This window comes from Meriones unguiculatus, assembly GCF_030254825.1.
Source record: "Meriones unguiculatus strain TT.TT164.6M chromosome 13 unlocalized genomic scaffold, Bangor_MerUng_6.1 Chr13_unordered_Scaffold_34, whole genome shotgun sequence".
Lineage (NCBI taxonomy): Eukaryota > Metazoa > Chordata > Mammalia > Rodentia > Muridae > Meriones > Meriones unguiculatus.
The window spans coordinates 15,332,763-15,456,131 of NW_026843646.1; the positions used below are offsets into that span (position 1 = coordinate 15,332,763).

The window sequence follows — 123,369 nt, forward strand, 5'->3', positions numbered from 1 at the left end:
CATTCAATTATTACAACAGGAAAACTGAAAACTGATATATCACACTCTACAGCACAGAAACAAGTTTCCAACCGAAGAACAGAAATCCAAAGCACTACTTTGTACACTAAATCACATTTGTGTCGCTCGCACAATTAGGAATACAGGAAAACCGAAAACTTTTATCTCGCACTGTATGGCACAGAAACAAGTTTCTATAGAAAGAACAGAACTGCAAAGCACAACTTTGTAAACTAATTCACATACGTGTCCCCTGTTCAATTATTATAACAGGAAAACTGAAAAGTTATATAACACACTGCACAGCACAGGAACAAGTTTCGATCGAAAGAACAGAAACGCAAAGCACAACTTTGTAAACTAATACACATATATGTCGCCTGTTCAATTATTATAACAGGAAAACTGAAAAGTGATATAACGCACTGCACAGCAGAGGAAAAAGTTTCCATCGAAAGAACAGAAACTCAAAGCACAACTTTGTAAACGAATTCACATACGTGTCGCCTGTTCAATTATTAAAACAGGAAAACTGAAAAGTGATATATCATATTGTACAGCACAGGAACAAGTTTCAAATGAAAGAACAAAAAAGAAAATCACTAATTTGTAAACTAAATCACATGTGTGTCACTCGCTCCATTAGGAATACAGGAAAACTGAAAAGTGATATATCTCACTGTACAGCACAAGAACAAGTTTCCAACGAAAGAACAGAAAAGCAAAGCACTAATTTTAAACGGAATCACCTGTGTATCGCTCGCTCAATTAGGAATACAGGAAAAGTGAAAAGTGTTATCTCGCACTGTACAGCACAGAAACAAGTTTCCATTGAAAGAACAGAAACGCAAAGCACAACTTTGTAAACTAATTCACATATGTGTCGCCTGTTCAATTATTATAACAGGAAACCTGAAAGTGATATAACCCTAACCATAACCCTAACCCTAAGTCCCTAACCCTAACCCTAACCCTAACCCTAACCCCTAACCCTAACCCTAACCCTTACCCTAACCCTAACCCTATCCCTTACCGAGCCCTAACCTAACCCTAACCCTAACCCTGACCCTAACCCTAACTTATTCCTAACAGGAACAAGTTTCCAACGAAAGAACGTAAATGAAAAGCACTACTTTGTAAACTGAATCACATGTGTGTCACTCGCTCAATTAAGAATACAGGAAAACCGAAAAGTGTTATCTTGCACTGTACGGCACAGAAACAAGTTTCCATCGAAAGAACAGAAAAGCAAAGCACAACTTTGTAAACTAAATCACATACGTATCGCCCATTCAATTATTACAACAGGAAAACTGAAAACTTATATATCACACTGTACAGCACAGAAACAAGTTTCCAACCGAAGAACAGAAATCCAAAGCACTACTTTGTACACTAAATCACATTTGTGTAGCTCGCACAATTAGGAATACAGGAAAACCGAAAAGTTTTATCTCGCACTGTATGGCACAGAAACAATTTTCCATAGAAAGAAGAGAACCGCAAAGCACAACTTTGTAAACTAATTCACTTACGTGTCCCCTGTTCAATTATTATAACAGGAAAACTGAAAAGTGATATAACGCACTGCACAGCACAGGAACAAGTTTCCATCGAAAGAACAGAAACGCAAAGCACAACTTTGTAAACTAATTCACATATGTGTCGCCTGTTCAATTATTATAACAGGAAAACTGAAAAGTTATATAACGCACTGTACAGCACAGGAACAAGTTTCCATCGAAAGAACAGAAAAGCAAAGCACAACTTTGTAAACTAAATCACATACGTATCGCCCATTCAATTATTACAACAGGAAAACTGAAAACTTATATATCACACTGTACAGCACAGAAACAAGTTTCCAACCGAAGAACAGAAATCCAAAGCACTACTTTGTACACTAAATCACATTTGTGTAGCTCGCACAATTAGGAATACAGGAAAACCGAAAAGTTTTATCTCGCACTGTATGGCACAGAAACAATTTTCCATAGAAAGAAGAGAACCGCAAAGCACAACTTTGTAAACTAATTCACTTACGTGTCCCCTGTTCAATTATTATAACAGGAAAACTGAAAAGTGATATAACGCACTGCACAGCACAGGAACAAGTTTCCATCGAAAGAACAGAAACGCAAAGCACAACTTTGTAAACTAATTCACATATGTGTCGCCTGTTCAATTATTATAACAGGAAAACTGAAAAGTTATATAACGCACTGTACAGCACAGGAACAAGTTTCCATCGAAAGAACAGAAACTCAAAGCACAACTTTGTAAACGAATTCACATACGTGTCGCCTGTTCAATTATTATAACAGGAAAACTGAAAAGTGATATATCATATTGTACAGCACAGGAACAAGTTTCAAATGAAAGAACAAAAAAGAAAATCACTAATTTGTAAACTAAATCACATGTGTGTCACTCGCTCCATTAGGAATACAGGAAAACTGAAAAGTGATATATCTCACTGTACAGCACAAGAACAAGTTTCCAACGAAAGAACAGAAAAGCAAAGCACTAATTTTAAACGGAATCACCTGTGTATCGCTCGCTCAATTAGGAATACAGGAAAAGTGAAAAGTGTTATCTCGCACTGTACAGCACAGAAACAAGTTTCCATTGAAAGAACGGAAACGCAAAGCACAACTTTGTAAACTAATTCACATATGTGTCGCCTGTTCAATTATTATAACAGGAAACCTGAAAGTGATATAACCCTAACCATAACCCTAACCCTAAGTCCCTAACCCTAACCCTAACCCTAACCCTAACCCCTAACCCTAACCCTAACCCTTACCCTAACCCTAACCCTATCCCTTACCCAGCCCTAACCTAACCCTAACCCTAACACTGACCCTAACCCTAACTTATTCCTAACAGGAACAAGTTTCCAACGAAAGAACGTAAATGAAAAGCACTACTTTGTAAACTGAATCACATGTGTGTCACTCGCTCAATTAAGAATACAGGAAAACCGAAAAGTGTTATCTTGCACTGTACGGCACAGAAACAAGTTTCCATCGAAAGAACAGAAAAGCAAAGCACAACTTTGTAAACTAAATCACATACGTATCGCCCATTCAATTATTACAACAGGAAAACTGAAAACTGATATATCACACTGTACAGCACAGAAACAAGTTTCCAACCGAAGAACAGAAATCCAAAGCACTACTTTGTACACTAAATCACATTTGTGTAGCTCGCACAATTAGGAATACAGGAAAACCGAAAAGTTTTATCTCGCACTGTATGGCACAGAAACAATTTTCCATAGAAAGAAGAGAACCGCAAAGCACAACTTTGTAAACTAATTCACATACGTGTCCCCTGTTCAATTATTATAACAGGAAAACTGAAAAGTGATATAACGCACTGCACAGCACAGGAACAAGTTTCCATCGAAAGAACAGAAACGCAAAGCACAACATTGTAAACTAATTCACATATGTGTCGCCTGTTCAATTATTATAACAGGAAAACTGAAAAGTTATATAACGCACTGTACAGCACAGGAACAAGTTTCCATCGAAAGAACAGAAACTCAAAGCACAACTTTGTAAACGAATTCACATACGTGTCGCCTGTTCAATTATTAAAACAGGAAAACTGAAAAGTGATATATCATATTGTACAGCACAGGAACAAGTTTCAAATGAAAGAACAAAAAAGAAAAGCACTAATTTGTAAACTAAATCACTGGGTTTCACTCGCTTCATTAGGAATACAGAAAAACTGAAAAGTGATATATCTCACTGTACAGCACAAGAACAAGTTTCCAACGAAAGAACAGAAAAGCAAAGCACTACTTTTAAACGGAATCACCTGTGTGTCGCTCGCTCAATTGGGAATACAGGAAAACTGAAAAGTGTTATCTCGCACTGTATGGCACAGAAACAAGTTTCCATTGAAAGAACAGAAACGCAAAGCACACCTTTGTAAACGAATTCACATATGTGTCGCCTGTTCAATTATTATAACAGGAAAACTGAAAAGTGATATAAACCTAACCCTAACCCTAAGTCCCTAACCCTAACCCTAACTCTAACCCTAACCCTAACCCCTAACCCTAACCCTAACCCTAACCCTAACCCTATCCCTTACCCAGCCCTAACCTAACCCTAACCCTAACCCTATCACTAACTGTAACCCTAACCCTAACCCTAACCCTAACCCTATCCCTTACCGAGCCCTCACGTAACCCTAACTCTAACCCTAACCCTAACCCTAACTTGTTCATAACAGGAACAAGTTTCCAACGAAAGAACGTAAATGAAAAGCACTACTTTGTAAACTGAATCACATCTGTGTCACTCGCTCATTTAAGAATACAGGAAAACCGAAAAGTGTTAACTGGCAATGTACAGCACAGAAACAAGTTTCGATCGAAAGGACAGAAAAGCAAAGCACAACTTTGTAAACTAAATCACATACGTGTCGCCCGTTCAATTATTACAACAGGAAAACTGAAAAGTGATATATCACACTGTACAGCATAGAAACAAGTTTCCAGCCGAAGAACAGAAATCCAAAGCACTACTTTGTACACTAAATCACATGTGTGTCGCGCGCACAGTTAGGAATACAGGAAAACCCAAAAAGTGTTATCTCACACTGTATGGCACAGAAACAAGTTTCCAAAGAAAGAACAGAAATGCAAAGCACAACTTTGCAAACTAATTCACATACGTGTCCCCTGTTCAATTATTCGAACAGGAAAACTGAAAAGTGATATAACGCACTGTACGGCACAGGAACAAGTTTCCATCGAAAAAACAGAAACGCAAAGCACAACTTTGTAAACTAATTCACATACGTGTCGCCTGTTCAATTATTACAACAGGAAAACTGAAAACTGATATATCACACTGTACAGCACAGGAACAAGTTTCAAATGAAAAAACAGAAAAGCAAAGCACTACTTTTAAACGGAATCACCTGTATGTCGCTCGCTCAATTAGGAATACAGGAAAACTGAAAAGTGTTATCTCGCACGGTACGGCACAGAAATAAGTTTCCATTGAAAGAGCAGAAACGCAAAGCACAACTTTGTAAACTAATTCACATACGTGTCCCCTGTTCAATTATTCTAACAGGAAAACTAAAAAGTGATATAACACACTGTACAGCACAGGAACAAGTTTCCATCGAAAGAAACTTGTTCACATACGTGTCGCCTGTTCAATTATTATAACAGGAAAACTGAAAAGTGATATAACCCTAACCCTAACCCTAACCCTAAGTCCCTAACCCTAACCCTAACCCTAACCCTAACACCTAACCCTAACCCTAACCCTAACCCTAACCCTAACCCTAACCCTATCCCTTACCAAGCCCTAACCTAACCCTTACCCTAACCCTAACCCTAACCCTATCCTTTACCGAACCCTAACCTAACCCTAACCCTAACCCTAACCCTAAACCTAACCCTAACTTGTTCCTAACAGGAACAAGTTTCCAACGAAAGAACGTAAATGAAAAGCACTACTTTGTACATGTGTGTCACTCACTCAATTAAGAATACAGGAAAACCAAAAAGTGTTATGTGGCACTGTACAGCACAGAAACAAGTTTCCATCGAAAGAACAGAAAAGCAAAGCACAACTTTGTAAACTAATTCACATACGTGTCGCCTGTTCAGTTATTACAACAGGAAAACTGAAAAGTGATATATCACACTGTACAGCACAGAAACAAGTTTCCAACCGAAGAACAGAAATCCAAAGCACTACTTTGTACACTAAATCACATTTGTGTCGCTCGCACAATTAGGAATACAGGAAAACCGAAAAGTTTTATCTCACACTGTATGGCACAGAAACAAGTTTCCAAAGAAAGAACAGAAATGCAAAGCACAACTTTGTAAACTAATTCACATACGTGTCCCCTGTTCAATTATTCGAACAGGAAAACTGAAAAGTTATATAACGCACTGTACAGCACAGGAACATGTTTCCATCGAAAGAACAGAAACACAAAGCACAACTTTGTAAACTAATTCACATACGTGTCGCCTGTTCAATTATTATAACAGGAAAACTGAAAAGTGATATATCATATTGTACAGCTCAGGAACAAGTTTCGAATGAAAGAACAAAAAAGAAAATCACTAATTTTAAACTAAATCACATGTGTGTCACTCGCTCCATTAGGAATACAGGAAAACTGAAAAGTGATATATCTCACTTTACAGCACAAGAACAACTTTCCAACGAAGAACAGAAAAGCAAAGCTCTACTTTTAAACAGAATCACCTGTGTGTCGCTCGCTCAGTTAGGAATACAGGAAAACTGAAAAGTGTTATCTCGCACTGTACGGCACAGAAACAAGTTTCCATTGAAAGAACAGAAACGCAAAGCACAACATTGTAAACTAATTCACATATGTGTCGCCTGTTCAATTATTATAACAGTAAAACTGAAAAGTGATATAACCCTAACCCTAACCCTAACCCCAAGTCCCTAACCCTAACCCTAACCCTAGCCCCTAACCCTAACCCTAACCCTAACCCTAACCCTATCCCTTACCCAGCCCTAACCTAACCCTAACCCTAACCCTAACACTAACCCTAACCCTAAACCTAACCCTATCCCTTACCGAGCCCTAACCTAACCCTAACCCTAACCCTAACCCTAACCCCTAACCCTAACCCTAACCCTATCCCTTACCCAGCCCTAACCTAACCCTAACCGTAACCCTAACACTAACCCTAACCCTAACCCTAACCCTATCCCTTACCGAGCCCTAACCTAACCCTAACCCTAACCCAAACCCTAACTTGTTCCTAACAGGAACAAGTTTCCAACGAAAGAAAGTAAATGAAAAGCACTACTTTGTAACCTGAATCACATGTGTGTCACTCGCTCAATTAAGAATACAGGAAAACCGAAAAGTGTTATCTTGCACTGTACGGCACAGAAACAAGTTTCCATCGAAAGAACAGAAAAGCAAAGCACAACTTTGTAAACTAAATCACATACGTGTCGCCTGTTCAATTATTACAACAGGAAAACCCGAAATGTGTTATCTCGCACTGTATGGCACAGAAACAAGTTTCCAAAGAAAGAACAGAAATGCAAAGCACAACTTTGTAAACTAATTCACATACGTGTCCCCAGTTGAATTATTCTAACAGGAAAACTGAAATGTGATATAACGCACTGTACAGCACAGGAACATGTTTCCATCGAAAGAACAGAAACGCAAAGCACAACTTTGTAAACTAATTCACATACGTGTCGCCTGTTCAGTTATTACAACAGGAAAACTGAAAACTGATATATCACACTGTACAGCACAGGAATAAGTTTCAAATGAAAGAACAGAAAAGCAAAGCACTACCTTTAAACGGAATCACCTGTATGTCACTTGCTCAATTAGGAATACAGGAAAACTGAAAAGTGTTATCTCGCACTGTACGGCACAGAAACAAGTTTCCATTGAAAGAACAGAAACGCAAAGCACAACTTTGTAAACTAATTCACATATGTGTCGCCTGTTCAATTATTATAACAGGAAACCTGAAATGTGATATAACCCTAACCCTAACCCTTAGTCCCTAACCCTAACCCTAACCCTTACACTAACACCTAACCCTAACCCTAACCCTATCCCTTACCCAGCCCTAACCAACCCTAACCCTAACCCTAACCCTATCCCTTACAGAGCCCTAAACTAACCCTAACCCTAACCCTAATCCTACCCCTAACCCTAACCCTAACCCTAACCCTAACTTGTTCCTAACAGGAACAAGTTTCAATCGAAAGAACAGAAACGCAAAGCACAACTTTTTAAACTGATTCACATATGTTTCGCCTGTTCAATTATTATAACAGGAATACTGAAAAGTTATATAACGCACTGTACAGCACAGGAACAAGTTTCCAACCGAAGAACAGAAATCCAAAGCACTACTTTGTACACTAAATCACATGTGTGTCGCTCGCACAATTAGGAATACAGGAAAACCGAAAGGTGTTATCTCACACTGTATGGCACAGAAACAAGTTTCCAAAGAAAGAACAGAAATGCAAAGCACAACTTTGTAAACTAATTCACATACGTGTCCCCTGTTCAATTATTCGAACAGGAAAACTGAAAAGTGATATAACGCACTGTACAGCACAGGAACAAGTTTCCATCGAAAGAACAGAAACGCAAAGCAGAACTTTGTAAACTAATTCACATACGTGTCACCTGTTCAATTATTATAACAGGAAAACTGAAAAGTGATATATCATATTGTACAGCACAGGAACAAGTTTCAAATGAAAGACCAAAAAAGAAAATCACTAATTTGTAAACTAAATCACACGTGTGTCGGTCGCTCCATTAGGAATACAGGAAAACTGAAAAGTGATATATCTCACTGTACAGCACAAGAACAAGTTTCCAACGAAAGAACAGAAAAGCAAAGCACTACTTTTAAACGGAATCACCTGTGTATCGCTCGCTCAATTAGGAATACAGGAAAACTGAAAAGTGTTATCTCGCACTGTACGGCACAGAAACAAGTTTTCATTGAAAGAACAGAAACGCAAAGCACAACTTTGTAAACTAATTCACATATGTGTCGCCTGTTCAATTATTATAACAGGAAAACTGAAAAGTGATATAACCCTAACCCTTACCCTAACCCTAAGCCCCTAACCCTAACCCTAACCCTAACCCTAACCCTAACCCTAACCCCTAACCCTAACCCTAACCCTAACCCTAACCCTAACCCTAACCCTATCCCTTACCCAGCCCTAACCTAACCCTAACCCTAACACTAACCCTAACCCTAACCCTAACACTATCCCTTAACGAGCCCTAACCTAACACTAACCCTAACTTGTTCATAACAGGAACAAGTTTCCAACGAGAGAACGTAAATGAAAAGCACTACTTTGTAAACTGAATCACATGTGTGTCACTCGCTCATTTAAGAATACAAGAAAACCGAAAAGTGTTATCTGGCAATGTACAGCACAGAAACAATTTTCCATCGAAAGAACAGAAAAGCAAAGCACAACTTTGTAAACTACATCACATACGTGTCGCCCGTTCAATTATTACAACAGGAAAACTGAAAACTGATATATCACACTGTACAGCACAGAAACAAGTTTCCAACCGAAGAACAGAAATCCAAAGCACTACTTTGTACACTAAATCACATTTGTGTCGCTCGCACAATTAGGAATACAGGAAAACCGAAAAGTTTTATCTCGCACTGTATGGCACAGAAACAAGTTTCGAAAGAAAGAACAGAAACACAAAGCACGACGTTGTAAACTAATTCACATATGTGTCGCCTGTTCAATTATTATAACAGGAAAACTGAAAATTGATATAACCCTAACCCTAACCCTAACCCTAAGTCCCTAACCCTAACCCTAACCCTATCCCTTACCCAGCCCTAACCTAACCCTAACCCTAACCCTAACCCTAACCCTATCCCTTACCGAGCCCTAACCTAACCGTAACCCTAACCATAACCCTAACTTGTTCCTAACAGGAACAAGTTTCCAACAAAAGAACGTAAATGAAAAGCACTACTTTGTAAACTGAATCACATGTGTGTCACTCGCTCAATAAGAATACAGGAAAACCGAAAAGTGTGATCTGGCAATGTACAGCACAGAAACAAGTTTCCATCGAAAGAAAAGAAAAGCAAAGCACAACATTTTAAACGAAATCTCATACGTGTCGCCCGTTCAATTATTACAACAGGAAATCTGAAAAGTGATATATCACACTGTACAGCACAGAAACAAGTTTCCAACCGAAGAACAGAAATCCAAAGCACTACTTTGTACACTAAATCACATTTGTGTCGCTCGCACAATTAGGAATACAGGAAAACCGAAAAGTGTTATCTCGCACTGTATGACACAGAAACCATTTTCCAAAGAAAGAACAGAAATGCAAAGCACAACTTTGTAAACTAAATCACATACGTGTCCCCTGTTCAATTATTCTAACAGGAAAACTGAAAAGTGATATAATGCACTGTACAGCACAGGAACAAGTTTCCATCGAAAGAACAGAAACGCAAAGCACAACTTTGGAAACTAATTCACATACGTGTCACCTGTTCAATTATTACAACAGGAAAACTGAAAACTGATATATCACACTGTACAGCACAGAAACAAGTTTCAAATGAAAGAACAGAAAAGCAAAGCACTACCTTTAAACGGAATCACCTGTGTGTCGCTCGCACAATTAGGAATACAGGAAAACTGAAAAGTGTTATCTCGCACTGTACGGCACAGAATCAAGTTTCCATGGAAAGAACAGAAACGCAAAGCACAACTTTGTAAACTAATTCACATATGTGTCGCCTGTTCAATTATTATAACAGGAAAACTGAAAAGTGATATAACCCTAACCCTAACCCTAACACTAAGTCCCTAACCCTAACCCTAACCCTAACTCCTAACCCTAACCCTAACCCTAACTTGTTCCTAACAGGAACAAGTTTCCATCAAAAGAACAGAAACGCAAAGCAAAACTTTGTAAACTAATTTACATATGTGTCGCCTGTTCAATTATTATAACAGGAAAACTGAAAAGTTATATAACGCACTGTACAGCACAGGAACATGTTTCCATCGAAAGAACAGAAACACAAAGCACAACTTTGTAAACTAATTCACATACGTGTCGCCTGTTCAATTATTATAACAGGAAAACTGAAAAGTGATATATCATATTGTACAGCTCAGGAACAAGTTTCGAATGAAAGAACAAAAAAGAAAATCACTAATTTTAAACTAAATCACATGTGTGTCACTCGCTCCATTAGGAATACAGGAAAACTGAAAAGTGATATATCTCACTTTACAGCACAAGAACAGCTTTCCAACGAAGAACAGAAAAGCAAAGCTCTACTTTTAAACAGAATCACCTGTGTGTCGCTCGCTCAATTAGGAATACAGGAAAACTGAAAAGTGTTATCTCGCACTGTACGGCACAGAAACAAGTTTCCATTGAAAGAACAGAAACGCAAAGCACAACTTTGTAAACTAATTCACATATGTGTCGCCTGTTCAATTATTATAACAGTAAAACTGAAAAGTGATATAACCCTAACCCTAACCCTAACCCCAAGTCCCTAACCCTAACCCTAACCCTAGCCCCTAACCCTAACCCTAACCCTAACCCTAACCCTATCCCTTACCCAGCCCTAACCTAACCCTAACCCTAACCCTAACACTAACCCTAACCCTAAACCTAACCCTATCCCTTACCGAGCCCTAACCTAACCCTAACCCTAACCCTAACCCTAACCCCTAACCCTAACCCTAACCCTATCCCTTACCCAGCCCTAACCTAACCCTAACCGTAACCCTAACACTAACCCTAACCCTAACCCTAACCCTATCCCTTACCGAGCCCTAACCTAACCCTAACCCTAACCCAAACCCTAACTTGTTCCTAACAGGAACAAGTTTCCAACGAAAGAAAGTAAATGAAAAGCACTACTTTGTAACCTGAATCACATGTGTGTCACTCGCTCAATTAAGAATACAGGAAAACCGAAAAGTGTTATCTGGAAATGTACAGCACAGAAACAAGTTTTCATCGAAAGAACAGAAAAGCAAAGCACAACTTTGTAAACTAAATCACATACGTGTCGCCTGTTCAATTATTACAACAGGAAAACTGAAAAGTGATATATCACACTGTACAGCACAGAAACAAGTTTCCAACAGAAGAACAGAAATCCAAAGCACTATTTGTACACTAAATCACATGTGTGTCGCTCGCACAATTAGGAATACAGGAAAACCCGAAATGTGTTATCTCGCACTGTATGGCACAGAAACAAGTTTCCAAAGAAAGAACAGAAATGCAAAGCACAACTTTGTAAACTAATTCACATACGTGTCCCCAGTTGAATTATTCTAACAGGAAAACTGAAATGTGATATAACGCACTGTACAGCACAGGAACAAGTTTCCATCGAAAGAACAGAAACGCAAAGCACAACTTTGTAAACTAATTCACATACGTGTCGCCTGTTCAGTTATTACAACAGGAAAACTGAAAACTGATATATCACACTGTACAGCACAGGAATAAGTTTCAAATGAAAGAACAGAAAAGCAAAGCACTACCTTTAAACGGAATCACCTGTATGTCACTTGCTCAATTAGGAATACAGGAAAACTGAAAAGTGTTATCTCGCACTGTACGGCACAGAAACAAGTTTCCATTGAAAGAACAGAAACGCAAAGCACAACTTTGTAAACTAATTCACATATGTGTCGCCTGTTCAATTATTATAACAGGAAACCTGAAATGTGATATAACCCTAACCCTAACCCTTAGTCCCTAACCCTAACCCTAACCCTTACACTAACACCTAACCCTAACCCTAACCCTATCCCTTACCCAGCCCTAACCAACCCTAACCCTAACCCTAACCCTATCCCTTACAGAGCCCTAAACTAACCCTAACCCTAACCCTAATCCTACCCCTAACCCTAACCCTAACCCTAACTTGTTCCTAACAGGAACAAGTTTCAATCGAAAGAACAGAAACGCAAAGCACAACTTTTTAAACTGATTCACATATGTTTCGCCTGTTCAATTATTATAACAGGAATACTGAAAAGTTATATAACGCACTGTACAGCACAGGAACAAGTTTCCAACCGAAGAACAGAAATCCAAAGCACTACTTTGTACACTAAATCACATGTGTGTCGCTCGCACAATTAGGAATACAGGAAAACCGAAAGGTGTTATCTCACACTGTATGGCACAGAAACAAGTTTCCAAAGAAAGAACAGAAATGCAAAGCACAACTTTGTAAACTAATTCACATACGTGTCCCCTGTTCAATTATTCGAACAGGAAAACTGAAAAGTGATATAACGCACTGTACAGCACAGGAACAAGTTTCCATCGAAAGAACAGAAACGCAAAGCAGAACTTTGTAAACTAATTCACATACGTGTCACCTGTTCAATTATTATAACAGGAAAACTGAAAAGTGATATATCATATTGTACAGCACAGGAACAAGTTTCAAATGAAAGACCAAAAAAGAAAATCACTAATTTGTAAACTAAATCACACGTGTGTCGGTCGCTCCATTAGGAATACAGGAAAACTGAAAAGTGATATATCTCACTGTACAGCACAAGAACAAGTTTCCAATGAAAGAACAGAAAAGCAAAGCACTACTTTTAAACGGAATCACCTGTGTATCGCTCGCTCAATTAGGAATACAGGAAAACTGAAAAGTGTTATCTCGCACTGTACGGCACAGAAACAAGTTTCCATTGAAAGAACAGAAAAGCAAAGCACAACTTTGTAAACTAATTCACATATGTGTCGCCTGTTCAATTATTATAACAGGAAAACTGAAAAGTGATATAACCCTAACCCTAACCCTAACCCTAACCCCTAACCCTAACCCTAACCCTAACCCAGCCCTAACCTAACCCTAACACTAACCCTAACCCTAACCCTAACTTGTTCCTAACAGGAACAAGTTTCCATCGAAAGAACAGAAACGCAAAGCAAAACATTGTAAACTAATTCACATATGTGTTGCCTGTTCAATTATTATAACAGGAAAACTGAAAAGTGATATATCTCACTGTACAGCACAAGAACAAGTTTCCAACGAAAGAACAGAAAAGCAAAGCTCTACTTTTAAACAGAATCACCTGTGTGTCGCTCGCTCAATTAGGAATATAGGAAAACTGAAAAGTGATATCTCGCACTGTATGGCACAGAAACAAGTTTCCATTGAAAGAACAGAAACGCAAAGCACAACTTTGTAAACTAATTCACATACATGTCGCCTGTTCAATTATTATAACAGTAAAACTGAAAAGTGATATAACCCTAACCCTAACCCTAACCCCAAGTCCCTAACCCTAACCCTAACCCTAGCCCCTAACCCTAACCCTAACCCTAACCCTATCCCTTACCCAGCCCTAACCTAACACTAACCCTAACACTAACACTAACCCTAACCCTAAACCTAACCCTATCCCTTACCGAGCCCTAACCTAACCCTAACCCTAACCCTATCCCTTACCCAGCCCTAACCTAACCCTAACCGTAACCCTAACACTAACCCTAACCCTAACCCTATCCCTTACCGAGCCCTAACCTAACCCTAACCCTAACCCTAACCCTAACCCTAACTTGTTCCTAACAGGAACAAGTTTCCAACGAAAGAACGTAAATGAAAAGCACTACTTTGTAAACTGAATCACATGTGTGTCACTCGCTCAATTAAGAATACAGGAAAACCGAAATGTGTTATCTGGAAATGTACAGCACAGAAACAAGTTTTCATCGAAAGAACAGAAAAGCAAAGCACAACTTTGTAAACTAAATCACTTACGTGTCGCCCGTTCAATTATTACAACAGGAAAACTGAAAAGTGATATATCACACTGTACAGCACAGAAACAAGTTTCCAACCGAAGAACAGAAATCCAAAGCACTATTTGTACACTAAATCACATGTGTGTCGCTCGCACAATTAGGAATACAGGAAAACCCGAAATGTGTTATCTCGCACTGTATGGCACAGAAACAAGTTTCCAAAGAAAGAACAGAAATGCAAAGCACGACTTTGTAAACTAATTCACATACGTGTCCCCTGTTGAATTATTCTAACAGGAAAACTGAAAAGTGATATAACGCACTGTACAGCACAGGAACAAGTTTCCATCGAAAGAACAGAAACGCAAAGCACAACTTTGTAAACTAATTCACATACGTGTCGCCTGTTCAGTTATTACAACAGGAAAACTGAAAACTGATATATCACACTGTACAGCACAGGAATAAGTTTCAAATGAAAGAACAGAAAAGCAAAGCACTACCTTTAAACGGAATCACCTGTGTGTCCCTTGCTCAATTAGGAATACAGGAAAACTGAAAAGTGTTATCTCGCACTGTACGGCACAGAAACAAGTTTCCATTGAAAGAACAGAAACGCAAAGCACGACTTTGTAAACTAATTCACATATGTGTCGCCTGTTCAATTATTATAACAGGAAACCTGAAAAGTGATATAACCCTAACCCTAACCCTTAGTCCCTAACCCTAACCCTAACCCTAACACTAACACCTAACCCTAACCCTAACCCTATCCCTTACCCAGCCCTAACCAACCCTAACCCTAACCCTAACCCTATCCCTTACAGAGCCCTAAACTAACCCTAACCCTAACCCTAATCCTACCCCTAACCCTAACCCTAACCCTAACTTGTTCCTAACAGGAACAAGTTTCAATCGAAAGAACAGAAACGCAAAGCACAACTTTGTAAACTGATTCACATATGTTTCGCCTGTTCAATTATTATAACAGGAATACTGAAAAGTTATATAACGCACTGTACAGCACAGGAACAAGTTTCCAACCGAAGAACAGAAATCCAAAGCACTACTTTGTACACTAAATCATATGTGTGTCGCTCGCACAATTAGGAATACAGGAAAACCGAAAGGTGTTATCTCGCACTGTATGGCACAGAAACAAGTTTCCAAAGAAAGAACAGAAATGCAAAGCACAACTTTGTAAACTAATTCACATACGTGTCCCCTGTTCAATTATTCGAACAGGAAAACTGAAAAGTGATATAACGCACTGTACAGCACAGGAACAAGTTTCCATCGAAAGAACAGAAATGCAAAGCACAACTTTGTAAACTAATTCACATACGTGTCGCCTGTTCAATTATTATAACAGGAAAACTGAAAAGTGATATATCATATTGTACAGCACAGGAACAAGTTTCAAATGAAAGACCAAAAAAGGAAATCACTAATTTGTAAACTAAATCACACGTGTGTCGGTCGCTCCATTAGGAATACAGGAAAACTGAAAAGTGATATATCTCACTGTACAGCACAAGAACAAGTTTCCAACGAAAGAACAGAAAAGCAAAGCACTACTTTTAAACGGAATCACCTGTGTATCGCTCGCTCAATTAGGAATACAGGAAAACTGAAAAGTGTTATCTCGCACTGTACGGCACAGAAACAAGTTTCCATTGAAAGAACAGAAAAGCAAAGCACAACTTTGTAAACTAATTCATATATGTGTCGCCTGTTCAATTATTATAACAGTAAAATTGAAAAGTGATATAACCCTAACCCTAACCCTAACCCCAAGTCCCTAACCCTAACCCTAACCCTAACCCTAACCCCTAACCCTAACCCTAACCCTAACCCTAACCCTAACCCTATCCCTTACCCAGCCCTAACCTAACCCTAACCCTAACACTAACACTGACCCTAACCCTAACCCTAACCCTATCCCTTACCGAGCCCCAACCTAACCCTAACCCTAACCCTAACCCTATACCTTACCGACCCCTAAATTAACCCTAACCCTAACCCTAACCCTATCCCTTACCGAGCCCTAACCTAACCCTAACCCTAACCCTAACCCTATCCCTTACCGACCCCTAAATTAACCCTAACCCTAACCCCTAACCCTAACCTAACCTTAACCCTATCCCTTACCCAGCCCTAACCTAAACCTAACCCTAACCCTAACCCTAACCTTATCCCTTACCCAGCCCTAACCTAACCCTAACCCTAACCCTAACCCTATCCCTTACCGAGCCCTAAATTAACCCTTACCCTAACCCTAATCCTAACCCTAACCCAAACCCTAAACCTAACTTGTTCCTAACAGGAACAAGTTTCCATCGAAAGAACAGAAACGCAAAGCACAACTTTGTAAACTAATTCACATATGTGTCGACTGTTCAATTATTATAAGAGGAAAACTGAAAAGTTATATAACGCACTGTACAGCACAGGAACAAGTTTCCATCGAAATAACAGAAACTCACAGCACAACTTTGTAAACTGATTCACATATGTTTTGCCTGTTCAATTATTATAACAGGAAAACTGAAAAGTGATATATCATATTGTACAGCAGAGGAACAAGTTTCAAATGAAAGAACAAAAAAGAAAATCACTAATTTGTAAACTAAATCACATGTGTGTCACTCGCTCCATTAGGAATACAGGAAAACTGAAAAGTGATATATCTCACTGTACAGCACAAGAACAAGTTTCCAAAGAAAGAACAGAAAGGCAAAGCACAACTTTCTAAACTAATTCACATATGTGTCGCCTGTTCAATTATTCTAACAGGAAAACTGAAAAGTGATATATCCCTAACCCTATCCCTAACCCTAACCCCTAACCCTAACTCTAACCCTATCCCTTACCCAACCCTAACCTAACCCTAACCCTAACACTAACCCTAACCCTATCCCTTACCGAGCCCTAACCTAACCCTAACCCTAACCCTAACCCTATCCCTTACCGACCTCTAAATTAACCCTAACCCTAACCCCTAACCCTAACCTAACCTTAACCCTATCCCTTACCCAGCCCTAACCTAACCCTAACCCTAACCCTAACCCTATCCCTTATCGAGCCCTAACCTAACCCTAACCCTAACCCTAACCCTAACTTGTTCCTAACAGGAACAAATTTCCAACGAAAGAACGTAAATGAAAAGCACTACTTTGTAAACTGAATCACATGTGTGTCACTCGCTCAATTAAGAATACAGGAAAACCGAAAAGTGTTATCTGGCAATGTACAGCACAGAAACAAGTTTCCATCGAAAGAACAAAAAAGCAAAGCACAACTTTGTAAACTAAATCACATACGTGTCGCCCGTTCAATTATTAGAACAGGAAAACTGAAAAGTGATATATCACACTGTACAGCACAGAAACAAGTTTCCAACCGAAGAACAGAAATCCAAAGCACTATTTGTACACTAAATCACATGTGTGTCGCTCGCACAATTAGGATTACAGGAAAACCCGAAAAGTGTTATCTCGCATTGTATGGCACAGAAACAAGTTTCCATTGAAAGAACAGAAAAGCAAAGCACAACTTTGTAAACTAATTCACATATGTGTCGCCTGTTCAATTATTATAACAGTAAAACTGAAAAGTGATATAACCCTAACCCTAACCCTGACCCTAACCCTAACCCTCTCCCTTACCCAGCCCTAACCTAACCCTAACACTAACCCTAACCATAACCCTATCCCTTACCCAGCCCTAACCTAACCCTATCCCTAACCCTAACCCTAACCCCTAACCCTAACCCTAACCTTAACCCTCTCCATTACCCAGCACTAACCTAACCCAAACCCTAACCCTAACACTAACCCTAACCCTATCCCTTACCGAGCCCTAACCTAACCCTAACCCTAACCCTAACCCTAACTTGTTCCTAACAGGAACAAGTTTCCAACGAAAGAACGTAAATGAAAAGCACTACTTTGTAAACTGAATCACATGTGTGTCACTCGATCAATTAGGAATACAGGAAAACTGAAAAGTGTTATCTCGCACTGTACGGCACAGAAACAAGTTTCCATTGAAAGAACAGAAACGCAAAGCACAACTTTGTAAACTAATTCACATACGTGTCGCCTGTTCAATTATTATAACAGTAAAACTGAAAAGTGATATAACCCTAACCCTAACCCTAACCCTAACCCTATCCCTTACCGAGCCCTAAATTAACCCTAACCCTAACCCTAATACTAACCCTAACCCTAACCCTAACCCTAACTTGTTCCCAACAGGAACAAGTTTCCATCGAAAGAACAGAAACTCAAAGCACAACTTTATAAACTAATTCACATATGTGTCGCCTGTTTAATTATTATAACAGGAAAACTGAAAAGTGATATATCATATTGTACAGCAGAGGAACAAGTTTCAAATGAAAGAACAAAAAAGAAAATCACTAATTTGTAAACTAAATCACACGTGTGTCGGTCGCTCCATTAGGAATACAGGAAAACTGAAAAGTGATATATCTCACTGTACAGCACAAGAACAAGTTTCCAACGAAAGAACAGAAAAGCAAAGCACTACTTTTAAACGGAATCACCTGTGTGTCGCTCGCTCAATTAGGAATACAGGAAAACTGAAAAGTGTTATCTCGCACTGTACGGCATAGAAACAAGTTTCCATTGAAAGAACAGAAAAGCAAAGCACAACTTTGTAAACTAATTCACATATATGTTGCCTGTTCAATTATTATAACAGTAAAACTGAAAAGTGATATAACCCTAACCCTAACCCTAACCCTAACCCCTAACGCTAACCCTAACCCTAACCCTATCCCTAACTTGTTCCTAACAGGAACAAGTTTCCAACGAAAGAACGTAAATTAAAAGCACTATTTTGTAAACTGAATCACATGTTTGTCACTCGCTCAATTAAGAATACAGGAAAACCGAAAAGTGTTATCTGGCAATGTACAGCACAGAAACAAGTTTCCACCGAAAGAACAGAAAAGCAAAGCACAACTTTGTAAACTAAATCACATACGTGTCGCCCGTTCAATTATTACAACAGGAAAACTGAAAAGTGATATATCACACTGTACAGCACAGAAACAAGTTTCCAACCGAAGAACAGAAATCCAAAGCACTATTTGTATACTAAATCACTTGTGTGTCGCTCGCACAATTAGGAATACAGGAAAACCCGAAAAGTGTTATCTCGCACTATATGGCACAGAAACAAGTTTCCAAAGAAAGAACAGAAATGCAAAGCACAACTTTGTAAACTAATTCACATACGTGTCCCCTGTTCAATTATTCTAACAGGAAAACTGAAAAGTGATATAACGCACTGTACAGCACAGGAACAAGTTTCCATCGAAAGAACAGAAACGGAAAGCACAACTTTGTAAACTAATTCACATACGTGTCGCCCGTTCAATTATTACAACAGGAAAAGTGAAAAGTGATAAATCACGCTGTACAGCACAGAAAAAAGTTTCCAACAGAAGAACAGAAATGCAAAGCACTATTTGTACACTAAATCACATGTGTGTCGCTCGCACAATTAGGAATACAAGAAAACCCGAAAAGTGTTATCTCGCACTGTATGGCACAGAAACAAGTTTCCAAAGAAAGAACAGAAATGCAAAGCACAACTTTGTAAACTAATTCACAAACGTTTCCCCTGTTCAATTATTCAAACAGGAAAACTGAAAAGTGATATAACGTACTGTACAGCACAGGAACAAGATTCCATCGAAAGAACAGAAACGCAAAGCACAACTTTGTAAACTAATTCACATACGTGTCGCCTGTTCAATTATTACAACAGGAAAACTGAAAACTGATATATCACACTGTACAGCACAGGAACAAGTTTCAAATGAAAGAACAGAAAAGCAAAGCACTACCTTTAAACGGAATCACCTGTGTGTCACTCGCTCAATTAGGAATACAGGAAAACTGAAAAGTGTTATTTCGCACTGTACAAGTTTCCATTGAAAGAACAGAAACGCAAAGCACACCTTTTTAAACTAATTCACATACGTGTCGCCTGTTCACTTATTATAGTGAACAGGGTTAGTCCCTAACCCTAACCCTAACCCTAACCCTAACACCTAACACTAACCCTAACCCTAACCCTAACCCTATCCCTTACCCAGCCCTAACCTAACCCTAACCCTAACCCTAACCCTAACCCTAACCCTATCCCTTACCGAGCCTTAAACTAACCCTAACCCTAACACTAATCCTAACCCTAACCCTAACCCTAACCCTAACTTGTTCCTAACAGGAACAAGTTTCCATCGAAAGAACAGAAACGCAAAGCACACCTTTTTAAACTAATTCACATACGTGTCGCCTGTTCACTTATTATAACAGGAAAACTGAAAAGTGATATATCATATTATACAGCACAGGAACAAGTTTCAAATGAAAGAACAAAAAAGAAAATCACTAATTTGTAAACTAAATCACATGTGTGTCACTCGCTCCATTAGGAATACAGGAAAACTGAAAAGTGATATATCTCACTGTACAGCACAAGAACAAGTTTCCAACGAAAGAACACAAAAGCAAACCTGTACTTTTAAATGGAATCACCTGTGTGTCGCTCGCTCAATTAGGAATACAGGAAAACTGAAAAGTGTTATCTCGCACTGTACTGCACAGATACAAGTTTCCATTGAAAGAACAGAAACGCAAAGCACAACTTTGTAAACTAATTCACATATGTGTCGCCTGTTCAATTATTATAACAGAAAAAGTGAAAAGTGATATAACCCTAACCCTTACCCTAACCCAAAGCCCCTAACCCTAACCCTAACCCTAACCCTAACCCTAACGCTAACCCCTAACCCTAACCCTAATTCGTTCCTAACAGGAACAAGTTTCCAACGAAACAACGTAAATGAAAAGCACTACTTTGTAAACTGAATCACATGTGTGTCACTCGCTCATTTAAGAATACAGGAAAACCGAAAAGTGTTTTCTGGCAATGTACAGCACAGAAACAAGTTTCCATCGAAAGAACAGAAAAGCAAAGCACAACTTTGTAAACTAAATCACATACGTGTCGCCCGTTCAATTATTACAACAGTAAAACTGAAAAGTGATATAACCCTAACCCTAACCCTAACCCTAACCCTAACCCTATCCCTTACCGAGCCCTAACCTAACCCTAATCCTAACCCTAACCCTAACTTGTTCCTAACTGGAACAAGTTTCCAACGAAAGAACGTAAATGAAAAGCACTACTTTGTAAACTGAATCACATGTGTGTCACTCGCTCATTTATGAATACAGGAAAACCGAAAAGTGTTATCTTGCACTGTAAGGCACAGAAACAAGTTTCCATCGAAAGAACAGAAAAGCAAAGCACAACTTTGTAAACTAAATCACATACGTGTCGCCAGTTCAATTATTACAACAGGAAAACTGAAAAGTGATATATCACACTGTACAGCACAGAAACAAGTTTACCACCGAAGAACAAAAATCCAAACCACTACTTTGTACACTAAATCACATGTGTGTCGCTCGCACAATTAGGCATACAGGAATACCGAAAAGTATTATCTCGCACTGTATGGCATACAAACAAGTTTCCAAAGAAAGAACAGAATTGCAAAGCACAACTTTGTAAACTAATTCACATACGTGTCCCCTGTTCAATTATTCTAACAGGAAAACTGAAAACTGATATAATGCACTGTACAGCACAGGAACAAGTTTCCATCGAAAGAACAGAAACGCAAAGCACAACTTTGTAAACTAATTCACATACGTGTCGCCTGTTCAATTATTATAACAGGAAAACTGAAAAGTGATATATCATATTGTACAGCAGAGGAACAAGTTTCAAATGAAAGAACAAAAAAGAAAATCACTAATTTGTAAACTAAATCACACGTGTGTCGGTCGCTCCATTAGGAATACAGGAAAACTGAAAAGTGATATATCTCCCTATACAGCACAAGAACAAGTTTCCAACGAAAGAACAGAAAAGCAATGCACTACTTTTAAACGGAATCACCTGTGTATCTCTCGCTCAATTAGGAATACAGGAAAACTGAAAAGTGTTATCTCGCACTGTAAGGCACAGAAACAAGTTTCCATTGAAAGAACAGAAAAGCAAAGCACAACTTTGTAAACTAATTCACATATGTGTCACCTGTTCAATTAATATAACAGTAAAATTGAAAAGTGATATACCCCTAACCCTAACCCTAACCCCAAGTCCCTAACCCTAACCCTAACCCTAACCCCTAACCCTAAACCTAACCCTAACCCTAAGCCTAACCCTATCCCGTACCCAGCCCTAACATAACCCTAACCCTAACCCTAACCCTAACCCTAACCCTAACCCTAACCCTAACCTAATCCTAACCCTAACACTAACCCGAACTTGTTCCTAACAGGAACAAGTTTCCAACGAAAGAACGTAAATGAAAAGCACTACTTTGTAAACTGAATCACATGTGTGTCACTCGCTCAATTAAGAATACAGGAAAACCGAAAAGTGTTTTCTGGCAATGTACAGCACAGAAACAAGTTTCCATCGAAAGAACAGAAAAGCAAAGCACAACTTTGTAAACTGAATCACATACGTGTTGCCCGTTCAATTATTACAACAGGAAAACTGAAAAGTGATATATCACACTGTACAGCACAGAAACAAGTTTCCAACCGAAGAACAGAAATCCAAAGCACTACTTTGTACACTAAATCACATGTGTGTCGCTCGCACAATTAGGAATTCGGAAAACCGAAAAGTGTTATCTCGCACTGTATGGCACAGAAACAAGTTTCCAAAGAAAGAACAAAAAAGCAAAGCACAACTTTGTAAACTAATTCACATACGTGTCCCCTGTTCAATTATTCTAACAGGAAAACTGAAAAGTGATATAACACACTGTACAGCACAGGAACAAGTTTCCATCGAAAGAACAGAAACGCAAAGCACAACTTTGTAAACGAATTCACATACGTATCGCCTGTTCAATTATTATAACAGGAAAACTGAAAAGTGATATATCATATTGTACAGCACAGGAACAAGTTTCAAATGAAAGAACAAAAAAGAAAATCACTAATTTGTAAACTAAATCACATGTGTGTCGGTCGCTCCATTAGGAATACAGGAAAACTGAAAATTGATATATCACACTGTACAGCACAAGAACAAGTTTCCAACGAAAGAACAGAAAAGCAAAGCACTACTTTTAAACTTAATCACCTGTGTATTGCCCGCTCAATTAGGAATACAGGAAATCTGAAAAGTGTTATCTCACACTGTACGGCACAGAAACAAGTTTCCATTGAAAGAACAGAAAAGCAAAGCACAACTTTGTAAACTAATTCACATATGTGTCGCCTGTTCAATTATTATAACAGTAAAACTGAAAAGTGATATAACCCTAACCCTAACACTAACCCCAAGTCCCTAACCCTAACCCTTACCCTAACCCCTAACCCTAACCCTAACCCTAACCCTAACCCTATCCCTTACCCAGCCCTAACCTAACCCTAACCCTAACCCTAACCCTATCCCTTAACGAGCCCTAACCTAACCCTAACCCTAACCCTAATCCTAACCCTATCCCTTACCCAGCCCTAACCTAACACTAACCCTAACCCTAACACTAACCCTAACACTAACCCTATCCCTTACCGAGCCCTAACCTAACCCTAACCCTAACCCTAACCCTAACTTGTTCCTAACAGGAACAAGATTCCAACGAAAGAACGTAAATGAAAAGCACTACTTTGTAAACTGAATCACATGTGTGTCACTCGCTCATTTAAGAATACAGGAAAACCGAAAAGTGTTATCTGGCAATGTACAGCACAGAAATGTTTCCATCGAAAGAACAGAAAAGCAAAGCACAACTTTGTAAACTGAATCACATACGTGTTGCCCGTTCAATTATTACAACAGGAAAAATGAAAAGTGATATATCACACTGTACAGCACAGAAACAAGTTTCCAACCGAAGAACAGAAATCCAAAGCACTACTTTGTACACTAAATCACATGTGTGTCGCTCACACAATTAGGAATACAGTAAAACCGAAAAGTGTTATCTCGCACTGTATGGCACAGAAACAAGTTTCCAAAGAAACAACAAAAAAGCAAAGCACAACTTTGTAAACTAATTCACATACGTGTCCCCTGTTCAATTATTCTAAAAGGAAAACTGAAAAGTGATATAACGCACTGTACAGCACAGGAACAAGTTACCATCGAAAGAACAGAAACGCAAAGCACAACTTTGTAAACTAATTCACATACGTGTCACCTGTTCAATTATTATAACAGGAAAACTGAAAAGTGATATATCATATTGTACAGCACAGGAAAAAGTTTCAAGTGAAAGAACAAAAAAGAAAATCACTAATTTGTAAACTAAATCACATGTGTGTCGGTCGCTCCATTAGGAATACAGGAAAACTGAAAAGTGATATATCACACTGTACAGGACAGAAACAAGTTTCCAACAGAAGAAGAGAAACGCAAATCAATATTTTGTAAACTAAATCACATGTGTGTCGCTCGCTCAATTAGGAATACAGGAAAACTGAAAAGTGATATATCGCACTGTACAGCACAGAAACAAGTTTCCATTGAAAGAACAGAAACGCAAAGCATAACTTTGTAAACTAATTCACATATTTGTTGCCCGTTCAATTATTATAACAGGAAAACGGAAAAGTGATATAACCCTAACCCTAACCCTAACCCTAAACCTAACACTAACCCGACTCTAACCCAAAGCCTAAACCTAACCCTAACCCTAACCATTACTTGTTCCTAACAGGAAAAAGTTTCCAAAGCAAGAACAGAAAAGCAAAGCACTACTTTGTAAACAGAATCACTTGTGTGTCGCTCGCTCAATTAGGAATACAGGAAAACTGAAAAGTGATATATATCGAACTGTACGGCAAAGAAAGAAGTTTTCATGGAAAGAACAGATAAGCAAAGCACTACTTTGTAAATAATTCACATATGTGTCGCCTGTTCAATTATTATAACAGGAAAACTAAAAAGTGAAATAACCCTAACCCTAATCATAACCCTAAACCTAACCCTAACCCTAACCCTACCCTAACCCTAACCCTAACCATAACTTGTTCCTAAGTTTCCAACAAAAAAAAATAAACGCAAAGCACTACTTTGTAAACTAAATCACATTTGTGTCGCACGCACGATTAGGAATAAAGGAAACTGAAAAGTGGTATATCGCACTGTACAGCACAGGAACAAATTTCCAACGAAAGAACAGAGAAGCAAAGCACTACTTTGTAAATGGATTCACATGTGTTTCGCTCGCTCAATTAGGAATACAGGAAAACTGAAAAGTGTTATCTCCCACTGTACAGCACAGACACAAATTTCCATCGAAAGAACAGAAACTCAAAGGACAACTTTGTAAACTAATTCAAATACGTGTCGCCCGTTCAAGTATTATAACAGGAAAACTGAAAAGTGATATATCGCACTGTACGGCACAGAAAAAAGTTTCCATCGAAAGAACATAAACGCAAAGCATAACTTTGTAAACTAATTCATATATTTGTTGCCCGTTCAATTATTATAACAGGAAAACTGAAAAGTGATATAATGGTAACCCTAACCCTAACCCTAACCTTAACACTAACACTAACCGTACCCTAACCCTAACCCTAACCTTAACCCTAAACCTAACTCTAACCCTAACCCTAACTTGTTCCTAAGAGGAAAAAGTTTCCAACAAAAGAACATAAACGCAAAGCACAACTTTGTAAACTAATTCACATAAGTGTCGCCTGTTCTATTATTATAACAGGTAAACTGCAAAGTGATATAACCATAACCCTAACACTAACCCTATCCCTAACCCTACCCTAACCCTAACCCTAAACCTAACCCTAACCCTAACCCTAACTTGTCCCTAAGAGGCACGTGTTTCCAACAAAAGAACATAAACGGAAAGCACTACTTTGTAAACTAAATCACATGTGTGTCGCTCCCACAATTAGGAATAAAGCAAAACTGAAAAGTGATATATCGCACTGTACAGCACAGGAACAAGTTTCCAACAAAAGAACAGAAAAGCAAAGCACTACTTTGTAAATGGAATCACATGTGTGTCATACTATCAATTAGGAATACAGGAAAACTGAAATGTGATATACAGCACTGTATTGCACAGGAACAAGTTTCCAATGAAAGAACAGAAAAGCAAAGCACTACTTTGGAAACGGAATCACATGTGTCTCCCTCGCTCAATTAGGAATACAGGAAAACTGAAAAGTGATATATATCGAACTGTACGGCAAAGAAAGAAGTTTTCCTGGAAAGAACAGATAAGCAAAGCACTACTTTTTAGACTAATTAACATACGTGTCGCCTGTTCAATTATTATAACAGGAAAACTGAAAAGTAAAATAACCCTAACCCTAATCCTAAACCTAAACCTAACCCTAACCCTAACCCTACCCTAACCCTAACCCTAACCCTAACCCTAACCCTAACACTAACCCTAAACCTAACCCTAACTCCTTCCTAACAGGAAAAAGTTTACAACAAAAGAACATAAACGCAAAGCACTACTTTGTAAACTAAATCACATGTGTGTCGCTCGCACAATTAGGAATAAAGGAAAACTGAAAAGTGATATATCGCACTGTACAGCACAGGAACGAGTTTCCAACGAAAGAACAGAAAAGCAAAGCACTACATTGTAAACGGAATCACATGTGTTTCGCTCGCTCAATTAGGAATACAGGAAAACTATAATGTGATATATCGCACTGTATTGCACAGGAACAAGTTTCGAATTAAAGAACAGAAAAGCAAAGAATAACTTTGTAAACTAATTCACATATTTGTTGCCCGTTCAATTATTATAACAAGAAAACTGAAATGTGATATAGCACACTGTAATGCACAGAAACAAATTTCCATCGAAAGAACAGAAACGCAAAGCACAACTTTGTAAACTAATTCACATACGTGTCGCCCGTTCAATTATTATAACAGGAAAACTGAAAAGTGATATATCACAGTGTACATCACAGAAACAAGTTTCCAACAGAAGAGCAGAAATGCAAATCATTACTTTGTAAACTAAATCACATGTGTGTCGTTTGCTCAGTTACGAATACAGTAAAACTGAAAAGTGATATATCGCACTGTACGGCACAGAAACAAAATTCCATCGAAAGAACAGAAACTCAAAACACAACTTTGTAAACTAATTCCCATAAGTGTCGCATGTTCTATTATTATAACAGGTAAACTGCAAAGTGTAATAACCCTAACCCCAACCCTAACCCTAACCCTAACCCAAACCCTAACCCTACCCTAACCCTAACCCTAACCCTAACCCTAACCGTAACTTGTTCCTAACAGGAAAAAGTTTCCAACGAAAGAACATAAACGCAAAGCACTACTGCGTAAACTAAATCACATGTGTGTCGCTCGCACGATTAGGAATAAAGGAAAACTGAAAAGTGGTATATCGCACTGTACAACACAGGAACAAATTTCCAACGAAAGAACAGAGAAGCAAAGCACTACTTTGTAAATGGATTCACATGTGTTTCGCTCGCTCAATTCGGAATACAGGAAAACTGAAAAGTGTTATCTCCCACTGTACAGCACAGACACAAATTTCCATCAAAAGAACAGAAACTCAAAGGACAACTTTGTAAACTAATTCAAATACGTGTCGGCCGTTCAAGTATTATAACAGGAAAACTGAAAAGTGATATATCGCACTGTACGGCACAGAAAAAAGTTTCCATCGAAAGAATATAAATGCAAAGCATAACTTTGTAAACTAATTCATATATTTGTTGCCCGTTCAATTATTATAACAGGAAAACTGAAAAGTGATATAACGGTAACCCTAACCCTAACCTTAACCTTAACACTAACACTAACCGTACCCTAACCCTAACCCTAACCTTAACCCTAAACCTAACTCTAACCCTAACCCTAACTTGTTCCTAAGAGGAAAAAGTTTCCAACAAGAGAACATAAACGCAAAGCACAACTTTGTAAACTAATTCACATAAGTGTCGCCTGTTCTATTATTATAACAGGTAAACTGCAAAGTGATATAACCATAACCCTAACACTAACCCTATCCCTAACCCTACCCTAACCCTAACCCTAACCCTAACCCCTAACCCTAACCCTAACCCTAACCCTATCCTTTACCCAGCCCTAACCTAAACCTAACCCTAACGCTAACCCTAACTTGTTCCTAACAGGAACAAGTTTCCAACGAAAGAACGTAAATGACAAGCACTACTTTGTAAACTGAATCACATGTGTGTCACTCCCTCAATTAGGAATACAGAAAAACTGAAAAGTGACACATATCGAACTGTACGGCAAAGAAAGAAGTTTTCATGGAAAGAACAGATAAGCAAAGCACTACTTTGTAAACTAATTAACATACGTGTCGCCTGTTCAATTATTATAACAGGAAACCTGAAAAGTGATGTAACCCTAACCCTAACCCTAACCCTAACTCTACCCTAACCCTAACCCTAACCCTAACTCTAACCCTAACACTAACCCTAACTTGTTCCTAACAGGAAAAAGTTTCCAACGAAAGAACATAAACGCTAAGCACTACTTTGTAAACTAAATCACATGTGTGTCGCTCGCTCAATTAGGAATACAGGAAAAATGAAATATGATATATCGCCCTGTACTGCACAGGAACAAGTTTCCAATGAAAGAACAGAAAAGCAAAGCATTACTTTGTAAACGGAATCACATGTGTGTCGCTCGCTCAATCAGGAATACAGGAAAACTGAAAAGTGATATATATAGAACTGTATGGCAAAGAAAGAAGTTTTCATGGAAAGAACAGATAAGCAAAGCACTACTTTGTAAACTACTTCACATAGGTGTCGCCTTTTCAATTATTATAACAGGAAAACTGAAAAGTGAAATAACCCTAACCCTAATCCTAACCCTAAACGTAACACTAACCTTAACCCTACCCTAGCCCTAACCCTAACCCTAAACCTATCCCTAACCCTAAACCTAACCCTAACTTTTTCCTAAGTTTCCAACAAAAAAACATAAATGCAAAGCACTACTTTGTAAACTAAATCACATGTGTTTCTCGCACGATTAGGAATAAAGGAAAACTGAAAAGTGATATATCGCACTGTACAGCACAGGAACAGGTCTCCAACGAAAGAACAGAAAAGCAAAGCACTACTTTGTAAACAGAATCACATGTGTGTCGCTCGCTCAATTAGGAATACAGGAAAACTGAAAAGTGATATATCGCACTGTACGGCACAGAAACAAGTTTCCATCGAAAGAACATAAACGCAAAGCATAACTTTGTAAACTAATTCATATATTTGTTGCCCGTTCAATTATTATAACAGGAAAACTGAAAAGTGATATAACCCTAACCATAACCCTAACCTTAACACTAACACTAACCGTACCCTAACCCTAACCCTAACCCTAACCCTAACCCTAACCCTAACCCTAACCCTAACCCTAACCGTAACCCTAACCCTGACTTGTTCCAAAGAGGAAAAAGTTTCCAACAAAAGAACATAAACGCAAAGCAATACTTTGTAAACGGAATCACATGTGTGTCGCTCTCTCAATTAGGAATACAGGAAAACTGAAAAGTGTTATCTCCCACTGTACGGCACAGACACAAATTTCCATCAAAAGAACAGAAGCGCAAAGCACAACTTTGTAAACTAATTCACATACGTGTCGCCCGTTCAATTATTTTAACAGGAAAACTGAAATGTGATATATCACACTGTACAGCACAGAAACAAATTTCCAACAGAAGAGCAGAAATGCAAATCATTACTTTGTAAACTAAATCACATGTGTGTCGCTCGCTCAATTAGGAATACAGGAAAACTGAAAAGTGATATATCGCACTGTATGGCACAGAAACAAGTTTCCATCGAAAGAACACAAACTCAAAACACAACTTTGTAAATTAATTCACATAAGTGTTGCCTGTTCTATTATTATAACAGGTAAACTGCAAAGTGATATAACCATAACCCTAAGCCTAACCCTAACCGTAACCGTAACCCTAACCCTATCCCTAAACCTAACCCTAACTTGTTCCTAACAGGAAAAAGTTTCCAATGAAAGAACATAAACGCAAAGCACGACTTTGTAAACTAAATCACATGTGTGTCGCTCGCCTAATTAGGAATACAGGAAAACCGAAATGTGATATATCGCCCTGTACTGCACAGGAACAAATTTCCAACGAAAGAACAGAAAAGCAAATCACTACTTTGTAAACGGAATCACATGTGTGTCGCTAGCTCAATTAAGGATACAGGAAAACTGAAAAGTGATATATATATCGAAATGTACGGCAAAGAAAGAAGTTTTCATGGAAAGAACAGATAAGCAAAGCACTAATTTGTAAACTAATTCACATATGTGTTGCCTGTTCAATTATTATAACAGAAAAACTGAAAAGTAAAATAACTCTAATCCTAATCCTAACCCTAAACCTAACCCTAACCCTAACCCTACCCTAACCCTAACCCTAACCCTAACCCTAACCATAACCCTAACCCTAACTTGTTCCTAATAGGCACAAGTTTCCAACAAAAGAACATAAACGCAAAGCACTACTTTGTAAACTAAATCACATGTGTGTTCCTTGCAAAATTAGGAATAAAGGAAAACTGAAAAGTGATATATCTCACTGTACAGCACAGGAACAAGTTTCCAACGAAAGAACAGAAAAGCAAATCACTACTTTGTAAACGGAATCACATGTGTGTCGCTCGCTCAATTAGGAATACAGGAAAACTAAAAAGTGTTATCTCCCACTGTACGGCACAGATACAAATTTCCATCGAAAGAACAGAAACTCAAAATACAACTTTGTAAACTAATTCACATACGTGTCGCCTGTTCTATTATTATAACAGGTAAACTGGAAAGTGATATAACTCTAACCTTAACCCTAAACCTAACCCTAACCCTAACCCTACCCTAACCCTAACCCTAACCCTAACTTGTTCCTAACAGGAAAAAGTTTCCAATGAAAGAACATAAACACAAAGCACTACTTTGTGAACTAAATCACATGTGTGTCGCTCACTCAATTAGGAATACAGGAAAACTGAAATGTGATATATCGCACCGTACGGGACAGAAACAAGTTTCCAATGAAAGAACAGAAAAGCAAAGCAATACTTTTAAAAGGAATCACATGTGTGTCACTCGCTCAATTAGGAATACAGGAAAACTGTAATGTGTTATCTCCCACTGTACTGCACAGACACAAATTTCCATCGAAATTTCCATCGGTCAATTAGGAATACAGGAAAACTGAAAAGTAATATATCGCACTGTAAGGCACAGAAACAAGTTTCCATCGAGAGAACAGAAACTCAAAACACAACTTTGTAAACTAATTCACATACGTGTCGCCTGTTCTATTATTATAACAGGTAAACTGCAAAGTGATATAAACCTAACCCTAACCCTAACCCTAACACAAACCCTACCCCTACCCTAACCCTAAACCTAACCCCAACCCTAACTTGTTCCTAACAGGAAAAATTTCCAACGAAAGAACATAAAGGCAAAGCACTACTTTGTAAACTAAATCACATGTTTGTCGTTCGCGCAATTAGGAATACAGGAAACTGAAAAGTGATATATCGCACTGTACTGCACAGGAAGAAGTTTCCAATGAAAGAACAGAAAAGCAAGCACTACTTTGTAAACTAAATCACATGTGTGTTGCTTACTCAATTAGGAATACAGGAAAACTGAAAAGTGATATATATCGAATTGTACGGCAAAAAAACAAGTTTTCATCGAAAAAACAGAAACACAAAGCACAACTTTGTAAACTAATTCAAATACATGTCGCCTGTTCTATTATTATAACAGGAGAACTGCAAAGTGATATAACCCTAACCCTAACCCTAACCCTTACCCACTAACCCTAATCCTAACCATAAGCATAACCATAACCCTACCATAACACTAACCTTAACCCTAGCCCTAACCCTAACCCTAACTTTTTCCTAACAGGAACAAGTTTCCAATGAAAGAACAGAAAAGCAAAGCACTACTTTGTAAACTAAATCACATGTGTGTCGCGCGCTCAAATAGGAATACAGGAAAACTGAAAAGTGATATATAGCACTGTACAGCACAAGAACAAGTTTCCAACGAAAGAACAGAAAAGCAAAGCACTACTTTGTAAACGGAATCATATGTGTGTCGCTCGCTCAATTAGGAATACAAGAAAACTGAAAAGTGTTATCTCCCACTGTACGGCACAGACAGAAATTTCCATCGAAAGAAGAGAATCGCATAGCATAACTTTGTTAACTAATTCACATATTTGTGGCCCGTTTAATTATTATAACAGGAAAACTGAAAAGTGATATATCGCACTGTACGGCACAGAAACAAGTTTCCATCCAAAAAACAGAAACTCAAAACACAACTTTGTAAAATAATTCACATACGTGTAGCCTGTTCTATTATTATAACAGGTGAACTGCAAAGTACTATAACCCTAACCCTAACCCTAATCCTAACCCTAACCCTAACCCTAACCCTATCCTAACCCTAACCCTAACCCTAACCCTAACCCTAAACCTAACCCTAACTTGTTCCTAACAGGAAAAAGTTTCCAACGAAAGTACATAAACGCAAAGCACAACTTTGTAAACTAATTCACATACGTGTAACTGTTCTATTATTATAACTGGTAAACTGCAAAGTGATATAACCCTAACCCTAACCCTAACCCTATCACACTAACCCTGACCCTAACCCTAACCGTAACCCTAACCCTACCCTAACCCTAACCCTAACCCTAACCCTACACTACCCTAACCCTAACCCTAAATCACATGTGTGTCGCTCGCTCAATTAGGAATATAGGAAAACTGAAAAGTGATATATCGCACTCTACAGTACACAAACAAGTTTCCAACGAAAGAACATAAAAGGAAAGCACTACTTTGTAAACTAAATCACATGTGTGCGCTCACTCAATTAGGAATACAGGAAAACTGAAAAGTGATATATTGCACTCTACAGCACAGGAACAAGTTTCCAATGAAAGAACAGAAAAGCAAAGCACTACTCTGTAAACGGAATCACATGTGTGTCGCTCGCTCAATTAGGAATACAGGAAAACTCAAAAATGTTATCTCCCACTGTATGGCACAGAAACAAGTTTCTATCAAAAGAACAGATACGCAAAGGATAACTTTGAAATTAATTCACATATGTGTCGCCTGTTCAATTATTATAGCAGGAAAACGGAAATGTGATATATAGCACTGTACAACATAGGAACAAGTTTCTAATGAAAGAACACAAAAGCAAAGCACTACTTTGTAAACTAAATAACGTGTGTCGCTCGCTCAATCAGGAATACAGGAAAACTGAAAAGTTATATATCATACTCTACAGCACAGGAACAATTTTCCAATGAAAGAACAGAAAAGCAAAGCACAACTTTGTAAACTAAATCACATGTGTGTCACTCGCTCAATTAGGAATACAGGAAAACTGAAAAGTGCTATATATCGAACTGTATGGAAAAGAAAGAAGTTTTCATCGAAAGAACAGATAAGCAAAGCACTACTTTATAAACAAATTCACATACGTGTCGCCTGTTCAATTATTATAACAGGAAAACTGAAAAGTGAAATAACCCTAACCCTAACCCTAAACCACTAACCCTAACCCTAACCCTAACCCTAACCCTAACCCTAACCCTAACCCTACCCTAACCCTAACCCTAGCCCTAACCCTAACCCTAACTAGTTCCTAACAGAAACAAGTTTCCAACAAAAGAACATAAACACAAAGCACTACTTTGTAAACTAAATCACATGTGTGTTGCTCGCTCATTTAGGAATACAGGAATACTGAAAAGTGATATATATCGAACTGTAAGGCAAAGAAAAAAGTTTTCATCGAAAGAACAGATAAGCAAAGCACTACTTTGTAAACTAATTCATATACGTGTGGCCTGTTCAATTATTATAACAGGAAAACTGAAAAGTGACATTACCCTAACCCTAACCCTAACCCTAACGCTAACCCTAACCTACCCTAACCCTTATCCTAACCCTAACCCTAACCCTAACCCTAACCCTAACCCTAACTTGTACCTAACAGGAACAAGTTTCCAACAAAAGAACATAAACGCAAAACACTACATTGTAAACTAAATCAAATGTGTGTCGCTCCCTCAATTAGGAATACAGGAAAACTGAAAAGTGATATATCGCACTGTACAGCACAGGAACAAGTTTCCAACGAAAGAACAGAAAAGCAAAGCACTACTTTGTAAACTAAATCTCATGTGTGTCGCTTCCTCATTTAGGAATACAGGAAAACTGAAAAGTGATATATTGCAAAGTACAGCACAGGAACAAGTTTCCAATGAAAGAACAGAAAAGCAAAGCACTACTTTGTAAACAGAATGACATGTGTGTCCTTGCTCAATTAGGAAAACAAGAAAACTGAAAAGTGATATATCGCACTGTACAGCACAGGAAGAAGTTTCCAACGAAAGAAAAGAAAAGCAAAGCACTACTTTGTAAACTAATTCACATACGTGTCGCCTGTTCAATTATTATAACAGGAAAACTGAAAAGTGATACAACCTTAACCCTAACCCTAACCCTACCCTAACCCTAACCCTAACGCTAACCCTAACCCTAACTTATTCCTAACAGGAACAAGTTTCCAACGAAAAGAACAGAAAAGCAAAGCACTATTTTGTAAACAGAATCACATGTGTGTCGCTCAATTAGGAATACAGGAAAACTGAACAGTGATATATCGCACTGTAAGGCACAAAAACAAGTTTCCATCAAAAGAACAGAAACGCATAGCATAACTTTGTTAACTAATTCACATATTTGTGGCCCGTTTAATTATTATAACAGGAAAACTGAAAAGTGATATATCGCACTGTACGGCACAGAAACAAGTTTCCATCCAAAAAACAGAAACTCAAAACACAACTTTGTAAAATAATTCACATACGTGTAGCCTGTTCTATTATTATAACAGGTGAACTGCAAAGTGATATAACCCTAACCCTAACCCTAACCCTATCACACTAACCCTGACCCTAACCCTAACCCTAACCCTACCCTAACCCTAACCCTAACCCTAACCCTAACCCTAACCCTAACCCTAACCCTAACCCTAACCCTACACTACCCTAACCCTAACCCTAAATCACATGTGTGTCGCTCGCTCAATTAGGAATATAGGAAAACTGAAAAGTGATATATCGCACTTTTCAGCACACGAACAAGTTTCCAACGAAAGAACATAAAAGGAAAGCACTACTTTGTAAACTAAATCACATGTGTGCGCTCACTCAATTAGGAATACAGGAAAACTGAAAAGTGATATATTGCACTCTACAGCACAGGAACAAGTTTCCAATGAAAGAACAGAAAAGCAAAGCACTACTCCGTGAACGGAATCTCATGTGTGTCGCTCGCTCAATAAGGAATACAGGAAAACTCAAAAATGTTATCTCCCACTGTATGGCACAGAAACAAGTTTCCATCAAAAGAACAGTTACGCAAAGGATAACTTTGAAATTAATTCACATACGTGTCGCCTATTCAATTATTATAGCAGGAAAACGGAAATGTGATATATAGCACTGTACAACATAGGAACAAGTTTCTAATGAAAGAACACAAAAGCAAAGCACTACTTTGTAAACTAAATAACGTGTGTCGCTCGCTCAATCAGGAATACAGGAAAACTGAAAAGTTATATATCATACTCTACAGCACAGGAACAAGTTTCCAATGAAAGAACAGAAAAGCAAAGCACAACTTTGTAAACTAAATCACATGTGTGTCGCTCGCTCAATTAGGAATACAGGAAAACTGAAAAGTAATAGATATCGAACTGTATGGCAAAGAAAGAAGTTTTCATCGAAAGAACAGATAAGCAAAGCACTACTTTATAAACAAATTCACATACGTGTCGCCTGTTCAATTATTATAACAGGAAAACTGAAAAGTGAAATAACCCTAACCCTAACCCTATACCACTAACCCTAACCCTAACCCTAACCCTAACCCTAACCCTAACCCTAGCCCTAACCCTACCCTAACCCTAACCCTAGCCCTAACCCTACCCTAACCCTAACCCTAGCCCTAACCCTAAACCTAACCCTAACTTGTTCCTAACAGGAAAATGTTTCCAACGAAAGAACATGAATGCAAAGCACTACTTTTTAAACTAAATCACATGTGTGTCGCTCGCTCAATTAGGAATACAGGGAAACTGAAAAGTGATATATCACACTGTACTGCAGAGGAACAACTTTCCAATGAAAGAACAGAAAATCATAGGACTACTTTGTAAACGGAATCACATTTGTGTCGCTCGCTCAATTAGGAATACAGGAAAACTGAAAAGTGTTATCTCCGACAGTACGACACAGACACAAATTTCCATCGAAAGATCAGAAACGCAAAGCACTACTTTGTAAACTAATTCACATACGTGTCGCCTGTTCAATTATTATAACAGGAAAACTGAAAAGTGATATAACCCTAACCTTAACCCTAAACCTATCTCACTAACCTTAACTCTAACACTAACCCTAACCCTAACCCTAACACTAACACTAACTTGTTTCTAACAAGAAAAAGTTTCCAGCAAAAGAACATAAACGCTAAGCACTAATTTGTAAACTAAATCACATGTGTGTCGCTTACTCAATTAGGAATACAGGAAAACTGAAAAGTGATATATCGAATTGTACGGCAAAGAAACAAGTTTTCATCGAAATAACAGAAACACAAAGCATAACTTTGTAAACTAATTCACATACATGTCGCCTGTTCTATTATTATAACAGGAGAACTGCAAAGTGATATAACCCTAACCCTAACCCTAACCCTTACCCACTAACCCTAACCCTAACCCTAAGCATAACCATAACCCTACCATAACACTAACCCTAACCCTAGCCCTAACCCTAACCCTAACTTTTTCCTAACAGGAACAAGTTTCCAATGAAAGAACAGAAAAGCAAAGCACTACTTTGTAAACTAAATCACATGTGTGTCGCGCGCTCAAATAGGAATACAGGAAAACTGAAAAGTGATATATAGCACTGTACAGCACAGGAACAAGTTTCCAACGAAAGAACAGAAATGCAAATCACTACTGTGTAAACTAAATGACGTGTGTCGCTCGCTCAATTAGGAATGCAGGAAAACTGAAAAGTGATGTATCGCACTGTACAGCACAGGAACAAGTTTCCAATGAAAGAACAGAAAAGCAAAGCACTACTTTGTAAACAGAATCACATGTGTGTCGCTCAATTAGGAATACAGGAAAACTGAAAAGTGATATATCGCACTGTACGGCACAGAAACAAGTTTCCATCCAAAGAGCAGAAACTCAAAACACAACTTTGTAAAATAATTCACATACGTGTCGCCTGTTCTATTATTATAACAGGTGAACTGCAAAGTACTATAACCCTAACCCTAACCCTAATCCTAACCCTAACCCTAACCCTAACCCTATCCTAACCCTAACCCTAACCCTAACCCTAACCCTAAACCTAACCCTAACTTGTTCCTAACAGGAAAATGTTTCCAACGAAAGAACATAAACGCAAAGCACAACTTTGTAAACTAATTCACATACGTGTAACTGTTCTATTATTATAACAGGTAAACTGCAAAGTGATATAACCCTAACCCTAACCCTAACCCTATCACACTAACCCTGACCCTAACCCTAACCGTAACCCTAACCCTACCCTAACCCTAACCCTAACCCTAACCCTAACCCTACACTACCCTAACCCTAACCCTAAATCACATGTGTGTCGCTCGCTCAATTAGGAATATAGGAAAACTGAAAAGTGATATATCGCACTCTACAGTACACAAACAAGTTTCCAACGAAAGAACATAAAAGGAAAGCACTACTTTGTAAACTAAATCACATGTGTGCGCTCACTCAATTAGGAATACAGGAAAACTGAAAAGTGATATATTGCACTCTACAGCACAGGAAAAAGTTTCCAATGAAAGAACAGAAAAGCAAAGCACTACTCTGTAAACGGAATCACATGTGTGTCGCTCGCTCAATTAGGAATACAGGAAAACTAAAAAATGTTATCTCCCACTGTATGGCACAGAAACAAGTTTCTATCAAAAGAACAGATACGCAAAGGATAACTTTGAAATTAATTCACATACGTGTCGCCTGTTCAATTATTATAGCAGGAAAACGGAAATGTGATATATAGCACTGTACAACATAGGAACAAGTTTCTAATGAAAGAACACAAAAGCAAAGCACTACTTTGTAAACTAAATAACGTGTGTCGCTCGCTCAATCAGGAATACAGGAAAACTGAAAAGTTATATATCATACTCTACAGCACAGGAACAATTTTCCAATGAAAGAACAGAAAAGCAAAGCACAACTTTGTAAACTAAATCACATGTGTGTCACTCGCTCAATTAGGAATACAGGAAAACTGAAAAGTGCTATATATCGAACTGTATGGAAAAGAAAGAAGTTTTCATCGAAAGAACAGATAAGCAAAGCACTACTTTATAAACAAATTCACATACGTGTCGCCTGTTCAATTATTATAACAGGAAAACTGAAAAGTGAAATAACCCTAACCCTAACCCTAAACCACTAACCCTAACCCTAACCCTAACCCTAACCCTAACCCTACCCTAACCCTAACCCTAGCCCTAACCCTAACCCTAACTAGTTCCTAACAGAAACAAGTTTCCAACAAAAGAACATAAACGCAAAGCACTACTTTGTAAACTAAATCACATGTGTGTTGCTCGCTCATTTAGGAATACAGGAATACTGAAAAGTGATATATATCGAACTGTAAGGCAAAGAAAAAAGTTTTCATCGAAAGAACAGATAAGCAAAGCACTACTTTGTAAACTAATTCATATACGTGTGGCCTGTTCAATTATTATAACAGGAAAACTGAAAAGTGACATTACCCTAACCCTAACCCTAACCCTAACGCTAACCCTAACCTACCCTAACCCTTATCCTAACCCTAACCCTAACCCTAACCCTAACCCTAACCCTAACCCTAACCCTAACCCTAACCCTAACCCTAACTTGTACCTAACAGGAACAAGTTTCCAACAAAAGAACATAAACGCAAAACACTACATTGTAAACTAAATCAAATGTGTGTCGCTCCCTCAATTAGGAATACAGGAAAACTGAAAAGTGATATATCGCACTGTACAGCACAGGAACAAGTTTCCAACGAAAGAACAGAAAAGCAAAGCACTACTTTGTAAACTAAATCTCATGTGTGTCGCTTCCTCATTTAGGAATACAGGAAAACTGAAAAGTGATATATTGCAATGTACAGCACAGGAACAAGTTTCCAATGAAAGAACAGAAAAGCAAAGCACTACTTTGTAAACAGAATGACATGTGTGTCCTTGCTCAATTAGGAAAACAAGAAAACTGAAAAGTGATATATCGCACTGTACAGCACAGGAAGAAGTTTCCAACGAAAGAAAAGAAAAGCAAAGCACTACTTTGTAAACTAATTCACATACGTGTCGCCTGTTCAATTATTATAACAGGAAAACTGAAAAGTGATACAACCTTAACCCTAACCCTAACCCTACCCTAACCCTAACCCTAACGCTAACCCTAACCCTAACTTATTCCTAACAGGAACAAGTTTCCAACGAAAAGAACAGAAAAGCAAAGCACTACTTTTTAAACTAAAATACATGTGTGTCGCTCGCTCAATTATGAATACAGGAAAATTGAAAAGTGATATACGTCGAACTGTACAGCAAAGAAAGCCGTTTTCATCGAAAGAACAGATGAGCAAAGCACTACTTTGTAAACTAATTCACATATGTGTCTTCTGTTCAATTATTATAACAGGAAAACTGAAAATTGATATAACCCTAACCCTATCCATAACCCTAACCCTAACCCTAACCCTACCCTAAACCTACCCTAACCCTAACCCTTATCCTAACCCTAACCCTAACCCTAACTCTAACTTGTTCTTTTTTTTTTTTTTCAATGCAGTTTATTCAGGAACCTTGAACAATCCTCGGACCCTGGGGAAAGCCAGCCCACAGCTTAAATAGCCTCTGGTTAGCCAACCCAGGCGTGCCACGTGGGCAATGCAGATAGGTCCACATACATGGAAGCAAGCCAGATCCTCAGCCTTAGCCAAATGTGGAATTGTTCGTGACAGAGAGCACTCACCATCGGGAAGGTGGAAGGCGGAAACCAGCTCCATCTTTAAGGCATAGCATTCCGCAGCTCTCTACAGTTCCCCCTTTTTGTTTTAGACGCATCAGGCAAGAGTAGAGGTCTGATCTCTGATATTAGAAATAAATTGGGACTTTGTACTGATGTTCATTTAGGTGTCATCCACCCAAAGAGCATCATACCCTTCCGATACCTTTTTCTCAGAGGCGGAACCTGGGGCATCAACCCGCATGCAATCAGACATGCTCTTCTCTGGGTCAAAAGCTGCTGACCCTGAGTGCAGTGCTTAGCCTCGCATCCTGAGCGTATCATTTTAGCTTTTTATGGTATCCAACCATGCTTGGGGAGAATGTCCTGCTTCAATGGCTGTAAAGGCCTGAATGATCATGGCTGCATCACACTGTTGTGAGACTCTAATCTTGCATATATACCACAGGCAAACCAAGGAGACCAACACCAGAAGGCCTGCTAACGCTCCCATGCCCGCCCATTCCTTCAGATGATTCATGGCTGCAGCAATCCATGTTGATAATCCTGTGGCTAGTCCTGCGTCCACTCCGGTAGAATTTACTGTGACAATGGCCACTCTCAGCTGCTCCATCGTAGTATCGAATTCTCCAGTCCAATTACCTAAAATATAGCTCGACAATTGTTTAGACAGATTTGCAGCGCAGGAAAAATTCTCATGTTGTATGCTAGTGACACAAAGTCCAGCATACTTTCATTGACAGCCAGGTTGAGCGATTTGCCATAGGGTATCAATTTGCTCCTGCAAGAGGTCAATCCTCTGATTGAACACCATCAAGCTTCCTTTTAGTTTAGCATTAATTCCTTTATGTACAACTAAGGCATGAGCTACATTGGCTAAATGATTATTCAGGGTCTGAGCAGTCTGCCCAGTATGACTCATGGCTAATGCCCTGGTGGTAGCTCCAACAGCCGCCAATGAGATGGTAGTAACAATGGTGGCTGTAGTTCCAAGATCCCTTTTCTGTCTGAAGAGAGTCATAGCATGAGGGGCATCAATGGGCACAGGCACCCAGTGAGGCATGCGAGTAACCAGGGCATACCTAAATTTACTAGCATTCCAGCATTGGGCAAAAAAGCAAGTATCATTACCACAATTACTTGGCTCTATCTGGCTAATAATGAATAAAAATGGGGGATATAAACAAACAGGTGTGGGCTTATAGGAAAGATTATGAGAAGCCTTAACCCCTCGTTGGAACATCCTGCATCAGTTCTAGAACTAGCAGTGGTGGTGTCTGAGGTCTGAGTAGGTTCAGGAGACCATTGCCCCCAGGGGCGAGACGTGCTCCATGCCAATTGACTAACTCCATGTTTTCCTCCACTTTTGAAAGTCATTTAAGGTTCTTAAATTATTTTTTCCCTTTTTTTTAAAAATTTTCATCAATTACACTTTATTCATTCTGCATCCCCCCATAAGCCCCTCCCTTCTCCCCTCCCACTCCCACCCTCCATCCTCCCTCTGCTTGCATGCCACTCCCCAAGTCCACTAATAGGTGAGGTTCTCCTCTCCTTTCTGATCTTAGTCTGTCAGTTCACATCAAAAGTGGCTGTATTGTCCTCTACTATGGCCTGGTAAGGCTGCTCCCCCCCAAGAGGGAGGTGATCAAAGAGCAGGCCAATCAGATTATGTCAGAGGCAGTCCCTCTTCCCATTACTATGTAACCCAACTGGACTCTGAACTGCCCTGGGCTACATCTGTGCAGGGGTTCTGGGTTTTCTCCATGAATAGTCCTTGGTTGGAGTATGAGTCTCTGGGAAGTTCCCTGTGTTCAAATTTTCTTGTTCTGTTGCTCCTTGTGGAGACCCTGTCCTCTCCAGCTCTTACTATTTCCCAGTTCTTACCTAAAATTCCATTCACCTGCCCAACAGTTGCCCATCCGGCTCAGCATCTGCTTTGATAGTCTGAAGCGCAGAGGCTTTCAGAGGCCCTCTGTGGTAGGTTCCTAGGTTGTGTCCTGTTTTCTTCTTCTTCTGATGTCCATCCTCTTTGCCTTTCTGGATGGGGATTTGACAGGATAGGGTCCTCTCTCTTGCTTAGTTTCTTTAGATGCACAGGTTTTAGTGGGTTTGTCCTATGTTGTATGTCTATATGAGTGAGTATATACCATGTGTGTCTTTTTGCTTCTGGGACAACTCACTCAGGATGATCCTTTCCAGATCCCACCATTTACCTGCAAATTTCATGATTTCCTTATTTTTCATTGCTGAGTAATATTCCATTGTGTAGATGTACCACAATTTCTGCATCCATTCTTCAGTTGAGGGGCATCTGGGTTGTTTCCAGCTTCTGGCTATTACAAATAAAGCTGCTACAAACATGGTTGAGCAAATGTCCTTTTTGTGTACTTGAGCCTCTTTTGGATATATGCCCAGTAGTGGTATGGCTGGATCTTGAGGAAGCACTATTCCTAGTTGTCTGAGAAAGCGCCAGATTGATTTCCAGAGTGGTTGTACAAGTTTACATTCCCACCAGCAGTGGAGAAGGGTTCCCCTTTCTCCACGACCTCTCCAGCATGTGTTGTCACTTGAGTTTTTGATCTTGGCCATTCTCATGGGTGTAAGGTGAAATCTCAGGGTTGTTTTGATTTGCATTTCCCTAATGGCTAGTGAGGTTGAGCATTTCTTTAAGTGCTTCTCTGCCATTCGGTATTCCTCTACTGAGAATTCTCTGTTTAGCTCTGTTTCCCATTTTTTAAGTGGATTACTTGGTTTGCTGCTTTTCAGCTTCTTTAGCTCTTTATATATACTGGATATGAGTCCTCTGTCAGATAAAGGGTTGGTGAAGATTCTTTCCCAATCTGTAGGTGGTCACTTTGTTTTGATGACGGTGTCCTTTGCTTTACAGAAGCTTTTCAGTTTCATGAGGTCCCATTTATTGGTTGTTGCTCTTAGAGCCTGTGCTGTTGGTGTTCTGTTCAGGAAGTTTTCCCCTGTACCAATGAGTTCTAGGGTATTTCCCACTTTTTTTCAAGCCGATTTAATGTGTCTGGTTTTATGTTGAGGTCTTTGATCCACTTGGACTTCAGTTTTGTGCAGGGTGATAAGTATGGATCTATTTTCATTTTTCTACATGTAGACATCCAGTTAGACCAGCACCATTTGTTGAAGATGCTATCTTTTTTCCATTGTATGGTTTTGGCGTCTTTGTCAAAGATCAGGTGTCCATAAGTGTGTGGGTTTATTTCTGGGTCCTCTGTTCGGTTCCATTGATCCACCATTCTGTTTCTATGCCAGTACCATGCAGTTTTTAAAACTGTTGCTCTATAGTACAACTTAAGATCAGGGATGGAGATACCTCCGTAAGATCTTTTATTGTAGAGGATTGTTTTAGCAATTCTGGGTTTCTTGTTATTCCATATGAAGTTGAGAATTTTTCTTTCCAGGTCTGTAAAGAATTGTGTTGGTAATTTGATGGGCATTGCATTGAATCTGTAGATTGCTTTTGGTAAGATGGCCATTTTTACTATGTTAATCCTACCAAGCCATGAGCATGGGAGATCTTTCCATCTTCTCATATCTTCTTCTAATTCTTTCTTCAGAGATTTGAAATTTTTTCCATACAAGTGTTTGACTTCCTTGGTTAGGGTTACTCCAAGGTACCTTATGTCATTTGTGGCTATTGTGAAGGGTGTTGTTTCCTTAATTTCTTTCTCAGCCCTTTTGTCCTTTGTATATAGGAGGGCTACTAATTTTTTTGAGTTAATTTTGTATCCTGCCACTTTGCTGAAGGTGTTTATCAGCTGTAGGAGTTCCCTGGTAGAGTTTTTGGGGTCACTCACGTATACTATCATATCATCTGCAAATAGTGATAATTTGACTTCTTCCTTTCCAATTTGTATCCCCTTGATCTCCTTCAACTGTCTTATTGCTCTAGCAAGGACTTCCAGCACTATGTTGAAGAGATATGGAGAGAGTGGGCAGCCTTGTCTTGTCCCTGATTTCAGGGGGATTGCTTTAAGTTTCTCTCCGTTCAGTTTGATGTTGGCTATAGGCTTGCTGTATATCGCCTTTACTATGTTTAGATATGTGCCTTGTATCCCTGATCTCTCCAATACTTTGAACATGAATGGATGTTGGATTTTGTCGAAGGCTTTTTCAGCATCTAGGAAGATTATCATGTGGTTTTTTTTCTTTCAGTTTGTTAATATGGTGGATCACATTGATGGATTTCCGTATATTGAACCACCCCTGCATACCTGGGATGAAGCCTACTTGGTCATAGTGGATAATATCTTTGATGTTTTCTTGGATTCAGTTTGCAAGTATTTTATTAAGTATTTTTGCATCAATGTTTATAAGGGAGATTGGCCGGAAATTCTCTTTCTTTGTTGAGTCTTTGTGAGGTTTAGGTACCAAGGTGACTGTGGCTTCATAGAATGAATTTGGTAATATTCCTTCTGTTTCTATTTTGTGGAATAGTTTGAAGAGAATTGGTGTTAGCTCTTCTTTGAAGGTCTGGTAGAATTCTGCGCTGAAGCCATCTGGTCCTGGGCTTTTTTTGGATGGGAGACTTTTGATGACCGCTTCTATTTCTTTGGGGGATATAGGTCTATTTAGTTGATTTACCTGGTCCTGGTTCAGCTTTGGTAAGTCAAATCGATCAAGAAAATTGTCCATTTCATTTAGATTTTCAAATTTTGTGGCATATAGACTTTTGAAGTAAGTCCTAATGATTGTTTGGATTTCCTCAGTGTCTGTAGTTATATCCCCCTTTTCATTTCTGATTTTGTTGATTTGGGTTGTATCTCTCTGCCTTTTAGTTAGCCTGGCTAAGGGTTTGTCGATCTTGTTGATTTTCTCAAAGAACCAGCTCTTGGTTTCATTGATTCTTTGAATTGTTTTATTTGTTTCCAATTGATTGATTTCAGCCCTGAGTTTGATTATTTCCAGCCGTCTACTCCTTCTTGGTGTGTCTGCTTCTTCTTTTTCTAGGGTTTCTAAGTGAGCCATTAGGGTGCTTGAATGAGCTGTCTCAAATTTCTTCTTGAAGGCACTTAGTGCTATGAACTTTCCTCTTAGCACTGCTTTCATTGTATCCCACAAGTTCAGGTATGTTGTGTCTTCATTTTCATTGATTTCTAGAAAGACTTTAATTTCTTTCTTTATTTCTTCCCTGACCCAGCTGTCATTTAGTAACAAGTTGTTCAGTTTCCATGTGTGTGTAGGCTTTTTGTTATTTCTGTTATTGTTGAGGTCCAGCTTTATTCCATGGTGATCAGACAAGATACATGGGATTATTTCAATCTTCTTGTATCTGTTGAGGCTTGCTTTGTGACCCACTATGTGGTCTATTTTGGAGAAGGTTCCATGAGGTGCTGAGAAGAAGGTAAATTCTTTTGTGTTTGGGTGTAAAGTTCTGTAAATGTCTGTTAGGTCCATTTGATTCATGACCTCTGTCAGAGACATTGTTTCTTTGTTTAATTTCTGTTTGGTTGACCTGTCCTTTGTTGAGAGTGGGGTGTTGAAGTCTCCCACTATTAATGTGTGTGGATCTATATGTGCTTTAAATTTTATCAATGTTTCTTTCACAAATGTGGGTGCCCTTGTATTTGGGGCATAGATGTTCAGGATTGTGATGTCTTCCTGGTGGAATTTTCCCTTGATGAGTATGAAGTGTCCTTCCCCATCTCTTTTGATTAATTTTGGTTGAAAGTCTATTTTATCAGATATTAGAATGGCTACTCCTGCTTGCTTCTTGGGTCCGTTTGCTTGGAAAGTCGTCTTCCAACCCTTTACCCTCAGGTAATGTCTATCTTTGTGTCTTAGGTGTGTTTCTTGTATGCAACAGATTGCTGGGTTTTGTTTATGTATCCATTCTGTTAATCTGTGTCTTTTTATTGGAGAGTTGAGTCCATTGATGTTGAGAGAGATTAATGACCAGTGGCTGTTAGATCTCTTGATTTTGATGTTGGCTGTGGTCATCAGGTTGTGTGCTTGGTTGCTTTTTGTTTTACTGAAGTGAGGTTATTTATTTCCTGTGTTTTCTTGAATGTAGCTAGCTTTCTTGGGTTGTATTTTCCCTTCCAGTGTCTTCTGTAATGCTGGATTTGTTTGTAGATATTGTTGAAATTTGTTTTTGTCATTGAATATCTTGTTTTCTCCATTTATGAGGACTGAGAGTTTTGCTGGGTATAGTAGCCTGGGCTGACATCTGTGTTCTCTTAGGGTCTGCATGATATCAGTCCAGGCCCTTCTGGCTTTCATAGTCTCTGTTGAAAAGTCAGGTGTGATTCTAATGGGTTTGCCATTATATGTTACTTGGCCTTTTTCCCTTGCAGCTTTTAGTATTTTTTCTTTGTTCTGTATACTTATGGTTTTGATTATTATGTGGCGGGAGGATTTTCTTTTCTGGTCAAATTTGTTGGGTGTTCTGTAGGCCTCATGTATTCTAATTGGCCTCTCCTTTAGCTTGGGGAAATTTTCTTCAATGATTTTGTTGAAAATATTTTCTGGGCCTTGGAGAAGTGAGTCTTCTTTTTCCTCTATACCTATTATTCTTAGGTTTTGTCTTTTCATATTGTCTTGCATTTCTTGGACGGTCTGTGTCAGGAATTTTTTCGGATTTAACATTTTCTTTGACAGATACATCGATTTCTTCCATTGTATCTTCTACACCTGAGATTCTTTCTTCCATCTCTTGTAGTCTGTTGGTTATGCTTACCTCTGTAGTTCCTGTTTTCTTCCCTAGATTCTTCCTTTCCTTATTTCTTCCATTTGTGTTTTCTTTAATTTTTCCAATTCTATCTTCAGGTCTTGAGTTGTTTTGTTTACTTCCTTCACCTGTCTGATTGTACTTTCCTGTTTTTCTTTTAGTTCCTTCAACTCTGTTTCTATCATTTCATTCAGTGTTTTAAGCATTTCCTTTCTAAAGGCCATAAACTGTTTGGCTGCAGCTTCCTCTATTTCTTTACGGATGGCAATATTCTGTTTGAGTTTATCTTCCTCTATGTCTTTACGAATCTTATTTGTTTCCTCTGTTATCATTTTCATGAGCATACTTGTTAGGTCATCTTCTTGGATTTCAGTTATGGTGGGGTGTCCAGGGCTACTTGCCCCTGGGTAACTGGGTTCTGGAGATGCCATATTGCTCTGTCTTTTGTTGCTTGAGCTTTTATGCTGGCTTCTACCCATTGTGTTATCTTAGGTGTTTGGGGTTATTTTCTGGTGGTTCCTGGGGATCCTGTGGTGGAGAGAATCCCCTTTGCAGAAAGCTGGTTTTTCCTGAAGGATGTCTTCTCAGCTTTTTGGGTATAGTCCCTGGATGGCTGGTGCTTTTTCAGGAGTTGCTCACCTCAGGGATATAGACCTGAGTGGTAACTGTGGTCTTTGTTAGTCAAGAGGGTTCTCCTCTTACCCAGGGAAGTCCTGAGGGCAGCTGCCCTGTTTCTGGGTTTCTTGTTGCAAATTTAATGATCAGCTGCTGTGACCCAGTTGGACATCAGGCACGCCTCAACTGTTTGTGCTTATGTCTGGAGCACAGCTGAGTGCTGGCGCCTCGGCCCCACTAGACTGCTAGACTTTTTCTAGGGAAGGATTGGGTGATTTAGATCAGTACAGTTTCCTTCCTTCCCCGTGGATTCTCTGGAGACACGGACTCCTAGTGTCTTTTTTTGCGCTGGTGCACACTGCTCAGTGTCCGCCAGCTGGCTGGCCGCAGAAATTGCCTGTGCCTGGAGCACAGCTGTGTGATGGCGGCTCAGTCTCTGCCAGCTGTCTGGTGTGCAAAAACTGCCTGTGTCTGCCTTTGCGGCTTTTGGGAACCTGAGTGGCTCCCTAAGCTGGGTAATTTTTCGGGGACCTTTTCAGGTTGGGGGTGAGCTGAGTGCTCTGAGATCAGACCCGCCGTTTCTATCTCCGGCAGCGAATCAGGCGCGCAGGCAGGCAGGGCTCTGTGCCGGAACCTGGGTTCCCGGCTCTGGCTCCGGGCTGGCTCCTGGGGTGCCCGTGGAACCCGCCCGCCCGAGTCTTTTCCAGGGGATGTCTGGGTGACCTAAGGCTGGTCCCAATCGTTTCCTGTACCCTGGGGTTATCTCTCGACTGAAAATTCCAGTCTCTGATAGTGTGGTGCCCAGGGTTCAGTCTGGGACTGTGACCAGAGACACTGGCTTGTGGCTCTGGGATGGGGCTGGCGCTGGCGGCCAGCAGCCAAGCGTCTGGCGGAACCGGGATCTCTTCCGAGGTTTAGCCAGGTGAGTTAAAAGCTGATTGAATCCCCCACCATGGGGTATCCTCTCACCTGGGAAACACAATGACTGTGTTTTATGGCTGAGAGTTCTGATTGCTGGTCACTGTGCTGATCCTGCTGTGCTGCTGCTCAGAATGAGAGTCCTCCCGGCTCTGCCATCTTGCCCCTCGAGCGCTAACTTGTTCTTAACAGGAAAAATTTTCCAAAGAAAGAACATAAACACAAAGCACTACTTTGTAAACTAAATCACGTGTGTGTCACTCGCTCAATTAGGAATACAGGAAAACTGAAAAGTGATATATCGCACTGTACTGCACCGAAACAAGTTTCCATCGAAAGAACAGAAAGGCAAAGCATAACTTTGTAAAATAATTCACATATTTGTTGCCCGTTCAATTATTATAACAGGAAAACTGAAAAGTGATATATCGTACTGTACAGCACAGAAACAAGTTTCCATCGAAAGAACAGAAACTCAAAACACAACTTTGTAAACTAATTCACATACGTGTCGCCTGTTCTATTATTATAACAGGTGAACTGCAAAGTGATATTACCCTAACCCTAACCCTAACCCTAACCCTAACCCTAAAATTACCCTAACCCTAACCCTAACCCTAACCCTAACTCTAACCCTAACTTGTTCCTAACAGGAAAAAGTTTCCAACGAAAGAACATAAAAATAAAGCACTACTTTGTAAACTAAATCACATGTGTGGTGCTCGCTCAATTAGGAATAAAGGAAAACTGAAAAGTGATATATCGCACTGTACAGCACAGGAACAAGTTTCCATCGAAAGAACAGAAACTCAAAACACAACTTTGTAAACTAATTCACATACGTGTCGCCTGTTCTATTATTATAACAGGTGAACTGCAAAGTGATATTACCCTAACCCTAACCCTAACCCTAAACCTACTCTAACCCTAACCCTAACCCTAACCCTAACCCTAACCCTAACTTGTTCCTAACAGGAAAAAGTTTCCAACGAAAGAACATAAACATAAAGCACTACTTTGTAAACTAAATCACATGTGTGTTGCTCGCTCAATTAGGAATAAAGGAAAACTGAAAAGTGATATATCGCACTGTACAGCACAGGAACAAGTTTCCAACGAAAGAACAGAAAAGCAAAGCACTACTTTGTAAACTAATTCACATACGTGTCGCCTGTTCAATTATTATAACAGGAAAACTGAAAAGTGATATAACCCTAACCCTAACTCTACCCTAACCCTAACCCTAACCCAAAACCCTAACCCTAACCCTAACCCTAACCCTACCCTATCCCTAACCAAACACTAACCCTTACCCTAACCCTAAATTGTTCCTACCCAGAACAAGTTTCCCACAAAAGAACAGAAACGCAAAGCACAACTTTGTAAACTAATGAACATACGTGTCGCCTTTTTAAATATTATAACAGGAAAACTGAAAAGTGATATAATCCTAACCCTAACCCTAACCCTAACCCTACCCTAACCCTAACCCTAACCCTAACCCTAACTTGATCCTAACAGGAAAAAGTTTCCAATGAAAGAACATAAACGCAAAGCACTACATTGTACACTAAATCACATGTGTGTCCCTCGCTCAATTAGGAATACAGGAAAACTGAAATGTGATATATCGCACTGTACTGCACAGGAACAAGTTTTGAACGAAAGAACAGAAAAGCAAAGCACTACTTTGTAAATTAATTCACATACATGTCGCCTGTTCAATTATTATAACAGGAAAACTGAAAAGTGATATAACCCTAACCCTAACCCTAACACTAACCCTACCCTAATCTTAACCGTAACCCTAACCCTAACCCTAACCCTAACTTGTTCCTAACAGGAACAAGTGTCCAACGAAAGAACAGAAAAGCAAAGCACTACTTTTAAACGGAATCACATGTGTGTTGCTCGCTCAATTAGGATTACAGGAAAACTGAAAAGTGTTATCTCCCACTGTAGGTCACAGAAACAAGTTTTCATCGAAAGAACAGAAACGCGGTAGCCAAGATGGCGACTAGTACACACATTTTCTGAGTGGTGGGATACCTGATCTTCTGATTTGGAGAATGGAAGGACCCCCAACCCAGGAAAACCACAGCGAGACTTTCTGAACACCAGGGAACATCGCAGGAGGTGAAAACTTTGGCCTCTGGTCACCCGGAGACTTGCTTGGGGAAGAAGAGAAACAATCCTTTGTTCTTGCGGCACTCCCTTCCCCCAGACCTCCTTCCTCCTCGGCAGAGTGGCACAGCAGACTCATCTTTCTCAGCGCAGACCTAACTGCCTGGGTATACAGCTGCTGAGACGGAGCCCCAAGCACTTTAGCGGCAGACAAAAGCCAGCAGTACGTGCCCTGGAGTCCCAGATTCGTGCAGCGGCTGCACCATCCTCCCAGGGCGCGAATCTGCTAGACACCATACTAGCTCTGCAGGATTGCCATCACTGACGGTACGGCCCGCCCAATCCCACAGTGACAGAGAATACACTATATACTCACCAAAACCAGGCAGAAACGTCATACAACCTGGACACACCAGGCACTGGGCCTCCCAAGCTTGGAGAGCACAACGAAGAGATCCCAGAACTTCTCAGAAAGCATTGGGACTAGCAACCCAGTCTCGAGTTACAGCGGGACGTGGAGGCTGAGCAGCACTGAACTGGTGGGGCACCACAGCCCTCCAGTTTAAGACTAACCAGGGCCAAACCAGAGAACAGAGAGCCTGGTTACCCCATCCCTGCTGAAATGACCACCCTGAAATCTCCAGCTGCAGCAAGACATCAGAACCTGGCAGTGACAGCAGCACAGAACTGGCGGAACACATCAAAGAAGCAGGGCCAAACCAGAGAGCAGAGAGCCCAGGATACCACGATCTCTGCCAAGAGACCTGCCTGTAAGACCACCCTTGAGAATCTGCAGTTCCCCAGATCCTGGGTCCTTCTAAATCAGAAGCCAGGCATCGAACCCCCCCTCCCACCCACATACCCACTTTGGGAAACAGAGGGGCACTAGGGACATTGAAGTTCCTGCCCTGTGGGCCTGACTGAGGAGTTAAGACAATTAATGCCAGAAATTGCACTGCGATCATCATTAGTGCCTGCGACATATACAGTGCAGAGCCCCTCCCACACACTCAAGGGTTCAACATTAGCCATCACTCAGTCCCTCGAGAAACTCATCCACCCACACTTACACACACAGACACACACACGCGTGCGCACACACGCTTGCATTTGCCCCGTTTGCGCCTGCGTACTTTCCTCCCACAGGTACAGCTAGTCCTCAGCACACGCTGAGAGTGCTCAGCTTCCTGAAGAACTCTCCAGACACCAGAGAGAGACAGCACCAGTCTGATCTTCAGAATCCAAAAACAAACAGGGAAGGTTTCAGATAAGCCAATGGCCAGGGGTAGGCGAAAGAACACTTCCAACATAAATCAGGACATCATGACTTCACCAGCAAACCCCAAAATCGATGGATACTCCAATTCAGCAGAAGCACAGGAAAATGATTTTAAAGCCATGCTTGCCCAATTATTTGAGGCTCATAAGGAGGAAATGAACAAGTCTTTCAAAGAGATGACCAATCAATTGGAGGCAAAGAAAGAAGAAATAGACAATATCCTTAAAGAAACACAGGCAAACATAGCCAAACAAATAGATACACAAGTAGAGGAAAAATTAGTGGCATATAAGAAGGAAATGAAAAAAGAAATAGAGGCCATCGTAGAGAGTCAGGAATCCAAATTCAAACACATGAAAGAAATGGTGCAAGGCATAAAAACATAATTAGAATCAATAAAGAAAACACAAAATGAGAAAACCCTTGAGCTGGAGAACTTGGAGAAAAGATCAGGAACCACAAAAGTAAGCATCACCAACAGAATACAAGAGATGGAAGAGAGAATCTCTGGAGCTGAAGACACACTTGCAGAAATGGATACTTCTCTCAAAGAAAAAGTAAAATCAGAAAAGTTCCAATCACAAAATATCCAAGAAATCAAGGATGCTATGAAAAGACAAAATCTAAGAATAATAGGAATTCACGAAAAAGAAGACTCCAGACTCCAAGGACCAGAAAATATTTTCAAGAAAATCATAGAAGAAAATTTTCCCAACTTAAAGAAAGAGATGTCCATAAATATACAAGAGGCCTACAGAACTCCAAATAGACTAGACCAGAAAAGAAACACACCACGTCACATCATAGTCAAAACACTAAATCTAGAGAACAAAGAAAAGATATTAAAAGCAGCAAGGGAAAAAGGCCAAGTAACATATGAAAGTAGACCTATCAGAATCACACCGGACTTCTCATCAGAAACTATGAAAGCCAGAAGGGCCTGGGCAAGTATCATGGAGACTCTAAGAGATCACAAATGTCAACCCAGACTATTATACCCTACAAAGCTTTCAATCAACATAGATGGAGAAAACAAAATATTCCATGACAAAACTAAATTTACACAATATCTACACAGCAAACCATCCCTACAGAAGATACTAGAAGGAAAACTCCAATCCAATGAAAACAAATTCACCCAAGAAAACAGGGCATACAGATTATGTCCCAACAAAAATGAAAAGAAAACAAGCAATGAAACAGGGTTAGATCATCGACTCCATTACAAAAGGAACTAACATGCATTGGTCACTATTATCTATCAATATCAATGGACTCAACTCACCAATAAAAAGACACAGGCTAACAGAATGGTTAAGGAAACAGGATCCAACATTCTGTTGCATCCAAGAAACACACCTATGCAACAAAGACAAACACTACCTCAGAGTAAAGGGCTGGAAAACTGTTTTTCAAGCAAATGGTTCCAGAAAACAAGCTGGAGTAGCCATCCTAATATCTACTAAAATAGACTTTCAACCCAAGTTAATCAAAAAAGATAAGGAGGGCCACTATATTCTCATCAAAGGAAAAATCCACCAAGAGGACATCACAATCTTGAATATCTATGCCCCAAATACAAGAGCACCGACATTCATAAATGAAACATTATTAAAGCTTAAATCATACATTGATCCTAATACCTTAATAGTGGGAGACTTCAACACTCCACTCTCACCAAGGGACAGATCAACTAGACAGACACCAAATAGGGAAATAAAAGCACTCACAGAATCCCTAAATCAAATGGACCTAATAGACGTCTACAGATCGTTTCACCCAAACTCAAAAGAGTACACCTTCTTTTCAGCACCGCATGGAACCTTTTCCAAAATAGACCATATAGTGGGTCACAAAGCAAGCCTCAACAGATACAAAAGGATCGAAATAATCCCTTGTATACTATCTGACCACCAAGGACTAAAGCTAGACATCAACAACAACAGAAACAACAAAAAGCCGACATGCACATGGAAACTGAACAACTTACTACTCAATGACAGCTGGATTAAGGAAGAAATAAAGAAAGAAATTAAAGACTTCCTAGAATTCAATAAAAAGGAAGGCACAACATACCCAAATTTATGGACACATTGAAAGCAGTGCTCAGAGGAAAATTTATAGCACTAAGTGCCTGCAAGAAGAAATTCGTAACATCACATACAAAAAATTTAATGGCCCAACTGAAAACCCTGGAAAAAAAAGAAGCAGATACACCCAAGAGGAGCAGACGGCTGGAAATAATCAAACTAAGGGCTGAAATCAATCAACTAGAAACAAATAAAACTATCCAAAGAATCAATGAAACAAAAAGCTGGTTCTTTGAGAAAATCAACAAGATAGACAAACCCTTAGCCAAACTAACTAAAAAGCAGAGAGAAACTATCCAGATCAGCAAAATCAGAAATGAAAAGGGGGACATAACCACAGACATTGAGGAAATCCAAACAATTATTAGGTCATACTACAAAAGCCTATATGCCACAAAATTTGAGAATCTAAATGAAATGGATAATTTTCTTGATAGATTCCATCTACCAAAACTAAGTCAAGATCAGGTAGAAAGACTGAATAGCCCTATATCTCCCAAGGAAATCGAAGCAGTCATTAAGAGTCTCCCCTCCAAAGAAAGCCCTGGACCAGATGCCTTCAGCGCAGAATTCTACAAGACTTTCAAAGAAGTGCTAACTCCAATTCTCCTCAAGCTATTCCACAAAATAGAAACAGAAGGAACACTACCAAACTCATTCTATGAAGCCACAGTCACCTTAATACCTAAACCACACAAAGACCCAACAAAAAAAGAGAACTTCAGGCCTATCTCTCTTATGAACATTGACGCAAAAATACTCAATAAAATACTTGCAAACCGAATCCAAGAACACATCAAAGATATCATCCACCATGATCAAGTAGGCTTCATCCCAGGCATGCAAGGGTGGTTCAACATACGGAAATCCATCAATGTAATCCACTACATAAACAAACTGAAGGAGAAAAACCACATGATCATCTCCTTAGATGCCGAAAAAGCATTTGACAAAGTCCAACACCCATTCATGTTTAAAGTCTTGGAGAGATCAGGGATACAAGCACATACCTAAACATAGTAAAGGCAATATATAGCAAGCCTATAGCTAACATCAAACTCAATGGAGAGAAACTTAAATCAATCCCACTGAAATCAGGGACAAGACAAGGCTGTCCATTGTCTCCATATCTCTTCAACATAGTACTTGAAGTCCTAGCCAGAGCAATAAGACAACTAAAGGAGATCAAGGGGATACAAATCAGAAAGGAAGAGGTCAAAGTGTCACTATTTGCAGATGATATGATAGTATACATGAGCGACCCCAAAAATTCAACCAGAGAACTCCTTCAGCTGATAAACACCTTTAGCAAAGTGGCAGGATACAAAATCAACTCAAAAAATCAAAAGCCCTCCTATATACCAAAGACAAAAAGGCTGAGAAAGAAATTAGGGAAACAACACCCTTCACAATAGCCACTAATAACATAAAGTACCTTGGTGTGACTCTAACCAAGCAAGTGAAAGACCTGTTTGAGAAAAACTTCAAGTCTCTGAAGAAAGAAATCGAAGAAGATATCAGAAGATGGAAAGATCTCCCGTGCTCATGGATTGGTAGGATTAACATTGTGAAAATGGCCATACTGCCAAAAGCAATCTACAGATTCAATGCAATTCCCATCAAAATACCAATTCAATTCTTTACAGACCTCGAAAAAAAGATTCTCAGCTTCATATGGAGAAACAAAAAACCCAGAATCTCCAAAACGATCCTGTACAACAACAGATCATCTGGAGGTATCTCCATTCCTGATCTCAAGCTGTACTACAGGGCAACAGTAATAAAAACTGCATGGTATTGGCATAGAAACAGAAAGGAGGATCAATGGAACCACATAGAAGACCCAGAAATAAATCCACACACCTATGAATACTCGATATTTGACAAAGAAGCCAAATCCATTCAATGGAAAAAAGACAGCATCTTCAACAAATGGTGCTGGACCAACTAGATGTCTACATGCAGAAAAATGAAAATAGATCCATATTTATCACCCTGCACAAAACTAAAGTCAAAGTGGATCAAGGACCTCAACATAAAACCAGATACCCTCAGTCAATTGGAAAAAAAAGTGGGGAACAGCCTAGAACTCATTGGCACAGGAGACAACTTCCTGAACAGAACACCAACAGCACAGGCTCTAAGAGCAACAATCAATAAATGGGACCTCATGAAACTGAAAAGTTTCTGTAAAGCAAAGGATACCGTCATCAAAACAAAACGACTGCCTACAGATTGGGAAAGAATCTTCACTAACCCTTTATCTGACAGAGGACTAATATCCAGTATATACAAAGAACTAAAGAAGCTGAAAAGCAGCAATCCAAGTAATCCAATTAAAAAATGGGGAACAGAGCTAAACAGAGAATTCTCCACAGAGGAATATCGAATGGCAGAAAAACACTTAAAGAAATGCTCATCCTCATTAGCCATCAGGGAAATGCAAATCAAAATGACCCTGAGATATCACCTTACACCCATCAGAATGGCCAAGATTAAAAACTCAAGCGATAACACATGCTGGAGAGGTTGTGGAGAAAGGGGAACCCTCCTCCACTGCTGGTGGGAATGTAAACTTGTACAACCACTCTGGAAAGCTATCTGGCGCTTTCTAAGACAAATAGGAATAGTGCTTCCTCCAGACCCAGCTATACCACTGCTAGGTATATACCCAAAGTTTGTTCAAGTACACAAAAAGGACACTTGCTCAACCATGTTTATAGCAGCTCTATTTGTAACAGCCAGAACCTGGAAACAACCCAGATGTCCATCAACGGTGGAATGAGTACAGAAATTGTGGTATTTTTATACAATGGAATACTACTCAGCAATCAAAAAGGAGGAAATCATGAAATTTGCAGGCAAATGGTAGGATCTAGAAAAGATCATTCTGAGTGAAATATCCCAGAAGGAGAAAGACAAACATGGGATATACTCACATATATAGACCTATAAGATATGATAAACATAATGAAATCTATACACCTAAAAAAGATAATCAATTGAGCGGACATGGGATAAGATGATCAATCCTCGTTTAGAAAGACAGATGGGATGTGCATTGAACGTATGACAGGAGTCTACTGAGCGCATCTGAAAGACTCTAACTAGCAGTGTTTTCAAAGCAAAGACTCATGACCAAACTTTTGGCAGAGTACAGGGAATCATAAGAAAGAAGGGGAGTTAGTCTGATGGGGAAAGAATAGGAGCTCCACAAGGACCAAATATATCTGGGCACAGGGTCTTTTCTGAGACTGACATTCAACCAAGGACCATGTATGGATATAACCTAGAACCTCCGCTCAGATGTAGCCTGTGGTAGCTCAGTAACCAATTGGTTTCCCAAAGTGAGGGGAACAGGGAATATTTCTAACAGGAACTCAATGACTGGCTCTTTGGTCTCCCCACCCCCAAAGGGAGGAGCAGTCCTGTTAGGCCACAGAGGAGGGCTTTGCAGCCAGTCCTGAAGATACCTGATAAAACAGGATCAGGGGAGGAGGTCCCCCCTATCAGTGGACTTGGAAAGGGGCATGGTGGAGATGAGGGAGGGAGGGAGGGACTGGAAGGGAATGAGGGATCGGGACACGGCTGGGATACAGAGTTAATAAAATGTAACTGATAAAAAAAATTAAAAAAAAATTAAAAAAAGAAATATAACTTGCAAGAAATGAGTAAAGAAAGCGAATATGTGGGCATACTCATCATTTTCCACAGCACCAGTGCCTTTGGTTTTCTTAGATGGGCTAGCTTGACCTTCTCACTCAGCCTTCTCATGCTAGCAAGTTCTAAAAATATTTTCTTGTTGAAGAAAACATTTCAGCATTCCCTGCCAAAGTACCCTATTCCTGCCTTCCTTTGTAAGTAACTTCCCACAGTCCCCAAATGCCCAGTTTCCTTTCCTCCTTCACCATACATTCCCTCAGCACCTCATAAAGCAGTTGCCATTGAAGTATGTGCTTCAATATCTGCTGATGATTTATGTTTGAAATTGCAGTTAAAAATGCGGCTGTTGGTATCAGACAGAACTGAATTCAAATCATAGTTAATTAGTTATCAGAATTTTTGACTTCCATAAACAGTTTGGCTTCTCCCTATGAGAAAACATGCTGATTGCTACCTCAGGAATTATTCCAAAAACAGACCTCATCATTGGCACAAGGCCTGTCCAGCATGAACATGTATGTTCTTAACTAGACCACAGTTATCATTCCAGGAGTCTTTGGGTCTGACTGCCAAGAGATGAGAGTGGTTTTATCAGAAAGAAACAATATCTTTGAGTCCACTCTAGGTACAAGGATAGACCTCTTGGAGTGAGTCTAAGTGTTCCTGGTTAGATAAGTCCTCCGCCATTGTATAGCCTTGTGTCTGTTCATCAAGAAAAAAAGTTTGTTTTTTTTTTGTTTTTTGTTTTTTTTTTTTGGTGGGGAAGAATAGACCATTACATGGACCTCATAAATAAAGACTAATGTATATATATTTTTTTCTTTTTACTTTTTCCCAAACAGGGTTTTTCTGTGTATCGTTGGCTGTCCTGGACTCTTTGTAGACCAGGCTGGGCTTGATCGCCTAGAGATCCACCTGCTTCTGTCTCCCTGAGTGCTGGGATTATAGGCGTGCACCACCAACTAATGTGCTTTCTAAGATCATGGTGGTGAAAACCAGAAGTACCCAAAAGATCCATTCCATTTTACAACAGAGTCAAGACTTCTCAAATGTAGGAACCCCACCAGCCCCACATGAGAGTTGGCAGAAATGTAGTATTGGCTTCACTCCATGCTCATGACTGAGAATATCTGGCACTGGCCTATGTCTCACCAAAGCCCTATGCTGGCCTCCAACATTTGAAAATGTGCTTCTCAGATAGTCTTTAAACCCCGAGAATCCATGAATTACCATACTGCTCTGGGGCATCCTGACACACCCTGGATGATGTCTGTGGCTGTGTATTTCCATACTACTTGGCCTGACTTGGAAGTTCAGGACATGATAACCTCAGACTGGAGATGTGGCTTTATGGCTGGCACCATGGCATCAATGGGATCAGTTTCATTAGAATTACTCCTCCCCGTGATTCCACTTATTTCAACATGACTTACTAGCTGAGCATTTAGTGATTGTCCTTTTGAGTGTAAATTATCATAATTAATAAGAACTGCCTTCATCCTATTTTTCTGTTTTTGTTGGGTAAGAAACAGAGAAAAGAACATTCAAGACTTCTTTGAAAAATCAGGCAGATTTAGAATAATTATCTTGTTTGTTTATGTTTATGTATTTAGTTGTGTTCTATTTTCTATATTGCAAGAGCTATAAGACTAGGGGCCTACTGAGGACATTTCCTGGCACAGAATGAGCATTTTGGTTGCCATATTTATTGGTTGAGTGCCATATTAGAAGACTCTGGTGTGTTTCTATATGACAAGTGGTATGAAATTCTTTTTCTTTTTTTCAGCCCTTTTTGGGGGAAATTAAAACTGGAAAAATGAAGCCTTGTGATGTAGGACTCCACAGTGTCCATCTAAGCACCTTTCTTGTCTTAACTTCTAGATGTGACATTTCTTCTTCACAGCTGATCTTACCTGCTCTTCACTCAAACAGCTATAAGATTATCTTGCAAGGGATTAGTGAAGAATCATGGAATTCAAATTTAAATTTGGCTTTCTTCTCTCTCTCATAGAGGAAGCCTGCAGAAAGCACAGGTGTGCATTCATGATCGTCCCAAACATAAAGCCTTTTTAGAAACTGTAAGGGGTAATGTTCTTTTCTTTTGATTTTCCCCCTCATTTACCTTTGAGTATTTATTTTAAAATCATGACTACCCTAAGAGAAAAGTGGATCAAGAATAAAATTAGAAAAGCCAAAATAAATGAATGAACTTACAAAAATAAAAATAATAAGAAGAAATGCAAATAGCCAGAGAACAAGAATGACTATTCAACGCCTTTAGCAATCAAGGAATTTCAGATTAAAATAATGTTTTGAATATTAGTTTGGAAAAAAGACAATCTGAGAAGAAAAGACATAATTGCCCTAAGTGTAAATTGTTCCTCCCTGGACCAGTGTGGCAATATTAATCAGCCTTAAAATTATAGCTGGGTCTAGTGGCTCAGATCCCTAACCTCAGCACTTGAGAGGTAGCAGCAGGCAATCTCTGTGAGTTCCAGGCTAGCCAGGAATACACAGTGAGACCTTGTTTCAACAGAACAAAACAAAGTAAGAAACAAAAAACTTATTTCTGGAAATATGCTTTTTTAAAATGTCTTTTGTTTTAATGCTAGCTGTTGAACCCAACTTCTCCTAGCCCTTGCTCTACCAGCAAGCTATACTTCTGCCCCTGAGAATTTACTTTAATAAAATATAATTAAATTTAAATGAAATTTAGCTGTACAAAGAAGTGAAACACTGGGGTAGGGCAGCAGACTGTCAGCTGTCAGCTGAGTGACCAATAAGAATAAAGCCATGACACATGGTCTGATACAATCGTATAATTTTACAGAAGGTTTTACATATGGAAGACACCAGAGATGAGCCAAGCAAAACAATATAGCAATGAAAAAGATGTTTATTAATCACGGTATAAAAATATCTACATGTTTGGAGAAAAGGAGCTAGATGAGAGATAAGAGCACATAGATAAAGTTTAAAGGCAGTTAATTGTGGGTTAGTAGACTGTGGTTGTCCTTAAATTTTTTTATTTATTCATGGTCTCTGACTTTCCTATGTTGAATATACATACTTTTATGCTAAAAGTTTATGTGCTTTGTTTAAAATATAAAGGTTTGGAGTTGGATATGACAGCTCAAACCTGTAATCTCAGCATTCAGGACAAGTTTAACCAGCTTGGGTTATACTTGTGGAACTGTGTCTCAAGGCACAGAGAAACAAAACAATGCCAAAAAAGAAAAGAAACATTATCTTGCTTTGAGGTTTCTCTAGGCAAGACCACTGGAGTGAGTGAAAAGGAAATAAGTTAGCACTCTCCACAAGAAGAGTCTAGGCTGGCTAGGTGCATATGGGCAGATATTTGCATGTAGGGTAGATGAAATGAAGACACAGCATTCAGCAAACTGCTTTGAACTCCTCAGGGATCATAGAAAGCAGAGGTGATCCGAGAAAGAGGGGGAAATAGAATTCAGCCTGAGGCTAGACCAGCCAGCCTATCCCAGGGAGTCTGGAGAGCATGAGGTGGGTTTTCCTGCACCATTCTGCTCCCAGCAATAAGGAATCTTCCTGCAGTGCTGAGGTACCAGTTTCATCATTGGAGATAAGCAAATTGGGCTTTTCTGTGTAGCCCAACATGCCCATAACAGTACACAGCACCCATGCTGATCTCTATTGACTCCATGGGGAGTCTAATGGGATGACAGGGAATAGCTACATACCATAAGGAAATAGATACCTACTCTGTAAGGGAATCACTACATACTGTATGAGGGAATAGACGCATACTATAAGGGAATAGATAACATATTGTGTAAGGAGTGACCATAGGACAGAGCCCAAAGTGGTCAGGTGATGACAGCCGAGTGAGATTAATGCAACGCTCTGGAGTACTAAGATAAGTTTTAGAAATGTCCTTCTTTGGCATGGGGGTGCCTCAGTGTAGTATGTGCTTAGTGTGTGTTTGATCTCTATCACCATCACTGCTCATGGAAAGCCTTCACTCTACTGCAGTTCCTTTAGTGACATCGCCTGACTGGCAGAATATTTTGCTTCTAAAAATTGTCCCTGTGTGTGTATGGGGGAGGCGGGGGATGGCTGTCAAAAAAGTGGGAAGTAGGAAGGTGAACAGAAAAAAAGACCTAATAATCAAATCAGATAAAGACATGGTTCACATAGATTTACTCTTAATAAAAAGACGTGAGTAAATTTTTTTTCAGCCGTAGAATTCTGTAAGCAGAAATATGTAGCTTGTCACATTGCAAAATAGGCAAATTCAAAACTTTACCATTGACAAATAATGTGTCATCGAGGGACTCTTACTTTAGTGTACAATCATGTGTGCGTGCATGGGTGCATATGTATGTGTGTGGCGTGTGAGTGTTTTGAGCCAGGGTCTCATGTACTGGCCAAGGCTGGTCTCTGTTACAAGGATGACCCGGAACTCTAGATCCTCTTGTCTTTACCTCCCAAGTGCAGGGATTAGAGGCCTGTGCCTCTCCTCTTGGCTACCACCCTGCTAAGCCCTTTTTCTCTTTCACTGTCATAGCTGACTACAAGGAGAGCTTCAACACCATTGGAAACATTGAAGAGATCGCGTACAATGCTGTTTCCTTTACCTGGGATGTGAATGAAGAGGCAAAGGTTAGTGAAACCTACCATGACTCTTAATGAATGAAGACTCTTGTTCAAAACCCTGTGTAGTGTTTTCCTAGAAACTTGAGTCAAAAAGAAGAAAATGAGCGTGGTCCCTTTCTTATTTTATTTATTTATTTAGTTATTTGTTTATCTATCATCTCTGTATCTATCTATGTATCTGTATGCATGTATGTATCTGTCTGTCTATTTTGGTTTTTAAAGACTGAGTTTCTTTGTGTAACAGCCTTGGTTCTCCTGGAACTCTCTTTGTAGACCAGGCCAGCCTTGAATTCACAAAGATTCAACTGCCTCTTCCTCCCAAGCACTGGGGCGCTGCTATATTCCCTTTTAGAGGATTCATGCCTTTCTCCTTTTGTTGTGGGGTGTGAGCTTCTGCTCTGAAAAAATGTGATGAGCCGCCATGTTGCCCCTCCTCAGTTCTTCAGGCCACATGTTCCAGTCTAGAACTTGCATCTAACACTTGGATTCTTGTAAGCCCCCCAGCTTCTCTATGCCACCATCAGGAAGCTTGTATCTTCACAGTGAGCGACATACAGCTTCAGTAGGTGAAGGAGCAGAGCTCCAGAAGTAGGGCTTCCAATCACCTTCACCACGATGACTTTGAAACACTTCTTTGTTGACTGACCCTCTTCTGTTTCTTTGGGTGTAAGTGTAGCTGAGACGTGCAGGGGTAAGTAATGTCTCTGACAAACAGGCATCAAGGACAGATGCCTGCCCTACCTTGGTTTGGATAAGGAAGTGTTTCCACAGATAGCCCTGTTTGCTCACAGGTCTGTTTTGAAGGCCCCAAAGCTCATTCTGGGTCTCAGTGTCTTATTCTTCAGCCTCATTTTGCACTTAAAGGATGTTTCAGATAAAACCTAAGCTTGTTTTCTGCTTCAGTTGTGTACCTGTGTACCGGCTGGAGAGTGTTAGAAGACTTTGTCTTTCATCTCAGGAGGAGGTCAATGTAAACAAGGCTGTCAATGCTTCATTGTCCTCAGCGGGAAGGCTGGGTGAGAGAGGAAACTGGCTGGGAGTTTGCAAGCAGGCTTTCCAGAAGAAAATGAATTGCTCAGTGTCTCATTCCACTCATGTATAAAACAATGTAGGTGAAACTGGCTTTAGGCCCAAGAAAGCTGACCCAAATGGGCATTCAGTGACAAGTCAGCAGTGCAGCCTGGAGAATGTTCCAGAGAAGGGAACAGGCCCTACTACAAGATGCTTCACACAGAACTTCAGGCAAAATGTGTCTCTAGCATGCCTGCACACAGCATGTGCTCTTGGTTGCCTGAGACCTCTCCAACTCTCTCCTCACTCCTGAGACTGTCACAGCTTACTGAGGTTGTCTGCGCCATTCCACGGCTCCTGCCGCCTATCTTTCTTTAGCCTGTGCTGGCCCCTGCTCTTTCTGTTTCTCTTTGAGGCTAGACTATTGCACAAAGGGGGTTTGTGTTAGGGCACAGTACTGGGATGTGCTGGAATCTCTGGCAGTCAAAACAAATGTCTCTACAGGCATCTTACTAGGCTTTGGGGGATATCGATCCAGCAAGGGATCCAGTAACCAATCAGCAGTGTGACCAGGGGGAGGCCATATCCACTTCATGGTTACTGAGAAGAAAAATGGGATTTTGCCACAGAAGATGTCCTAGAGTGTTAAAGCTAGCTCTAAACATGCACCACAGTCCTCTCTGTATTTTCAGTATTACAGTCTGCTATAATGGATGGTAGAGACAAGTGAGTTAAGGGCTGTTTCAGTAGGGACCTTTGAAAGAGAAGTGGACATCCCAAGAGACAGGTTCCATGGAAGCTGATGGAATAGTTGATTTGGGGCTACACTAGCTGATCTTGCAGCCAGTTCATTCTACACCACTCACTTGCCATATACAAGTGCTCACTTTATGTATGCATGGATGGATACATGTATGTCTGTGTGCATGAGTGTGCACATGTGTGCCTGTCTGTATGTGAGTTTGCACATATGTGCACAGGTATACTTCTAGGCACACATACTGGTTTTCTGTACACATTGGCAAATGGTCTTGGGCAATATTTTATGATACTTCCTGCAGCAGTGTTTGTTTTATTTCCTTAATACCTATTTTTAGTGAATGTCTTTTGTTTTAAGTGATAAGTAAGCTTTTTAATGTTACAAATGGTTATTACTGATTTTATAGTAAGTAGACTGCAAAAGAAACACTAGGATAGCAGTTGTGGGAAAGACTGTCAGCTAAACAGGGAGGATTGGTGATATCATACAGAAAATGTTTTCTTTTCGGGGGTTGCTGTTACGTTTATACCCAACAGATATCTGCAGGCTTCAGGAGGGGGTCTCAGCAGCTCAGTCTATATCACAGGATGTTTGGGATTTTTTTTTGGTGGCCAGAAAACACAGACCAATGGTCCACAAAGCACATGTGTTAATATTGTGCATTTATGAATTATTCTAAATTTTAACATTTTCACCCATGTTTAAAAATAAAGAGTTTTTAGTTTGTTTGTAGCATTTTTTTTGGAGATAGGGTCTCCCTGTGCTGCCTTCTGGGGTGTGGGATTATAGGCCTAAACTATAATACCAGGCTTCATCATTATCATCATCATCACTATTGTTGTTGTTATCACTATTGTTGTTGTTATTATTATTATTATTATTATTATTAGATGCAGGTTTTTTAATTATTTTGATAATTAAGAATTCTAGAGGCACTGGGCCTAAGTTTTCAAGGTTGTAAGTGGCTTTCATGATCAGTGACATTATCCTAGTGCTACTCTGTTCTGGAACTTTCTCTGCCCAGCCCTGGGTATACATTTGAATTTTTATGCACTATGGCATCCACCCGAGGTTCAGGTCTTTGCTAGCTTCCACTGTTGGGAGGTAGCAACACAATGAGATTTAAAATGTTTCTCATGTGTATGTGCCAAGTACTTTACCCACTGGGCCTTCTCCTTAGCCCCTCTTCTAATGTTGTGTTTATTGTTTGTGTGTGCGCACACTCCTGTGTGGTCCTTAAAATTGACCCCAGGACTTCCCATGTGCTAGGCAAGTGCTCTGCTTCTGAGGACCTTACGCAGCCCTGCCTCTTAGCCCTGCATCTGTCTTTCCTCTGGAGCAAGCAGGAGAAAGGAGAGGACACCAACACTGAGTCATTTAGCTTCCTTTAGTAATGGGAACAACATTTGGCCAGGAATGTGCTCAAGTTCTGTGGTGGTCCCAGGCTCTGGCCATGGTCCCAAGCTGGCTGCCTGCTTCAGGCCTAGTGGCTGCAAGGTTCCACCTCTCAGAGCCGGTTTTTCTGGTTGTGCCACAGTGGCTTTCTGGTAGGTGACTCAAGCAGGCTAAACAGTCTTGGACAGGACCTGTTCCCTTCGGGGTCTGTGCAGTCTGGAGGACCATGCACTGTGCATTGTCTCAGGTTCTTGGTGTGTAGATGGTGGAGTTCTGAGTGTCCCCACTGTCCCCACAGGTGGGCATGGGTCCTGGCCAGTGCAGCAGAAGGCACCTGCAGTGAGGTACAGCTGTGGCCTAGACCTGGCACCAGAGTTTCCAGCATTTGTGTTTATTTTTTCTGGGGACAGGGGTGGTTTTTAAGCCAAGCTGTGTGGCCCAGACTGGCTCAGAACTCACAGCAATCCTCTTGTCTCAGCCTTCCAAATGCTGGTATTACAGGCATTGCCGGCTTCCAGCATCTCATGTCCCCTTCCTCAGTTTTATTTGCCGAGCTGTGGAATGGTGGGGAGTCAGGGTAAACACTCCACAGATGCCTGAGGTCCCACCCAGAGGGTTATGATGGGACAGCTTCTGAGCCTTACTTTCTCACATGACTCTCACCTGCAGGGCATTCCGATTTTAAGTTTTAAGTCAAACACTGGTACTAGAAAGCAGGTTTGCCAAGCACAAATCTCCAAGATGGTGATTTTTCACACAAGACTGTTGAGTCATTCAAGAGTAGTGAGCTTGGAGTACTGGTTCAGAGCATCTCTGCGACGGTGACATCACCCACACGGTGCAGCCCTAACTGCAGCTCTTTCTCAGGTTTCCAGGGAGAGTTCAAATGCCCCCTGCCTCTTCAGTGTTGCTCTCTCTTCCATACTGATTCCAAGGTTAACCTAGTCCCTGAGTGCTAGGATGTCTGTCATGGAGACCATACAGGAGACCAGCGTGAGCGTTAGAGTGCTGCAGAATTCCTTGCACTCTTTGCCTTGTTACCATATTAGGAGACCAGCACACTACACCCTTTGTTTTGTGTTTGCGCCTTCCTACTCTAGCAAATGCTAGGATGAGGGAGGTCACCCCTTCCCCAGTCTTTAAAAAAAAATCCCTCTGCAGCCAATATTTTGGAAGAATCTTAATTCAGTAAAAATATTTCTCAATAGGGATCGAGCATAGCAAAAGTCCTCCCTCTTGATTAGTTTCTTTAGGTGTACAGATTTTAGTAGGTTTATCCTATATTATATGTCTATATGAGTGCAATCCCTATCCAGAAAAGCAAAGAGGATGAACATCAGAAGAAGGAGAAAAAGAGACCTCTGAAAGGCTCTGCCCTGTACACTATCAAAGCAGATACTGAGACTTATTGCCAACCTTTGGGCAGAGTGCAGGGAATCTTATGAAGGAAGTGGGAGACAGTAAGATCTGGAGAGGACAGGAGCTCCACAAGGAGAGCAACATAACCAAAAAATCTGAGCACAGAGGTCTTTCCTGAGATATACTCCAACCAAGGACCATGCATGGAGATAACCTAAGACCCCTACACAGATAATACCCCATGGCAGTTCAGTGTCCAAGTGGGGTTCCATAGTAATAGGAACAGGGACTGTCTCTGACATGAACTGATTGGCCTGCTCTTTGATCATCTCCTCCTGAGTGGGGAGCAGCCTTACCAGGCCACAGAAGAAGACAATGCAGTCACTCCTGATGAGACCTAATAGAATAGGATCAGAAGGAAGGAAAAGAAGACCTCCCCTAAGAGTGGACTTGGGGAGGGGCATGCATGCAGAGGGGGGAGGAAGGGAGGGATTGGGACGGGAGGAGGGAGGGAACCACAGGAAGGATACAAAATAAATAAAGTGTAATTAATAAAGAATTAAAAAATATTTCTCCTTCACCACCACTAAAGACGAGTCTATTACATCTTTCTTTAGAAAAATTTTTGTTTACTGTCTATTATTATTATTAATGTGTCTCTCTGTGTGAGCCTGGGTGCACAGGAGTGAGGACATGCATGTAGAGCTTAGAGGACACTTTCCCAGAGTTGTATCTCTCTTTGTACCTTGTTCTGAGTCAGGGTCTCTTGTCTCTGTCACCCTCCACAGTCCAGGCAGGAGGACATAAACTTCCTGTCTCTGCATCCCATCTCTCAGGAGGACTGTGGGATTACAGACACACCAGCATCCCTAACTCCCTATCTAGGTTGTGGGAACAGGTCTCAGATTGCCAAGCTTGTGTGGCAAGTAGTTTTGCCCACTAAGACATCTTGTTGGCCTTTCTTTTGACAAGTTTTAAAGAAAAACCTGCCAGGCTGTGGTGGTACATGCCTTTAATCCCAGTACTGGGGAGGTAGAGGCAGACTGATGTATTTATGAGTTTGAGGACATCCTGGTTTACAGAGCTAGTTCCAGGAGAGCCAGGGCTAAATGGTGAAACCCCATCTTGAAACAAACAAACAAAAGCAACCTAAAATAATTCAGTAATATTAAGCTGGCATAGTAGGGTATTCTTTGCTGCCTTTGGATTTAGCGTCTCTGCCTGTCAGGGTAGAACAAGGCTTCCTGTTTGATGCTGTCTGTCCTGTTTGCCTGAATACCTTCCACTAGCTGCACTTAAGGACTTGATGTGTCCCACTCATCCCTTTATTATTAGATTACCAGTGAATGTTCTTCCAGTCTCAGGAAGAGAGTTTCAGAAACACGTCTGTATCAACAGATGTTTAGGATGCAACTGGATGTACAGGGCTAAGAGATGTCATGGAGGACATTTCTTTGCATCTCAACTTCCAATTTGCATCCCAGTCCTGCAAGATTAGGTAGATGGAAGGGTGGATGCTACCCTCAGGCTCCTGTCCTACCCATCTTCATGGAAGCAAATCATCCATTACAATGAGACCAAAAAAAAGTGCTATAATTTTCCTTTTCCAATAATTGCAGAGTGCAACTTACATGGGCCCAGGAGGGAAGATGGGCATCAGCTTCACCTCCTCAGCAAAGCGGATTAAATGACTCTTCCTGCTTGGCCACAGGCCCCATGTTTAACATCCTCAGCCCCACAGCAGCCGGCCCCCAGAAAAGCTGGTGTGCTGTTTTAACACTTCAGAGCCCAGAGCTTTCCTTATCCTTATGCCCTGGAGCATTACTTGTTTGTATCATAAAAACCATTGTTAATCCCATCACTCAGGAGGCAGAGGCCAGGTGGATCTCTGTGGTTTGAGTCCAGCCTGGTCCACATAGTGAGTTTCAGGATAGCCAGGACTACACAGAGAAACCCTGTCTTGAAAAACCAAAAAGAACTACCACCACCAACAATAACAAAAGCCCAAACCATTGACCAGAATGGACGTAGCTACTACTTCAGATATTTTGCTCTCTTCAGCTGAGTGCTTGTATGTGTGTAGACTAACTTGACATCAACAATCTCTGCTGAATGTGTGTGTACGTGCCCACTCACACATGCGTGCTCTGAATAGCCTAACATTAGTGGGTCTTTCTACTCTGTACATACTAAAGAGCAGCATTTCCCAAGACTGCAGTTCTGAGGTATTTAACTGGGTTCTTTCTACCTTTACACATTTATTCTCTATCTACTCACCTCTCTAGTTCTTTCTCTGGTATCCTGAAATTTATTTTCACATTTATGGGCTTGTGTTTTTCTTTTATACTTTTTTCCTGTCATGAATAGTAGAGACTTTTTGTTCTTTTCCTTTTGTTCAAAACCATGCAAGAGGCCCAGCATCTAACACACAAACAAAACTAAGATGGAGATTATTTTCAGAGAAGATGAAGGTATGTGCAACTTAAGCAATCAAATAAGCAAACACACTGCAAGTTGTTCTGACCTTCACACACACCCCACAGGAGAGAGAGGAGGAGGAGGAATGGAGAGAGAGAGAGAGGATTTAGAATAAAAAGTTGTCTGTAAGCTTGTACCTGTAGAAACCCATCAGGTGATTGTGGCCATGGCGTGCTGACATTTCCCCTGAGCCCTGCTTCCTTACTAGTCTACTTCTAATTAATGTTAAGTATCTGAGTTTGCTCTAATATTTAAAAGATGTCATCTAAAGCTGAGGCTGTTTTTTGAGGAGTGGTTGTTGAGATGGCTGGCTGATGACAACTGAAGATAAGAGGTCTCCATCCATCTGTAAATCTGTCTCTGAGGAAGACAAAAGCCAATGGGAAGCAGTGCCTAGCAGCACCTGTACTATAGGGCAAGTAGGCAGAGTCAGTGTGTAGAGATCTGAGGACCTGTGTCCTGTAGAGCAACTTCCCTTGTCTCTCCTCCTGTGTGTTGGTTTCTTCCTTCAGGTGCTCCTCTCTCAAGGTGCAGCTAGCGGTGAGCAAGCCCCACCCAGTCCCTGCATGTGAGCCAGGAGTGGACAGTACAGTCCCTCTGAGTTTAAGAGACAACTTGTTAACAGAGCAGGTCTGTGATGGCAGTGACATTTCACTACAAGAAAGCAGTGAAATGGGGAGAACAGAATTTTTTAATCTTGTACAACTTTATAGTTACTTTAGGTGAGTGAGATTATGCTAATTAAAAGCTATCCTTAAACTCAGTACCTATCATGTCTCAGGTTTGCTATTTCTTTTCTTCCTCCTCCTCTTTCATTTTTTCATTTTAATTTTTATTTGGGTGTGTGTGTGTTTGTATGCATTTCCCGTAGAGGCCAAAAGAGGCTGTCAGATTCCCCTTGAACTGGAGTTATAGGCAGTTGTAAACTTCCAAATGAAAGACTCCCAGGAGCCTATCTAGACGGGGAGACCCCGCTTCCCAAGGAACAGCGAGACCAGCCTTCGGATGCAAGCCGCAAGAGGTTTATTTTGATACACGGGTACCCGGGGTGACCAAGCCTATCGGAGGACTTGCGCGCCTCTCGGTTGGGGTGACGGGTTTTTATAGGGCTCGGGAGCAGGAGGCGCGGTTACAGAAGCGAGAAGCATAGTTACAGGGGTCTGATTGGGTGGTTTGAACAAAGCCGTAGTTAAGTCACGTACCCAGAACAGGGAAGGCGGGAAGGCAGATTGTGAGCCGAGTCACGTACCCACCCGGAACCGGGAAGGTGGGAAAGAATGCAGCGAGGTAGCTCTTCCCTCAGGGAACTTACTGCTATACCGCACCTACTCTACATAGTGTTAACAATCGCTGCTCATCTTTTGGTCTCTCATTTCCCCCTTTCCTACGATCATTTGAAGACCCAATCTTGGGTCTTCCAGATATGACCCCTTGTATCTTATAGATTATTTTTTATAATGGGATCTGGGGTCCCTTCAGGGTGGATATAGGGGTAGTAAGCCAAGGAGAACTATTACAGGATCTCTCTAGGCTTTTAGCCCAGTTGCTGCAATATTAGTGTCCATTTCAGCTAAGCAGATGTCCAAGACAATAGCTAATGCCAGGGAGCCCCTTTTGACTTAGCATTTCAGCCTGCTAGGGGGAATTTGGGCGTAGATCCGTCTTCTGGAGCTTCTTCGAGCTGACCGTTGGACCGTAGGCATCAGGGGCTAGGAAGGCTGAAATGCCAGTCAAAGGCTGGGCAATGGGGAAGTCCCAAGCATCTGGTTCATTGATCCACCCGAAGAGGCAGGGAGCAATCATGTCAGTTTCCAGGAAGTCCAGATCTCAGCTTGCAGTCCACAGCTGATCCCGGACAGAGTTAAACAGGTGAAGATCTGCTGAGACAAATTCAGACTGGAGAGAGAAGTTAAAATTTGTCTATTAAATGGGAAAGATCAGGGAAAATCTCATCTGCGATCCTTTTGAGCTATGCCAGATCCAGGTCACATCCTGAAACTCACATGAAATTTTAGTACACAAAAGGAAATATACATAATTTTAAATACTCAGAAAAGTAACATCTCAGCAAATCAAACATTTTGAGAGTAACAGGTAAAACTGCATCCCACTGAATGAGTATCAGTTAGCTGTTTGTTTTATAACCTTTATACACAACCTAAGTGTGTCCACAGTAACATTTTTTTTTGTGGGCATAGCTGTTTGTAATTAGTCACGAATGAAGCTTGGCCATTCTTATACACTCAGCATATACTTTTAGTTTTCACTTTTACTTTTATGTTTACACTGGAAAGTTAGGCAGAAATACATTACTGGCTTTTAGTGCTAAACCCTGGATGCTTGGACTTTCCTTAACAAAGCAACTAGAAGGAATAGGTTTAGGATATTTCTGTGTCAAAATCTACCCCAGAAATGGCAGATATTAAGAATACCATACTAAAAGCTATGACTTTTGGGTCAGATACACACATTAAACAGATGTTTTTAAAATAACAAGAAGCACCTTTAGTCTATCTTCAGAAGCCAACAAAGGAAATTAAAATCTTAACCTGGTGACTGAATAATAAGCAGTTATTGCTCCATCAACTTATCAGAACTCTATTGATCAATGTCAACACTCTGAACTTTTAAAATTTTATAACATAAGCACAACAGTAGCAAAGGGGGGAGAAATTTAAAATATTTCCCATTTTTAATCTGCTTTAATTATATCTTAAAAAAACTACTTAGACTCTCCAATCTTTTGAATTTATCAACCCTGAAACATTTTTTTAAACTAAATAATAACACTCTAGATTTTTACAACCTAAACTCCTATATTCTCAGACTCTATATAAGCTCCACTTATTTATCATAAGACATGAGTCCTGTGAGCAAGGCAAACCTGTCTTTTTTTCTAAATAAGGTATCTAGTACTCTGTGGTTCTAGCTAATGAGTTGATCAATGAGCTAACAGTCGATCTAATTGTCTTTTCTCTAGCTGCAAAGCTACCGTAAGCTTAGCATAGCCGTCAAGGTGTTCAGAGACCTGAGAAGGATAAATTATAAGCTAAATAAATACCAATCCACGTGCCAATCAAAATGACAGGGATGACTAGTTAGCCCATTACCTAGGCAGTGTCCCTGGCTCCTGTGTTTCAGCATCCTGAACAGACGCAGTTCTGCCAGGCACATAAGATGAGAGACTGTTTCTGTGGAGAAAGAAACGAGAGAATGGCCTCACCTCACCCTTAGCAATGTGAAACATTGACTCCAGGTGTCCACAGTTTTGGCTGGGCCCTAACAGTAGGCCAGTTGAGGCAGTATTGCCCAGTGGTTAGCATACCACAATCCAGAGTAGCATTCATCTGTCGTTGTGCCCAAATCTTCTCAGAGACCTTGGGGGACCTACTGCCAGGATTGCGGGACTTCCTGTCACAATAAGCTTACACATGTTAAAATGCCTAATTCAGATTTCTGACAAGCTTGAGGGCCAGCATATCCGAGTTACTCTGTTTTTATCATCTGCTCTAAACTGTGTCCTATAAAACAGAATGCTATGATCTCAAATTCTAGCATATTTTCGAGATGCATGTCCTAGAAGTATATATTTTAAGACAAATAGACAAGAGACTAGGTAAGGCTCAACTGCAGTATTTAGCATGACTTTAAATCTGTTCTTTCTGAACTAAAATCAAAGCAAACCTTTTAATCGGATACAGTTTATAGAGAGGCTAGCTAATCTTGATGCTCCTACCACTTGCATTAAAATTGAACATTAAAAAGCTTTGCATTTAGCACTAATGACTAAACATATCTCCGGACCAGCATGGCGGCTGGCCACGTGTAACCGAACTGAGCTGGAATCCTTAAACAAACATGGCAGCCAAACTACAGCTTTACGAGCTCTCCATTGCTGAACCATCATGGCGGCTGGCCATGTGCTAGCATTAGCACAGGCTGTGACTGACAATACCAAACATGGCCATTAGGTGCTGATGATACAGCAAACACTTCGGAGCTTCCATAATCCCCCACAACCAAAAGTTCCCAGTAATCGAACAAGCTTTAGAACCAACTACATAACAGAACAATTTTAAACTGTAATTATTTTAGCCATACCAAACCTATCAGCTAAAATTTTTTCCTTAAAAGAGCATAAAAAAACATTTTGTAATGAGGAATCACCAGCCTTTTAAATGAAGTATAACATTTTAAAATACAGTTTTTCTTTAAATCATATTAACTCTCTGGCTTTTTATAACACATCCACTAACCTTCTGCAACATGCTATATACATTTAGATTTCTAGCTTTTCTTTTCTGGCTTAACCAGACATGCTTACTTTTTTGCTCTCTTTCTTGCTTTTTAGACAACATAAAAACTCTCACTAAAATCCTTTCCATTCTGACATGATCCTGCCAAAGCCCAGAGTCTACGTACGATTTGCTTTTTATAGGCAAAGCAAAAGCAAGTTACATTACTATAAAGAGGAGTTCTGAAACTGCCAAATTTTTTTTTAAAATAACTTTCCTGCATCTGATAACATAAAGGTAACAACCAAACTCTAAGGAACTTAGAACAAGCTTTAAGGAACTTGGTGAAACTTCCCCTTTTCTTTGTCTCAAGATAAAGAACAGGGTGTAAACATGTTTTTTTTATAAACAAAGCAGCTTATCAAACAAACAGCTCTCCATAAGATACATTTCAAAAACTGCAATTTTCTCAGTCATAGTCATACCCAAATGTCTGATAAACTTTAAACAATTTTTTAAAACCCGTTTTTGCAATATTAAAACAAAGTGCCCCTTTTGTAGAAGTCACAAGGCATAAACATAATCTTTAAAATTAAAACCAGATTTTAAAACCAGAATTTACCAGTGCAAGCAATTTAATTTTTAAAACCAATACCAATTTAAAATAAGCTATCCTTTTAACCTAGAAGGAAATGAGAATTATTTGACCAAGGTTTTTCTTTTTTTTTTTTTTTATCCATACCAAGATGGTGGTTACATTATAAAATCACATGGTGAAGTCAAGATGGCGGCGAGACACTGAGACACTTTAGACCACGTGGCAGCCTATACAATATGCGCTTATGGATCTAATAAGGCGCATAGGCACACATTTTAAACAAATTTCGTGAGGCCTTTCAGAACAGAAAACAAAAGGTAGACAGACAAACAACACTCACTACACTTATGACAAAAATCAGGCAGACAGAAGACAACACAAACCGCGCGGTACGAGATCGGTGCCAAAGCGAACACAAAAATTCAGATGGAGACCTTGTCGGAGGTCCGGTTCCTCCGTCTCCCAGATGAAGCACGTAGCCTTCTCTCAGGGGCGTCGCCCCAAAGAGTCCCACTCGGCTCGTGTTTCCAGACAGGAGGGAACCCAAGAAGGGTTACCTTTCAGACGGGGAAGCAAATGATTCCCCTACCAGGCACTCCTGAGACGTCTCCCAGGAGGCACGGAAAAGAAGTCCAAGCCCGTCGGCTCCTTCTAGTTTCCGTCTGATACAGATGACCTGGCCAAGTCCAGACCACAGGGGGACTCGAACCCCCTGGAAATGAACTCACACAAAGACAGACCGTTCTGTGAGACACAAGACTCACAGAACAAGAAGCCGGCAGGTCTTACCTCCCGACGCTGGGTCGGTGGTCCCTGGGCGGGGGTCTCAGATCTTGGTGGGACCTCCAAATGAAAGACTCCCAGGAGCCTATCTAGACGGGGAGACCCCGCTTCCCAAGGAACAGCGAGACCAGCCTTCGGATGCAAGCCGCAAGAGGTTTATTTTGATACACGGGTACCCGGGGTGACCAAGCCTATCGGAGGACTTGCGCGCCTCTCGGTTGGGGTGACGGGTTTTTATAGGGCTCGGGAGCATGAGGCGCGGTTACAGAAGCGAGAAGCATAGTTACAGGGGTCTGATTGGGTGGTTTGAACAAAGCCGTAGTTAAGTCACGTACCCAGAACAGGGAAGGCGGGAAGGCAGATTGTGAGTCGAGTCACGTACCCGGAACAGGGAAGGTGGGAAGGCAGATTGTGAGTCGAGTCACGTACCCAGAACAGGGAAGGCGGGAAGGCAGATTGTGAGCCGAGTCACGTACCCACCCGGAACCGGGAAGGCGGGAAAGAATGCAGCGAGGTAGCTCTTCCCTCAGGGAACTTACTGCTATACCGCGCCTACTCTACATAGTGTTAACAATCGCTGCTTATCTTTTGGTCTCTCACAAACATGGGTGCTAGGAACCAAGTTTGGATCCTCTGGAAGAGCACTGAATGCACTTAATTGCTGAATCATTTTTCCAGCCTCATCTAGCTGTCTCTTTTCCAGTATTTCTTTTTTCATCTGAGATGTCTAACAGGTGCTGTTGTTGAGTCAAGCTTTCATGTAGCAGAGGCTGGCTGTGATCTCTTGATAATCCTGCCACCATTGCCCAGTGCTGGAATTACAGGCTTGTGCAATCACACCCTGCTTTATTGGTGCTCTGTGCCAAGTACAGGGCTCTTAGAAAGCTAAACTTCTGAGTCTGGAGATGACTTAGTGGTTAAGAGCACTAGTCTTGTAGAGGACCCAAGTTCTATTTCCAGCACTCACATGGTGGCTCACAACCATCTGTGACTCCAGCTTTGAAGGGTCTGATGCTTCTAAACTCATAGAGCCTGGGCCATGCAAATGGTATACATACATACATACATACATACACACACACACCACATACACACACCACGCACACACACGCAAAACACTTCTGTTCATAGAATAAAATGCATAAATCTGAAAAGTAATTTACAAAAATCTAAATTTGGTAGTCATGGTGTACCTTCCTAGGGCATGCTTCTAAATGGACTCTCCCTTGAACTCTTCCTTGAACTCCTGGACACCAGAGGAGGGGACAAGATGTGCAAACATTGGTTTTCAGAATGCACAGAGAGAGAGAATGGACTGCCTAAAGGATGCCATAGTTCCGGGTGAGCAAGGTTCATAACTTTGCTGGTTCCCTACCCCACAGCATCAACAGGAAGTTGATGCCTTTTCTTAGGGAGCTTCTATGGCAGTTAAAAGATAAAGCCGTTTGTGCAGAAGTTACCATTCACTTAGACTAAGTTAGTATTTTGCTTAACTTAGGCCGATTTTAAGCAGGTTATCTGATAGAGAATATTATAGGGCATCCCATGGTCTCAAAAGTAAAGAGAGCACTGGGAGAGGCTCCTGGGAGAGGTCTCAGAAGGATTGAGTTACACACAGCCGAGCAGGGCAAATGGCTTTTTTATGGGTTTGCTGGGGCGTGGTGTGGGCGGAGGGAGCTTTAAAAGGGAAAGACAAACATTTGCTGGAATCTGTGGTATTGAACTTAAACAAAGCCTTGCCTTTGTTCCTCTTTTATAAGGTAAGGGCTGACAGGAAAACTGGAGCTAATGCTTGTGAACAAGGAGTAATCTTTGGATGGCATCTCACCGAAGATATCAGTTGATCTTTTGTTAGTGTGGAGCAGCCATGGTCTCTGCCCTGCATTCTACTTACAGCTCTGAACTTCACAGCTATAAACTATTGTGTTGTGCAGAGAATTGGATTACACACTTGGATTTCATGACATAATGGTGTGTGCCTGTGTGCACAATGACTAATATTTGTTCAGCAATTACTATATATCAGGCACCCTGCTAGGCCTTTATACGTATTATCCAATTATTCGTGATTCTAACCAGGTGACAGCTTTCATCTGAGGAGTGAGTTGAAGTTAGTAGCTTACCTCAGTAACACAGCAAATTCACAACAGAGCCAAGCAAGTCTAGGCTGAGCAAGTCTAGTCCTTCCATAGTGCTGGTCTATGTTGGGAGGACTGTGAAGGGACATCTCCACTCTCATGGCCAGGGAGACAAGGGTGTATTTGAGGCAGCAGATGAGATACCAGTTTTGAGAGATGGGATTCCTGGCCAGGCACAGGTCCTGCTCTCAGAGAAGCTAAGACAGGCCTGGAACTAAGGTGAACTTCCAAGACTCTTGCCTCCACCTCCCAGCACTGGTATCACAGGCAGGAACCACTGAGGCATGGCTTTTTCTTCTCCACTTTCAGCTGGAGAAAACAACTTAAGCAGCAAATTTATGTTCCTGTGTACAGTTGTATACAAAAACCACACAGACATTCACACTGGCATTGGTTATAAACTAAAAGCTGGAAACAGCCTAATTGGGGGGGGGATTTCTCATGCTATATGTAAGCATTTTTAAAGAGACACAGCTATCAGATTTCATCATTATGTGGGAAAAGTGAGAATTGGGAATATGTGTTCTCTTCTGCCCTTTGAGAATAGGACAGAACTCACATTTGCATAGTACACTGAGGTACTTGACTGGGGAGCAAGGGCGGGAGAGTGTTTGCAGTTTTGCTTTTGGTGCCTTTTGAGTTTTGTATTGGATTGGAGCATTACAAAGTTTTTAGATCTGGGGATGTGGCTAAGTTGCTAGGTTGCTCACCTGGTATGTGCAAAGCCCAGGTTTTGATCACCAGCCACACACATACCAGGGATATATGAGGCCCTATCCAGAGAGGGTGTGATAGAGAGAAAGAGAGGACAAGAAAGCAAAACCACCAAAAAGTTGACTGAATTTACACTTAAATTCCCACAACAGGGAGCTTGTCAATGTGTGAAGCAGTCACTGTTAGGCAGTGTCCAAGGCCCTCCTCATCCTAGTATGCTGCTGTGTAAGATCCAATGGGGTGGCAGAGCTGAACAGTGAAAATTGGAGATGAATGGAGTCTCTGGCCTAGACATCCCTCCTGCTAAGTTCTGTGGAGAAGTAGACTTAATGATTTTTTTTTTGAGACAGGGTTTCTCTGTGTTGTTCTGGCTGTCTTGGAATTCACTATTTAGACTGGGATGTCCTTGAACTAAAAATCCCACCTTCCTCTGCGTCCCAGTGCTGGGATTAAAGGCATGCACCACCAGTCAGCCGATTTGATATTTTAAAAATAAATTTACCTTGATTTAATGTTTGTTTAATCATTGAGGCTTAGAAACTGGAGTCATCTGAGGTTGGCTTTACAAACTCCCTGAGGAAAAATCTGGCCAGGATAGGGTAGTGTCCCCCTGAAAGAGCAGGGTTGGGGGCCCCTGTGGTGCAGTAGAGCTACCTGAGCAGTGCACAGGGGTGGTCTGCTTGACTGCTCTGGCTCTGAGGAAGAACAGTTACAAAGATGAGCATCATGGAGGTTGGCTGTGGGCTGTGTGGTGGGTGGCGAGGTTGGGGAAGCTCCTTACTTTTGCTTGCATGGTTCCTTTCCGGTTGAAAAGTATGGCCTCATTTAAATACCATAGCACCAAAGTGGGGATTATTAGAGCTTCTCAAAAGACAGGGTCTGCAAGAAGGAGGGCTGGCTGAAGGAGCTTCCTTCTGCTCCTTCCTTCCTTCCTTCCTTCCTTCCTTCCTTCCTTCCCTCCCTCTCCCCTTCTCTTTCTTTCTTTTTTCATTCTTTCGTTCTCTCTCTCTCTCTGTTTTTGTTCAAGACTTTCACCCTGCTCTCAGCTGTAGAGAAAGCTGGCATCTTCTAACCCCCTCACTGCAGGTGACACCACTTACCACTTGCTTTGGAGGCTGTAGCCGAAGCCTCTGGCTCCCTGGGGAGCCCTGTGCCCTTTCACTACCAGCCTGCCTGGCCCAGGTTTGTCTTACATTTTTAATGTTTCACCTACTCTGGAAGGGTGTGAACCCTGCCACTCCGGAGCCCCACTGCTTTTCTCAGGTCTCACTGGGCCTCTTACTGGGTACTGTGGCCCACACCTACTTGTCCCACTTGACCCATGACACACGGGCCCCAGGGCAGCTTCGGCGCTGATTCCAGGGATCTCCGCATCCTGCAGCCTTTGTTCTCACCCCTGATTCCTACAGGGAGCCTTCCCAGTTAAGCTCTTTACTTCTTTGCAAGTTCTCATAGCAAGTATGGTTTGTATTGTTCAACTAATTATGCTTGTTCCACAACACTGACTAGAACTGGGCATGAGCAGTGCTCTTGTCCCGGGAGCAGGGCCTGCTGTTAGAGAGCCTCTGTGCTTCTCATCTGTAGCCCTTCCAAGGGTGTGAGCATGTGTGGATAGGGAGGTGGTTTGCTGGATGGACAGACAGACAATCATGCTGACTATGTTGTTGGTCTTATCGTAGCTATACTGCTACCTCAGTCACTAGGTAGGTAAATGGGCACGCAGACGCGCTGTCAGGTAGCTTCAGAGGGTATATCCGGTCAGCAGTGACCCACTGTGTGGTCTTGACAACTTCAGCTACTCTGTCAGTCTCAGCTTCTAGGTACTATTATGAAAGCACGATTGTGCATAAAGGAAAAATGCATATTTGGAAAAAAAATTATGTTTCTTAACTCATTGAGTAAATACTTGATGAGGAACCTAAGCCTGGCAGAATGAAGCTGACCTGAGACAGAGAAATGGCCTTTTGGGCTTTTGCCCTCATGGAACAGGTAACTAAACACATTAAATTCAAATACTTCTTCAGTGTATGAAGAAAACAGAAAAGAGAAATGCAGTCAAGTATGCCTCTGGATGGGAAGGAGAGAAAAGTAACTCTGGCTTGTGTGTCTGAAGAGTTAGTATTGAACTGAAGTCTCAAAGGGGGCGGGGTAGTCGTCCAGTCGTCCAGTGTGGATCTGCAGAGACAGCAGACCAAAGTGCCCTGAAATGGACCAGATTTGACGTGCTCTGAAAACAACAACAGAAAACACACTGGTGGTGGAAAAACAGAAAAACCATGGCAGGGTAGAATGTGAGAGCAACTCAAATGTTCATCTGTGTATTCAGACGCACTTGTAGCATGTGTAAAAAATAAAATACATTGTAAGAATGAAAGATAAAACAAACAAAAAAAGAAATACAGTAATCATATCTACAAGTGCTGTATAATCGGAGGCTTCAGGAAATCCTGAACAAAACAGCAAAGGGGCCTGAGAGCAGGTGTGGGGGCTGGTCTTGCCTTGCTATCCTCACCTCTGAGCACACTGCCAGCACAGGAGGATGCTTGTCACTGCTGGGTGAGTCACAGCGTGAAGTGAGTGATAGCTCACATTTTATTATGTTCTTGCTTGGCTAGAGTTTACTCTTACTTTTTTGCCTGTTTCATTTGTCATTCCATCTGCACTCATGTGGAAGAAAAATGACAAAATGTAAGGAAACTATCTAAAGGTCTTTAATAAGAACCAAGAACTAATCCCAGCACCTGGGAGGCAGAGGCAGAGGCAGAGGAAGAGGCAGGAGGATCTCTGAGTTCAGGACAGAGAACTATCTATCTAGTGTGTTCCAGGACAGCTAGAGCCACATAGTGAGATCCTGCCTAAGGAAGGAGAAGGGGAGAGAAGAAGGAGGAGGGGTGGGAGAAGGAGAGAGGGAGAAAGGGAAAGAAGGAGGGGGAGGAGAGGGAGGAAGAAGAAAAAAGAGGAGAGAAATTGGCACCAACACACTTACTTATTTATATAATATTCATGAAGGGAGAATGGGTTCTAGTGTTAAACTTATTTCTGGGTGCACACCCTACCTGTGGTTATTGCAATAAACCTGTGTGATTCTTTAGATGAGTTCTTTAGGATCCTGAGTATTAGGAAATACATTAATATATAAATAGCCTTTAGCCAGAAAGATAGTACAAGTACAAAATTCAATTTGTATGAAGTCAAATAAATCCATGACACTGAATCATGGTTGTGAGGATTTAGTTTTAAATCTTAAATTGCTTTCTAAATTAAATCAATTAAAGATAGGGTTGACTGTTTCTATTGGAAAGCCCAAGAAACAGTGGAAATTAATAATGAGATCATGGGATCAATGGAACCGAACAGAGGACCCAGAAATAAACCCACACACTTATGGACACCTGATCTTTGACAAAGACGCCAAAACCATACAATGGAAAAAAGATAGCATCTTCAACAAATGGTGCTGGTCTAACTGGATGTCTACATGTAGAAAAATGAAAATAGATCCATACTTGTCACCCTGCACAAAACTGAAGTCCAAGTGGATCAAAGACCTCAACATAAAACCAGACACATTAAATCAGCTTGAAAAAAAAGTGGGAAATACCCTAGAACTCATTGGTACAGGGGAAAACTTCCTGAACAGAACACCAACAGCACAGGCTCTAAGAGCAACAACCAATAAATGGGACCTCATGAAACTGAAAATCTTCTGTAAAGCAAAGGACACCGTCATCAAAACAAAGCGACCACCTACAGATTGGGAAAGAATCTTCACCAACCCTTTATCTGACAGAGGACTCATATCCAGTATATATAAAGAACTAAAGAAGCTGAAAAGCAGCAAACCAAGTAATCCACTTAAAAAATGGGGAACAGAGCTAAACAGAGAATTCTCTGTAGAGGAATACCGAATGGCAGAGAAGCACTTAAAGAAATGCTCAACCTCATTAGCCATTAGGGAAATGCAAATCAAAACAACCCTGAGATTTCACCTTACACCCATGAGAATGGCCAAGATCAAAAACTCAAGTGACAACACATGCTGGAGAGGTTGTGGAGAAAGGGGAACCCTTCTCCACTGCTGGTGGGAATGTAAACTTATACAACCACTCTGGAAATCAATCTGGCGCTTTCTCAGACAACTAGGAATAGCGCTTCCTCAAGATCCAGCCATACCACTACTGGGCATATATCCAAAAGAGGCTCAAGTACACAAAAAGGACATTTGCTCAACCATGTTTGTAGCAGCTTTATTTGTAATAGCCAGAAGCTGGAAACAACCCAGATGCCCCTCAACTGAAGAATGGATGCAGAAATTGTGGTACATCTACACAATGGAATATTACTCAGCAATGAAAAATAAGGAAATTATGAAATTTGCAGGTAAATGGTGGGATCTGGAAAGGATCATCCTGAGTGAGTTGTCTCAGAAGCAAAAAGACACACATGGTATATACTCACTCATATAGACATACAACATAGGACAAACCCACTAAAACCTGTGCATCTAAAGAAACTAAGCAAGAGAGAGGACCCTAACTAAAACGTCCAAACCCCATCCAGAAAGGCAAAGAGGATGGACATCAGAAGAAGAAGAAAACAGGAAACAACCTAGGAACCTACCACAGAGGGCCTCTGAAAACCTCTGCCCTTCGGACTATCAAAGCAGATGCTGAGCCTGATGGGCAACTGTTGAGCAGAGTGAACGGAATTTTAGGTAAGAACTGGGAAATAGTAAGAGCTGGAGAGGACAGGGTCTCCACAAGGAGAGCAACAGAACAAGAAAATTTGAACATAGGGAACTTCCCAGAGACTCATACTCCAACCAAGGACTATTCATGGAGATAACCTAGAACCCCTGCACAGATGTAGCCCAGGGCAGTTCAGAGTCCAATTGGGTTACATAGTAATGTGAAGAGGGACTGCCTCTGACATAATCTGATTGGCCTGCTCTTTGATCACCTCCCTCTGGGGGGGGAGCAGCCTTACCAGGCCACAGTAGAGGACAATACAGCCACTTTTGATGTGAACTGACAGACTAAGATCAGAAAGGAAAGGAGAACCTCCCCTATTAGTGGACTTGGGGAGTGGCATGCAAGCAGAGGGAGGAGGGAGGGTGGGATTGGGATGGGAGGAGGGAGGGGCTTATGGGGGGATGCAGAATGAATAAAGTGTAATTGATGAAAAATTTAAGAAAAAAGGGAAAAAAATAATTTAAGAACCTTAAATGACTTTCAAAATTGGAGGAAAACATGGAGTTAGTCAATTGGCATGGAGCACGTCTCGCCCCTGGGGGCAATGGTCTCCTGAACCTACTCAGACCTCAGACACCACCACTGCTAGTTCTAGAACTGACACAGGATGTTCCAACGAGGGGTTAAGGCTTCTCATAATATTTCCTATAAGCCCACACCTGTTTGTCTATATCCCCCATTTTTATTCATTATTAGCCAGATAGAGCCAAGTAATTGTGGTAATCATACTTGCTTTTTTGCCCAATGCTGGAATGCTAGGAAAGTTAGGTATGCCCTGGTTACTCGCATGCCTCACTGGGTGCCTATGCCCATTGATGCCCCTCACGCTATGACTCTCTTCAGACAGAAAAGGGATCTTGGAACTACAGCCACCATTGTTACTACCATCTCATTGGCGGCTGTTGGAGCTACCACCAGGGCATTAGCCATGAGTCATACTGGGCAGACTGCTCAGACCCTGAATAATCATTTAGCCAATGTAGCTCATGCCTTAGTTGTACATAAAGGAATTAATGCTAAACTAAAAGGAAGCTTGATGGTGTTCAATCAGAGGATTGACCTCTTGCAGGAGCAAATTGATACCCTATGGCAAATCGCTCAACCTGGCTGTCAATGAAAGTATGCTGGACTTTGTGTCACTAGCATACAACATGAGAATTTTTCCTGCGCTGCAAATCTGTCTAAACAATTGTCGAGCTATATTTTAGGTAATTGGACTGGAGAATTCGATACTACGATGGAGCAGCTGAGAGTGGCCATTGTCACAGTAAATTCTACCGGAGTGGACGCAGGACTAGCCACAGGATTATCAACATGGATTGCTGCAGCCATGAATCATCTGAAGGAATGGGCGGGCATGGGAGTGTTAGCAGGCCTTCTGGTGTTGGTCTCCTTGGTTTGCCTGTGGTATATATGCAAGATTAGAGTCTCACAACAGTGTGATGCAGCCATGATCATTCAGGCCTTTACAGCCATTGAAGCAGGACATTCTCCCCAAGCATGGTTGGATACCATAAAAAGCTAAAATGATACGCTCAGGATGCGAGGCTAAGCACTGCACTCAGGGTCAGCCGCTTTGGACCCAGAGAAGAGCATGTCTGATTGCATGCGGGTTGATGCCCCAGGTCCCGCCTCTGAGAAAAAGGTATCGGACGGTCTGATGCTCTTTGGGTGGATGACACCTAAATGAACATCTGTACAAAGTCCCAATTTATTTCTAATATCAGAGATCAGACCTCTACTCTTGCCTGATGCGTCTAAAACAAAAAGGGGGAACTGTAGAGAGCTTCGGAATGCTATGCCTTAAAGATGGAGCTGGTTTCCGCCTTCCACCTTCCCGATGGTGAGTGCTCTCTGTCACGAACAACTCCACATTTGGCTAAGGCCGAGGATCTGGCTTGCTTCCATGTATGTGGACCTATCTGCATTGCCCCCGTGGCACGCCTGGGTTGGCTACCTAGAGGCTATTTAAGCTGTGGGCTGGCTTTCCCCGGGGTCCGAGGATTGTTCAATGTTCCTGAATAAACTGCATTGAAAAAAAAAAAATGAGATCATGGGTTGGCTCTGAAGCTCCCTGCTGTGTTTATTTTAATAAACTGTCTTATTTGCCTGGTGTGCAGCTGGGGTTGAGACCTCAGCAAAGTCACTTTTATGTTCGAAGCCACAAAAGGGGAATTGTCACTCACATGTAACAAGTGATTTTATTTTTAAAAAAGTCACATGCTTTAGACTGCTTTTTCTGGGGAAGGTGTCTAAAAAATTATCTGCTTCACTCTGAACATGTGAGGAAATTGAAATGGTGTCTATTATTTGCCTGACTGCACAAGATTTAATTAGTCTTCCTGAAGAAGGAAAAGTGTGCTTCTAGAATTAGAGGAATCCACCTGAGGTTTGGGAAGGATGTAAGCAGAGGCCGCACAATTGTGTGTAACTCAGGGACAGGTCAGCTATGTACCGGGTCCATCTGCTCTTTGCATAGCCTGAGCTCCTGTTGAAGCTAGAAATAACTTTCTGTGCTTGACATTTAGATGAACATTCAGGGGGTGAAATCATGCTTTGTCTTCAGCTCTGCAACACATTTACATTGGGTTCTTTGTAGGTCAACTTAGGGGAAAGTTGCTCTTGTGTTTGCCTGCTGCTGGTGGAGCTGTGGGACATGGTTGGGTTTGCCAAAAGAAGCAAATGCTTATCAGCTCCTCCGCCAAGGTTTCAGTTAACAGCCTTCTGTGCAGCCCCACCCCCACTTCCGTTAAAGTTCAACCATTTGGATTTTGAGTGTGGCACAGCCAGGCTGTGATTGATGCCATCAGACCCTGAAACTGCTTTCCAGGAGGTGGCCAGGAGAAGGAAGCGCTGCTGAGCCCAGCACAGCACCCTGCATGCTGGGCTGACCCGAGAGATGCCAGCACAGAAGGCAGGCTCCTGAGGTTTACCTTTTATGGGATCAGGCTGCCTTGAGTCTGAGCCACTCTGGGCCTTCTGTGGAGACCTTTCTCTTTTAAGAGCATTAAATCTAAATATCTCCCTGTTGAACTCTATTGGCTCTTAAGGACCTTGTGTAAAGGGTGATTGACTTTTATGCCTTCTCCAAGGATGACTGAGTCTATTTATTGCCAGTGAGCATCCGTTATCTCATTGGCTCTAGATGACTAGGCTACTTAAGTGGTCCTTGTAAATAGTCATGATCTGTTGCTCTAGCTCTCTTAGGTCAGACTTGGAGATGACAGACCATAATTAGCTTTTCTTCCTAGCTATCATTGACCCTCAGTGAATGACATGCAAATTAGCAAGCCAGTCATGTAGGAAATATCCACCGGAACATTGTCTTCTCTTCTACTAGGCAGACCTATAGATGGAGTCTGGAGTGATGGTGGATTACATCAGGGAGATCTTTGTGAAATGCAGGGCCAGAATTAGGGACAACCACTAATTCAGCAGAGTGAGCATTTTGTTTGCTGATACAAAACTGCATTCTGGCCTAGATCATCCCATTGGCAGCAATAGAACAAGTCAAGTGTGCCTAGAAAAGGATGCCTCCTTCCTGACCATCACATCAGTGGTCACGTTGCTACTGTAATCTTTAAGACACCAGCACGTATCTCTCACCCCATCTCACCCCTGCCTTCTGTGGTTGCAGGGCACAGAGCTTGCATATTTGTGTTGCTGCAGCCTCAGGAAACTTAAGATATTTGAAAACATTTGCTGCTTAAGTGAATGTTAAATAAAATTTCTCTGTCATTTAGGGACTCTCCAAGGTAGCATTTTCTGTTACTGTGACTGTTATGGACAGAATATTTCTACCCTGGAAGTTTGGAAGATGCATCCTGCCTGCCATAGTCTTCATTACTCAGGCATTTGCATCTTCAGTGGATCTCACCCCCCTGCCCCCAGGCTTCTTTAGATTCTGTGAGGCCCCTGCTCAAATCTAGAGTATCTGTGGCTTATGTTTCACTAGTTTCCTCCAGGCTGAGGACTTTGTTCTGCGGGACCTCTGCTCACACCTCTCTTGTACTCGACCACTGTATGATGGTCATTGCTGAGCACTGGTTGCATTCTCCTCGAATTGTTAGCTTCTGTCTCTTTCTAAGATCCTACACCATTTAATGCATTGTGTGCTTCACTGTGTGCTTCCATGGATACTTATAGACTGAATAAATGAATGAAAAGAATGAATGAGTGAAATGAATGTATATATTTAAAAGTATCTTTTCTTTATTTTTATAATATATAACATGATATTACAGGGTATATAAAGAGCAAAGTAGGGAAATTAAACTATGTATTATACAGTTATTCTTTCCCTTCCTGTGCGCACGCACCTATGCCTGTGTCTGTGTACAAAGCCGCTAAAATTTATTGTACACCATGCCTGTAATTCCAGCTCTAGAGAGCCTTCATCAGGAGGATCACCACAAGTTTAATACTAGCCTGGGCTAAAGAGGGAGCTTCAAGTTTCAGGTGACCTTGAGCTGCCAAGGGGACCCTGTCTCAAAGACAAACAGATGGGAAAACATTTCTTTAACACAAATCCAATGTCTCTCAGAGTACCCACACATTAGATCTCTAGACGTACAGTGAGACAGAGTACCTTTAGTATTTGTTTTCGGGTTTTGGCTAGAAAGGTGGGAGCTAGTGGCACAGCTGGCAAAGTTGTTGTAATTAGCACATCATTGAAACTTGTCAAATGTCCTTAGACACCCCTGATGGGCATAAGGAGGAGCTCACAGGTAAAAGGATGTGTGAAGAGGTGAAGCACTGACAATTAGATGCCTGGTGGTGTAAATTACTAAAAGTCTACAGGGTATCAAACAGATCAGCCCGGTACCTAGGAAGAACTCTGTGGCCTTCATTTTCCTTCAGGGCAACTCTAGGCACTTTCACAGAGGCACAAAGGTTTTGACATCCATCAAAAGCCCACTTTTGATGGGATAACACTTTTGAAACTTTGTGTTACACATAATAATATATGTCCCGGTCCACCCCTGTCCCTGCTACCCTTCCTCCTAGTTCTTGTCAGTGTTCTTTGCTCATTCCAATAAAAATCGCTATTACATAGTGTCTATATTAGTTTGTGTCACAATGACCAGAGCACCTGTTAGAAACAGCTTAGTGGAAGAAAGGTGTTTTGTTTTTCTTTCTTTTCCCAGAGTTTCAGAAGGTCCCAGTGCATTGTGGGTGGGAGGCATCATGGTAGGAGTGTGTGGCAGAGGCTGTTCAGATCAAGGTGGACCAGAAGGCAGAGAGCATGCCAAGAGCCAGGGGCTGGGTATATAACATAGGACCCAGAGACAGAGTTCCCAGCCAGGCCACTTCCTAAAGCTTTCATAGCCTCTAACAGTACTCATCTCTAGGGGAATTGTAGATGCAAACTATGAAAATGCCATCTTTTGGCTGTGACCCACCATTATGTAGAACAGGGTCATTTTTAGCTCATTTACACTCATCCTCTGTCTTTACCAATCCTTTACAGTGAAACTTGTTTTTTATTCTGTTAATCAAATAGAACTCTCAAAAACTGATTAGAGTTTCTGTCCTGTTGGCATCATGTCATTTCTATTGTATATTTTTTGTTTGTTTGTTTGTTTGTTTTTTAGCTTGAAGGTTTTAAAAGTTTTTCTATTGCATTTCCTGATGCCACATGTTATAAGATGAGGATTTAGTTTGTTCAGAATCTTGCTATAATTCCGAGGTTGCACTGGTCCTCATGATCCTCCTGACTCAGCTCCCTGACTGCTGGATTACAGGTGTGTGCCACCACTTCCTGTTAACAGGAGGAGGTTTATGCTGTTATTTAATCCCTCCTGTTTCGTTTCTTGCCTTTGCCAGCTCCTCTTCTTCACTAACGTGGAGTAGGTTAGCATTTAGATTTTCTTTTTCAGGAAGAGGGCTTGCAGGCACTTTAATGGGACCATTGAACATGGCAAGTATTGAGTGACATGTATGAGGCCCCTTAGCTGGTTAATGCTACCAGAGGCTGAAGTCGGGGCTTTTGCCTTGCAATCTAGTGGGATTCCTGTAAATTCAGTTATCTAATGCTTAGTGAGTTCTTTTCTAGGCATTGTATTAGGTGCCAGGTCATATTAAATAATAAGAAATTATTCCAGACAGACCTCACGCTCCACAGTCAAGGAAGGAAGTTTTACAAAACATAACTGGGTTTCAATGCTATTCTATTAAAAAAGAATAGTTATCTCATTATTATTATTTTTTATCCTGCAGGTCAGAGGTTAGGGAAAGTTATAACTAGAAGTGTCAACTTCTTAGATTAATTGACTAATTTAGTATGTGGCTGTGCCTGAGTGTATGTATGTGTGCCACGTGCATCCAGGAGCATAGAGAAGCCAGAAGATGGTGTCAGATCCCCTGGAACTGGAGTTACAACAGTTGTGCACCACCGTGTGGGTCCTGGAAATCAAACCCTAGTCCTCTGCAAGAGTAGCAAGTGCTCTTAACTGCTGACACATTTCTGTAGCCCCAGAAGTGGCGATTTTAATATACCAAGAAAATAACATAGTTAACTCATTTATAGTGATGTTCTTTCTAGACAGTCATTTAAATTGTCTATTTCAAGTTCAAATATCAAAGCAAATTGTTTAGAAGTTTACAGCCATATAATGTTTTGTGCATCTGGCAGGATTCTATGGGAGAGTATTGAACAGTTATCAGTTGTCCTTATAGGTTTGTGTAGGATTTTCACTTCACATGCCTGCCTGCCTCCCTCTTTGAAGGTCCTCTGCATGGCAGTTTGTGAACTTTCTTCTTTTGCTGCCTCCTTCAGCTTTTCATCACAGTGAATTGCTTGAGTACAGATTTCTCCTCCCAGAAGGGCGTGAAAGGACTTCCTTTGATGATTCAGATTGACACATACAGTTACAATAACCGCAGCAATAAACCCGTCCACAGAGTGTACCGCCAGATCAAGGTCTTCTGTGACAAGGTGAGTAAAGACAAATTTGTCAGAAAGGTTCTGTTATGGCTAGATGTTCTTTTTAATGACATTTCTCCCTTGTCGCTGTTCTCGGCCAACCACAGAGACATGGCAGTCTTTTATTCTCAAGTCCTGTTAGATATTTAGGGAGTCACCAATCCATCCACTGTACTTTGTCTTGGCTCTTGCTGTTTTCAGTATTTTTACCATTAATTTAATGACTGGCATTGCCCTGGGGCTTAGTTCTTTCAGGCTGATAAAACAAAATACCTGAGGCTAGGTGGTGTGAGCAATAGAAATGTACTCTCTACGGAAACCTCAGCGCTATGAGTTCTGTCCCTGTGAGCGACTTCCTGGCTGCCGGTAGGCATGTTCTTTCCTTGTGCTCACATGGAAGAAAAAGAGAAGAGCTCTCCTGTGTCTTTTCACGGGACACTGTCACATCAGGGATCAGCCTCATCACCTCACCAGCGTTAAGGGCTTCGCTTCAGCACATGGCGGGTGAAGTGTGGGAACCTTCAGTTTGTAGCATACTGTGCTTTGGTCCGAGCGTGCAGCTGAGATGACAGATCTGGAATATCCGCTGGGTGTAGACACTACTGTAGAACACACATTGCAATCTTGGCCATTTGTTGAGTTGCATGGGGCCTCACCTAGAACTTTCAGGACTAGAAACCTTGCCTACAAAATAAGTTCATCATTTTTACACAGCACACAGTGCTTTCGTCTCCATGATTGCTACTATAAACTTTAACAGAATAGTTAGAATAAGAAAGCTTCAACCCTGAAGGTCAGGTACAAGAGATGGTCACAGGTGTGAGCACGTGTCCTGATCATTTGACAGCCTGTGTGAGGTCAGCCTCTGTGAGGGCAAGTAACGGAGCCTAAGGCACTCATTGGAAAGCACCAAGGGGCCTTCTGAGGACAGGGTGTGAGGTGGGCTGGGGGAAAAAATTCTAAAGACCCTAGCTGGCTGGTGTGTGCAAAGGGACTGACATTGCTATGTTGTTTTTCATGAGAAGTTACAATGTAAAGCCCTGATCTAGGGGGAAAACCCTGTTCTGGGCAAAACTGGTAAGAGTAAAATCAGCTGCTGGAATGGGCAAACAGGTGGCCAGGAAAGAAAAGCACAAAAGAAAATTAAGATAGGAAGGGACACTCTCCTGGTTAGTTTTTGCCACACAGCTGGAGAGTTTTCTCGTAAGAGAAGGGCCACCGAGAAAATTCCTCTAGCAGATTGGCATGTGTGTAAGTCTATGGAGCATTTTCTTGATTGATGGGTGATGTGGAAGGGCTTAGCTTACTAAGGGCTTAGCTTGCTAGCCCTGGGCAGGAGATCCTGGGTATATAAGAAAGCAAACTGAGCAAATCTTGAAGAGCAAGCCAGTACGAGACATTTCTTCATGGTCTCTGATTCTGTTCCTGCCTCCAGGTTCCTGCCTTGAGTTTTTCTCCCTCAGTGATGGCCTGCACCTGTAAGAAGAAGTAAGCCCTTTGCTCTCCAGGTTGCTTTTGCCGTGGTCTTTATTGTAACAATAGAAAGCACACAGAAATATCTTTATTTTCTCCTGATATAGTATTACTGTTGAAATTTTTGATGATAAAAATATCCCTATTCACTTCTAATTATTTATTTTCCTTTAATTAAATGCCCAAAGAATAGTTTTCATCTTTTCAAAGTCTATACTCTGTATTTATATACAGAGTAGGCCATCTTATAAAACAAAAGACTAGGGGCTGGCTCAGTCCTAAAGAACACTTGCTGCTCTTGAAAAGGACTCAGATTCAGTTTCCAGTAACTGACAGCTTTACAGCCATTGGCAACTCCAGTTCCAAGGGATCTGGTACCCTCTTCTGGCCTCTGTGGGCACCAGGCACTCATGTGGTGCATGTACACACATGCAAACAAAACACTCCCCAAAATAAAATGAATACACCTTAAAGCAACAATAACAGTGCGCTTCTTTGTATTACTGTGTGAACATTTAAGAAGAGGGATTGTAGGTTACAAGCCTCAGGGGAGAACTGTCCTGGCTTCTCATGTTGCCCAACGTGACTCAGAAAATAGCCCCCCCCAAAAAAAACTGCATTTCATTAAAAACAAGATTAAGGTCAGACCAACTTCCTTATGAACAGTGAATGAACATCATGAAGCTACTACCACCCAGCAGATGAAAAATAGCCCAATATCTCAAAGTGAGCCAATGAATCTCGCTAACAGGAAGCTTGAAAACCATGTATATGAAGAATAGACCTATGCTTGAGCTCAGGCAAGAACTTGCAATAGAAGCAGAAGTATTCCATAATGTACGAGAAGCAGCTAGCAGCTAGGCCAGTCATAAGGAGGTGCAGGTGGGAAAACAGCGCAGAATAGAAGGAAATTATGAAAGAGAGGAGTGAACATACCACAGACAAGAGCTAGAGATGGCCGAATATTTGTAGAACAGTGGTCATTGAGAAGAACAAACCAAGAAAAAAAAAACAACAAACTCCCAAGCAACAGAATACAACAAATGCAAAAATGGTACATCAGAACCATGGGAGAGTGTTTATACCGTGCTGGGGGAACTGGCTCAGGAAAACAATATGAAGCAACAGCTATCAGATGGGCAGAGTGGCACACACCTTTTAACCCAGCACTAGGGAGGCAGAGGCAGGTGTGTGTCTGTAAGTTTGACCAGCCGTGTCTATGTAGTGTGTTCCAAGACAGCCAGTGAGACTCTGTCTCAGGGGGTTAAAAAAAGAAAGCATAGCTATCAGACTTTGAAAAGATGAAAACTATTCTTTGGGCATTTAATTAAAGGAAAATACATAATTAGAAGTGAATAGGGATATTTTTATCATCAAAAATTTCAACAGTAATACTATATCAGGAGAAAATAGTTATCTGAATAGAATAAAGTAAACCAAGGACTTTTTTTCGACCCAATTAACTCCAATGTAAAGAATATAGAAAAACAGAAACTTCAAATAAAACCTAAACGACAATATAACATCCCAATTCTGGTGAATATTGCTTCTCCGTAAATCTAGTAGAGAATAAACTCTAGACATGGAATGTGAAAGCACAGGTGATATGCTGATGGAGGGCACACAGTTATCTGTAAATTGGTGAGTGATGGGGGAGAGTGCAGACATGTAGCCATCAGTGTGGCCATAGGATGACTACTGAAAAGCTCAATAAACTGCAGGGATAAATAAATAAACTGCTCAGTGGATAAGAGTACTTTTCATGTAAGCACAAGGCCCTAAATTTGAATCCTTACCACTAGTATAAAAATCTGGGTGTATTGCATGTTCCTGTAACATTGGGATTGTTTCTGAGGCATGTGGGTGTCCAGCCACTCACTGTAGCTTAAATGGCAAACTTTACGTTCAATGAGAGACCTGTCTCAAGGCAATAAGTCAGGGCATAATAGAGGAGGACATTCCAAATGCTTCTCTGGCCTCAGAACACACTGAAGGACACTTGCACACAACACACATACATACAAGTGAGGTAACAAAGACGGTGTAATCTCACTGGCTGCTTATAGGTATGCACTGGTGACTACTTCAGATTAGATGATGGAGAAGAGAAATGAAAAGAGGCCCGTAGCTAATTCCATGCTACCCTTCATTCTTAAAGCTACACCAGTCTGTTTTAAATTGCCTGTTATAGCAATGAAATAGCACAGGGAGGAATGCGTCCCTGTGAGCCGAGAGAAGTGACAGCAGAGAGGAAATGGTTAAGAGAAGATAATAAAAGCCACTGGAATTGCACTGTAGGCACAGCTGTATAGCCCTTATAGAACCGAGGGACAGTTAGGTAGCCTCCAGAGCCCAGAGGCCATTTGACGCAACACTCAGTGAGTACATACACATGGGTCAAAGGCACTTGGCTGGACTCACGCAGCAGAGGAGCTGGGTCCAGACATAGATCTGTCTCAGTTCAGACTCCTTGAATCAATAACTAACTTTATACACTGAATGTGAGAGTGACTACTGATCATTCAAAAAACCCAAAACTAAACAAACACACACACAAAACCCCAAACTTGTAGGGAGGAGAGTATTGCACTGTGGCTGTGAGCCTATGTCCTAGAGGAAAAGAGGCTTTAAGGGATAAAATGGGCTCATTATACCAGTTGTTTGCCAATTGAAAAAAAAAAACAAACCTATTTTCATTCAGTTATTTTTCCTTTCAGTGAGAAAGGATGAGAAGGGGAATGTGTACGTTCCCTACCTGCCCCAAAGCTTTGTTGTTGAAGTCACATGGCGGGGCCTTAGGCTAGGAAAAGGTGGTTGGAAAAACCATTTACTTGTATGGCTATGATTTTAAACATTGAAAACCCAGAATGGATCACTCTCGTGTACGCTTTGCCAATAAGAAAGGTCACATTCCTAATAGTTCCTGTTTTAAATGCCCTAATGAAGCATGATGGATTGGCATTTTTTTCAAGCAGTGAGTGATGACATAGGTTTCTGTATATTGCAGTGTTAAGGAGTGGGGAATGTCAAGAAACTCACATGAAGAAGAGTCTTAGGACCTTGCGGATGGGTTAACTGTAATTGCATCAGCTGCATCAAATTTGCCCTCTTAAATGAAATGGACTTCTTCCCTAAGTGTAGAAGTAATGTTTTCTGGAAGTTTTGGCGACAAGTACTCCTAGGAAATAAAGTGATGCAAGATCTTGGTGGAGGCAGATCTGTCTGTACTGAATGTGTAGTGCTTTTTTGGGTCTTACTGAAATCACAGCTTTATTTAGAAATGAGAATGACAGTTCCCCAAGAGTGTATAATGTGTTTCTAGTTCCTGAAAACTATACTGCACATATATAATTTTTTTCCAAAAATACGCTTAATTCATTTTATGATCTTGTATAAAACCCCATATGTGGTAGCCACAGCTGGAGCCTAGGTCCTCTGAACTCTGGTGAGGGTTTTCTCAAGGTGGTCCATGAATTCCTGATGAGGTTATTTGATGAACACAGTCTTTCCCAGAGGTTCCAGGATCAAGAAGCTGTAGGACTTGGAGATGGCATGAAAGGTGGCCTTGATGGAGTTGCCCAGGGTGGCAGTGCAGCCCTGTCTGATGTTGGCGGTCATTAATACTGGCCATACTTAGCAGCTTTCTGGACACAGGAGCAGAGATGATGCTAGTGCCTCTCGGTTGGGGGGGACTCAGCAGTGTGGAACCACAGCTTCCTGTCACTCTGCATGGAACAATGTGGGGCTTGCCAATCTTGTTCCCCAACTAGCCTTTCCATACAGAAAGAGTGGAAAGCTTGTCCAAGATGATAGCCCCTCGGGTTTTGATTGGCTATATCCTTGGACCACTTAATACCAGGGCCAACATAACTATTCTAGTCCCCAATAGCAACTAAAGCCTTGAACTGGGTCCTCATTGCAGCATCTACCCTGGCACGATCTTCAGAATCTCATCTTTTGGGGATGCTCTCAGGAAAAAGCTGATGGTCTAGGATTCCTTAATGGGTGGGGAGAAGAGGTAAATTGTCTCCAGGAACTCGATTTTCAAGTCCTTGACCAGGTGGCCCAGCTTGGTGACAGGGATCCACTCCTTGTCTTTGGCTTTACCTCCAGAAGCCTCACAGCATCTATTATAACCTCAGTCCCCAAGGCTACTGCCAAGTCCTCTGCAGAAGCTGTTGTGGCCTTCCAAGCCTGGACCAGAGGTATTCTGCACCATCCGCTGTTTGCTGTTTTCCTGAAGAGGAGGATGATATAGATAATTCTTAAACAATTCTTTCTTGGCTATTCTCAGAAATAGCACAAATAAAACCATTCTTTAAAAGTAAAATTTCTTGGGCTGTACCCATTTTTATTGGTTACTTTTCTCGTGCTAAGATAAAATGCCATATGGGTCCAGAGGGTTGAGTTTATCATGGCAGGTGAGGCATAGCAGTGTGAAAGTGAGCATGAAAGTAGGAGCAAGAAGATGAGATGCAGGCATAGTGCAGAGAGAGAAAGTGGAGTAAGGTTTTAAACTCTCTTAAGCCCTCCCCCAGTGATGCACTTTCTCCAATGAGCCTGCCACCTTCCCAGGCATCACCACCAACTGGGGACCAAGTGTTTGCATACCAGGCTCTGGAGAATGTTCTCATTCAGGTCATTGCACTATCTGTCTGAGTTAGCCGTCTAGCACTGGGATAAAGCCCATGACCAAAAGCAGCAGGTGGGAGAGTGGGCTTGTTTCGTCTTATTCTTCCAGGGCACATCACAGAGTGAAGGCAGGGAAGGAGCTCACAGCAGGAACCTGGAGGCAGGAACTGAGGCAGTGGTTATGGAGGAGAGCTGCTTACTGACTTGCCCTGCTCCTGCACACCCCCTCTCCCCGGCTTGCTCAGCTTGCTTTCTTAGATCCAGGAGCCTGTGCCACGGCCAACACCACTGCCAGCAGGCTGGGCCTTTTCTCATCCATCAAGAAAATGCTCCACAGGCATTTTCTCAGTTGAGATTCTCTCCTATGACCTTAGCTTGTGTCAAGTTGATCAACAAACAAATAAAACAAAACAAAAACACAACAAACTAACCAGGGCAATATTCAGCATGATGAGTGTTTTTCACATGACACTAATACTTAAAAAGAACACAAAATTTGACAATGAAAAAATAATTTGTATAATTTGGGATGTGTCTTGAGTGAACTATAATTTATAGGGGTAGATAATACATATTTGTATGGAATACTGAATTACACATAGCTTCCAACACATGGCAAAGTGCTCTGTATGCATCTAAGAAAAAATGTTGCCATTTCCCACTCCAAACTTGAAGTTGGTTTGAGCAAGGTGTTATTGGGGGCATTTAGAATTGATTTCTCTTTGTTTAAACACAAAGGCTCTACAAACATCTGGGTTTTTGATGAGTTTTTTTGTAGCCGGTGTATCTATATTTCTCTATGTTGTCCCTCTTGCTGTGGATTTCCATGACCTGTAAGTATCAATGACACCTCAAAATTTAATGTAAAATAGCATAAGAACTGCTAGTTCTTTGGTAGTTTTTGGTATGAAAGGTGCATTGTGATTGTCTGAGTCTCATCTATGGAAAACAGCAGTGGCCCATCCTTCAAGAACTCCCTCCAAAGCCATGGTGCTCTTGCTGAACCCAAGTCCCCACTGTATCCTAGTCTTGTCTGGCTTTCTGCTCTGAGTCAGTAAGACCAGTAAGAGTCAGTGTGACCAAAAGTGTATTTGGTTTGTCTGAAGGGTGCAGGTTACTGGGTGCTTTATGTGGTGTGTGTCACTGTTTCCTAAACAGACTGTTAACATGGACCTAGGAAGCAGGTTTGGCTTGGTGTCCTGTGAATGTCACCTGTGTAGGGCATTGTGAATTCATGGTCTACTTGAATTCTGCTGAAGCCAGAATGGAGGAAGCTGTGCTGGATGCCTTTCTGGGATCAGGAGAGGAAAATAGGTTAAGAAATGGCCCAAAAGAAATATGAACAGCAAATGATGCTGACACCAGGGGCAGCTGATCAGGTAGTGGAGCAGGAGAAGGCCTTGAATTTGGCTAATAAGAAGTCAAATTACAAAGAACAGGAGCACAGAAGTGAGTGAATGCATGTTTCTCCTACGTGGTAGAGTGAGCACCATCTCCAAGCATACAGGGAAATACGATAATTTCATGTGCAGAGTGATCCCACATCTTTGTGTGGCTACAAAAACGCCCCCTTTATTTCTTCCTGTGATGATTTTTTGAAAAAATTCATAACCATAGGCAGAGGAAAACTTGCCCTGGGAAGTGGCACTTGCCTGAAAGCTGTCTGTGCCTAGGAGCGGACGCCATGGGCCAGTGCTTAGGCTGTTCTATTAATAGCACTGAGCTACCCAGCAGGTGACACTGGGCCAGAGAACTCAGCCTGTTCTTTCCCCATGGATTCAAAAGCCAAGTTCATGGAGTAGGCATGAGACAGGAAGAGGCAGCAATCCGATGAGCTGGCCTTACAGGTCAGAATGTAGCATGAAGATCTGTGAGTGTTCTCATTTCGCTGAGGCAGGAGGCTTCCTGGCTTCCTCTTCCCATCTTCACGCTGTGTGTGAGAGAGAGAAAGAAAATGAGAATATTCTTTTATGCTCTGAAAACATACCTTGCTTGGTCTCTGTTTTCCCCATCAGGGAGCAGAAAGAAAAATCCGAGATGAAGAGAGAAAGCAGAATAGGAAGAAAGGGAAGGGCCAGGCCTCCCAAACCCAGTGCAACAACTGTAAGTCAACCCCTCCCCAATGCTGATGGTAGCCAGCAGGGTCCTTTGAAGAGACAGAAGAAGCTGGCTACAGGGGAAGGTACGAAGGCTCCAGGTGTGGCCTGCTTTGCCCCTACAGTGCAGACAGGGGCAGCGTTGATATGGAAAGCAAACAGAAGTCCTCCGCGGTACACACAGGACAGCTGGAAGTGGAGGAGCCTTCCACCCTCATTGTACTTCCCAGAATCCCATGCTCTTTTTGTTTATTTGGGCCTGGGGAAGGGCATTTGAAGCATAATCTAGGCTGCTGGGAAAGCTTTGGGGGAGGATCATGGACTTGGCTGACAGTGTTCATGTGTGCATAGCCCTGTTCTGTGGTTGTTGTGGTTTCGTGCAGCCTCTGACGGGAAGCTGGCTGCCATACCTTTACAGAAGAAAAGTGACATCACGTACTTCAAAACCATGCCTGACCTGCACTCGCAGCCCGTGCTCTTCATACCAGATGTTCACTTTGCCAACCTGCAGAGGACTGGACAGGTACTACTTTTGCTCACAGCCTCCTACTGCCCTCCTCAGGGTGTGCTGGTGTGTACGCAGAACAGGCCACAAAAATAAACTCAAGCAGCAGGGGAATGGCAACACAAAAAGTAGGTTTTTACAGAAAACATTGTCTTGGGAGGAAAGCCTGGCATGCTAAGGCAAAGAAAGGTGTGAGCTGTTATTAGAACATTGTTGACAACAGGACAGGAGAAAGCTCCTCATCTGCCTGTTCAAGTTGTGGTGTCTGTGAAGCAGACTCCGTCAGTGCACATATCGCCACCTAGTGGTGAGAGGTAAAACTGTTTCATACATTTCATACATACATTTGCCCAGAGGAGAGAAATTAAGATCTTGTCAACAATTTTTTCCTTAGCAAATTAGTAGTTCTCATTGAGTGGATAAATCATTAGTCATCTGAAGGAAAAAGAGTGTTAGATCTTCCTTCAAAAACACAATAGCCAAGTCCTATGGTTATATCTACAAATGAAATGAAGGATTGGAAATCAAATAAATATTCAATAATTAAATCATTATGACAGCTTAGTTTTGTGGAAGATTATGCAGACACTGAAATTTCATGATGAAAACTATGCATCCACAGGAGAATTAATTATGATTTTGTTCAATAAAAACTAAAAGTAGGGTACTGGTGTGCTGGGTCTAGCACTCCAGTGCTGACGGAGCTGAACTGGACCTTGCTCACGGTTTTTCCTGTGCTAACTGAAGACCGGTCCTCTATAAGGGAAGGTTTCCAGAGTTCTCGGGTGATGCTGATGTTATTTCCTTTACTCTTTAAGGTTACTTCTCCCAAGGGAGAAATGAAAACTGGAGAAGAAAGAGAAGATGTTTCTTAGCATCAGCCCGAGTTTGTTTTGGCCATACTAATTGGGACTTTAATTTTGCCTCGTTTTGTTTTCTTTTGAATCCAGAATCCTTAGCTGAAAGGATTGTTTTGAGAAATAGGAGCATTATGACAAACTCAAGTCCCCTCGCATTCTAAGTGCTGGGACTTGACATCAGCCTGATTTCTCAATCTTGCAGCTTCTCCTTTTTCTGGAGAATGTTTTATATAGTGACAAGGCAGCTGTACAACCAGAGGATCATGGTGTGGGGGGGGGGTTGCATGTGTGCATATGCATGAGTGTGTGTGTTTATTTGTTTCTCGGTTCATGATATAATATGATAATAAATATATTCATACTTTTTGCATGGAGTACATTTCTACTAAAATTCATTTTAACATTTCTATCTTGTCTTATTACATAGGAACCAATATATAAGAGGAAAGAATATGAATATTGTATCTTGTCCAGAAAAGACAGCCAGCAAGGCTGTGTGTGTGAGAGAGAGATGGTTGCCTGCATGTGCCACCACTGTCTGGCACTGTCTGCAGGATGCTTCAGTTTCTCTAATTCTGATTGTGCTTGCCACTGCTCGTTCCTAATGACACTTGTCCTTGGAGAGCTTCCTTTTGCCACATGACCTTTAGAGCATGAAGAGAGTTAATGAATGAAAAACTGAAATAAAAAGAGGAGGATGTGGCTACCCTTAAAGTGTGGAGATTTTTATTGTATATGTAAAGGACAAAGCAGGCAGAGGGAGGAGTCCAGGCTGAACACGGCCAGCTGACTAAACGGGTGAGGAGAGAGAAGTAAGAGAGAAGCCAAGAGCTGCCACCAGGTTCAAGAGGCAAAGAAAGCCAAAATGGCTGAGTTACATGCTGTTGGAACAGGAAGTCCAGCCAAGAGAGGAGTGTAGAGGAGGGGTTGGGGTGAGGTATGCTGAGAGGAGCCACAAGTCCTGAGGGATGCTGGCCCTATTTGATATGTGAAATAGGCATCCCAGTTAAATATTTGTCCACCAGTTTCTTTGCTGACAGTTTACCCTTACATTTCTGTGGTGATGGGAAACCAGGGTAAGCCCGCTTTGATGAACAAACACGCGGGAGCCAGCACAGCCTTTCTAAAGAATGTGTTTAGATCTTACCAACAGATTTTCTTATTGTCAGGAGCAGCATTTGGCAGAGAGCCAGAGTAACCTGATCAGATCAGACCAGCTTAAGCTAGAAATAGTCACATTTCTGAATTTACTTTATAAAATCTAACACACACACCATTGCTAATCAAATGTATCTTTTTTCCTCTTCACAGATAGTTTGTACAGTCAGACAACTCATTCAGATTTCTGTTTTATGCTGTCTGACATGAGCCTCTTGTTTTCCCCACAGGTGTATTACAACACAGATGACGAACGAGAAGGGTAAGAGCAGTCCTTCATTCTAAGCACATAATGTTTGTTTGTGGGGTGGCAATGCACCTTCCCAGCCTGGGCCGCCCTGGGCAGGAGATGGGACCTTCCCGTGTGCTGTGACCTAGAATGGAGAGAGGGGCAACAGGTGGTCACCTTTTCCTGCAAGCCCATCTTCTGTACCTTCCCTTTCTCCCTGTGATCTGCCTTTGACTAAATGGTAATTTTGCAAATGTGGCCCATCCCTTCTAGTGCACTGTTTGTTGAAATCTTTCTGATAGCTCTTGCTTCCCATCGTTTCATCTCAGCACAAGATCTGGTTGAGAGTGTAAAAGCCTTTCCTGCTTTCAAAACTGCCCGAGACACAAACAGCTCCTGAAGCCTTACTCAAGGTGTTGAATGGGGCCTGAGTAGGTTGAGAACCTGTTCACTGCACTGTGGGTTTGGGGTAGGAAGTTGTCTTCTGTATCTTCCAGATGTGTCTCTCTGGCCCCATCTTTGCAGAGAATATATGCCCACCTATAAATGTTTAGGGGCAGCTAACTCTTCAGTGTAGTTTCTTTCCTTAACTCATTTTATATACTCAGAAGCTTGCAGGTATGAAAGGGCTGTTTTAAGGTCACGAGATGACTCTTCTAGGACACAGTGACGTTGGTAGCACATTCTCACAGGGTAGGTGTTGAGCTAGCTGCCTTCTATTTGAATATTGCCAGTGACGAATGCTCTCTGCATATGAGGAAGCTCATTATATTATTTCTAAGAGCTGGGTGGTTTCAGCTTTTAGAGTTTAAAGGAGGAAAACTGTACTTTGGCTTATTCTTTTGGAACAACATAGGGCAGAGGCAGGGGCAGACGCCAGAGCTGTTCCTCTGTGGCCTCTGCCAGTTAGAGAATGTCATTTAGGCTTCCAGTCTCTTGAATGACACTGCCTATGTTTAGTATGATCTTCTCTGGTTAATTAATTCTTTTTGGAAACATCCTGACAAACATACCCAAGAGTGTGTTTTACAAATCTTCTTAGGGTCTCTCATTTCATATTGGTTAACAGTTGAGATTATCATAGCACGTTCTCTCTGATAACAGTGTTCAACTTCTGTCCATTCACTCCTGCTCTGCTCTCTGGATAAGCCTTTTCCACCCTCAACATTCAAACTTCTGTTCTTTCCTGAAACTGTTCTTAGTTACAATATAATTTTATCTTTTAATATCTTAATTTCTCTCATGGGAGACTACTAAATTTATACAACAACAGCAAAAAAAAAGAGCATTTTGCCTCTGTGTGGGTTTGTGTACCAGTTACATGCCTATTGCCCATGAAGGCCAGAAAATGGCATTGAATCCCTGGAACTGGAGTTACAGGTGATTATGAACTGTGCTATGGATGCTGGGAATTAAACCCAGGTCCTCTGGAAGAGCAGCCAGTGCTTTTAACCTCATAGTTCTCCAGCCTGACCACTAAGTTGGTTTTGTTTTGTTTTTATTTGCTTTTGTTTTCTGAATACATGTGTTTAGAACCTCCTGAATTGCAGATTATGTTGGGAACTCTCTTATAAGCTCAATGCTATATTTTTCTCTTAAAGCAGGCTAAAACCACATTCATTCCTTAATACGTATTTTATGCTTATTGTTTGCATTAGTTGTGTATACCTAACATCCCAAGATAAATTTCCTACAAACCATAGTCAAACTTTTCCATTCCTATGTAAGACACTTCATAATTGGTGAAGGAAGTATAGCTGATATTGCTGGCTTTATTCCTGAAGCAGAAGTTTTCAAGTGACAGACCAAGGGCCAGATCTTCTTTTGGTGGTGGTGGGGGTGGGCAGGGTCTCAGTCTGTAGCCCTAGCTGCCTGGAACACAGCATGTAGGCCAGGCTGGCCTTGAGCTCACAGAGATCTTCCTCCTGAGTGCTGGGATTAAAGGTGTGTACGCCACACAGCCTCAATCACCCATTTTGAATGGTCTACAGACTAAGATAGTTTCAATAGTTTAAAAACCTCCAGTGAAGACTGGCATTACATTATCGGTGATATGAAGTACACCTGAGCCTCTGCAAGGAATGTTTTTCTGGAACACAGCTGTATTAGTTCCTTCATGTGTTCTCTATGGTTTCTTTGGTGATACAGCAGCAGAATTGAGTGTTACAGTAAGAATCTGAAAAACCTTTGCTGCTGGGCCCTTTTCAGACAAACTTTGCCACCTTCTGTCTCAGAGGAAGACACTCTCAAAGGAATTAAATTAAATAACCCTCAGGCTGCTTAGGACTGGAACTTGTCCAGGACCAAATCTCTAAAATCAGTTGTAAATCCTTTAAGTATTGATTAGAAAGACAAGCATAGTGGCTCATGCCTTTAGTCCCAGAAATCAGGGATCTGAGGCAGGAGAATCAAACGTTTTGGCTAGCCCAGTCTGTCTAGAAAATAAAAACTCCCATTTCAAAAACAGAAATGGGTAGTTTGTTCTTTTTATCCTGGGACAGAAATAATCAGATTTCAGTTGGTTGGAACAAACAAGTGATTAGATCTATGAATTCTAATCTTTAAATCACATATTTTATAAAGAGACAGCATGGCGTCATGAAAAGAATGTTGGCTTGAGCTCAGGAAGCCAAGTCCACCCTCTGGACTGTTGTTTATCCACATGAAGCCTCATCCAGCCTTCCTGTCCCTAACCTCCATGTCCTCAGGTCTATACTGAGGGTGCTGTAGAAGGCTCTCTCTCTTACATCCCCAGCATTTGGCATTTTGCTTAGTGGTATTCCTGAGATAAAGTTCACAGGGAGTGTTATAAAGGGGAACTTTAGGAGAGTGTGAAGTGATTGTGCAGACCCATCAGCCTGTCTTTTGCAAGCTAAGTGGCCAGTGACCTACCTGTAACTCCACTGGTCTCTCCATAAGAATTGCCTGTGTTGTTGCGTAGTCATCCATTCCAAGGACAGCCATGTCCTGTACTTCCATACATCTCTGATTGAGCAATGTGGACAGGTTAGTGCCTCTGTGTTAATGCATGCTGGGTCCTTGGCTATTGCTATATGTTAAAGTAATAGCACTCCCTGGATACCTTGGCTAGGTTCTGAATGCTTTTATGTGTATTCTTTTCATAATAGGAAATCTGGGAGATTTCCTGTTATCTCCCAGATTTCCTATTATCTGCCATTAACAGTGAGGAAAAAGGCCTTGAGAAATTTGGAAACTTCTTCAAAGTTGTCTAGCTGGTACATGATAGAAGCACAGGTTGAGCCAGTGCTTACCCATAATTCCCAGCACTCACCAATGTGCCTCCATTGCCCTGTTTCCTCAATTCTAGACCCATGGCTGAGGGGAAGGCACAGGGGTGGGGGCTGGGCATATCCTATTGTGTAAGCTTTCTGGTCTTTACCAAGGCCTAACCTTGTTTCATCTCATGAGCTCTCCTGGCAGGGCAGACAGATCTCTGAGCTCTGAGGACACCGTGTGTGCTCATCTAGCCCTGAGGAGGTACTGACTTCAGTGGCATTGTCACAGCAGCCATCAGGACGATGGATCAGGCCAAGCTTGTGATTTTGAGTTAGCTTCACTGTTTGCGGTAGTTAAAGAGGCTGGAGAATACCCCGCAGAGCGTGTCTGTGCCTTGTGCTCTCCAGAAGTTTCACCACAAGTCCTGGTAGCTTTGTAGCTCTTGCATCAGACCTAACATTTCTCAGGATTTTTTGGATGAATCTTAATATTGTTTGTTGCTTCCAAGGGTCTTGTTTTCCTTGTGATTAACCCCACAAGCCTATGGCTGAGTGTGCTGCTGGCCCTGGGTTTTTCTAACTGATGGCCTCGTGATGGAGATGATGTCAGGGAAAGCTCTGCTCTGTTGCTCTCTGATCCTTTGCAAATGATTATATAGTGTCACTGAGCTGGGCACAAGAAGGCCTTCAGCCTGCATTCTTCTCATTAGAATGCAGGCAAGTCATAGCTGCCTTGTTTGGTTTTGCTTTGAAAAATAAATGAAACTACTGGATTCATAACATAGAAAACTTACTGACTCCTACTGGGTTTATAGATTTGAAAGTGTTTGGCCTCCCAAGAGAAATGTGGTTTATCTGAGATACTATTTTAATGACAAAGCCTGCTGTGGCTTGGATTAAGTTGTTCTCAAAAGTCAACTGAACTGGAAAAATATAAATGAATCTTGCTTTGTGAAGCAGCTTGACTCACACAGCACGAGAAGGTATCTGATAACATTTCAGGCAATTTACCAGTTATTAACCTAATGGTGCCTGGCTGCTATGTGTATGGATTTTTTTTTAATCTTCTAGTTCTAAGTTCATGGTCACTAGTTCATGGTCACTACTATTACAGTTCTAAGTTCTTGGTCAGTTCCAAGAGGAGACAGTATCATGCCTGCTTTTATGACAAAGCAGCAAGGGCAAGGCAGAGGCAGCAGTGTCCTAAAAGTTCTTTACTGCCTTCAGGTGAGACCTGAGTCATAGTTTTTTCCTTAGCTGTTTCTACTGTTTGACATAGAGGAAATAAAATAAGATGGCTCTTGATAGGCTATCCTCAAAAGCATCTCAGATGCTTCTTGGGTAGCTCTTTCATGAGATGGTTCCCTTGAAGGTGGCACATATGAATAGCCTTTTTTCCTATTAGCTGGATCACAGTGTGGAAGGCTGATAACACATTTGAGCATTCTGTCATTGTGGACACAAGGGCTAAGATTGTTCTTATCCAGCTGCCTCAGAGTGCTCGGGACGTAAGTGAGCAAGGCGGAGATGTGTGTTAAGAAACTCAGTTGGCTGATGCTCCCTTTGGAGGTAAATTAAGTACCATTGGTTTTAGTGATATACGCTTCCAACATGGATAGGAATGTTTTCAGACTGTCCCAGGTAGTGTGCATGTGCTTTTATAAGCTGGGTCCCTACCAACCTGACTTGAGAAGTGTTGAATGGCTCTCTGGTGGCAGGAAGCTCACTCAGGCAGGAGTCACAGTTTTGTGTTACCCGCAGGACTGGGGTTAATTACTGTGTCCATCTCCTATGTGAGACCAGGAGGTAGTGAGCTGTTTGCTCTGGGTGGAAAATCTAGTCTTCTCTGTTCTTGCCCTCAGCCTGTGATCATCGGCATCTTCATTGTCTTCATCTAGCAGTTTGGTGGTGCTTCCCCTCAGTCCCCGACACTCATGGAATTCTCCTGGGAGCCTCCTGTAGAGAGCCTCCTTTAAATTTAGCATTTTTATTATTTTTTAAACCATGTGTGCATTGCATGTGGGTATGTACACACATGTGCAGGTGTTAGTGGAGGTCAGATGCATTGGATCCCTCGGAGCTGGAGGACAGAAAGCTTAGGCCCCTGCCATGGTGCTAGGAACCTAACTCTGGTCCTCTGCAAGAGCAGTGTACAGCCTTTATTGCTGAACCGCCTCCCCAGCCTCCTTTTAAATTGTATTAAAGTAATTAATTTTTATTTGCACATAATATTTGTACTTATTTATCTGGTGTGGTACGATCACTTGACAGTGTAAATAGTGTATACTGATCAATTTGGTGTAATTAATACTTCTAGTTCCTCAAATATTATCATTTCTAAGTCAACAGCCTCCTTTTAGGAGACTGAGGAGCAGGGAAGTTGAGCAACATGCCAAATTTGTACAGTAATAAACTACAAAGCAGGGATTTAAAATCCATCGAGGTGGTCTGACTGCTGAAGTCCTGTCCTAACCATTCTGCTAAGTGATTGCTAGACACTGCCTCATGGGCTAGTCTCCAGAGAAATGATCATTTTCTACAAGTCTGCATCTACGCCTGAGACTAAAGAATTGAAAATCTCCACTTTTCTGATTTCTCTTCTAATTCCCTTAGTCTGTCTGAAAAGCATAAGAACTTTGAAAGCAAACGCAGAACTGACTCCAGAGAGAATGTTCTGGTCTCAGTGGAGTGGGTTGAACCTTCACTGTGGCAACCAGGAAAGGGAGAACTGTAGGAAGCCAGGACAGTCTTCAAGAGAGGTCTGTTGAAGTGGCCTGTGTTGTCTCCTGTCGGGAGCTCACCGTGGATGTGAGAGGCTGCTGCAACTTGGGTGCCATCAGCTTTTCCGTGGCCCTGACCTTCTGAACAGAAAAGGAGAGGCAGGCTCAGCAACCTCCCTTTTGTGGCTCCATCTTTCTCCCTCAGTGGGGATGGTGGTGTAGAGCCTGCAGGGGAGGACAGGTCAGTACCCTCTGATGTATTTAACCATTTCTGCCTGTCTTCTCCAGCAGCAGCGTCCTTGTTAAACGGATGTTCAGGCCCATGGAAGAGGAGTTTGGTCCGACACCGTCTAAGCAGATTAAAGAAGAAAACGTAAAGCGAGGTATCTCTCCTTCCTGTGTGCCACTGGTGTGAAGGTTAGGGAGTGTCTTGTCAAGAACTCACTCCCTGAGACTGAACCATTCCCAATCCTGGTGGGGTTTCCCTCATATGGGAGGTTACAGGCTTTTCCATTACAGGCCTTGGAGGAACGGTTATGTGGCTCCCAACTCCTCCAGCAGGGAAATACATAGTTCAGAGGACATTGGCTCTGTGAGTGCGTCTCATGAACCAGTGATTCAGAGATATTCAATAGATGAAACAATTAACAACAACAGGTTGGGCACGCCCATATGAGATGGTGGCTCCCAGTTCACCATCACTTGTTTTCACCTCCATTCCTTGGTGTCTTTTCCTCCCTGACTTTACTTAGGAATAGGGCAGAGTCATAGGGAAACCAGGAGTCACACTGGTGTGTGGAATTATATTTACAGCCTGGTAGCTGGTCCAATAAACTATTTTTCAAAGCTTGTGAAACTGCCACCAAAATTGCCACTACAAATTGTATTGGCCTATAAGTAAAAGTTAAGGTATGGCTTCTGAAACTTTGAATTCAGACACAGAGGGCGCTGTAACCTACCAGCGGTAAGAACCACCTCCCCGCTACCTCCAAGAGCTTCTCTTTGGAGAAGGATGGAGACATCACTGGGCCCCTTGCTCTGAGCAGGTGCTTGGCTCGGGTATTGAGGGTTAGTGGCAGCTCCTACTTGTCAGAAGTCGCTCAAGAAGAATGGTGACAGTTAACAGCAAAGCCATCGTTACAGGTTGTTTTTCCTTTGCAGCCACTTGTCAGGGTAACTGGGTCAGAGTCATTTTGGGGCTCCACAAGAGGCTGCCTGCCTTTGGCTGTGTGATGTCTGGGATGTTCAGTGCTGGTTCCTGTTGTGGTTGGCAGGATTGTTGCCATTGGTACACCCCAGAATAAATCTAATGAAAACTGGCTCTGTGGGCAAGCCCTCTAACGGTCTGGAGCCCAGTATGGCCTCTAGGCTAGCTGTCAGCAAGCCTGACAGGGGAAGGCTGAGACTGCCCCACCTGCTCAACAAAACAGAACAAAATGAAGCACCTGAGTTCTTACCAGCCACCCCTGAGCAACAGGAAAAGCAATGGTTTAAGCTGAGGCTATTTATTAGTAGTGCTAATTTTAATAGAATGTAAGCTCTCTAGGGTCATCCTGATGGAAGTTGCTCTTTCCCTCTCTTTCTGTTGTTGAGAGCTTCAAGAAGTTACAGAATTTCCATCAAGTAATAGCTGCCAGTATGTCTTCCTCTTGGGTTTACTCTTCCTTATCTGGATGTAGCCAGGGTCCGCATTCTAAGTATTTTTCTCACACTGTTCACATTGCCTCCTTTTCTGATAGCCTTTGGGTTCTAGGCAGCTTAACTGACATGGAAGTGATGCAGGATTGCTTCAAGGGACTAAAGTTGTAAACTTGTAGGAAATGCAGTCAGTCTGCATATTTACTCGGCACTTCTGTTTTGATGTTTGATAAAGAAGGTACCAGTGCCCAAGTCTGCCTCTCTCCTTCCTCTGCCTCTCCTCCCGTTACCACAGTCACCACAATCTACCTGAACATTCACAGGCCACAGAAGGGAGTTTGGGCAGAACCCCTGTCAATGTGGCCTTTATATGCACAGCTTTAAGAAAGCCTTTGGGATGGAGGGGGAGGGGAGACATGGAGTTTGGATTTGGCTGATTTCATTTCCCAGTCCTGCCTTTGTTTTTCTGCTGATGGTGATGGTAGCTAGGTGGATTTAAGATGATAGTTGAGATGTAGGCTCACCAGTGTTTTGCTGTTATTGTTTTTGCCTGGGGCAGTTTTCCCTAGTGTGGACAGATGAGGGGTTTCAGCTTTTTCTTCCCTTGGGTGAGAAGTTACGCTGCTGCCAGAGGATAAAAAGAGTAGCCCTCTGGGATGCTGGACTGCACCTGAATGACAGTGGCCAGTTTTTTGTTTGTTTGTTTGTTTGTTTGTTTGTTTTGTTTGTTTTTGTTTTCTGGGAGCTGACCTTTCAGCATGATTGCTGGAGTGGTGGGCACAGGAGGAGGACTCAGTGGTCAGGGGAAGCAGAAGCAAGGGTGACCATGTTTGTGGGACCCCACAGGTGCATCTTAGCCTCCCGAGGTCCATTTACATTGCTGAGATCGGCAGTGCCTGCCCATCTTAGCCTGCACACTCCCCAGTTCAGAGCTCTTACAGAGAAGTGAAAGGAAAAGCTATGCCCTCGCTGGAGGGCACAGGGACCACACCTACTTCCTGGTTGCTTCTGTAGGTTGAAGACTGAGCCTCTCTGTGTGCTGGGCCTAGATGAAGCCTACCACAAGGACCTTATTTCCCAGAACTGGCAGCAGGCACCTATGTGCTGGATGCTAGTGTCCTACTTCACAGATTATCCAGACAGGGAAAGATTAAGTCATTAGGGTCACAGCAGGGGCTGAGCTGGACTTGCACCCAAATCTGTGATTCTCTGCATCCTAAGTTCTTCCTGGACTGTCCTAGGTGCTACCCTGGTACCCTTCCAAGCCTGTGCAGGAGAATGTCTGCCTGACCTGCTCTTCTCCTGGTGTCATTCCTTTCTAGATTTGGTGCTTCTATGCTCTTCACAACTCAGAGATACTTGAGTATCTTAGCCTTCTCCCTCACCTCACCATGGTAGGAGCTGTCTGGAAAGCATCCTCTTTTTGGCTCTTTCTTTATGACTCTCACAATGGTGTCTAGGTCATCTGGTACCTGCCTGTCTCTCCTAATGGACCATAAACTCCCTAAAGACAGAGAATGGGGTCTATTAGCTCTCTGCCTCAACCTCAGCTCTTGGTATATACAGCCTATGGCACCCAGGAGCCTTCAGTGGTATTCACTGAATGAGCACAGGGAACAGTAGTCATGAGGAGACTGTGTGCCTTTCTTGAGAAACTAAAGTGTGGATCTAGGTGTCAGAGCTGGTACATCCCAGTAGTCATTGGCCTGTTGGCAGAGCAGGTGGTGTCAGCTTGAGACTCCCATGTGACAGGAGTCACGCTGGCTGTCCCCTTCTCTTGCAGTGCTTTTGTACGTGCGGAAGGAGAGTGATGACGTGTTCGACGCCCTGATGCTGAGATCGCCCACAGTGAAGGGCCTGATGGAAGCGGTAAGCCACAGCCCCCTCAGCCTCCAGAGTCCCTGCCCTGCCACCTGGGCAGAACTTAGGTGGCTCCATGGTGCCTTGTTGGCTTGGCTAGCGTATTCCAAAGTGGAGAGAGGACATGTTGGTTATGGGGAAAGATCTGCTGCAGAACTGCAGTGGTTTGAGATGATTCTCCCCTTCTCTCCACTGCCCTAGGCCAGGGTTAGCAGCACGACCTAGGGAAAGCTGTGTTTTATTCACACGCTGTTCACCCAGCTTTGACTGTGCCTCAGTATGAGCAGTTTCAGAGACAGCTGTGCAGTAGGGGATAGGCTGTGACAGTGATGGGGACCAGCGCTGCCTCTCACCTCTCCTGGGGGCTGCTGGTCTGAGAAATGCATCGGATGGGATATTTGGGCTTATGGCTGAACACTGCAGTACGTGAGGAAGTTCCTATGTGTAGACCACACAACGCAGTGGCCTGAGATCACTTTCATTTGTACTTTTCCCTGGTGTGTGTCCATGCTAGAACATGCTACAAACCAGCGCTTCCTTCTCTTTACTGGCAGAGTAATCATTCACTGTATGAACACAACATACTTCATTTTTTTTTTCATTCATTCAGCTAACAGGTCCATGTGCTTTTCCTTCTTGGGGTGCTCCTGAGAATGCCCTGCTGTGAATGCTCACGGGCTACTTTCTGTTTGGACATCTGTTTCCAATTCTTTAGGAGTATATACAGAGTAAAACTGGCAGGAAGACACAAAATGTCCTCTATTACACGATTCAATTTATCAGTAATGTCCAGAATCAATGACTTCTGGGAGAGAGAAAGCAGGCAAGTTTGCCATGGGTTGGGGAGCAGAAGGAAGATCTACACTAGTGCATTTCCTGTGGAAGTGATGAGAAAGTTTTGGAACTTGAGAGAACAGCTGTGTGATATTGTGAATGTATTGTGAGTGTCTATCTACAGTTCTGAGTAGTAATCAGAAAAAAATTAGAAGAATGTGGCCACGGTGGGTTTCATACTGCTCCCACTCTGGCATTTCATGACCCTGGTCATTCTGAGCAGAGCAGCACTGTCACTCTCCAGAAAGCGCAGGAGGAGGCTTGGCAGCTTTTTGTTTGTCGTGACTTGTGGGGACTATTGATTTCTATTCTACTCAGAGCAGAAACAAATCCAGAAGCAAATGCAAGAAAGACTATGGAACTTCTAATGAACTATGATTTTTGTTGTTGTTTGTTTTGTTTTGAGACAGGGTCTTACTGTGTAGCCCCAGCTGACCTGCAATTCACTGACTGTATAAGCAAGGCTGGCCTATATAATTCAGAGATCCACCTGCTTCTGCCCCGGTAGTGCCAGGACTAAAGGCTGTGTCACCACCATCATGGGCTCTGAATTTTAAACTGATTAGAAAGAACAGATACTGCAAAAGGCCTAGAAGGGATGAACCAAGATTTTTTTTAATGACCTTGAAATTGCTGAAGGATGGATAAATGGTCTACAAAATAATGTAAAATAGTCAGATTTCTCTGAACATCATTGTCCACTTCCATACCTTAGTCTGGTTTTTAAGAGCAGATAAAATAAGTGTTTATAGGAGTATCTAGAGGTTATTTCAATGCACATTCTTAGTCCTTCCTGCTGAAGAGGCAATGTTGCTGAAGATTCAGGCTGACCTGGATTCTTGCCTCACCTTTCTGAGCACAGGGATTATGGGACTGTAAGCATATACCATGAGGCCTTGTAGGAATCCATATTTAACCAACTCCTAGAACAGCCTGAGGGATGGATGCCACAGATCTAGAACAGGTTTGAACTGCTGTGCTATTCTGGGATCCTGCTTTGGTCCTTGATGTCTTTTTTTCCTTCTGTAACCTCTGTCTACTTTCATAAGTACCCTGAAGATGTGTTCATACTGGACCACTGTGGAACAAAAGGTCACTTCACCTACTCAACAGCAACTTTTCTAACTTTTCAGCCTCCCTTCAACTCCTGTGTTGTTTTGGTAGATGGTAAATGGGGGTGAGGCAGGGGAATGGGTAGAGAGAGCTGCAAGCCTTGGAAACTTCAGGTTCCCTCCATGGCTTTAGTCATAGTTTTCAGGCAATTCTGGCTTCATCTTCCTTTCAACTCTGGAACAAAAAGTTTCCTTAACGTTTAACACAAACTACCTGCTTGCTTCTGGAGTGTTACAAGTGGGAAAGGTGGTCAAGAAGAGCCTTTTCAGGGTCCACAAGTGGGCTGGTAGTGATCTACAAACCAAGTTCATTGACCTTAGGGGTGTCAAGACCACAGGCTCTGTCGAAGGGGACCATCAGCGTGTGATGGAGATGGTGTCTTTTGAAGAACACTAGAGCTTACTGATGTAGTTCTCTTTTTAAAAATGATTTATTTGTTTTATGTGAATTGGTGTTTTGCCTGCATATATGTCTGTGTAAGTGTGTCAAGTCACTTGGAGCTGGATTACAGTCAGTTGTAAACTGCCATGTGGGTGTTGGGAATTGAACTCAGGTCCTCTGGAAGAACAGGCAGTGCTCTTAACCACTGAGCCATTTCTCCAGCTAATGTAATTCTATCCTGAGTTGATTTGTGTCTCTGTGTGAGGTAGGAAAACACTGACCGGAATGTGGATCCGCCGAGAACCAGGATATTTTATTATACTCACATTTACCAGTACATGTTTGTATGTTATAATAAATATGTACATGGGTATATAATATGCATGTGTAATGTATGTGTATTCCTATATATTGTAATATGTATGCATAAAATTAATACATAAATTTATACATCATCTCTCCATATCTAGAATTTGTTTCACAACTTTCCATAATACTAAACTTCATGAGTACTCAAGTCCATGTGTTTTATATAAAATAGCATATTCCTATGCAACTTCGGCAATCCTCCATCTGCTTTAAACCATCCCTAGTTACACTACCTGATGAATGTAAAAGCTATGTAAATAGCATTGTTTAAGAAGTAATGGCAAAAAATGTCTATACATATTCAGCACAAGCACAACTTTTATAAAATACTTTTGATCTTTAGTCACTTAACCCTGTGGGTGATGCCTGCAGTTATCGAGGGCAGACTGTATAGATGTCCGTATTGTTAGTGGCATAAATATGGGTGATATGTGCTTGTGTGAAATGAATCCACATATGTAAACGTGTCAAGAGTACAGTGGAGTGGTCAGTATTCCTGTCTTCAGCCATGACTCTGTTACTTGGATATATGTTCCCTCTTACTTATTTTATTGCAGTTTTGTCATTAGCATACAAGACATTAGATTAAAACATTTTTGAACGAAGTGAGTTTTAGTACACTCTCCTCCCTCAGTCTTCCCACCTCTTGTCCCCAACCTCTGGCAACCTCCTTCAGTCTCTTTTCTTCTTTCATGTCATACGTGCCCTCGTTTTTTCTGGTTTTGTTTTTAAAGTAGTCTTTTACTTTTTAAAAAAAGAAAATAATTATTGACAGTGATGAAATGTGACTCTGTCACCTAAAAAAAATACAACTGTGTTCCCACCCTTCCTTCAGGTGTGAACTGGTATTTGAATCAGAAGGTACCATATCAGACAGATTCATGAACAGTTCCGAGGTGGTGACTTTCTGTAGCCCACATGGATGTCCTACAGCCTGTGAGCCAGGCCACACGATGGGTGCAGTAGCTCGGTTAGCTAGAAGGTGGTATGCTCACTTTAAAAAAACTGGTGTTTGTGTGTATGTGTGTGCACATGTATTTTCATCAGTGAGCATGGGCTGTGTCATGTGTGGAGGTCAGAGGACAACACTGAGGTCACTTCAGCTTCCCCCTGATTGAGACAGGCTCAGTCTCTGCTGTAGCACCTGCTGCAAGTCCATGGGAGCTCGGCCATCACAGGTGTGCACTGCAGCATCTGGCTAAACGTGCAGTTTGGACATCCAGACTCAGGTCCCCATGCTGTGTGGCAGGCACTTTAACCACTTAACCACTGATGTGTGTGGGCTTGCTATTTCTTGAGACTGTTTCAGAGCTTGCCTGGCTCTTACCACAAGCATACACAGCAGCAAGCAAAAGATCATACCTCCTAACTGTGCTACTTCCTGTGGGCCAAGCATTCACACACACTAGTCTAGGGGGGCCGTTCCTGAAACCACCACACAGTAACCTTACGAAGAGTGAACTTTGACCATGGAACCTGGGAGCTTGTTCTGGAGGTCAGTGAAGCCACTCAGACCTCAGGGCTCTTGCACATGCTGTCCCCTCTGACAGGATGCTCTTCTTTCATATCACGATGTTGGGGCTGCTCACCCCCAGCTCGTGGGGCCTGTCAGACCACTCACATAAATAACACCTCTTCTCTGTGTGCCTCCACCTGCTTTATTTTATTTCAACCTGGTGTCTTGATCAGTTTTTATTGTCAACTTGACATGACCTAGAGTCACCTAGGACAAGGGACCCTCAGTTGAAGAATTGCCTGAGACAGACTGGCTTTTGGCCATTTCTGTGAAAAATTGTCTTGACTGATGAATGATATGGGAAGACCCAGCCTGCTGAGTCATCACTGTCTCTAGACGGCTGAGCAAGAGCCAGTCAGAAAACCAGTAAGCAGCTTTCCTTTCTGCCTTTCTGCTTTACTTCCTGCTTGAGTTTTTTAGCTTCTCAGTAACAGACTGGTATTTGAGGTATAAGAGGAAATAAACTTTGTCCTCAAGTTGCTGATGGTCAGAATGTTTTGCTACTGCAAGAGGAAAGAAGCCAGACCCCCTGGCATACCTAATATTGGTTGGGTGTTCCTTCCTTCTTTTCTCCAGTAGAATATGCAGTCCCGAGGGGTTTGTCTCTTGCTGTCAGTTGCATATCCTCAGGCCTTGGGCACAATGTTTGTTGCAAATGTTTGCTATTCGCAGAGTATGTCCCACCATGCTGAGTGCTACAGGCTCCTTTTAATTATTGTCATACTCCTATGAACATGGCATGGAAATAGCATCATCACCATTTTACAGATAGGGAAAATGAGGCTGGAAGACATAGGTGCCTCTTTTACCTAGCTCTACCCCAAATGGTGGCACCACCCTAAGCTCTCCATCAACTCAAGTCTAGGTAGGCAGATGTCCATATGTTTACATAAAAGAAGAATAAACAATGCCAGTCACACAAAGAGTAAAGGGAAAGCAAGAATCGATAATAAGCATCCGGGAAAGAGGCGGGATAGACAGTTGATTGATCAGCCCTTTGCCGAGTACATGCTTTGGAGAGTGGAGAGCCTAATTACTGAAAAGAGGAGCCAGGAATGGATTCCTTTTTCTTTTAGAAAAGGGCAAATGAACAGACATGAGACTACTGCTGTTGAGTAAGCAAACTTTTTCACTTGAAAATTAAAAAGAAATTGCAAGTGACACTAACCAAAGCCAAATCTTAGAAGGCAACTGAGTGAGAATAATTAGGTGAAAATACTGGGGACTCCATCCTCCCCCTCCCCCTCCCCCTACCCCCAGCACATGTACACATGCAGCAAGCACTATGCACAGAAAGGAATGCTATCCAGGGCTTCCTACTTTTTTGTGCCATGGGTGCCTTTTGCAATTTCAAATCCATTGACTCTTTGAGAGTGCTTTTAAGTATCTAAAATAAAACAGAATTACAAAGAAAAGAAATGGCATTATGAAAGGCAGTCACCAAGATGGTAGAAAGTGTCTGTGATGTAGGATAGTGCATCAGATATGATGTAGGGATAAGATGAGTAGCACCCAGTGGGGTGGGTGAGTGCAGCCCATACTGTGAAATGCATACGGAAATTTTTAAAGATTCATTATTTTGTGTGTATGTCTGTGCACATCTGTCCCTACTGATGAGGAAGTAGTGAACATCCTTGTGGAAATAGAACCCGAGTCCTTTGCAAGAAGAACAAGTGCTCTTGGCCGCTGAGCCAGCTTTCCACCCTGCAGGCCGAATGCTAATGCACCACAAAATATCCGTGATCCCCACCACCAAAAAACAAGCTAGTTGCTGTGTGGGAAAGGCATAGAAAGGTTCTGGTTTGAGGCTAATTTAAGTATGGGTGTATGTATGTTGTCCTATCCGAGTTCTGTGCATCGTCTTGCTGTGGCTCTGGCCAGCTATGCTGAGGAAGTAATCAGGAAATAATGTGGAAGCAGGCTGCTCTCAAGGAGTTTCTGAGAACTAGTTCTGTTCACTGAGTGGTTCTAGATCCCCAGGGAATGAGTAAGGAAGTGAGGTCACTCTTGAGAGCCTTGCCATTTCAGCAAGAACTGAATTCAGTTCAGAGCTCAAAAGACAGAGCTAGTTCACCATACTGGGTTCCTCTCTCTCTCCCTCCTCCCTCTCCCTTCTTCCATCTCTTTCTGGGTCTCATGTGTCCCAGGCTGCCTTCAAAACTTGCTATGCAGGGGAGGTTGACCTTGAACATATGCTCCACCTGCAGTGCTGAGATTGTACAGATACCCTTCACACCCAGTTTATGTGGTCTTGGGGCTCAAACCTAGCCTTGTGTATACTAGGAAAGCACTCTTATCAATCTGTCTAAAATGGAAGTGGCTTCCTTTTATTTGCATATGCAAATAGGACACCAAGGGGCTTGCCAAATAGTGTAGGGGCCTCAATGGGAGGAAGAGAGAAGAGAGTAGAGGCAATGTAAAGTATTCCTGAGAGGCTTAACATTTTTTATTAACTTCTCAACTTTTTATTTCTCATTTTATTGAATTATGGTTCAATTGTCTTTGTTACACATTATATGACAGAGTATCTTTGGGAAATTCAGTATGTATGTGTATATGCATTTACTATTTTATAAACTAGATCAACCGTGTCATTGTAATTTATCTGCTAAATTTCTCCAATTCTGAATTAAGTCTTCCACCATGCGTGTGTGTTTTTGAGACTTCCTGTGTCCATTCATTTCCCTTAGCTTTTGCCTCTCCAGCTGCTACTCATCTGCTTCTCATTTTATCTGCCTATTTGTTTGTTTACATTTTCTGCAAACAGGCCCTTCTAACACAAGGCCTGTTTTCTTTGCTGCCTCCAGGCTCTTGTGAGAAATGTTGCCTTTTCTATTTATTTGCACATTCATTTGGAAGTCAGTAAACAACTTGCAAGTGTCAAGGTTCTTGCCTTCCACCTTGTGTTTCTGGAGTTGAACTCACCTGGCCAGCCTTGGTGGTGAGGGCCTTTACCCACTGAGCCATCCCACTGGCCAACAAGTGTGTTGTTTTGTTTTGTTTTGTTAACTTTTGTTCATTGGGCCTTATTGTGGCTGTGGGGAAACCTCATCAGGACCACCAGTGATGTGCCCCACGCAGGCAAGAGGATACTTGTCTAGTCTGTCTTTATCACCCTGCCTCTCTGTCTTGCTTCTGAGTGTACATATGGTGAAGAGGTCTTTCTGCCCTGTGGTAGGGATGGAAAGGCAGGAACCTAGGGTTCTCTGGAACAAACTTTTCTCAGGATCTCAGCTCTCCCCTAGGGTTCTGCAGCCCTTTTCTAGCCTGTGCTGCACTTCCTAAGTCTGGGTCCCAACCTTACCTGTGAGCCACTAGCGAGGGCATGGCACATATTTGGAGTAGATCTTTCTCGAATACATCTTGCCACTTTGTACTTACAAAAATGACACAATCATAAAAATAAGCACTGTGGAATTATACAAAGTAAAAGGGAGCTTGAATCTGACCATTTATCAATGTAGCTATCATTAATAGATTGCTATGTCATTTACATATTTTATATACATTTAAATATATGTAAACGTGAAAAATTCAGACAAGATTATATTATATTGACAAATTTTCACTTATTTTCCCCTCTAATATGCTAGCAATTTTTAAAGTGTAAGTGAAGAAAATGTCAAGATATTTAATGCATATTTGTTATGACTTTCCTCTGTTATGAACAGGTATGTTCCAAACATGTTTGAGCATGAGAGTATTTCTGTATGTCCGATTACTAGACATGATGTCAATGGCTCATATTCACTTTTAAAAACTATGCTTCTGTCAAACTTCTTTTCCAGGAGGCTGAGGGGTCACTATTCCTTATATAGAATCTGAACACTGCTGTTTCCTCATGCTCTGACCAACATTAGATTATGACTTCAGTTTTGTTTTGTTTTAGATTTTTTAGATTTATTTTTAATGTGTCATTTGTCTGCCGTGTATGCAGGTACATATGGAGGCCAAAAGAGGGCATCAGATCCATCAGAGCTGTAAACCAAAAGCAGAAAATGTTTAAACCTGCTGGATCTCTCATTCCCCTTCTTCCCCCCCCCCCCCACCCTGCTTGGTTTTCCAAGACAGGATTTCTGTCCTGGACTCACTTTGTAGACCAGGCTGGCCTCCAACTCACAGATCCACCTGCCTCTGCCTTCCAGAGTGCTGGGATTATAGGGGTGTGTCATGGCACCTGGCTCATTTGCATTTTTGATAGTTAAATTAAAAGTACTATCCTATCATTATTTTCATTTGAAATTTTTAAATAAAAGTTCAGTGCAGTTTTCATATGCTTATTGCCTGATTATATTCTTCTTGTATATAATTTTTCTGTTTTTTTCTTTCTTCTCTGCCCTGTTCCCCATCGAGTTCTTTTTAACAAAGCAGTTTGCTCTGTATATATTGTTTGTATTTTAAAATGCTTCCCAGTACATTATTTTTCTTTGTGGTATGTTTGAGCTACTGATATTTCAGAATTCCACAGTTATTACTATTCAGGCCTGTTTTGCAGGTGTCATGTCTCCCAGAAAAACTGTACTTAGGATGATGGCTATCTGAAGAATGAACTCATGTTTATCTTTTCCTGTGCTTTCATGGTCTCAGTGGTCTCATCTTTCATATATAAATCTTTTATCCACCTGAACTTTTTCTCTCACTACCTCTTGAGGTTGGTCTGGAGAGCATTCCATCGCTCATGCTGACCTCAGGGCTGGGCTCACAGGGGTGAGCCACTGCAAGTGGCTCAGTTGAAATGTGTTTTGATGCATGGCTACCTATTTAATCCAACATTGTGAGTAGATGTTTTTTTTTTTCCAAGGGATCAGAAATGCCACTTTTATCAAGATTGTTTTGCTGACTGATTTAAGATCTATCCAAAGGGAGAATCAAAATTGGGATGGCACTAGACATGGGCTCTGACACACTGCGAAGCATGAGCTGCATTTCTCTTCCTTCTAAGGGCAGAGGAAATAATGACTTGGTGAAACTAGTCAGGGCCATAGTTAGTGAGCTGTGACTCTGTGGCTGCTAACGTGGATTGGGGCTCCATTCACTTCTCTACGCCTCATTTTGCTAATCTATAAAGCCAGTGGCTTGGGCTGAATGGTCTCAGCAGTTAGTGCAGGGAAAGTGTTCATCATGAGATTTCCTGACGTGTCTCATTAGGGGACTGTGCTGTGCTCAGATGTGAGGTCTGAGCTGGAATGTTGTGCTTCCCAGTGTGTCCCTGCTCTCTGCTGACCACTTTCCTGTTATTCATGTTTCAGCTGTCTGAGAAGTAAGGGCTGCCAGTGGAGAAAATCACAAAGCTTTATAAGAAGAGCAAAAAGGGGTAAGAAAAAAGCTAACTCAGCTAGCTGCCCTGTCTGCAAGGTACATTTTTAATATAGCTTTACCTGTTGTCACATCCGTGGCCCACGATGCTAGCAGTTCAGGCAGGGAGACCCACGGTGCATTTCTAACATGTCACCCGAGGTGCTTTCATCTACTGACAGCCTCACAAGGGCGGGAGTGGTCTAGAGGTGGTAGGACATCAGGGAAAATGACGTTGCAGAACTACATGTAGCTCTTCACATTGGCTTCTGAGTGACACAGTACGGACAAAAATTAGCTGAGGCTAAAGGAAATTATTTCAAGGTAATCATTAATGAAATCTCAAATGGGCGTCAGGCTGCTCGCCCACATGGTAAGGAACAGTGAACAGTTAGTCCTTCCTGGTTGGGTGGTGAGGAGCCTCTGGGTTCCCTGATCCATTTCCTCCTCACAGGCTCACTGAGGAGGAATGAAGCCCAGGGCCTGCTTAAGTATTTGCCCCAGGTCTCACTTTCAGTAAACAGAAAGCATAGTCAATGCCTGCAGGGAGGTGGGCCGCTTCAATGGCCTCAAGGAGCAAGTGCTTCCCTCTCCTCTGCCCCTCTTAAGACCTTTCTAAGGCTTCCTCTTTGGGAGTAGGTACCATAAAACTCTTCTGGACCCTTTTCATAAAGAAAATGTGACCTGGGTTCTCAGGCTTTCTGATTTTGGAGTCTTTGGCTGACTGAGCATCAAACTTGAACTCCTGTTAGACACTCAGTGAATGTGTGCTGCAGTTCTTTCCAAGATCAGTGCAGTAGGCTGGGGATACCACTTTGAGTGAAGCCTCAAGTCTTGCTGGCTAGAGAGCTTCAGTGTGGACAAACACACTGCTGATAGCACTGCCTTTCAGCACTGGGCCTGTGAAGGCCTATGCATAAGGCTTTTATCCCAACATCAGCCCACTAAGCGTGGGTGCCTTTTAATTCTGTAAAAGAACAAACTGAAGGTATGGCAGCATCCCTGATGACACCACTATAAAGTGATTCAGGGAGTCATTCTTTCTCAAATGGAAATCTCTTTGGCTAACAAGAGTGAGACAGGCTCAGGCACTTCTCAGTCACAGATAGAGGTGCTGGAGGGACACTTTACCGGTTAAGAGCGTGTGTGGCTCTTCCACAGGACCCTGGTTTCATTCTCAGCACCTACATGGCATCTCACAACTACCTGCAATTCTAGTCCAGGGGATTAAATTGGTCTTCAGAACTCTGAGGGTACCATGCACACATACCATACACAGAGATGCATTCAGGCAAAACACTCAAATATAAGACAAAAACAAAATTTATATTAAAAAAAATCACAGATATAGACTCTGGAAGTTAGTTTTCTTGAAACCAAACCGCCATGGAGTAGGCAGCCAGGAAGAGGTGAAGTAGCTTGGGGTGAGGCAAAGCCAGCTTTAGACCCAGCTCAGGCGTTCATTGGCTGGAGAGCCATTGACCTTACTGAGTTGTTTCTTACTTGCAAAACGCTGCTGATAAAACTTACCTTTATAGTTGCTGTAGAGTCATATGTAACTTTTACTGTACATGTGTGTTCAGCCAAGGGCAGTTGAGGTTTGTAATGAAAATACAGAGGGGCCTAAGAATGTGATTAGTCAGTAGCTTGAAAGCTGCTCTTGCATAAAGCCCTCTGTTCACTGGCTTTGTTTCTTACCCCACCCCATCTCACCCAATTTTGGCAGCATCCTGGTGAACATGGATGACAACATCATTGAACACTATTCAGATGAGGACACCTTCATCCTCAACATGGAGAGCATGGTGGAAGGCTTCAAGATCACACTTATGGAGATCTGAGCGCTGGGCCCAAGTCCCCTTGACAGGAGCTTCCGGTGCACTCCTTCCTGGGAGAGGTGGGCTCGCTTCCCTACAACCTGGAGACCCATCTCACCCATCTCAAGTGACTGTTACAAGACTGCTTGGAAGGGGGCAGGGCCCAAGGCCCACCAACAGACCAACAGTCAACTCTTCTACTTGCTTGGAGCTGAAGCCTGTATCCCTCGGCTAAGTTCTTTAAGCCTGTCAGGCCCTTATTTATTGTCCATTTTTTCCCCAAGAGCCTGGAGTCCAGGCCCTCCAGGACTCTACAAGTTACTGATAGCTCCACCTGAGACCTCCAGAGTTCCCCCTTCAAGGGAAACACAGCTAGTCCATTCATCTCGAAGAGCCTGGGGAACTGGGATGCCTTTTTTCTTACCTCTCCACATTTCTTGAGTGGATAGACAAGATGAGCTGCTTCTTGGCACAGTCGTCATGGGTGGGGTAAAGAGGACACCCATTTTCTGGCCTGGAACCTTCAGGTTGCTCTGAGGAAGGTCATTTTGCTTAAATACCTCCAGGGAATCTCAGCAAATAGCCACTGGGCCTTGTTCAGGAAGACATTCCGCTACCATGTCAGTAATAAGGAGCACAAAGTATGACTGACAGCCATGTACATAATTTGTACATAATATTGCAATAATATATTTTACCTGTGGTGTGTGGGCATGTTTACTGCCGTTGCCCTGGAGGGGACATACCTGGAGACTCAGAGCATTCTGCTCTATCTGAGAGGAGGCTAGGAAAGAGGCCTTTAAGGTATCATGTGACTGGTGAATGCCAAGATGGACTCTCCACTGAGCCATGCTGAGGACTTGTTTCCCCAAATGGAGCCCTCTCCCCTCAGACATGACTCTCCCTTGAGGCCATCACATTTTGTCTCATGGTGATCTGTTGTCTAAGAGTGTCCTTTGAGCTGTTCAGGAAAGATCATGCTGTCAGCGCCTTCTTTAGCACTGGAGTGAGACACCTTGAAGCTTATGCAAAGTTTCCGCAAGGGTTTGCACTGGGGTCCTATCCCTGGGGCCTGCTGCAGAACTGCTTGGCTTACATGGGGATGGACACAGTAGTGCCTCATAGTTTACAAGCATGTCCTTCATCTCAAGTGGCCCCTTTGCAAACCCAGCTGCAGCTTTTCGAAGCGAGCCAGCAGCTCGGCTGGGCTGTGACCAGCAGACATTGCTTCCTCTGGCTTCTGAAGATGGGAAGAGGTGAGGCTGTCCACCCTGGCTGTGGAAAGCGTGGGATTTCTGGCACTTCTGAGACTGGCTTTGAGAGGCACACTGGAGAGCTAAGGCTGTTTCCTCCTCTCCTGGCCCTTGGGAGGGCAAGAGAAAACGGCTTTCCTGAACAGCATGCCCCATGGTGGGCCTCAGTTCTCTTTGAGAGGACAGGTTGGTAGCTTGGGGATTTTTTTGTTACACTGTGGGCTGAGCACTAGTTGGGATAGTCAGGCACATCCCACCCCAAAGCCTGGATAATGGGGCAGCTTCCATGGAAAGGTCCAAATTTGTCTATGAAGCACTTTGATGTCTTACCTGGAGGCTCTGTTCTCCAGCTCCTGCCTTCTTGCCCCACCTTCCCCTGAGAGCCCGGGCAGCCAAGGCTGACTCTAGCCTAGCTACCCAAAGCTGCAGAGGAATGGGCTGGAGAGTAGGTGCTATGACCAAGAGGATCCAAAGAATAGCAGGGGCACCTTTCTGAGAGCCCACTGGGCTCCGAATCCCTCGGTGTTGCCAAAGGTTTGTATCCTGGGCTCGGCTCTGCTTAGTCCTCTGCTCCACCCCACATCACTTGCTGAACCAGCAGC

General features: G+C 41.8%; 1 pseudogene; it reads left to right on the forward strand.

Moving 5' to 3' along the window:
* Window positions 1-62,091: 62,091 nt before the first annotated feature.
* Window positions 62,092-121,538, forward strand: LOC132650927 (grainyhead-like protein 2 homolog; annotated as a pseudogene).
* The last annotated feature ends 1,831 nt before the right edge of the window (window positions 121,539-123,369 follow it).